Source organism: Cygnus olor, chromosome 3 (genome assembly GCF_009769625.2).
Source record: "Cygnus olor isolate bCygOlo1 chromosome 3, bCygOlo1.pri.v2, whole genome shotgun sequence".
In the NCBI taxonomy this organism is placed as follows: domain Eukaryota; kingdom Metazoa; phylum Chordata; class Aves; order Anseriformes; family Anatidae; genus Cygnus; species Cygnus olor.
This window is the reverse complement of record NC_049171.1, coordinates 10,381,905-10,526,083: the sequence shown is the minus strand read 5'-3', so window position 1 is coordinate 10,526,083 and position 144,179 is coordinate 10,381,905. Positions and strand designations below refer to the sequence as shown.

General features: G+C 44.1%; 5 protein-coding genes and 1 long non-coding RNA gene across 6 annotated transcripts in view; 3 read left to right on the top strand and 3 right to left on the bottom strand.

The window, feature by feature from the left end:
* Positions 1-229: 229 nt before the first annotated feature.
* On the top strand, positions 230-2,760 carry LOC121068352. Its single transcript, XM_040553474.1, has 2 exons — positions 230-1,561; positions 1,724-2,760. The coding sequence occupies exons 1-2, from the start codon at positions 230-232 to the stop codon at positions 2,741-2,743; spliced, it is 2,352 nt and encodes a 783-aa protein (XP_040409408.1). The 3' UTR covers positions 2,744-2,760.
* Positions 2,761-9,184: 6,424 nt separating this feature from the next.
* On the top strand, positions 9,185-18,388 carry LOC121066957. The gene is made up of 3 exons (XM_040550808.1): positions 9,185-10,148; positions 10,311-10,656; positions 18,288-18,388. The coding sequence occupies exons 1-3, from the start codon at positions 9,276-9,278 to the stop codon at positions 18,386-18,388; spliced, it is 1,320 nt and encodes a 439-aa protein (XP_040406742.1). The 5' UTR covers positions 9,185-9,275.
* A 1,783-nt stretch (positions 18,389-20,171) lies between these two features.
* Positions 20,172-45,813, bottom strand: SDC1 (syndecan 1). Its single transcript, XM_040552048.1, has 5 exons — positions 45,479-45,813; positions 24,855-24,936; positions 23,328-23,815; positions 22,978-23,107; positions 20,172-22,419 (listed from the first exon to the last, which is right to left on the bottom strand). Exons 1-5 carry the CDS (start codon positions 45,533-45,535, stop codon positions 22,253-22,255), a joined length of 924 nt encoding a protein of 307 aa, XP_040407982.1. The 5' UTR covers positions 45,536-45,813; the 3' UTR covers positions 20,172-22,252.
* An 11,621-nt stretch (positions 45,814-57,434) lies between these two features.
* Positions 57,435-126,293, bottom strand: PUM2 (pumilio RNA binding family member 2). Its single transcript, XM_040553754.1, is given in 22 exon segments — positions 57,435-59,354; positions 60,284-60,476; positions 61,734-61,855; positions 62,867-62,992; positions 64,656-64,720; positions 64,723-64,792; positions 65,044-65,172; positions 67,043-67,172; positions 67,728-67,995; positions 74,496-74,732; positions 79,472-79,753; positions 80,789-80,932; positions 87,122-87,260; positions 88,880-89,019; positions 90,204-90,329; positions 92,178-92,271; positions 92,578-92,848; positions 96,203-96,375; positions 97,019-97,206; positions 97,502-97,607; positions 102,780-102,848; positions 126,210-126,293. Coding segments are annotated over 21 exon segments (3,186 nt in total). The 5' UTR covers positions 102,831-102,848; positions 126,210-126,293; the 3' UTR covers positions 57,435-59,222.
* On the bottom strand, positions 70,145-74,489 carry LOC121068527. The gene is made up of 2 exons (XR_005818932.1): positions 74,168-74,489; positions 70,145-73,330 (listed from the first exon to the last, which is right to left on the bottom strand). It is a non-coding gene; the product is annotated as an uncharacterized LOC121068527 (long non-coding RNA).
* Positions 126,294-140,073: 13,780 nt separating the features above from the next.
* The window catches only part of LOC121066951 (b(0,+)-type amino acid transporter 1-like), an 11,899-nt gene continuing 7,793 nt past the window's right edge, over positions 140,074-144,179 (top strand). Inside the window, exons 1-2 of the mRNA XM_040550801.1 lie at positions 140,074-140,817; positions 142,095-142,228. Coding sequence (XP_040406735.1) covers positions 140,074-140,817; positions 142,095-142,228 — 878 coding nt within the window. The remainder of the gene's footprint in view (positions 140,818-142,094; positions 142,229-144,179) is intronic.

The following is a 144,179-nucleotide window of genomic DNA, read 5'->3' as shown; positions in this document are numbered from 1 at the left end:
AAGAGGAAGCAGTAAGTGGAATCGTCGCTGCTGGGGCGTGACAGCCCCCTCTAGTCAGCCCCCCACCAAAGGAGGTCCCACTAACGCTGCCCTTTGCCCCTTTGCAGATGTCCCGAGCACGCAAAGATGGATGGAATAGTTGAACTAGCCCAACTGTTCAACAGGACCCTTGAGGACCTCAACAGATACATGGAAATGTGAAACCACTGAGGAGGGGAAGGGGAAGGGGATGGGGATGGGAACAGGGGCAGGGTTTGGGGGCATGGATGAGTGCAATGGCTTGTGGGGGCACAGGGAAATTTGCGGACTAAAATCCGAGAAGCAATGCCCTTGCAGAAGGATTTACTGCCGAGGCACAGAGATAGCAGTGTCCCCTCTCTTTCTGGGGCAAATGGAGCTTCTGTGCCCAGCCAGCAGAGAGGGAGCCTTGGGCAAGGGACCAAGGGGCCCCTTGGGGGACCCCACAGAAATGACACAGCCTGCCAGCTCCTTAGGGGCAGAGGGAGAGTCCCAGGGTGCTCAGGAGTGCTTGGCTCAGCATTCCCATCATCTTCCTTCTCCTTCTCCTTCTCCTCCTCCTCCTCCTCCTCCTCCTCCTCCTCCTCACAGGCTCAACCTGGAGTTGCCAGAGGACAGCAGTGAGTCTACCACTTCTGACACAGAGAGTGAAACCAGCTGCTCTTCAACGATGTCTCTGGACTCTTGGAGCACCATCTCCTGCACTACCATCACGGAGAGCGAAACCGGACAGATTTCAAGGGCATCCACCCCCACGCCTCTGCAGAAAGAAGACTCACTTCATGCTTCTGTGTTCCAGCCTGGCCTCATGCATCCCAAGGCTGGCCCAGGGGAGCAGCATGACCATGACACTTGCCAACCCTGCAGGAAAGAAGTGGTCAGATGCCACAGGGCCAGCAGTGTGCACCAACACCAGCAACACGTCCAGGTCCAGCAGGCTGCTCCCACCCATCCTCCAGAGGTGCCCAAATTCCACTCCATGGAAATGAAGACATCTTTGCCACAAAAGAAATCCAAGGAGGCCTTAAACTACTTCACCTCACATAAGAAAGAGGAGGAGAAACTGCGCCTGCCAGCTGATGGGGACAAGCCTCCACAAAATGATCCAGCCTCTGCTTTGAAAGTATCGAAGCAAGAAGAAGAGCCTAATATGAAGGCGGTTCCCATGGTGTGGGACCTGACCTTCATAGACAAGGCTGTGAAAAATCAGCTGGAGCATGTAGTGGAAAAAATGTATATACAAAAGCAATTTGGACTGTCAGAGATGCTGTTGTCCTGTGAGGGGAGCTTTTCAGCCACTGTCCTGGAAGCAAGGACAGCTGTCCCAACCACAGCTCCTCGATCACCCCAATGGCGAGCAGAGCCACATGTGGTGGTGACTCCTGTGGAGAAGGACCCACTCTGTGTGGAAAAGACTGTGAACCGTCATCTGGAGGGGCCTAACGGACAAAAGCAGACAAAAGAGCTCTTCGGGCTACCAGGGATCCTGGCTTGCATGAAAAGATCTTCAGACCCCGTCCTGGGACAAAAAGACTCCCAGACTGAGGATCCACAGAGGAACACCAGGCAGTGCCACTGCTCACCCAGCCTGCGCTGTCAGCGGCACGCTCACACCACGAAGTCGGCAGTGCAGCTGTCAGTGCAGACCCCTGGCCCTCAGCAAGAGGCAGCAGCCCCCGAGGACGCATTCACCCGGGGGATGCAGGAGCCTGTCCACTCTGTGCCAGCAGCTATTCTGAGAGTGGAACAAGGGATGAAGCCTCAGGAGGATGGGGACAGACCCCACCAGAAAATGGAGTGTGGAGGAAGAGCCAACGGCAGCAGCACGACCAGCAAGACGACCCTGCCTGGCATCAGCAAGATGAACCAGGACCCTGGGGCAGTAGGGGATTCCCCTTCCATCCAGGCAGAGCAGGCGTGGCCACAGAGCAAGGGAGCTCCGCGGGGTCAATCAGATAAAAAGGGTGAGGGCCCCAGCATCTCCACTACAGGGGACATGGGGACACCAACATCTCCAAGAAGAAGACCCCCACAGAGAAAACACAGCTCCAGTGAGGACAGACCCTCAGCTCTACCACGGCCTCCACACCACGTTTGGATTGCTTTTGATATGCCCCACGTACCAGAGGTCCTCGTAGCACCAAGAGACTGCCACAAAGCCAAAAAAATTGCTAAAGATCTGCAGAAGCAGGTGCAGGCTTCACAGCCGAAGCAGCTCCCAGACAATGCAGGGCAATCATGGATGGACCCTGCAGCAGAGGGCACCGGGGCCGTGCCACGCAGAAGACGTAGAAGGGCACGGAAGGACAAGGGCTGCTCCCAGGACGGACCCATCTTTGCAAGACTCCGCCCTAAGTGCATCAAAGCCCCAAACCACAATCTGTCTGCCACTGAAAGCTCCCAGAATTTGGCTCCGTCTGCAACTGCAGTCCCAGGTGCAGCTGGAGGAAAGACAGCGGGAGAGACTGAACGCTCCCAGAATTTGGCTCCGTCTGCAACTGCAGTCCCAGGTGCAGTTGGAGGAGAGACAGTGGAAGAGAAGAAACCATCCGCAGACAGGGCCAAGGGGCAGCAGGGCCAGAAGAATATCACTGCCACCCAGCAGCCAGAGGGGCGCAGAGGAGTCATATCAATCCCTGTAATCGCACAAGGGAAGCTTCTGCAACATTTTCCTGGCACCGGTATCATGAGCACACTGTGCTCAGAGAACCACAAAGAAGATTGAAATCCAGGAGCCCCCATCCCCTGCCCTGTCTGGCCACACTCTTCCCCTTACTGGTCCAAGGTTCAGCAGGACCCAGCAGGGCACGGAGCCAGCAAGCAGCAGATCCCTGCCAGCCCGACAAGGGAGCGGGGGCTCTCTCAATAAATGTGTCACTGGAAGCACACTCATGGGCAAGTGTCTCTAATTTCCTGGGGAAGCGCTGCAGCTCCCCTGCTCACTACTAGGCCCTCCTTGCATGGGCAAGGCTGGCAGCGCTGTTGGCTGCTTCTGTGGGGAGGAGTGGGTTGGGGGTGGCCTTCCCCTGAGGCTTTCAGAGGCAGCATGGGCTGCCAAGCTCCCTGGAGGTCTCCTGCATACCACAACTGCATGCCCGGGCTGGGAGCAGTGCCAGTCCTTCAAGGCAGCAAAGGGCAGAAAGCAATGAGGTGGGGTGTCCAGAGTGTGACGGAGAATCATAAAATCATAGGGTCATAGAATGGTTTGGGTTGGAAGGGACCCCAAAGATCACCCAGTTCCAACCCCCCTGCCATGGGCAGGGACGCCACCCACTAGATCAGGTTGCCCAGGGCCTCATCCAGTCTGCCCTTGAACATCCCTAGGGGATGGGGTATCTACAACTTCTCTGGGCAACCTGTGCCAGTGCCTCACCACCCTCTGAGAGAAGAATTTCCTCCTAATGTCCAGACTAAATCTATCCTCTTTTAATTTAAGATCATTCCCCCTTGCTCTATCGTTATCTACACAAGTAAAGAGTCCTTCTCCACCTTTTTTATAAGACCCCTTTAAGTATGAAATGGTCATAATGAGGTCTCCCCTGAGCCTTCTCTTCTTCAGGCTGAACATCCCCAGCTCTCTCAGCCTTTCTTCATAGGAGAGGTGCTCCAGCCCTCTGATCATCTTTGTACCCTCCTCTGTACTCACTCTAACAGGTTCACATTTGTTGTGCTGGGGGCCTCAGACCTGGACGCAGTGCCCCAAGTGGGGCCTCACAAGGGCAGAGCAGAGGGGGACAATCACCTCCCTCCACCTGCTGGCCACTCCTCTGCTGATGCAGCCCGGGATGCAGTTGGCCTTCTGGGCTGCAAGCACACACTGCTGGCTCATGTCGAGTTTTTTGTCCACCAGAACCCCCAAGTCCTTCTCTGCAGGGCTGCTCTCAATGAGTTCTTCTCTCAGTCCGTCCTCAAGCCTGGGATTGCCCTGACCCAGGTGCAGCACCATGCGTTTGGCCTTGTTGAACCTCATTAGGTTCCCATGGGCCCACTTCTTTAGGCTGTCTAGGTCCCTTTGGATGGCAGCCCTTCCTTCTCTTGTATCAACTGCACCACTCAGCTTGGTGTCATCTGCAAACTTGCTGAGGGTGCACTCAATCCCGTCGTCTGTATCATTGATGAAGATATTAAAAAGCCGCAGGTAGGAGTCAGGGCTGGTGCTGAGGCAGGCCCTGCCTGGGACGGGAGGCCGTGTCCCAGCCAGGCCTGGCCAGCCTGGGCCAGGAGGCTTGGGGCAGGCACGGGCCTGGCCCTGGCCATGCCCTGGGTTTGTGGGTGCTGCTGAGGCTGCTGGGGACTCCCTCTCACCCACTGCTTTCCGTTCCTGTGTCGGAAAGCCCAAAGGCTTAAAAAGCACCGGTCCCAGGACAGACCCCTGAGGGACACCGCTCGTCACCGGTCTCCACCTGGACATAGAGCCATTGACCACCACTCTGGGTGCGACCTTCAAGCCAACTCCTTATTCACTAAATGGTCTACCCATCAAATCCGTGTCTCTCCAATCTGGAGATCAGGATGTCATGTGGGACCGTGTCAGAGGCCTTACAGAAGTCCAAGTAGATGACATGGTTCAGTCCTCCCTTGTCAGCTGATGCGGTCACTCCACCACAGAAGGCCAGCAGATTGGTCAGGCATGATTTGCCCTTGGTGAAGCCATGCTGGCTGTCGCAGATCACCTCCTTGTCCTGCATGTGCCTTAACATTGCCTCCAGGAAGATTCATTCCATGATCTTCCCAGGCACATAGGTGAGGCTCACCAGTGTGTAGTTCCCCAGGTCTTCTTTTCTACCCTTTTTAAAATTTTAAAATGTTTCCCTTTTTCCAGTCACTGTGGACTTCGCCTCACTGCCGTGATTTTTCAAATATGATGGAGAGTGACTTGGCAACTACATCAGCCAACTCCCTCAGGCCCCATAGACTTGCAGTTGTTAAGTTGCATCAGGAGGTCCCAAACCTGCTCTTCCTTACAGTTGGAAGGACTCTGCTTCCCCAGCCCCTGCCTAGAGATCTGGGGACACAAGGGATGTGGGAAGCCTGACCACTAGTGTAGATCGAGGCAAAGAAGTTGCTAAGTACCTCTGCCTTCTCCACATCTGTTGTTACCAGTTCTCCATCTTCATTAGGCAGAGGCGCTACACTCTCCCTAGTCTTTCTTCTGTGGCCAATGTACCTGTAGAACCCCTTTATGTTATTCTTTGCATCCCTTGCCAAGTTTAGTTCTGTCAGTGCCTTGGCTTTCCTGATCCCATCCCTGCACATCCAGAGAGCATTACTGTACTCTTCCCAGGGCACACGGCCCTCTTTCCACCGTCTGTGCGTTTCCTTCTTTTGCCTGAGTTTCACCAGCAGATCCTTATTCAACCACGGCGGTTTCCTGCCTTCCTGGTTTGATGTATTACAAATGGAAATACAGAGCTCTTGCGCTCCGAGGAAGACATCCTTAAAGAGTTGCCAGTTCTGATCAGATCCTCTGACCATCTAGGGCATGGTCACTGCAACCTAGGCTTCCTCCAATCTCAACTTCTTTAATGAGCTCCTTCTGCATTGGTGAGCACCAGGTCCAGTAACACTTCTCCTCTGGTTGGTTTAATACGTGGAATAGGAACTTGTCCTCAATGGACTCCAGAAGTCTCCTGGATTGCTTACTGCCTGCCATGAGGCTTTCCCCGCAAACGTCTGTGTGACTGAGATCCCCCAGGAGGATGAGAGACTGTGAGCATGATGCTTCCTGATCATCTAGTTCCACCCCCCTGCCATGGGTCTCTAAGGTCTCGAAACTGCTCTTCGCTTATAGTGGGTGGGACTTTGATCCCCCAACCTCCATCTACGGGTTCAGGGAAACAAAAGACTTGGGAAGCCTGCCTGTCAGTGAAGACTGAGGCAAAGAAGTTGTTGAACGCCTCAGCTTTCTCCATGTCTATTGTTAGCAGAAGTTGAGATGACAGAGGCCCCAGTGCCTGTTCTTCCATCTGCGCCAGGACAGGCAGTGTGACCCTGGGAATAGCAGACAGATGCCTTCTTGCTGTGGAATGGGGTGGGCTCATCTCCAAAGTCCCTGCCTCTCTGTTTCAAGGAGGATCACGGTTGTGGCTTGGAGATAACCCCAAACCCCTTGGAAGGTGCTGGGGTCAGAGTCCTGAGCTCTGGGGCTCACTAGGAGCTCTACATGCCCAAGCACTTACTGAGGCAAGAAAACAGACAAGAAGGTGGACGTGAGCAGGAACCCTAAGTGGGAGGAAGAGAGCAGTGAGAGCTGGCAGAGAGGAGTGATAAAGAAGAGCTCTTGCAGGTCTCACTCCGTTTCACTAGGTGTTTAAATGTTTATCGCCTTTACTTCCCAATACACAAACCAACAGTTGGGTGTCTAAGATTCAGTTAATTTCCCCAAGCTGAGTCACAGAATCACAGACTAGTTTGAGGTTGGAAGGGACCTCTGGAGCTCATCTGGTTCAATGTCCCTGCTCCAGCAGACACCCGGAGCAGGGTGCCCAGGACCACATCCAGGCGGCTTTTGAAGATCTCCAGGGAGGAGACTCCACAGCCCCTGGGCAACCTGTGCCAGTGCTTGGTCACCCTCACATAAAGAAAGTGCTTCCTCCTGCTCAGAGGGAACCTCCTGTGTTGCAGTTTGCGCCCGTCGCCTCTTGTCCTGGCACAGGGCACCACCAAACAGAACCTGGCTCCAGTCTCCTTGCACCCCCCTTCAGGGACTGATGGACACTGATAAGATCCCCCCAGCCTTCTCTCCTCCAGGCTGAAAAGCTCTCTCAGCCTTTCCTCACAGGAGACACGCTCCAGTCCCTTGATTGTCTTTGTGGCCCTACACTGGACTCTCTCCAGTATGCCCACGTCTGCCTTGTACCGCGGAGCCCAGAACTGGACACGCTACTCCAGGTGTGGCCTCACCAGTGCAGAGTAGAGGGGCAGGATCACCTCTCCTGACCTGCTGACAATACTTTGCCTGATGCAGCCCAGGATACTATTAGCCTTCTTTGCAGCAAGGGTGCGTTGCTGGCTCATGTTCACCAGGACCCCCAGGTCCCTTTCCTCCAAGCTGCTTTCCAGCGGGGCGGTCCCCAGTATGTCCTGGTGCCAGGGGTTGTGCCTACCCAGGTGCAGGACTTTGCACAGAATTCCCCTGGCTGATCTTCAAGATGTTCCTTCCGGCCCATTTCTCCCTCCTGTCCAGGACCCTCTGGATGGCAGCACAACCCTCTGGTGTATCTGCCGCTCCCCCCAGTTTTGTGCCATCTGCAGACGTCTGCCCCATCATGCAGGTCACTAATGAAGATGCTAAACAGGACTGGATCCAGTATTGACCCCTGGCGTATACCACTAGTTACTGGCCTCCACCTAGACTTTGTGCCACTGATCACCAGCCACCCTGTGGGCTCGACCATTCTGCCAGTTTTCAGTCCACCCCACTGACTGCCCATCCAGCCCATACGTCTACAGCTTGTCTACAAGCTTATCGAGTTGGTCAGGCAGGACTTCCCTTTGGTGAATCCCTGCCGTCCTCTTTGCCCCTGAACGGTAGTCAGGGAGCGATTGCCTTGCCTGTATTTCAGCCACACATTTTCTTGCTCTTTTTCTTCCTGTTTGGCCCTACCTAGTGAGAAGCCAGAGGTCTTGCAGGGCCCTGCGCAGGGCCAGCTCTCAGCACTGAGGCGGGCTGGCCATGGCCCCGCTGCGCTGAGCTGGCCCGGCTGGGCTGGCTGCTGCCTGGTGCTCGGGTGAAGGGCACCTCCTGGGGTTTAGCTCAGCTCGGGGAGGGCCACCTCATCCCCGCTGTCCCTGCATCACAAACGTTGCCATGGCTGAGCGCTGCTGTCACCACAGCTGGGGAGGGATGACAACCCCGAGTCAACGCGCATCACAATCGGGGGCGGGCTATATAAGTGGGGCTGAGCGAGGCTGGCTGCCATTTTGCCACGAGCTGACGAGCGAAGAGGGACAAGCTTGAGCTGGGAAGGTGGAGCAAGGGGACCGTGAGCGCGGTCCAGCTGATCCTCCTCAAGCCAGCCAAGTTTGGCGCTCTCTGGCAAGTCACAGGCATGGCTGATCCCTGGGGAATGAGCTTCTTCCCCAGCCCAGAAGCCTTCTGGGCCTTCTGCTCCTTCCTGTGGCTGCTGCTGCTGGCGTTTGCCTGCTTCTCCATGATGCCGTGTGGCAAGCCGCAGGTAGGAGTCAGGGCTGGTGCTGAGGCAGGCCCTGCCTGGGACGGGAGGCCGTGTCCCAGCCAGGCCTGGCCAGCCTGGGCCAGGAGGCCTGGGGCAGGCACGGGCCTGGCCCTGGCCATGCCCTGGGTTTGTGGGTGCCGCTGAGGCTGCTGGGGACTCCCTCTCACCCGCTGCTTTCTGTGCCCATGTAGGAAGGGAGGACGAGGAGGTGCTGTTACAGAAGGAACCAGGAGAATCGCAGAGGTGAGCGGCCCTGGGCAAGGGCAGGTGCCCTGCAAAGACACCGCCTGGCCCCATGTACCCGCCGTCCCCCCACGGCCTCCCCATCCACTGACTCTCTGTCTTCTCTGCCACCAGTTTGGACCCTCCACAACTCTTCATGGCGTAAGAGGAAGCAGTAAGTGGAATCGTCGCTGCTGGGGCGTGACAGCCCCCTCTAGTCAGCCCCCCACCAAAGGAGGTCCCACTAACGCTGCCCTTTGCCCCTTTGCAGATGTCCCGAGCACGCAAAGATGGATGGAATAGTTGAACTAGCCCAACTGTTCAACAGGACCCTTGAGGACCTCAACAGATACATGGAAATGTGAGACCACCGAGGAGGGGAAGGGGACGGGGATAGGGATGGGAACAGGGGCAGGGTTTGGGGGCATGGATGAGTGCAATGGCTTGTGGGGGCACAGGGAAATTTGCGGACTAAAATCCGAGAAGCAATGCCCTTGCAGAAGGATTTACTGCCGAGGCACAGAGATAGCAGTGTCCCCTCTCTTTCTGGGGCAAATGGAGCTTCTGTGCCCAGCCAGCAGAGAGGGAGCCTTGGGCAAGGGACCAAGGGGCCCCTTGGGGGACCCCACAGAAATGACACAGCCTGCCAGCTCCTTAGGGGCAGAGGGAGAGTCCCAGGGTGCTCAGGAGTGCTTGGCTCAGCATTCCCATCATCTTCCTTCTCCTTCTCCTTCTCCTTCTCCTCCTCCTCCTCCTCCTCCTCCTCCTCCTCCTCACAGGCTCAACCTGGAGTTGCCAGAGGACAGCAGTGAGTCTACCACTTCTGACACAGAGAGTGAAACCAGCTGCTCTTCAACGATGTCTCTGGACTCTTGGAGCACCATCTCCTGCACTACCATCATGGAGAGCGAAACCGGACAGATTTCAAGGGCATCTACCCCCACTCCTCTGCAGAAAGAAGACTCACTTCATGCTTCTGTGTTCCAGCCTGGCCTCATGCATCCCAAGGCTGGCCCAGGGGAGCAGCATGACCATGACACTTGCCAACCCTGCAGGAAAGAAGTGGTCAGATGCCACAGGGCCAGCAGTGTGCACCAACACCAGCAACACGTCCAGGTCCAGCAGGCTGCTCCCACCCATCCTCCAGAGGTGCCCAAATTCCACTCCATGGAAATGAAGACATCTTTGCCACAAAAGAAATCCAAGGAGGCCTTAAACTACTTCACCTCACATAAGAAAGAGGAGGAGAAACTGCGCCTGCCAGCTGATGGGGACAAGCCTCCACAAAATGATCCAGCCTCTGCTTTGAAAGTATCGAAGCAAGAAGAAGAGCCTAATATGAAGGCGGTTCCCATGGTGTGGGACCTGACCTTCATAGACAAGGCTGTGAAAAATCAGCTGGAGCATGTAGTGGAAAAAATGTATATACAAAAGCAATTTGGACTGTCAGAGATGCTGTTGTCCTGTGAGGGGAGCTTTTCAGCCACTGTCCTGGAAGCAAGGACAGCTGTCCCAACCACAGCTCCTCGATCACCCCAATGGCGAGCAGAGCCACATGTGGTGGTGACTCCTGTGGAGAAGGACCCACCCTGTGTGGAAAAGACTGTGAACCATCATCTGGAGGGGCCTAACGGACAAAAGCAGACAAAAGAGCTCTTCGGGCTACCAGGGATCCTGGCTTGCATGAAAAGATCTTCAGACCCCGTCCTGGGACAAAAAGACTCCCAGACTGAGGATCCACAGAGGAACACCAGGCAGTGCCACTGCTCACCCAGCCTGCGCTGTCAGCGGCACGCTCACACCACGAAGTCGGCAGTGCAGCTGTCAGTGCAGACCCCTGGCCCTCAGCAAGAGGCAGCAGCCCCCGAGGACGCATTCACCCGGGGGATGCAGGAGCCTGTCCACTCTGTGCCAGCAGCTATTCTGAGAGTGGAACAAGGGATGAAGCCTCAGGAGGATGGGGACAGACCCCACCAGAAAATGGAGTGTGGAGGAAGAGCCAACGGCAGCAGCACGACCAGCAAGACGACCCTGCCTGGCATCAGCAAGATGAACCAGGACCCTGGGGCAGTAGGGGATTCCCCTTCCATCCAGGCAGAGCAGGCGTGGCCACAGAGCAAGGGAGCTCCGCGGGGTCAATCAGATAAAAAGGGTGAGGGCCCCAGCATCTCCACTACAGGGGACATGGGGACACCAATATCTCCAAGAAGAAGACCCCCACAGAGAAAACACAGCTCCAGTGAGGACAGACCCTCAGCTCTACCACGGCCTCCACACCACGTTTGGATTGCTTTTGATATGCCCCACGTACCAGAGGTCCTCGTAGCACCAAGAGACTGCCACAAAGCCAAAAAAATTGCTAAAGATCTGCAGAAGCAGGTGCAGGCTTCACAGCCGAAGCAGCTCCCAGACAATGCAGGGCAATCATGGATGGACCCTGCAGCAGAGGGCACCGGGGCCGTGCCACGCAAAGACGTAGAAGGGCACGGAAGGACAAGGGCTGCTCCCAGGACGGACCCATCTTTGCAAGACTCCGCCCTAAGTGCATCAAAGCCCCAAACCACAATCTGTCTGCCACTGAAAGCTCCCAGAATTTGGCTCCGTCTGCAACTGCAGTCCCAGGTGCAGCTGGAGGAGAGACAGTGGGAGAGAAGAAACCATTCGCAGACAGGGCCAAGGGGCAGCAGGGCCAGAAGAATATCACTGCCACCCAGCAGCCAGAGGGGCGCAGAGGAGTCATATCAATCCCTGTAATCGCACAAGGGAAGCTTCTGCAACATTTTCCTGGCACCGGTATCATGAGCACACTGTGCTCAGAGAACCACAAAGAACATTGAAATCCAGGAGCCCCCATCCCCTGCCCTGTCTGGCCACACTCTTCCCCTTACTGGTCCAAGGTTCAGCAGGACCCAGCAGGGCACGGAGCCAGCAAGCAGCAGATCCCTGCCAGCCCGACAAGGGAGCGGGGGCTCTCTCAATAAATGTGTCACTGGAAGCACACTCATGGGCAAGTGTCTCTAATTTCCTGGGGAAGCGCTGCAGCTCCCCTGCTCACTACTAGGCCCTCCTTGCATGGGCAAGGCTGGCAGCGCTGTTGGCTGCTTCTGTGGGGAGGAGTGGGTTGGGGTTGGCCTTCCCCTGAGGCTTTCAGAGGCAGCATGGGCTGCCAAGCTCCCTGGAGGTCTCCTGCATACCACAGCTGCATGCCCGGGCTGGGAGCAGTGCCAGTCCTTCAAGGCAGCAAAGGGCAGAAAGCAATGAGGTGGGGTGTCCAGAGTGTGACGGAGAATCATAAAATCATAGGGTCATAGAATGGTTTGGGTTGGAAGGGACCCCAAAGATCACCCAGTTCCAACCCCCCTGCCATGGGCAGGGACGCCACCCACTAGATCAGGTTGCCCAGGGCCTCATCCAGTCTGCCCTTGAACATCCCTAGGGGATGGGGTATCTACAACTTCTCTGGGCAACCTGTGCCAGTGCCTCACCACCCTCTGAGAGAAGAATTTCCTCCTAATGTCCAGACTAAATCTATCCTCTTTTAATTTAAGATCATTCCCCCTTGCTCTATCGTTATCTACACAAGTAAAGAGTCCTTCTCCACCTTTTTTATAAGACCCCTTTAAGTATGAAATGGTCATAATGAGGTCTCCCCTGAGCCTTCTCTTCTTCAGGCTGAACATCCCCAGCTCTCTCAGCCTTTCTTCATAGGAGAGGTGCTCCAGCCCTCTGATCATCTTTGTACCCTCCTCTGTACTCACTCTAACAGGTTCACATTTGTTGTGCTGGGGGCCTCAGACCTGGACGCAGTGCCCCAAGTGGGGCCTCACAAGGGCAGAGCAGAGGGGGACAATCACCTCCCTCCACCTGCTGGCCACTCCTCTGCTGATGCAGCCCGGGATGCAGTTGGCCTTCTGGGCTGCAAGCACACACTGCTGGCTCATGTCGAGTTTTTTGTCCACCAGAACCCCCAAGTCCTTCTCTGCAGGGCTGCTCTCAATGAGTTCTTCTCTCAGTCCGTCCTCAAGCCTGGGATTGCCCTGACCCAGGTGCAGCACCATGCGTTTGGCCTTGTTGAACCTCATTAGGTTCCCATGGGCCCACTTCTTTAGGCTGTCTAGGTCCCTTTGGATGGCAGCCCTTCCTTCTCTTGTATCAACTGCACCACTCAGCTTGGTGTCATCTGCAAACTTGCTGAGGGTGCACTCAATCCCGTCGTCTGTATCATTGATGAAGATATTAAAAAGCCGCAGGTAGGAGTCAGGGCTGGTGCTGAGGCAGGCCCTGCCTGGGACGGGAGGCCGTGTCCCAGCCAGGCCTGGCCAGCCTGGGCCAGGAGGCCTGGGGCAGGCACGGGCCTGGCCCTGGCCATGCCCTGGGTTTGTGGGTGCTGCTGAGGCTGCTGGGGACTCCCTCTCACCCACTGCTTTCCATTCCTGTGTCAGAAAGCCCAAAGGACTGTTGAGTGGTCACACTGGGGAGCGGTGCTCCCCTTGGCTGTGGTGGTCTGAATGTGTAAGTACAGGAGCTGGAAACTCTGAGGTCAAAACTCAGAAATTTTGCCTACGCAGGAGCAGGGGGTCTGGGGGGAGCTGCCACCCATGGGTGACCCGTGCTGGAGCAGTTTGCTCCTGATGGATGGACCCCATGATACGGAGCCAGTGGGAGCAGTTCTTGAGGAGCTGCTGCCTGTGGGCAACCACCGCAGGCTCAGTTCGGGAAGGACGGCATCCCGTGGGAGGGACCCCACGTGGAGCAGGGGCAGAGAGGGACCGTGAGGGAGCAGTGGAGATGAAGCGTCAGGGACTGACTGCAGCCCCCATTCCTCGTTCCCCTGCACTGCTCAGGGAGAGGAGACAGAAGAGGGTACAGGGGGGGAAGGTGGTTTTAATTTTTTTTCTTTGTTTCTTTGTTTCTCATTTAGTAATAGGTAATAAATTTCTCCAATCTCCCTATGCTGAGTCTGTTTTGCCTGTGACGATAATCGTTGAGTGATCTCCCTGTCCTTATCTCAACCCTTGAGCCCTTTCCATCGTATTTTCTCCCCCTTTCCCTTTGAGGAGAGGGTGTGAGAGAGTGGCTGTGGTGGAGCTCGGCTGCCCACCTGAGTTAAACCACCACAGCTATCCAGTCTATTCCAAAAGCCTCTTTAGTCTGTTCTGGCTGTTCGAACAGCTGGGGGTGTTCATGGACATTCTCGTTGTGTAGCAAGATGAAATGGGGCAGTTGCAGTGGCGGCAGTTGCGTGGGGGCCACCAGGTGCAGGCAGGGCGTGGGTGGGCACAAGGACGTGGCTGAGGGGCCACAGTGGAGTGGCAAGGGTGACAGCACTGATGGCTGGGGGAGTTGTGCTGGGCAGGCTTTAGGGTCCCATTCCTGACATTGGGGATTGCCACACGGTCTGATTTCCAATCTCCTGGTTCTCAGAGGGCTGTACTAGATCAATAGTAATGTCTCCCTGCTCAAGGCAGAGTTGGAGTTTATGTTGCCCTGTGCAAGGAGAATGTGAGAAGCCTGAGGCAACCTTCCATTAGTCACTGCAGGTGTGGAAGGGGAAGGACGGTCTGAAACCCATGGCTCTGGGTTAGCAGAACAAGCTGGAGCAGGCTCCGCAGGCAGCAGCGCTTGGTGAGGGGGGAAGTGAGCTCAGCACACAGAAAACGTGCATGTTCCCAGAGCGATTCAGCTTCTCACCTTGTGGTAATATGTTGGCTCCTACCCCAGCCAAAATTGCCTCTCTTAGGGAGGAGCCAGAGTGAGGACAGGGCTTCAGAAAGCAACCACGGAAGCGGGATGAGGGTCCCCACAGGGGACGTCTCTTGCAGAGGTATCAGAGAGCTTAACAGGCAGCTCGAGTCTACGGGAGCCTTGCTTGTTTGTATGAAAGAGGCTGACTTGCAGTGGGCCATGTGACACGGGCCTGGAGCAAGCCAGTAAATTCAGAAGTCAGGCTGGTGTACGAAGAGAGAATTTTCTCTTGAGAAGGCAAGGGTGGGGCGGAGGACATGGTAATTACATGCTCTTCGTGAGCACAGCTTTTCTTCCTTTGCCCAAAGCAACTTTGGAGAAGGCATTCCTATTTGTGTATCTCTCATCTGCGCTGCCCTCCCCCTTCACGTTAAGAAGGTTTCTTTCAAGGGAATTCAACAGCAACGGGGGGATGGCAGAGGCCAGGGTTGGTTCATGAAGCCCTGGAGCATGGACTGCAGGACCCACGGCTGTCAGAGGTCAGTGCTTGATGCACAGAGCGGCACTGCCAAGCCCCACATTCTGGGGGGGGATGCAGTCCTCTTTCTCCTTCCCTTCTAAGCTCTTCATCTTTACTAGCTCCGAGAAGGTCTGGAGAGGAGCAGGGCTTGGAAACTGAGTGCAAGACCCATGCTGAGTTGACTGCCTATGCAGAATGGGGTGTAGGTGCATGTAGAAGGAAGAACAAGAGTGATGGGTGATGGTTTTCTATTGAGTGAAAACCCAGGGAATTTGCTACAGACTTTAGCTGCCAGCTTGGTAATGAGAAAGGTGTCACGGGCCTGAAGGTGTTACAACCACAGGGTCCCAAGTCATCATTTGGCACTACCCACTTTGCCTCAGGTAGCAATGAAATAGTGTGACTAAACTAACTGTGAGTGGCCCCCTGAGACCTTTTGGTTTGGAAACACTGGCTGACTCAGCACCACCTGTAAGACCTCAGTAGACCATGGTCTGTGGAAGGGGTTGAAGTCCTCCAGAGGAAAAACTATGATGCATTGTGATAGCAAAGTAAACAGCTCAGATGTATGTTGCACAATGCTGAAGAAAAATGATACAGAAACCCACCTCTTCAGTCATAAGCAGCCGACTCAAAGGCCCTCAGTGTTTGGATGTAATTTTCCCATAGACGTTTTTACAGCTGTGGTTAATGTGTGACTAATCCTCACTGTGGAGTAACCGCACAACCACTCCTTGGAGCCGTGCGAGCACACAGAGCTGCGCCTCATCAGTAGGGGTTTTGTTTGAAAGTACAAATGGTAACATCCGAAAAGAATACTTCAAACCAACAATACTTTTGAACAGAGCTCTAATCATTTATGCCATGCCCAAGAAACTTGCAGCTAGGCTCAGTTTAAATACGGAACAAACCAAAAAACAAACAAAAAAACGCTGCCACCTCCCAAGGACAATAAACGGTTCAAAGGCTTCTGTTTTCAGGCAGCTGCTATCAAATATTAACAGCAGTATTCAAGCAGGAAGAGCAGTCCCAACCAACGGTTTCAAGAGCATACGCATGTTCTTTTTTCCTCCAATAGTGTATTAATAGCAATAAAAATAAAGCCACAGTTTCAGTCTGCGTAAAAGGCAGGTAATGTAGCTCCAAACCCACCATATTTTCCCCTGTGCCACCCTGAGAACAATAAAACGCCAAGGAGACCTTCTTGTCCCATACCTCTAGGTTGCGGGGATTTAAGATTCAACTCCTATTTTAAGTTACTCGTGAGGTCAGCTTCAGGCCTGGATGTGCCGAGTGGGGAAGGGACCAGCTACTCCATCAGCAGGGCTGCGTGCAGCCTGTTCAGTCCTGCTCCTTTTTGTGCCTGTCCCTGAAGGGCTGGCAAACCCTGGCGTCCACTCGGAGCTGGGCTGCGCAGGCCTCAGAGCACAGAAGATGGGTGATGGAGATGATTTCTGATTGCCAGCAAATGTAGCATTTCCGATAATCCTCCAGGTATGGATGGATAAGTAATTAGATGGACCATACTCTCGCTCAATTGTGAACCATACAGACTTTCTCTTTTTATCTCATCTCTGCATTATTTCCAGGACTTGTAATCCTTGGGGGTTTCATGTGTTTGTTTCATGATTTTATTTTTATTTTTAAAGACAAGAACATCCCTATATGCCCCTTTGAAATTACTTCAACATTACTTCCAGTTGGTTTGATTTTGTTCCCCACAGAGCGTATCTTAAGCTTTAACACTTTTAAGCAAGCCCCAGCTAGGGCTTTGCTGGAAGACACCTGGCTGTATCTGTTAGAATAACAGAGCCCGATGTGATTCCTTCAGCTCACGCAGCTGGCTGCTTTTTGCTCCAAGGGGAGCGGCATCTGGGAGCCCTGCTGTGCAGGACAGCAGCGGGTTTATGAGCAGCGCGTGCTCCGTGCTTCAGGAGTCACAGCAGCCCGGAGGATCTCCCAGGGGAGCAGCCCCCTGCCCTCAGCACCTCCTGACACCAGACCTGATGGGATACAGGAGCCACTGCCTTGCAGGGTAGCACCAGCATCAGTTCTTGTTCAGAAGCTGCCTTGCTACAGCTGAGTTTCTGCTGGCACCCAACCTTGCTCCTTTGAGAAAGAAATGCAATCTGGTTTACCACCCTAGGAAAACAGCTAGCCAGTTGCCTAAAAGAGGAGTTCCCAGGCTCTATTTAGAGGGAGAAGTGCACTGGTGGCACCAGCACGGGTTTCTTAAATCCCTTCCCTTCCCCAATCCCTTCCTCCTGTCCCCCAGCCTTGAGCTCCTCACTCTGTGTACCAGAGGGATCTAGCTGGCTCATCTTGTCACTTCCAGAGAAAAGGCAGATGGGGCAGGCTTTGATGGTGGATTTTTGGATTTTTTTTTTTTTGATTGTTTGTTTTCTGCACACTATTAGGAAATAGTTTGCGTACCACAGAAGCACATGTACCGCAGTTTAGGGACCCTGGGCCTGATGGCGCATCTCAGCTGCCCCCCAGGGCGGATTCTCGGGGTCAGAAGTGCTTTGATGGCTGGCTCAGCCACGCGGGGGTTCATATTGAGGCCCTTTCTGTACAACAAAGTCACAAGGCTTGTGTTAAACTCGAACAACAGCTGTGTTCTGAGATAGATCTATCTGTCCAAGTGTTAATCTTTCGTTACTTTTAAATTTTAACAATTTATTCTTTGCTTTATGCCATTTTAAAATAAAATTTCCCCTTCTAAAAGCATTGCTTATATTCTGTTTTAAAGTTAATGATTGTCCTTACCTAGTTCCCACTTTCATTTCCAGTTAGCACACACATGCACACATGTACATGTATGTTTGCACACACAAAGCAGAATGCACCAGACCTGATTTTAATACTTTTTCTCTGTTCCTTCCCAGCAGTAATGAATCCTAGGCATTACAGAAAGTCAGTGAAGGGCTCACTAGTTCTTTGTATAATGACACCCATCGTGATACTCATGATGCTGAAAATTCCTTCCATTTGCTGGAAATGCCTTCACGAATACATCCTGCATTTTTTTTTTTCCTTTTTAAAGCTGCATCACACAGATAATTATCATTAACTGGCTAATTCACATAGCATTTTCTTCCCCTCTCTTATTCCCAGTCCAGAGGAGAAATTCCTCGTCCTCCAGCACTTGACCTTGTACTATTGAAGTTGATCCTACTTGTTACTTGTCAGAGCATACAAGTAGTCTGCTCTTGATACTCAGCACTGTTGAAGCCTCACAAATTTGCAGCAGTGAGCCTAACCCCATGTATCCCCATTCCAGTTTATTGAAAACATTTCAAGAGAAGTCCCCAGATGAGGTCTCCCTGCCAAGTCCCCATCCTGCAGGCTCTCTGTAGCCCGTTCCTCACCACCTTACCATTCTGCTAGTAATCCCGAGCTTCCTTCTTTCAACAATTCATTTTCTGCCCGGCACTGATAAATTGTGTTCCTGAAGTCCGGCTAGATTAGATTGCCTCTGACTAGAAAAAATGTTATCAGATAGCAAGAGAGCTGATTAGTCTGGCCCGATCTACTTTTGGTTGTTTTATATTTTATCCCATGTACCAGTGACCTATCTTTTATTTTTTTTTTCTATCAGCCAAGCCATTTTGTAAGATCCTGCATACTGCTGAGGCTAGACCTTTTCTTTTCTCTTTCCTTAGCACAGACGCTGCACTTCATAGTCTGCAGTAAAACTGCTGTCCTCTGCTTTGACAAGCGCATTAAAAATGCCGCCTGTCTGGCTTCCAGTCCCATAAGCTAAACACCACCCCAGAATGCCAAGTAAACTATTTGGTTTTGAGCATCTCTCTCTCATCTCCTGCTTACTTAAAGGTTTGTGTTTGTTTTACGCTACCTCAAATGGAGCAAATTTTACTCTGTACCTTTATTCTAGTACTCGTTATCAGCAATATACTTTACATGCCAGTCATGATGAGGTCTCAGATAAGGCATTTATGTAGACTTCAGACCACATCTGAAACAGCTTTTCTTCTCAGTATCCCCACAGAGTTGCCCTCTTTTTCCCCCCTCGTTCCCCATTTCAATTACAAGATTATACAGCCTCTTAGATTTGCTTTAGTTTCCTTTAGAGGGCCTAATGCAACTTGACAAAGTGAGAATTGTGAGAAGTCCTCCTGCTCTCATCGTTTGCCTTCCTTGACATCCGATGCATTTACACCCTCCAGCTCATTTTTCCAGAACAAAGAAGGGGTCAGGTTTTCTGCCAGCCACATTCTTTGCATCTCACTTGTGAACAAGAGCAAATGTGATAATTGCTCCAGTATGGATGAAGAAGGAAGTCAGGAAGCACAGTGAATAGAAACATGACTCAGGAAAACCCAGGCTACCCCGTGCCAGAACACAGAGGCCGAGTCTCTCTTCTGTAGATTATTCTCTCGTGGTACAACAAAGTTTCCTTCAAGTGCACTCTGAGGATCAAAAGGCTTCATTTGTAAGGGCTTAGGCACAGAAATTTCCCACTTTCCTCACCAATTTGTTTTTTCCCCTCCCTGACACACTGACTTCCCACATGATCGCTGACTAGGAAAGTGGAAAGAGAGGTCTTGGGAATCCCCAGGGAAGGGAATTATCTTGGTAATATTGCTATGCAATAGTTATCTCTGGTCTTCCACAATTTTACCCGGTTTAAGGGGCTGGTGAAGTTGGCACGCAGCTAGAAAACACATTACAGCTTTGCTTTGCTACGGAAGCAAAGTCTTCCAAATTCAATCCCCGAGTCCCCTCATCTCAAAGCCTGCCTACCAAGACTCCTCCAAACACTTTCTGATCAGAAACACACAGCCCCCTTGGTTCCAGTGCAGGCAAGGGGAGATTAAACCAGCCACAGTATTTTTAGTTTGTAAAAACACCACCTAAAAAGTAAGTTTCTTACAGCTCAAAGCCACATAGATGAAAATTGTTGTGTAGGCTGCAATGTGACCCACCCGGACAGGCAGCAGCTTTGACTTCCCTATTTTGTGAAGGGCATTTTTGCTCTACTTCTGTTTTGCTCCATCTCCTGCAACACAAGCTGCAGCACCCAGAAGTAGTTGATGCCGCATAGCGGAATATTTAGGACAGGCCTGCTCTGTTCTCCCTCCATGGATGTACCGTCTCCACATTCCTCCTGGGAAGTGTGTTTTAATAGAAAGTGTTGGTGCTGCCCATCCTGAAGCCCTCCTAGAGGCAAGAAGCCAGGTCATAAGAGTGATCCCCATGGAAGACTTCCAACCTTTTCACCCTTCTGGGGATGGTGGCATCCTGCACAAGCAAGGAGAGCTCCCCAGGCCAGCACTGTAAAGTGCTACAGGGCTCTGAAGAACAGCTTTTGGGCAAACCTCTGCTCCCCACAGGTCGCCACCCCATGTAGGGTGAGCAGGAAATGTCTCACACCTTCCCCATTCTGCACAGAGCATCCTTATATTTAGCACCAAGCTTCACATTTCATATGTAGAATCCAAATTCCTTAACGACCCGGGAAGTCTTACAAACCTCATCTACTTTGTGAAGTTATGATGTAGAGCAACACTCACAGATCAGACGCATTCTTGCCAAAATGCCATTTATTGCAGTATACCTTTACAGGGCATACAGATAACCGAATGTTGCATCTTTTGTTAGAACCCATATCTCATTTGTACCACTTAAATAACACAGAATGTCATGTTTGTTTCACAAACTGTCAGTTTAGACTACCAAAATATACAGTCTTTCCTTTCCCCCTAGCAAGGTTGTGAGGTACAACTGAAGTTTATCACTTTATCTTCCTGTGCTTTACAAGACTCTTTTCATAGATAAACCTATCAAACAACATTTCTACATTCCTATACAAAGCAAAGAATTACAGCTGAAATTAACACCATCCGGTTGTTGCATTAACCTATAAAAATTCATTCAGTAAAAAAAAAAAAAAGACATAATGGACTTTGCAGCTTTACTTAAAAACAGCCAGCTACATGTATGCACAAGCTTTTCTTGTGCATCAAGAAGAGTTTTGAATCAAAAATTGTTTTTTTCTTGGGTTTGTAGAGAAGGCACCAATTTTAGCTGCGTAGCAGCTCAGGAGTGTTTTATACTTCATTTAAATTACACAGGTTTTTAAGTTTTACTGTTAACCTGCAACATTTGTACCAACTGTTGCAATATTCTCCAATATTCTCCAATCATTCCCTCTGGCTCAACAGCACAAGTATTTACATCAATCGTAAACACTCCTCCACCCCCCATGCCTTCTGCGCTGAGTGATGAGGAACTGAACTTGCAAGAAGCTAGCTGAAGGCAGAGCAGAAGTAACGCTTGTGCAGAACACCACACTTCTCTTCTCACTCAGTTTTGATGTACCCTGGAGAACTCCAAACCCTCAATGAGGCTTCGGTGTCTTGTATCTGGCAACACATTGACCACCAACAGCTTCAGGCATCCAGACTTTCCTCGGGAGGTGCTTCTCAGCCCTTGCTAGTCTGTCATCCCTAGAGTCGCTTCTCTCCAAAGTGCAGGAACAGCTTCTGAAGAGAGGCGTTCCGAAATCATGAGAGTCAAGCACATCAACTCTTGTATATATTTAAGGCCATCTGCACTTAGCCTTCCTCAGAGTTGGGTCAGATGCTATGTTTCTCTACTCCTTAGCTGTGAAGTTATGATATGCTGCTTTCTACCTTCCACCCCTGTGTGCCGAGGTCGTAGCATTGACCACGTTCTGAGACAACCACCGTGAACAGGGCACAGAGAGGTAGGTGCTACGATGTGCTATCAGCCACCTGGCGACTCCACAGTAGCATGGGGTCAGAGTATTTACAGCTCGACAGCCAACCCTAGATTCAGCACCTAAGAGGGAATGTCTGAGATGAGAATGCTTAGAAAAATCCACTTCTTGCCTAAGTCTAGAAGGATCAAGAGCACTGGTAGTGGGATAGACCAATGCTACTGGTAATGTGAAGTCTCTACTTAGTTTTGGGGGTTTTGTATTACTACATGCACCAGCTGCTTAGGAGCTGGTTCAGAGTGCGGGATAATGTTATGTGATCTTTTCCAAAATATAAGTTATTTTAAACCACGTGACAGTCATTTGCTCACCCTGCCCCTCACACCTTCACTAGGAGTCATGGTCAGCATGATGTTTCACAGGCATTAAGTGCTCCAAATACGGCAGCTAGAAAGAGATCGAGTATTGCAGTGTACCAAACTTCTGCCCAGCGCAGCCATTTGTTACACTTAAAACACATCTATGAGTTAAATAGGAAGGATCCCTGCTATACAGAATTTGAGCACTGTTAATCGTTTATTCTTGCCATCCTTTTCCCTAAATATCAAGAGGTTTGTACATACAGTGCTTCCTTATCTTCTCCCCACCGCCTGCCCCAGCAGTCTTTAGATAAACCAAAGCGAGTTTAGGAACTTGCAGTCCCACTTCTGTTAAAAAAAAAAAAAGTTGTGCAAGAAAGCAGGGAATGTTCAGTGAATCCAGATCTACTTTGTAGTTACAAAAATTTCCAATGGCAAGGTGGTAAGGGCAAATAACCCAATGATCATATGGCTTAAATTTAATGCAAAGCGCACTAGGAGGTCCATGTGCAGGGAGAGAAGAGTCCAAGAAAGGTGGAATAAGAAGTGTCCTGAAGATCAGAGTTTATGCATAGAATTCTTCTTGTTTGTGTGGTTTTTGGTATCCTCCGTTAGACTGTTTTGGTTCGTCCAGTGAATAGCTTCCTTCGTCTTTTTTCTTCATTCTGTACAGCATAAATGCAACTAGAAACACTGCGAACACCAAGCCTACTAGTCCTCCAGCAATAACACCTGAAAGGGGGAGAAAACACAAATTACTCTCAGCGCCATGCCAGATAATGTCAGTCTGATCGTATGCTTCCAGGTTGTTCCTTAAAGCATGATCCCTCAATTCATGGTTTCCAGAAATGACTTTGTCCTTTTGCCCCCCCAAAACCAGTCATCCTTCCATTACCAAGAGCCTACTCATCCGCACGTAAATCTACAGAAATAGATCTCCCACTGGGCCGTGCTGCAACGCCCAATGAATGGAGCAAGGCAGTGTTGTTCAACTCTTGACCCAGGGAGCATTAGAGCAGTTTTACACTAATTTTTGAGTGAAGGAATAGATTTTAACCTAAAATTTCGGATAACTAGCGGTGTCTTCTTTGCTATTATCAGAATAAAATTTGCCCCATTAAGGTTTCAGCAACACAAAACCATAGATCACCCCCTTCATTTCAGAAAGCTCTAATGTAAAAGTTTCACTTTCATGCTCCAAGATGTACTTGCAGAACTGCAGCTTCTGCTGCCTGGGAGACTCCTACAGGACTCTACTTTTACCAACTAGAAATCCAGAATACCAGGTACCTCCAAGAACTTCTTTCCTGTCCATAATTCCCGAGGCTCCTGCTGCTTTGGCATTCCTCCCAGAGTCAGCCGGCACTTCAGAGTTCTGGGTGGGGACCAAATCCTCATCTTTAATCAAGATGAAGTCTCCCTGTTGGGACACACAGGGCAGGTTATTCATGTTTCTCATCATGACTGTTACTGGAGACTTTCCACAGCTTTGTTTTTTCTCATCTAAAGCCCTCCACCAATATAACATATTAAACTGATCATTGGTTTTAACAAATTACCACCCCTTCTGCAAACCAAAGTTACTACAAAGTTACTAGAGCCATCTCCCTGGAAAGTGTGTCAAAGCTACTAGTCCTCACCGGGTCTCCGGAGCCATCTTCAGAAACCTCCTCATGTGTAGGAGCTACATCCTCTGGAGCTGTTGTGGGGGCAGCAGTGATGCCTCCCTCATGATGGATGGTGGAGTCAGTCTGAAGTATGTTTATAGTGTCTGGCGTGTCAGAGCCAGGGGCTTTAGGTTCAAGCTCATGGACCGTGTCTGAGGCTTCTGAAGGAATTACATGAAGCACCGAAGGAAAGTGAGTAGTGGGGCTTCTCGCTGTTGTAACGACATCGTTTGTTGGTTTCTCATCAGGTGAGCCCAGGATGGGTACTTCATCCTTCACAGCTACAACTGGCTCCACTGTCACCACATTACTAGTTGCAGGGGGAGCTGTAACTTCCTTTTCAGTTCGGCTCTCAGTTCTGGGAAACAGCTGTTCATTGAAATCCACTGGTGTTGCTGGTAACGAGGAGTTAGTTGGCTCTGCTGGGATTCTCCAGGTGAGAGACGGGTCAGTCAGGGGACCTGCAAAACAAAAAACATTAACCTTGGCCAGCTCAGAGACCTATTAACAGTTACCTTCTGGACACTAGTCTAAGGGAGGAAGCCTAACCTGCACAGCCAATTTTCATACTAATGGCAGTTCACTTTGTAATTCTTTATCTTTTTCAGCGCAGCAAGGAAAGGACAGACCAATGTGTTGTTTAACACTTTGCTAGTTGCTTTATCCCATGGCACAAGTGCTAGTCTGTTTGCAGACAGGCTTACAAGGAGGATGTCTGCTATCCAGTACACTGGCTGCTCAGGGTGGTTTTCTGACTCTTATGCCCTAAGTATCTTTTATGCAATTCAGAGTAGTCACCCATATACACAACACTTTTAGTCACTGACACATTTGGTGGTATTATTCATGCAGAATTTCATCTTAAAAAAATCAAGCCTGTGGTTGGAAGGAAGCAGAAGCATGGTTTAGTTTCCAACAGCTTTGCTCTTTGCGCAGTAGGATCTCAACTTCAGTTCAACACTGAACACCAAAGATGTCTCTCATGCATTTAGTAATCGTTCTGACAGACTTTTTTCCCCACCCTAAAAACCCTTTATTATGTTTTAAAAAAAATTTACGGCCCATGGGAACTTGCACATCTGATGACAGATAAAATTTGTGCTGGATGTATGCCGGCAGGTAGGGGTTTACACACCCTCAAATGGTATCTCCTTCTAGCTCGTGAGAGAGGCCAAACAGCCTTCTTACTGCCTGTGTGCCCCACAAGTAAAGAATCACTGTGGTTTCATAACATTTTTATGCGGTATCTCATATTAGCAATGACATACCTGCTTCTGCTCCCTTTCAAGTCTCCTACAACTCATTTTCTGCTAATTGTTAATATCTAAAGCAATACAAGATGAATAGATTAGGCTCTTGCTCTGTTCTCAACTCTGATATTCTGGGGCAAAGGGGTGTGATTATTTTTCCCCCCTCCTTTTAGCCAGGATGCTCATCACGATCTCAGCTGGCACATTCTGGAAGGATCAAGCACCGACAGTACAAGTGCTAATAACTCACCTGCACCTGAACCTGAGAAACCATCATCGTCATCACCAGATGAATCGAGATCTTCAGGAGGAAGGTTCAGATTTGTAGTTTGCTTTAAAGAGGAAGGGAAAAGGTGTGTTATTGATGAGATAACTTAAACTAATCATGCTGCTTGTGCAGTCTCCTCTAAGGGCTCATGAAGGTTACACAAACTTTCTCTGCCCAGACAGCATTGTCACAGAATCCTTCTTCACTCTGTCCCCCCTTCCCAAAAGAGAAGTTCTGATTAATGTCAGAAAGGTCAGCCTTGCTGTCTCCCTTCTCTGTGCTGCTTCCAGTCTGTACTTGCTTTGGGAAAGAAGAAAGCAAGGAGTCCATTCAGAGAGCTGCATCTCGGTAGCAGCTGATGCTCAGTCCACCCACAACATAACCATGATGCTGCAAGTTTTGACTGCTCACTTCTTTGCTATCTACCAGCCTGTTCATCTGTGAATTACCACATTGCTTCTAAGGGCGGGGAAAGGAAGAAGGAACAGAAAACTTCGGCTGCTCTGCCTTTTTCAGTCCCATCTGTGTTCAGATATCCGAAACCACAGCATCTAACGAAGTAGAATGAGATTCCCTTTTAATAAATGTCAACACTCATATCATCTGCTGAGACAGAAGCCAGCCTTCCATGTAGGAGAATACAGCCCTCAGCTTCCTACATTTAAGCTTCAAGGAGTACAATAACCAGCAGCCCCATTTCAGTGCTGAAACAAGAGGCCAAATCCCTGTTCCACTGCACCTGTTCATCATAACACACAATGTTCAAAGCTGTTCAGGATATCCAAAGAAGACAACACTAAATAAAGCAGTGATTACTTGCTGGCTCCACTTACTGTTCACATCAGTGGACATATTTGACTCTCAGCTCGTGTATAGCTGTGGGTTTATTTCTGCAGGACTGCCATTACCCAATGAGTGATTGCTTCCTATAAATTTCATCTTTCCCTGTCCAACTACATTTGCCGTTTTCCAGAATTTTGACTTCTATCCCATCCTCAAATTGCCCTCACTACCCCTTTCCAGCACTGCCCAATCTGCAAGTTTAGCAGATACTGCATTGCATCACAGAAGTGGGGTCTGTTTCTGATCATGGTTTTATCAGGACCGAAATCTCATTTTATTATGTAAAAAGAGGAACATGCATTCTTGCCAGATTTGCACCAAGCTCAGTGTAGTTCTCTAGCTTGCCTTAACGTAGCGTCATTTAAAAAGGAATATAATCATATAATCACAGAACACTTTGGGTTGGAAAGGACCATCTAAAGATCATCTGGTTCCAACCCCCCTGCCCTAGGCAGGGACACCTCCCACCAGACCAGGTTGCCCAAAGCCCCATCCAGTCTGGCCTTGAACACCTCCAGGGATGGGGCATCCACAGCTTCTCTGGGCAACCTGTGCCAGTGCCTCGCTGCCCTCAGAATAAAACATTTCTTACAAATATCTAATCTAAATCTACCCTCTTTTAGTTTATAGCCATTACTTCTTGTCCAGTCACTCCACCCCCTGACAAGGAGTCCTTCCCCAGCTTTCCTGTAGCCCCCTTTAGGCACTGGAAGGTCGCTGTAAGGTCTCCCTGGGGCCTTCTCTTCAGGCTGAACAATCCCAACTCCCTCAGCCTGTCTTCATAAGAGAGGTGCTCCAGCCCTCTGATCATCCTTGTGGCCCTCCTCTGGACTCACTCTAATACTTCCACGTCCTTCTTGTGCTGGGGGCCCCAGAACTAAGCTCAGTGCTCCAGGTGGGGTCTCACAAAGGCAGAGCAGAGGAGGACAATCACCTCCCTCACCCTGCTGGCCATACTGCTTTTGATGCAGCCCAGGATATGGCTGGCTTTGTGGGCTGCAAGCACACATTGTTGGCTCATGTTGAGCTTCTCATCAACCACCACCCCCAGGTCCTTCTCCTCAGGGCTGCTCTCAGTCCATTCTCCACCCAGCCTGTGTTTGTGCTTGGGATTGCCCTGGCCCAGATGCAGGGCCTTGCACTTGGCCCTGTTGAACCTCATGAGGCTCACACAGGCCCACCTCTCAGGCCTGTCCAGATCCCTCTGGATGGCATCCCTTCCCAGCATATCAACCACACCACACATCTTGGTGTCATCAGCAAACGTGCTGAGGGTGCACTCGATCCCACTGTCCACGTCACCAACAAAGATGTCAAACAGCTCCGGTCCCAATACCAACAATACCAACGCCTGAGGAACACCACTCGTTATTGGGTCTACACCTAGAGCAAGATTTTATTTTCATCCTAGGAAGGAGTTAGCTCCATTGCTTTGTCTGACAGGTCATACCACTGCTGGCTTTCTCACTGTCAACTTCATTACCTATATGGCTGTATCTACCCGTTTTTTTGTTGGTTTTTTTTTTTTTTTTAAAGATACCAGATTTGTCCAATTTTCTCTTCCTTCCTTATACTTTATCCATTCTACACGTTTCCATAGAACAGTTAGTTTCCAAAGCGGTTAACCAGCCCATTAGATGTTTAAAAGGCTTGACTTTTCTGAAGACAAAAGTATGCAGTGGATCACCAAACTATTAAACCTTTTTTAGCAGCCTTTTTTGGTTGTCACTTGCCTTCTCTACTGGAGAAAAAATAAAATCTTTAGGCTTCTAAAATATCCCTAGAGTAATTTCTAAGAAGAAATTGTCCTGCATGTTTAGCTGCACGTCATGAGGTGATTTGGATTTTTAGATTTGTCCCTGCTTGTTTGCACTGTGCTCATGCACTCACCCATGGAAACTAGGTCAGGTAAGTACTTCCCGTACGCTTTCTTTCTCGTGTCCAGGGCCAGAGACTCACCCAAGCAATATCAGAAGCGCAGTGAGATCTGAGCACGAACTGTTGGTGCCCAAAGAACATGGAAAGACTTTGGCTTCCCAAATTCTGCTCCCTTGAGCTTCCTTTCCAGTAAGTTCACAAGTGAAGCCAGACTTCAGACACTGCCCCACTGCGGTGGTCGGGGAGCCTGGGGGGCACTTTTCTCCCTCTTTTCTTCCATCAGCAGCACCAAGCACAGCCCTTTGTTCTCTCACTCAGTTTTTCCTCCCCACGGAAAGATGTTGCCTTGAAGCTGTTAGCAACCTCTCCAGGTTTTAACTGAAGAACAAGACTTAAACACAGTTTAAGACCAGACACCACACTCGTTTACCTAGGATCAAGATTAACTTCCCTCCAAATTTGAATTCAGGGGTAGCTCATACAGGATTTCCAAGAACACCTGTGCAGATTTGATGGTCCGCAGACCACAGCAGAAAGGATCACAGACTGTCAGGAAATTAAACAGCAGATGTTGATCTTTACTACCGAACCAGCATCCCTTCCCCTTTTGGTGTTAAGGGGTGAGGGTGCTCAGTCATGCCATGCTTCCTTCCTTTTTATCCCAGTATGTTCAGCAAGCCTAGCCTTCCACTTCCCCTCACACCTGAGTTTTCAGCCTCTTCCCAGACTGCTGCATGTCCTGCTTCTCCATAGCCTTTGCCATGTACCTGTCGGAAGGCTAGTTGGGTTTCTGTATCTTGTCAGGAATAGCTAGGTACCCCTCGGAGAGGAAGGGCAAGCACGGCACAGTGCAAACATCTGCAGGGCTGTGCTGTGCCATTGTGCATTCACCCAGTTTCACTACACTTCCATTAAGGAACACTTGCCTAATTTATGTAAGTGGACAGTTACATAAAGACCGCCCTTCTTGCTCCCTAGACTTCGGCAGGAGGGAAGGGCAGTGAGTAACCTTTCCTTGTGACACCACAAACCGTGAGCACTGCCGAAAGGTCAGGCTGCTATAACGATCAGCTGCTGAAGGATTTCAGACACGGCAAGGTTAACATAAGACACTGACTCAGGACAGCATCGGAAGAGATTGAACTAATTTGGGTTTAGATAAAGAAACCTCATGGTCAAGGCTTTTCCATGACCTTTTGCTGCAGATGAGTTTCACCAATGGGAAAGATTTTGGTAAGTCAGGAGGATTAGGGGTGCAGAACACAGATTCAATCTCCAGGTTGGGCCATCATGTGTAAGAGCTGGAAATAAATTCCAGCTTCAAGCGAGATTGCCCTACTGACAATTTTGTATCACTTTAGCTACTGTCAACGTGCTTTCAGAAATCACTTCCATCATCATCCAGTTTAATTTCCAGGCCCTTGGGACTATTTACGGACCATTCACATTATAATTGATTCCAGAGAAATTGGATGAACACAGCTAAGTTCAGGCTGTGGATCCTTTAAGGACAGATCTCTGATAGCATCCCATATATTCTAGTCAAAAAGCTGACAGTTTTGATATTGCACTTACAATGTGCTGCTTTTTTATGATTTACATAACGCCTTTTTTTTTTTTAAGCACCCTACACAACTGATCAGAAATACTTGCCTAGCCCAGGGAAATCCTTTGCAGTTTGGTGATGCCAAACTTGGCTGCATCATGCAAAGCATAAACATTTTCACAGCATTTTCGATGGCACTGTCCAATTCCCGGTAAGCAGTGGGGACCTCCTTCCCCCAGTAACAAAGCAGCCTGTTTGGGGGAAACCCTCCGGAAACTGTTCTGCTCTTGCTGAGCCCTGCATTGTTACAGAACAATGGTTATTCAGTTCTGCTGGGACAACCAGAAAGCTGCTCAGTGGCATCTTCCATTTAATCAAGAACGGACCAGACTTTCACAACTCATTAGCAGTATTATTGGCTCCAGAAGTCTGACACAGACTTTTTTTTTTAAAATGCATCATTTCTAACCATTCTTCAGCGTTTGTCTTGATCCCAGCCTTGACACACGACTCTTTTTGTGCTGCTGTGGAGTTCCCCCCCTGCTCGAGCCCAGATCTCAAGTACTGCTTCACGCTGAAGGGGAGATTTATAGTTTATTGATCCCACCCCGCCCAAACTGGGAACCGCATTTCTTTAATTTGAAGTCATGGTGTATGTAAAAGGAAGCAGCTTATTTCAAACTGCTCTTTGAGGTTAAGCAAAAACATGGGCTTTGCCACAAGCTCCTACAAGCCCTAAACTAGATTAAGGATGATTTGTATCCCACTCTTACTAATCCTAGTTAGGGATGAGCCTATTACAGCAGTGTCAGAAACACTTGAAATCCTCCTTTATCTGAATAATGCTGTTAAATTTGCACGTTTGTTTCTCCAAGTGGTAAATCCTCCTTACTCAGCTGAATGAGCTCTCCCACCCAAATCACCTCCCTGAGCATTCTGCAGGATTCTTCCAAGTTTAGGGGAAGCAAAACCAATGACTTGCAACGTTGTTTAAAGAGACTTACATGAATAAGATAAGCATTTGCTTTCTAGTTTGCCTACCACATATTACACTGAAGCATGAACAACTTGCACAAGGATTTGGAACAGCCCTGAAATGAAGCCAAATGGAAAGGTTTATTTTTTTCTATAGACTGAAGAGCAGAGCTAGTCCAACAGAACTGCTATCTGAGGCAGAGCAGCGTAAAGAGCTCCTAACCTCAAAATATTTATATTGGTGTGTGGGAAGACAAAACCTCCTGCTGAAAGAAATCTTAGCTTTGTTAAACCTTGATATTCTCAAGTTAATAAACCCACACACGATTAGCTCCAGTCCCAGCTGTCCATGGTCTTCAGACAGCTTAAGAAAAGCAATCTTTTCTTAGGAAAAAAGAACAGCAGAGCCACCAGCCTCCTCACCTATCCCCCCTCCTCCTGCAGGCTACAGGCTGCTAGCACTGTCAGCCACGCACACCTTCAATTTTAACAGGCATACTTAAATCCTGGAGTAGCTGAAAGAACCGATGCTTTTATGTGACAAGTCAGCAGTGATGTTTGCATGCAGGTCTGACCCACCAGAAGCCAGTAGCAGAGGCACCACTGCTAACAGCTTGCTTGGTGGCCCTGCAGGTTAATGAAGTAGTTCTCTTTCCAGAAGAGCCAAAGAAGCAGACTTCCAGCGGAGGTCAAAGAGCAGAAAGACAGCTACAAACTGTCCCACGAGCAGCCCACAGATTGCACAGCAGGATTATTTTTTAATCCCCAGCTAGCCTTCCGATCAAGGCTGTTCAAAGCACTACCACTACCTGCCCTCCCTATTTCAGGTGGTATCGTCGTTCCCCTTTGCTCCAAAGAGCTTCTGCCATGCCCCAGCAGGCTTCAGCATCCCCACCACTTCACATATCAGCTTATATCAACTGGAGTAAGGCTGGCACGTGGCTCCTGGGGGCTCCTTCCGCAGGTCAGGCAGTTGCCAAGTGGAACACAAAGGATGCTCCTTTGCTCTGCGAGGCGAGCACTGCAACAGCAGCAAGAGGCGAGTACACCAGTTAATGCGGCTGCTTCTTTATCAGATCTCCGTTTGTATCTGGAAAACCATTGCCAAGTAAGCTCTTACTGGCCTCCTCTTCTGTTTTTGGCTGGTGCCTCGAGAGGAGGACCATGTCTGAGGGAGAGATCCTTAGATGGATGCGACCACAGCTGCTTTGCTTTGAAGCACAAAGCAGCCGACCATCACAGAGCAGTCACCTCCAGGCAACTGGCTCTGCAGGCAGTGAGACTCCTTCCAACGCTGACTCAAAATAGGATGAGAGCTTTTAGGATCTGTTCCACTATGGCCAGAACTGGTTCTAAGAACTGCCCATTGTCTGCTAGGCTTTGATTTACTTTTTTTTTTTTTTGGTGAAGTTTCATGGCCACAGCTGTAAAAGCGTACTGTGACCCTCTGAGCAAGATGCAGTGGCAAAGAAGAGCACCCAGAGCCTGCCCTTTTGTAGGCGATAGAATTACAGCTTGGGACTGAGGGCACTGTCTACATAGCTACTCCATGTGCACCACAGCTACAGTCCCAATAGTTATCGGGTGAGACTCTGAAATTACCACGCCGCTGTCCTCAGTATTACACTTTCACCTTACTGTGACAAGGCAACTTTTTTAATTAAGTAGGGCTGAAACACAGCAATCGCCATGCCAAGAGTCAAAAGGAACCGGCCTGTCACCTTCAGCTGGGCTTTCACATCTTGCACTTCAGGCTGTTCGCCCCACCGCCTCCCCCTGAGCATGTCGCTTCATGCTCCCTGGACATAGCTCTTCATGCAGTCTCACGGTGAACCAGATCAGGGAACTGGTCTGGTTAAAAGAAAAAAAAAAAAAAAGAAAAAAGCCAACACCGTCATGCAAAGAATTTTCCAGCAGGACCAGTTCTCCAGTCCTGCTCGGTGCATGAATGCCCAAGTGTTTGTATTGGCACAGGGGCGCAGCGCGGCAGCCAGGGCTGCTGAAGCAACTCCTCCAGAATCACAGCCTGGGTTCCTGGGATGCCGACACACATTCACCTCCCCTGCGGCAGGGGGGGCAGTAAAATACCCTGCCACAGACGTGCATTATGGAAATGTGCACCGCCACCCTCAAACTGCAGGCTAGATGCAAAGCAGACGCTGACTCAAAGGGCCACGTAGGTCTACACACAAAGCAAGGAGAGAGGCTGCAGGGAGACTTCTCTCCTGGCGAGTCTGTTTGTTCATGACGGATAAAGTTGGTCCCTAAGTCTGACAAGAGTGCTTTTAAGTCCTCCCTGACCTCCTAAACGCAGCTCCTTAGTCACAGCAGCCAAGGTTAGATGGATGCCACAGTCAGAGTAGTAGTAGCACTGCTTTTGTCTCAGGCCACCTGAGCTTCATGAGACGTCCAGGGCAACTTCAGTTCTGCACTGGACAGGGAGGGCATTGCACGTCCTTCAGCAGACAGCCCTGAGCCCATTGCTCAGCCCTGAGCAATGCTGGGGCAGCCAGAGTCCCACGGGGCTACGGACTCCACAGCCAGCAAGTTTGTGGCCACACACCACACACGGCATCAGCAATAACACACTGCATGTTCTCTCTCTTAACCAGCTCCCCTAAAAGTTGCGGGAGTCCTTCAGCAATACGGAGATGCTCAGTTAGATCCTGCGCTCCTGCTTTTCCACCTGGATGGTGGACAGGGGTGGGCTGTCAGGATACAGCCTGAAGAAGTCCCAGTAAGAGCCGGGCACCTTTTGTCTCCCACGTTCAAGGCAGCCTGCGTTGGAAGACGCAGCCTAATGAGGAGTTCTCTTCCCTGCAGCTAATCTCATGGGAAGCAGTCAGTTCAGTTTTATGCTAGAACTGCTTTTCTTTAAAGAGCCTTTGCTGCAGCTCTTTAGCATACTTGATAGTTCAGTCATTCGTTTCTTCAGATAGCAAAGGAAAGCCACAGCCAACGCATAATCTCAAAGAGTTGTGCCAAGTAGGTGCAGCAAAACAAGGCCAGGCAGCCAACAGCACCAGTTCATCCCGGGGAATTGCTTTCAGACTATTTCAGCTGGTTTGAGAGATGAGCACTGAGCTGTGTCAGCTGGGACTGGACAACACTAGCTTGCCTAAAAACCCTTCAATTTAAAGTCACCAGCACTTCTTAGCTTCTAGTGTAGAAAAAAAACAGCTGGGAAGACTGAGTTTTGCAGCACCAGCCAGTTCACCTACTGGTTTGGAAAAGCACAGACCAAGACTAGCTTAGTTCAGGCAAAGCCAGTGGTGGGCTGCCACTGCCAGGAACTCTGATAAAGTACAGGTTACAAGATGGGTGTATCCTGCAGGTCACAGGACATCTTTATGAACTACAAACCCATCCAGTAAAGGACTTCAGCAGCCCCAAACTCACCACCTATGCACACCAGTAACCACAATGCAGACAGACATCACCCTCCTGATGCAAAAATCAAAAGTGACAGGAGCTAAGTAAGGTTCCTGATGTGCCTTCACCCCCCTGCAGCAGCACAGCCACGTGCCCTCTGGCTACCACGTACTCCAGCTCGGCCAGTTCACCAGCACGGTGACTGCAGCGCACACAGCCCCTGCTACGGGGTTCAGGCAGGGGTTGAGCAACTCCCCTCAGGCCAGTCAGCAGCAGCCACAGCCACTTCAACGGAGGCTGAACTTTGTAGTGTTGCCCTCCAACACATATGTACACACTGACCTTAGGTCTTCAACAGCAGACCCAGCAAAACCAGCCCCTGTCATCAGCTACCTGTTCCCATCCATGTGCTGGCCTCTGTTGCCACAAACAGCTTGGCTTGCAGCTGGGTATGAATTCCTTTCCTCCCCCCATCTCCAGCCACCCACTTGTCCTGTGCTACAGGGTCAGCAGTGAGGACTGTCACCAGAACAAAAATCCCAATAAAGCAGATCAATTAGCATTGCAGATCTTCCCTCAGACCCAGCCTCGGACCACATCTTGGCTGCATCAGGCAAAGTATTGTCAGCAGGTCAGGAGAGGTGATCCTGCCCCTCTACTCTGCACTGGTGAGGCCACACCTGGAGTAGCGTGTCCAGTTCTGGGCTCCCCGGTACAAGGCAGACATGGGCATACTGGAGAGAGTCCAGTGTAGGGCCACAAAGACAATCAAGGGACTGGAGCGTGTCTCCTGTGAGGAAAGGCTGAGAGAGCTTTTCAGGCTGGAGGAGAGAAGGCTGGGGGGATCTTATCAGTGTCCATCAGTCCCTGAAGGGGGGTGCAAGGAGACTGGAGCCAGGTTCTGTTTGGTGGTGCCCTGTGCCAGGACAAGGGGCGACGGGCGCAAACTGAAACACAGGAGGTTCCCTCTGAGCAGGAGGAAGCACTTTCTTTATATGAGGGTGACCAAGCACTGGCACAGGTTGCCCAGGGGCTGTGGAGTCTCCTCCCTGGAGATCTTCAAAAGCTGCCTGGATGTGGTCCTGGGCACCCTGCTCCGGGTGTCTGCTGGAGCAGGGGTTGAACCAGGCGAGCTCTAGAGGTGCCTTCCAACCTCAGCCATTCTCTGATTCACCAGCCCCATGGTTGTAAAGCAGCAAGTGTCTCCAATCGTCCCGTTTGAGGCTGTCTTCTTCCAGTAGGCCTGTGAGCTCAAACTGGTCAGTGTGCAGCTGGAGGCCACGCACCAGGATGCCGACCTGCGTGCTCCTGCTGCTCTGGCCATCACTGCAGAACGGAGTGGGAGCCTGCAGCACACCAACGCCAGGACACAGGAGATACCTTGGTCCCACGGGAACACAACTTGATCTTTTCATCTTCAGCCAGTCAGGAAGCTCCAGCTCAGAAATTGGAGACATGTCTATAGGAAAGTGTGGTGTGCTCCACAGCATCTCATGTCTCCAAGTTAGGCTGGTGGCATGCTGAGTCACTGATGCTACTCAGCAGCACCTGGAAAACACACACGTGCCTCTGGTCCCAGGAAAGCTCGCTTCCTGGGGGCAGATGCCACACAACTGGTGGAACCCATTTCATATTAGCCCCATATCAGCCTTCGTGTGATCAGCATGAGCAAGGCTAGAGCTACGTGAGTGCTCTGACCCGAGCAGACGTGTTCCCAGAAGTGACCCCACCACCACGCTACGCAGTATTCTGGGAGGGAAGAAGATGCTCTGCTTCACCTCAGGAAGGGAAGCCAAGATGCAGCCTGCAATACCTTCGGCCTCCAGGAATTGTTATCAGGCAAGAGTGAATGCAACAACCTTCAGTATCTAGGCACAGGGCTAGGAGAAGACCCAGGTTCTTATCTTAATTCTGGGAGTTTCCCTCTCCTCCTTGAACTCTAGCAATTACCTAGTGCGAGATATGCCAAGGAGCCAGGAGACAAAGCCGTAAGATCTTCCTGAAGGATCACAGAAGCTTTTTCACTGTATTAGTGACACATATTCAGGCTCTAATTTGAGCAAAGCACTTGTAGCACTAAGCTTGTTTAGTGAAATCCAAATTTCAGACAAAAATCCTGGTATATCAAATTAAGGGTTTACTAGCGGTTCTTCTGGTTCCTAGCAGCTAGCAAGGTGTTTTAACCTTAACAGATAGATGAGCTTGCAACCCTACAGGTATCAGAGAATCAGAGAATGACCGAGATCGGAAGGGACCTCTGGGAGTCACCTGGCTCAACCCCCTGTGCTCGAGCAGGGACACTGACAACAGGTCGCCAAAGGTACCAAAGGTCTTCGCTAAAGAAGGTTAGCTGATAAACTTAATAAGGCTACTTAGCTCTACAAATAGTTAGCTTTGCAACAAAAAAATGCTGATAGGATATTCCGATTAAAGTTACAGTGGAGCCACTCAGACTTAAGATTTTTACACATAGATATATCCTATAGAAATTGAATATATCCTATAGCAACTGTCTATGCACAAGACAACAAGAACTACTACCCACTGACACTTCAGGGGCAGATTTACTTGCCAGCTGTAAGGCCAGCTGCTGCCAGACTCTGCTTCAGCTTTCCAGTTGATCTGCCTGTAGTTGACCCTACGGGACATGCACCAAGTCTTTCTTATTGTGACAACCAGCCTGAGACTCAACAATCCAGGGCCTTCTTGACTGCTTTTATAAGTTCTGCATTTGCTCCAGAAGAAGAAATGATGAAGCCTCCAAAGCTTGTTAAACAACTTTTTTCCAATTTGCATTCTCCATACCCATATGCCAGACATCTACCTTTAAGTGATGTATTTCAACAAAGATCTTGTTCCCAGCTTCTCAGTTCCAGCACCATCCCTCCCCAGGCACACCCCACTGAGGGGCCGACTGATCAGGGAGCTGGAAGTACCCAAAAAAAGCACCCAAAAAGAGCCGGTGGCTTGCCCAGACAGCAGCCCCGTGTCCATCTCATGTGTGAGCACCAGATGGCAGGACCGGTCACACCCCACAGCCTGATCCCTTCCTGCTGTTATCTGCCAGCCTGCTACAGGAGGCAGTGACTATTTGCAAGGGAGCTGCAGAAGATAATGAGGCTCGAGCAACAAAATGAGCCAACAGTTGGCATTCAGCAACTCCCTTCGGTTTGGTCATGCTCGCTACAGCCAAGCGCTAGCTCGTTCTGAGGAACTTCGCGCTGCTCAGCAGGACTCACGTCAGTCAGATGTGAGTCTGTTTGGAGGGAACTCGTGAGTCTCCATCCGCGGCCAGTTGCCGGACTCAGGAAAAGCATGCAAGCAGCTTTAGATTTCATTTTTGATCGAATTCAGTGTGATTTCTGCATCTTGGCAGGTCTTACTCTACCACTGTACGGTTAAGTTCACTCTTTGCATTTGTTTCTATGCCCCACTATTTCCAGTTTCAATTAAATCAGCGTGGACGCGAAGAAATTACATCTTCCCCTACATCAGGAGGCATGCCATCAGGTCTGTTTTATCCACAGCACCTCATAGCATTGACTAAGTCTAGATGGTTTATAATGTAGAAGTCAACCCTGCCAAACAGATGCAGTTACACGAGCATGGCTGAGCTGTGCACACAAGGACCCAACATCCCTACCAGATGCAGCAGCCACATCTCAGGTGGGGAACACCCTGCTCCTCCGTGCCAAGAGGCACTTTCAGCTTCACCCCTTCCTTCCACACAGTCCTAGCAGCTCCTGAGCGCCGGTGCCCACGCTGAAGGAAAGCAGCACATAAGCCTTTCAGGGTCTGCTTGCCTCCTTGGAAGAAACAGCAGCAGGACGCGTGGCCTGTGGACACAGGCTGGACCACATCTCACTCAACTATTCCAATACTGCTCAACCTGCATGAATTCCCTACTCCACGGAAATAGGCACTCCCACAACCGCTGGAGCATACAGCGAGTGATCTACCCATAGTAAGTGGTACAGAGCTCAAGCTCTCGGCACGATGGCTCTCGTGTTCTCTGTGCTCAGGTTTACCGAAGCATTGGTAATCCTGCTTGTCAAAGGTCTGACAGCAGTTGCTTGCTACTGCCCCTGTTTACAGTTAAATTATGCAACACCTGAATGAGATTATGGAAGCTGGCTGGTGTGCTTCCAAGCTGAGTCATGAGGGTGTAGAGGTACCATTTCAAAGCTGGAGCATCGAACGAAATCCTCCCATCAGAAACAGTTTTCAAATCCTGCTGCTGCAATTGCGCTCCAATTACCAAGATTTACTCACTTCAGAAATGAGCAGCAGACTTTTTTAAGTAACCACCTAGTGGGTTAAGATTAAACTAATCCGTTCTGATCTAGAGTAGCTCAGTTAAACCGCTCAGTACCACATCTGTAGAAGGGAGCCCTGAGCAAGGCGGATCAAATCATAGAGCTTGCCTTTGATCCAAGTCTCACTATAACAGCTACCAGCTTCAGCTACCTCATGCCATCGTGTCTGGGCCTACAGCTGGTTCTCCTCCCCTCCCCAGGGCCTTGCTTCAGGGCAGTCACCCAGTCACTGGAAGAGGTTTGAGTTTAGGGGGAAACGCTACCACATTTGTGGGGTCTGGACTCCTCCTGCCTCTTATGGGCCGCTAAGACTCACCAAGTCCTGATTTGGACATCTTTGAATTTTACACATCTGTATCGTGAAGAGGAAAGAGAGATCACTAATGCCACCTCTGATGGACTGTCCACCATTAAGACAAATCATTAAAACAGCAACACAAGCCATTAAACTGCAATGCAAGGTAAAGTGCTGTAGTACCAAGTTAGTCCTAACACAACATCCCTTAGGTCAGGCAAGGAGTATCTTCAGAATAGCTAGATGCTACGTAACAGTAGATCAAACTAATTCTAAAGACACTGCTCAAACATCACCAAGTTGAAGACATTTCATACAGGAATAAACTTCTGGGTCTACTCAGTGACCACCAACTCTAGTCAATGCAACAGACCTCTAAAGAAAGCAGAACAAAACGTGCTGAAGGACCAACCTTGTGGGCTAATACCACAAGGACGGGCTGAATCGCTGGCATATACCAGCACCACCACGACCACACTAACTGCTTTGCTGTTTTGTATTATTCACCCTGCAGCCCTCAGTTGATTGATTCCATGGGATTTCTCATGCAGCTGTAGTTGCTCATCCTTCTGATGCATCCAAAAGGTTCAGTATTCACCGAGAGAACCGTGATATCCTATTAAGGGCTTTCACTTTCTTTTACTGTATACAGCAGTTTTCACAATTTCATAATATCCTGGGCCTGTTGCCAGAGACCCACCGGCTACATCCATACTAGTAAATTAAACAACATCAGGGAACATCCTCGGGCACTGGAACACAATCTACACCATCAAATTATTAGAGCGATCCCAGGCAGCCGTGAGCCTTGCCAACTGGTATGCCCCCAAATGATGTATGGGAACACTCCTCGGCAGGCGATCTGGAAGCAGAACGGAGCAGGGGACAGGCATTAAGGGACAGGTAAGAAAATAAGGTTTGCTTTACAACCGGGACTCCAGAATTTAAGTTGGCCACAGGACAGTTTCCAGCCCATTTAACTTACAGGAACAAGTAAATACAGAGTCATTTTTTACCCCCTTTGGCTGCGTGCTGGGGAGCAGGGGGCACGCGGCACATTCAGCACTTTGGGGCTGCGATCACATCTCCCAGCTTCTGTAGCAAGAAGCTCACCACCATTTCTCAGCCGTGACTGCTGAGGAACCTTTTACAAGTTATTTAGAGATGCTTCAGAGTGGGGCCGATGCTGCTGGAGGATTAAGCTCGCAGCGTTCCTGTTCAGGGCCATGAGTCAGTTGATGTAAGTGCCCGATAGCAGAGCACTCCTTTGCCACTGCCCAGACATGCCAGAGTCAGCCTCTTTTGTTAGGCGCTTTGTTCGCTGATGGGAAAGTAGTCACGATCTAGATGATTCCTCCGTTAGGACAGAAAGAGATTTAGAAGTCAAAGCTGTCTAGCTGCAGGCTGTTAGGCAAGTTTCGATGCAAGCCTCGCTACCACTTTTCCACTGCAAGTAGGTGCCACTTACACCCTGGTAGAGCCAGTGAGGTGGACAAATCTCATTTGGCCATCAGATCCGCCAGTGCAAGAGTCTTTATTACAGTTTCATAAGCACAGAGCACAGCAGGAGAGTGAAAAATATCACTTATATTACTGTTTGTATCAGACACGAACTCAAGCAAGCTTTGCAGTTCCTCTGGTTTGGACTCTTACTCTTCTTACCCCCCAACTTCTTGGCCAAAGAAGGTCTGGGCTCTGTCACTAATAAAGATATCTATTAGCTGGTCAATGGGATATCACATCCTGTCTCCTGCAGAGATGCTCCTACCCCTGAAGGACATTTTGGTAGACACAGGCTGCCCTGAGCTCCTGTGCTTGTGCAGAGAGCAGGCGCTCAAGCCTCTCAGATCACCTGTCCTGGGGTCAGGGCGTACAGCCTCCAAACCCTGCTGCGAGCCGGTCAACAAACCTCACAAGAAGGGGAGACCTCTTTGTGTGTATTTCTCCACTCTACTGGTCTCAGAAGCATACAAAAAGGCATCAATAAGGTCCTGTTTTGGGACAGGAGAGAGCCTCTCTTCCTACAACGCTGTAGCTGCCAGCCCTGTGTGCTCCCAGGGAGCATGCAACAGCTCCGTACCGACACAGCCACAGCAGCACCGCCATGACATGGAGCTTCACAAAAGCTCTCATCTGGAAATTGTTATGCTAATCACTGCTTGCTCTCCAGATGGCAGACTGGCTCCACTCTCCGCTGCCCACCTCTGGCTTCAATATTCAGTCTGCTCTTCTAGTAATCCCTAGATGCAAGGGGCTGGACGGGAGCTGCTGACCACGTTTACTGACACCGACATTAGAAACTAATTAGAAGAGTTTTCCTACGTTCAGCACGGGGCAGTCCTGGTCTGCAGTGCTGCCCAGAAAGCATTTGTCGCTCTCTCCTTACAACGGGAACAGAGTTCAGGTTTCCCTCCAATTAAGAGGCAACTAGCTCCTCATCGCGTGGCACAGGCAGACAAAAGAGTAACCCCCTCTGGAGCTATGGCTGTGTACGGACGGGCGATGGAGCCAGGGCAGCTCAAGGAGCCACGAACCAGCTGCACTTTGCAGAAGGCTGGTAGACAGGAGCGTGTGCCTGGGACTGCCTACAGCCAAGCACCAGGACTGCCAGCCTCTGCTTGCGTGGCACACAAGGTACCGCCGTTATTGCTCAGGCGGTGCTGTAAAGTTACAGGGTGGAGGTGGCAAGAGCCACCACGAAAGGCAAGATACCCTGAGTATTTTTGGCAGGCATGTCCCCATCTTATATCACTGCCTTCGATTTAGCCAGGAGTTACTCTGCAACACCAATCCTGAAGAGCTTTCAGGTATCAGAAGGACCCTGAATGCTAGGAAACAAAATGAATGGACATTAAAATGAATAATATTGAAGAAGTAAGGGCTGTGGAGAAGAGAGAGTTCTGCCAGAGAGCAGGGCAGCATGATGTGCAAATGAAGCAGCAAGAGCGCTTCAACTGATCAAAACCCAAAAGAGTTTCGAACTCGAAACCTCGCAGGAACGCCATGACTTGCACCATCTCCGTGACTCAGTTGGAACTGCAGTGACTCAACAGGAAGCTCCATCACCAGCCCCGTCCAAGCCCCACTAGCACACTGGTTCCCATCCAGCTAAGCAGGCCTCACTGGTGAGACTGGTCTCAGCGGTGCGATACAAACATTACAGCCTGGCGTGGCAAGGAGCCCAAGCTAACAGATTCTGTTGGACCTGTGCCGGTTCCACAAGACCTAGAACGTCAGCTGCAGCCAAGCACTGCTTGAGAAACTGCGAGGTTGGGAAACCACCACATTAGCAGATGTTGCTCCACAAGGGCTGCTTGTAGGAGGTCCGAATGTTATCTCACCTTGAGGTGAGGCTTCACAGTGCAGGAACTTCTCCACTAGCATCTCCACAGCTGAAAGTGAGCTATCCCAGGTTTCTAGCCAGGCCAGATAAAGCTCATTTCTGCGGTACGCCAAGAGCCTAGCAGAGCAGTGGTTCAAATGGAGCATGCTACTCAACTCGTAACTTAGGGACATGATAAGAAAATTGATGCTCAGCACCAAGCTCCAAAGGAGACAGCATGTGATCCTGGCCTTTAGAGTGTCTTCTCAGCTCAGAGGATAAAGGAACCTGTAAGAAATACCAGAGCTCCTCGTACCGCTGGTCAGAACAGCTTCCTCTTCGCAAATTCACTGCCTGTATCAAAGCCTAGTGAGCAACAAAGGTGCCTCACTTCTAATCCACAAATAAGCAGCATCTTTCAATACTAAAATACTCTAATCCCCCCTCAAAAGCTCACAGTTCCTTCTCCCTCTAAAAAGATGCATGCATGTATGTTTCTGCTCCCATTTCTCACGTCAGAGCGCTGATACGGAAGCCAGCTATACCCCCTGATTTCTTCCGCAGCCCGTAGCAGAGCGAGGCTGGGCTATTGTTCGGAGGCACTGATCCTGTTGCACCAGAACAGGGGAGAGCTGTTGTTCTAGCTGAAAGCTGATGTTTCCCACTGCTTTGCTAGCTCTCTTGGCACAGGAACAGCGGCGGTCTAGACCATCTGTTTATGGAGAGGGTTAGCAGGAAAGTTTCACAAATAGGAGCAGCGCTTTCAGCTGCATCGCTCCCAGATTAAGAAGCTAATGTGAAGGTGTCTGTGCTCCCTTTACGGTCAGAACGAGATCCAGCCAACCGAGCCCAGACAGAGCCATTCACCTTGAAGCAGACATGCAGGAGCTGGTCAGATAACCACTCTGTTTGGCTGTGTGATTACATTGCTGTGACTATAATAAGAGCTTGGGCACCTAGTGCACACGTAGACATTGAGGTGTCTTAACATCAGCTGAACATTGTCCTGAGGGCCATGTGCCACTTGAAGTATCCTACATTTCAGCAAGTGCATCAGGGTCTTGCTGTCCTGAAGTTCTGTACTAAGAGCTCTGAGTTAATAAAGAGGAGATCTAAGATAAAACTGTATTGCTTAAGTAGTTTCATCACTGACATCACCTCTTCAGGAAAGAATTATGGAATGGCTCAGGTTGGAAGGGACCCCAAACACCATCTAGTTCCAACCCCCGCCATGGGCAGGGATGCCACCCACTAGATCAGGTTGCCCAGCGCCTCATCCAACTTGGCCTTGAACACCTCCAGGGATGGAGAAAGAGGTCATGTCTTCTCTCTCCCAGGAAGCTCCCTCCTCTATCTACTCCTATCAGCTCCCTAGGTGCCAGATGACATGTGCATTTGTGCAGTGTCCCTCTCAGAGGCATTAGTATGGTCCTCAGACACAAGAGCCACATCAAACAAGGTTAGGACAAGGTGCTACTATACAGGCCACCTGGAGACATCTACCCACTAGCAATGCAAAACACATACTTAAAATGGACCAATTTTGCTGCTAAAACAGCAGCCTACATTTCAGGTTAGTGCACTCACTTAATTTTAGAAGGCTTACAGGTTTCTTGCACTTGCTGCAACTTGTCTCGGGTTGTTAGAGAGGATTGTTTGGTTTCCAGAAGCTTCAGAGTGCTGCCATTAAAAGTGTTAGCTCTTCTAGCCACTTAAAACTGCCAGAAACCTGGAACAAAAGGCTAGAAACTCGCAGCGGAGCCCCCTTCCCCAGCACAAACCGTGGCTTTCTGCTCTCATCAGAGCTGACTCACTGTTTTCAGAGAGGGAGCCACCAGCAAGCAAGGCTCACAAGAAGTGCTGTTTGCAGTACTTGATAAATAATGTGACGCTGTTCTGTGGGTACTTCTACAGAAGAAAGTGTTTCCTTCTTATCTACTGCCTACATGTTTAATAAGCAAGCCAGGCTACCTAATTTCTTCTAATTAGCTTGCATTCAGATAGCAATGACATCACCCTTGGAAAAAAAGGTTCTGCCTGCCCTGCTAAGCTTGCGTTAACCACCAGCATGCACCCACATCAGATGAAACAATCGAAACCCCGTTCTCCTCAAGGTGCAGGCTGGATTGTCCGCTGTCCTCCTCCATGCTCACCTGGCTTTGAGGCAGGGTTATATCCCACAAAAGTGTCCCTTTGGGACAATAACCAAGCTAATCCATTAAGATGGATCAGCCTTCTTATTTCAAGAAATTCAATGCCTCCATCAATTCAAAGAGGAATTTTAATCTCATATGAGATGTTTGAGTAGCAAAGTGTTATCTTGAGGAAGGAAAGGAACCCACAACTATTCCTGCTCCTAAGAGTGCTCAGAAAGAAAACAGCTATCATTTGGCCACTTTCTTGTTCCTGCTGCTTAGTTAAGTCCTGCAGCGATAGCCAAGGGTCAAGCGATGTGCCAGAGGCAGTGGGACACCCTCCTATAACCGGACCACCAAGAGCCCAGCACACCCATGCCAGCACCCATAACGCCGTGACCTGCCACATGCAAAGGACTGCGTAAGGTCACTCTGCTTTCTCCGCTCAGCAGTGAGCACAGCCACTTGATGCTAAAGCCTAATCGCTCCAGCTGGGTGGGAAAGGCAGCCTCATCCGTGTCAGTGACATTTCGACATGGGAAGGCGGCCACGTGATCCCCAGGAGGGAACCAGCCTCAGTGCTGAGTCACCACCGAGAGCCCCGAGGACTCCTCTGTTGCTCACCAGGACGTCCCTCAACCTGAAGCATCAGCCAGACCATCTCCCCACGCACAGGAGAACTCCAGACGAGCATTCACTTCATGCCTTTACCATTTCTAATAAGAAACATTTATCACTGGGTAATTTTATCCAAACGTGCTGCAGAGGCTGCAAGTGAACTGCAGTTTTTTCACTTTATTCATTAGCAAGCTCATTCAGAAGTGAGGAGCAGAGCCCCCTCCCCACGAGGCAGGGCTGATTACGCTCACGTGCTTGTTGTTTTTGGCCACCTCACGGACTAGCTACTCACTACCATGTGTGCTAGCCGGCTGGATGTCCACATCTACAGGCAGAGCTCGCAGGCAGGACGGCACGCCAAAGCCGCAGGTATTTTGAGCAGCCTCGGTCCTGCTGTGCACTTTGTTCTGCCACTCCTTATCCAACTACCGCTGTAGATCGTCTCCAGACCAGTTTCAAAACAATTATACCTTTTCTGAACAAAAAAAAAAAAAAGGGAAGCGTGCTTTGATTCCCATGCTCCTGCCCACACGAAGCCTCAGGTTCTGCTTGCTCTTTGCTGCTTGGCAGGGCTGAAGGCTCCCGAGCGATGCATGCAAGCACCTGGGGAGCGAGCACCCTTCACCGCGTAAGGAAAGGGTGGCTGTGTGCCCCCCGGGGGGTGCCAAGCAGGGCTCCGACCGCACACAAACCACCAGGAGAGCTCCTACACAAGGAGCTGAGGCTGCTGTGGCCAGACCCTCGTCGGGCAGCGCTGGGCCAGACACCCTCTCCTCTAGTCGCGGATGACATCTGGCGGCTGCTGCTGCGGCAGGGAGCCGGGGCTTTCCGAGGCTGCAGCCCCACAGGGCCTCCTCCCCCCGAGCTCCCCGGGGCACGGAGCTCCTCCTGGACCGCCGGAGTTGGGAGGAAGAGCACACCGAGCCGGGGAGGGCAGAGGGGAGCAGGGGACGGCCCCAGGAGGCTCCGGATCCCCAGCGGGGCACCACCACCCGCTGCCCGGGACAGAAAGGGGTCCACAAAGGGACCTCCCCAGCCACAAAGGGCCCGATGCGAGGCTCACCCCAGCCCCGAAGGACCGGACGGGGGGGGCCCCGGGTGGCCGCGGCGTGCTCGGAGCCTCGCAGCGGGGCGGAGCCGCCGGCAGGTCGGGAGCAGCAGCAGCAGCGGGGCTGCTTTGAATTAAGGCTCCCGCCAGCACAAAAGGCCATTGAATCCCCTCCCAAACCACCACCCCGACCCGGCCGGACGAGGCAGAGCTCCCCAGCCCCCGCAGCCCCCCGCAGCCCCTCGCCGCCGGGCTCACCGGGAGGGCAGCGTGCAGGCAGAGCGCCAGCAGCCACACGGCCGCCGCGCCGATCATCCTTCCTCCGCGCCGGGCTCGGCACTGCCCTTTCCTCTCGGGCTCCCCTCTCGGAGTACGCTTTAGAAAAATCTGCCGGCTTTCACTCTTGAATTTTCAATGTTTTTCTCTCTTTTTTTTTTTTTTTTTTCTTCTTCTCTTCTCTCACCCTCCCTTCCCCAGCCACTCTCGTGCTCTCTCTGCGGCGGCGAGGAGTTGAACTCTGTCTTTTAATGAACCCACTGCAACAACCTTCACCCTACGGCCACCCCCCGGACGGCTCCGCCTCCCCTCGGTTCCCCTCCCCTCGGCTCCCCGCACCAGCCCTGCCCCGGCCCGGCTCGGCTCGGCCCGGCCCGGCCCGGCCCGGCCCAGCCCTGCCCGCCCCCGCGCTACCTGCGCCGCCAGCCCCCGGCCGCCCTCCGCCGGTCCCCCCCTGCCCGGAGCCGCCGCTCCCCTCGCATCGCCCTTCCCCGATTTCCTCCGCCGCCGTGCTCCGGTCGAGCTTCCTTCCTCCTGGCTAAAAATAAGAAGTTTGAAAGCCCTCCCTTCCCTTCCCGCTGTGGGAACGATGCTATTGAGCCCCCCTCCCTCCTTTTTTTTTTTTTTTTTTTTTTTTTTCCCAAAAAAGAAGTGGGGATCGGCCCGTGCTGCTGCTGCTGGGACAGGGTTTCCAAAGGGGTAAAATCGAGTTTAAAAAAATGCTGCTTCGGGTCTGCGGCATGAAGGGGCTGCTTTCAAAGAAGCCCCTTCCTGCCTGGCTGTGCCCTCCAGAGTTAAAAGCAACTTGAGCGCTCTCCTGCGCTCTTTGCACGTCTCGCTGTAGATAGTGCAAACGGAGCAGGCAATAATCCTGCACAAAATACAGCACGGGCCGAGTTTTATTACCCCGCTCGCACGGCCGGGGCTGCAGTTCCTGTTTGCTCCCAGTCCATTCAGTTGTCGGGTTGTTTTTCTTTTTGCCTTTGTGTGTGTGTGCCAGCACATGCTGGAGTGTTGGTTATAAACAATGCAAGCAAATGTCTGTGCAGACTTAAAAAAAAAAAAAAAAGGAAAGAATTAAAAACACTTTTTAAAAGCTAATACTGCTGCTGCTGGGAGTGCACATTGGTGGCACTGTCAGTGGGCACCGCGTGCCTGTGGGGTGGCCGGGATGGAGGAGGGACACGGCCAAGCTAGTGGCCATGGGGCCGTGCTGTCCTAGGACGAATGGGGGGGGGGGGGGGGGCACACAAAAAAGAGCTGCAGTCAGCGCTTCTGGGTGTCTCTCAGGGCCCTCGGGCGGGTGTTGGAAGGGGATGGCAGACCACTGCCAGACTGAGGATCCCTTTCCGCAGCTGTGGCCCAAAGGCTAATAGACGTAATTGGATATTCAATGTGGCTAAAACTCTCATGATTTTATCACGTGTCTTTAATTAGCTCGCTTCTTTCCCTCTCTCTTACATTACTCATGCAGTGTTCCTCGGAACAACCCCTGCCATGCTGCCTTTCCCTCAGTGGGGCCGTGGCCGCCATGTTCCGCTCCCCCATGCTGGGGCTGCTGGGGAGAAGATGGCGCCGCTGTGGCTTTGTGGCCAAAATGGCCACAGGGCGTGAGGCGGTGGGGCAGAAAGGCAAGGTGCGGTGGAGAAAGGAGGCAAAATAAAAACTATGGGGGCACGTGGGTGCCTGGCATGGCCACCACATTGCAGTCTGTGCTCCAGGCAGGACAAAGGGGTGATGGAGGCTGACAGATGTCTGGAGCTGGTGGCACCCAGAAGTGCAGCGCTGGTGAGGTGGGCTTCATGTGCAGGTGATGAAGTCCAGGCAAGGGGACATCCCAGCTGTGATGGCGTGACTGGCAATTAGCATGCAGCTCCTCATCACCCTTCTCAGCTATTTTGGTGTGGCAGAGGCCGGTTTGTCTGGGCTGTGTCCAGTGCTGGAAGCTTGCGGACATGGAGGAAACGCTGCCATGAGGGCTGCCTCTGTGAGCTGCGTGGAGGCGCTGGCAGGGCCTCATGACATATGGATTTCATGCGAGTGTGTGCGCGTGTGTGTTCGGGGAGATGGGAGACCAAATAGCACTGTCGTACTACTTGCTGGATTTGCTAGAAAACATGTAAAGCTTGATTGGGATGTTCTGGTCAGGATCTGTGAATGGGGTAAGGGGAAGAACAATGCTGTGTTTGGGAGCCAAGTGTTTTCAGTGACATTCCCGTGCCCTCTGCTTGATCATTGAAGCATGCTAAGTATTGTGGTTTCAGTCAAAAGAGCTCCATGCTGAAAAGCCAGATGAGACTTGTATGGAAAGGAGTTTCTTGGCAGCCCCGCGCTCAGGGGATGATACGAGTTGGTTGTCTCTGCCCAGTACAGTGGAGCTGTGGGGATTTCCCAGAAGTGGATCAAGGGCTTCCAGCAGCGTAGCCCAATTGAACTCGGCCTCCCCAGGGACAAGGGGCTGGTTTGAACTGTGTCCTGCCATGGGAAGAGGGGAAGCACAGCCGGGGGACGAACCCAGCCTGCTGCTTCCGCCACCAGCAGAGGCAAGGGGGGGAGCTGGGATGGCGACTTGCTGTTGGGCAACCACCACCATTCTTCACAGTGTTCTGCAGCAAAGGCCATCGTCTCTTGTGCCCTGTGAATGTGAGTGTCATGCAGCAGTGGGAGCTGCCTGCCTGGCTTTCCAGGTGCTGGACCTATCTAGAGCAGCATGAGGTGGTGGCCACTTTCACCATGTGTCCTCTCGTCGCCTGTGACCACCAGCAGCAGTGGAGCCTGCAGGGCAGATGACTGCTGCTGAAGTCTGGTGCCATGTGTCCATAGAGGGTGCATTAACAGAGTGCAACCAGATGGACTTGGGTTAGAAAAAGCTGAGTTCCTCAACAAGGTCTGGAGGACCATGTGGTCACACATCACATCTCAGTGACTTCACCTGTAGACAAACTTGTCTAGGATATTACAGCCTGACACCTCGGGATGAAGAAGGGGAGTATATTCCCTAATACACAGGGGGAGGCTAGAGTATATGCGAAGAGTGAGGTTGCCTTCAGTGTACAGGCAGTTTTGCCTGCCAGCTGGGGTTGTTGTGGAGTTGACAGCTCAGCACCAATGGGTTGGACTCGATGATCTTGAGGTCTCTTCCAACCTAGAAATCTGTGTCTGTGTCTGTGTCTGTGCCATCTCTGGTTGGCTTCAGATAATTGGCTTCCCTGCTGCTGATTGCCTGTTTCTCAGTTGCTGCTTTTGTGACAGAGGGGAGATTTTTCCCTCTTGGGTACCTCAGTTAATTAAAGGGGGTTTATAAGAATGGGAAACCCACAGCACCTTATGTGTTCCACTTCTCTCAGCTATAAGGTGTAGACAAGACCTTGATTGAAAACCTCGAATCTGTTGATCACTGGGCTGGACAGAGAGGTAAGAGGTACACTTATGGGATGTTAAATACATTCAGATAAAGTCTGCCCCAGGAACTGGTTGGAGTGAGGTGGGAAATGCATCCAAAACAAGTGGTTGTATTTGATGAGGGCTTGAAGCACTGTCAGTGAAATTCCCTTCTGTGTCTGGGTTTTTCCCATGGACGGTGCCTCAGAACGGTGAGCTGGCAACAGGAGACCTGTGGTTGGTGACCTAAAACCTGGGGGTGGAAGAGGAAGAATTTTTTTGTCCTGAAAGGGCCAGGAGGATGTTAGGGCAATGTGGCTGGCGGTCTGTTTGGAGACTGCAGAGACCAAGAGGATTTGCAAAGTTTTATTCTCTGCTAGTCTGTTCCTTCTCTACTCCTTCCCCTTTAAGTTCCCTTTAAGCTTCTGTTACCCATGGATCACATCCTGCTCTTGCTAGCTCCCTGCAGCAACAAAAGAGCAATCCGCCCATGCCTTAAATCAATACCGAGTGCAAGAACAAGTCTGCGGAGGAAGCAGCCTGGGCCTTCAACCTTGCGTTACCAAAACTTGTCCACTAGTGCGCAACATTTGGCATCCAGCTCATCTTCTGGGAGCACAGGCACTGCGGTCCCCAGCTCCCCAGACTGTCGCTCTTTGTTCAGGGTCGCAGTACCGGCTACACTTAACTCTCTTCCTGCCTACTCCCATGCCTGGGCGAATGTTGCTCAGTTTGTTTTGGCTGTCCCTTTGCACTGACGTAGAAATAACTGATTCTGACCCTTCCGAATGCCGATGGTGAGTTACAGCAGGATCACCTGAACCCACCCAGTGCGCTTGCACAGTGATATCTGATTTTGCTTGTTCTGTCCAGCCTTCTTTGCAGTGAGTCAGAGATCTCTGAGCAACTCTGTTTGCCTCCTGGCTTTCCCTCCCAGGAAGTGAGAGACCAAAGCAGGCTCCCCACAGCTCACCCCAAGGCGGGGAGCGTGGAGCTGGCCTGAGGGGATGGATGTCTGCTCTGGGCTCCTTTCTGCTCTGCCATGTAATGCTCTGATGGAAGGGATGTCCTGGCTTATTTGGACAGGAATAAGCCTTCTTGCAAAAACTCTTTTTTTCTTCTTCTTTTTTTTTTTTTTTTCTTTCAGTTTAAACAATGCAATGCCTAGTGGTCCAAGTGTCATTGTGGCTGCAGCGCTGGCTTTATAGATATCAGCTGAATCAACTTGGCTGCCTCTCCCACAAATTTTGGTGGCTTTTTTGTCTTCTCCTCCATCCCCTTTCCCTGGATCCTGCTAATGACAATTTCTGGGTGGACACCAAAAACTATATATTACTCTGTGCCACTAGCCAAATACTTCCCAACTGAATTTAGCAGAGCTTCGTTTGGCAAAAGCCCAGCTGGCAGTTGCATGCCACCTCTGTGATAGTTTTCATAAACAGCTGTGATAAAAACAGCTGCATTGCTTTGATGCCGCACGTGAGGGCCTGGTAGGATCCTCCATGCTCAGAGCTGGATTTTGGGGGCTGGCACATCAGAGTCTGTGGAGGGTTTCCCATTAGCCTGTGTGGGGTTTGGCTGAAGTTACGTGGATGTTGCCCACAAAAAAGGCTGACTCGCTCTCTCTTAATGAGACCTTTTGCTGTAATTCTGGCTGGTGCTTTCACTGTTGAACTGTTTTGGTCTACTCGGCCCAGGGCTCGTGGACTAGGCAGGTATTTCTCAAAGCACTCACCTGAATAACCGCTTTTTTTTTTTTTTTTTTTTCCCCTTGGCCAAGACTCTTCAGTCTGTTCTGCATTTCTGTGATTCACTTACCCATGTGGTTAGCTCAGGACAGCTCACTGGCAGTGACTCACACTGGCTTGCAGTGTGTGATCCCTCAACCTCTGTGACCCCAAATAATTTGAGCACAGAACGGGGTTTGCCCTGGCACGAAAATGAGCACGGAGAGAAAGCTATCACGTTTCCGAGGAGCACTCGGACGGGAGGCTGCTGCTGCTGGGAGCTTCAAAGAAGAGGGAGGAGGCACGGGGATGCCAGAGCCACTCTATTTCCACCACATCTGCTGCCGGGTACCTGCTGTCTCTTGCAGCGGGTGTTTTTGTTGGTCCTACAGCCTGCAATTGTCAGGGGCTTTCGTCTGCGTGTTCACCAATACACATCGATGCTGAGACCTGGATGAACAGGCTGGATGCCTGAGCTGCAGTCCCTCCAACTCACGGACGGGAGCTGGACACTTCACAGCTGCCTGCCGTCCTGTAGGAGAGGGGCTGTGATGTTTCGTGCCTTTTTAGTGCCTTTTTAGTGCCCTGACGACTGCTGTGAGAATAAAAAATATGCATAGCTTTGGTTCTACGGCCTCTTCTGGCAGTGCCACAGAGACCCATTATTTGCCTGGGAAAGGTAGAGATTTCAGAGGAATGAAGTACTTAATCTCTTATCAAAGGACTCCTGTATTTCCTCTGTGTACTCCTTCACTGTCCTGGTTTGAGAGAGAGGCTCCTGGATGCTCGAATAACTTGCATAAAGCTGTAAAAGTTCTCCCCGTGGGATGTCGTGCCCGTTTCCCTCTGACCGTACCAAATGCACAACATACCCTTGAAGTCAGCGAGCAGCATTTGCATAACCTGGCGCTGTGCTGCTGGTTAAAAAGTCCCGGATGAAAGTTAAGGACTTGTAACCAAAATCTAGAAGTGTTCAGCCCACAGCTGTACAAACACGTTCACCGTGTGCTCTCACACTGTCACTTGCGAGCAGCCAAGTGACTTGGGCTAGGTGTTTCTGCTGCATCTGAATGAGCATGTACAGCCTCAGGAGTTCTGCCAAAGCAGGTTTAGTACTCCCACGTATGCAAAAAGGGCTGTGGTCTGGGAAGAAGCAGATGCTGCAGCAGAGCAGCCATTGAGGGCAGGGTTAGGCTGCATCAGAGGCTTTAGCTCAATTTCAGTAACTGCCTGTTAGACAACATTTGTAGCATTGTGAAAAAATCTGCTTTTTTGTTTCTTTCTTTTTTTTTTCAGTAAGCTGGTGTGATCTGGACCCCGGACTATCTGAAGATCCCTGAGGAATGCTGCGCTTGGGCTAACTTCAGCTCCTATAACTGACTCCAGCTATCAGCTGTGACTACGCCATCAGTTTCGTGTGATATAACACACAGGCGTTCCTCCCGATTAACCAAAAGGGTGCATCCTGCTGTAATTATCATCCTTCATTTAGCATTTTGAGGCCACTTACACATTTCCGAAGATACCGGCTGGCTCAGACACTCCACCACCGTACCCCTCCAGGCGGTACGAGCGTCTCTCAGCCCTTGCTGTCACAGCATTGATTCACCCACCGATTCTCCACCCATCCTGCTGACCTGCGTGTCTGTGGGGGACAGAGCTGGGTTCTGCACCGGGTTTAAGCTGTGCATGGCCCATGTGCCCGCTGCCTGCCCTGCTCTCAGCAGCACTGGCTGACGTGGTAAATTTTAATTAGGTATTTTAATATATTTTTTAATTGTTTTAGGTATTTTAGGTGTAAAATACACAGGTATTTGAATTGTTTTTTTTTTTTTCCTCCCTTTTTAAAAAAATTCTGATTCATGTATACTTCATATGGAGGCCTAGAGTGAAGGTTTTGCTGTGCATAAAGGTGCCTTTTTATTATTATTGTCTTTTAAAGATACCACTGGGTTCCCCAAGTGCTCCTTCTCCTCTTCCTCTCCTCCCAGTATTTATAATCAGAGGAGTCCTGATGGTTCATAGAATCATAGAATATCCGAAGTTGGAAGGGACCCATAAGGATCATCGAGTCCAACTCCTGGCATCACACAGGTCTACCCAAAAATTCAGAGCATGAATTTTATTACGTGGTGCTTACAGCAGCTTTGAGTGTGTGCACGGGGATGCATATGTTTCATTTCTCCATTTCTCATCCTGTCCTATTCCAACATTAAGCTGCTCCCACTCCCACCCCCAGCAAACCCTTCGGGCCTATCCCTACCTTCTACCCTCTTTTAATCACCGATTCATTAAAAGTCGCTAATAATTTCTGGTGCCTTCTGGGTGAAGAGACCCATGGCCTATGTGCAGGTGCCTGGTGCCATCATCGATGCCCTTCTGGAGCAGAAGCTAGAGGCTAGGCTGAGGCAATCCCTTGGGGATGTTTCCTTGCCCCGTCCAGGTGTCTCGGGTGCCCCAGGGTGCCTCGAATGGCACCAGGCACCCCAGTAGGCAACAGGATCTTCTCCTGGGGTATGTGTCCACATGGAAGTGTCCATACCTACACAGCAGAGGCTGTGAGCTGGGATCCCAGGAGGGTCCTGGGATCCTCTCTGAGAGGACAGCGGGAGCTGCACAGCACCCACAGACACGTGGAGTGACTGATCTTTAACGCCCCCATCAGATCTCTGGGCTTTTGGTTCCCCGTGTGTCCTAGGGAGGGTAGGGCTGCCCTTTTCCCAGCAGGACCCAAATGCATAGTGCTCCCAAAGTGGGGTGAATAGCCAAGCCCCAGGTTCTGAGACACATGCCATTTCAAGGAAATGGGAGATACCATGTGAGTCTTTGAGTACTTAGGATAGTCACTTTTTGAACAAAAAGGCTTTTTTTTGAGAGCCATGTGGCCCACTTGAATGAGATCAGCATATAGCCTGGAGCTGATGGGTGAACTCTGCTCCATTCATCCCATCCCTCCATGTGGGGGGAGGAATTGGTTCTGTGGCTTGCGCTGAGATTGTCCATCCTTGGCTCTTCAGCCCTCCGTAACCCTTGCTTAATGAGCAATTGCTTTCATCGTTCCACCAGCCTCTGGACGGCAGCATCTATGCAAAGGAACAGGGAACAGGGCTGAGGCCGACCCACCTGGGAGAGGAAACCTTCCCAGGACCTTGCTTGTGTGAACTCGTGGGCTCCTGACTCCCTCCTCCTGGACTGAGCCTGCGTGGGGAGCGGTGAGAAGAGTTCCCAGTGCTGTATCACGGCTCTCAGAGGGGAAAAGCGATAAGGATTATCCGTGGCGTGCGAGCCTGCCTTGTGATCAGCAGCCCAGCAAGCCAGCCCTAAGCAGCCTCCGGCGCCTGCACCCTGTGGGAAGGGGAAGGGGAAAGGGAAAGGGAAGAAGGGGAAGGTTTGTCTCCCCCCTGGCCTCCCAGGCTTGGCAGGGAAGAAACGTGGTTCTTCCTCACACAATGAAGGGGGACTTCAGGGATAGACTCCTTCCTCCATTTCAGCTGCTACATAAAAAAGCCTCACAGAGCATTTCCGGTTAAGGATGGGGATGTGCTGCTCCCAAGACGTGTTTTACATTAAGTGAGCCTGGGAGAATCAAGGTGGAGACAAGGATCTCAGGGGCAGGGCCTACCCACTCCCACCTGCGCGCTTCGGAGTCATGCTCCATCTTGTGCTGATGTGATGCAACCAGTGGTTCAAGCCCTGCTACAAGCCCAGCCCAAATCCAGCAGAAAGCGAACCTGCCCAGCTCCCTGCGGTTAGGCCATGCTCCTGTGGAGTGAGAGAAGCGGGTTCAAACCCCTACGGCTGCTAAAGGAAACTAATTCAAAGGAAACTAAGCTTTGTCCATGGGGCTGATGGAGGAAACGCTCCTGCACCATGCTGCTGAGGAGCACCAGCAGGTCGGTCACACTGAATGCTTCTCTCCTGGCTCCTGACACAGGGTGGCAGCTTTCTGACAGCCTCTGCGTTACAAAACCTAGTGTGTAACACCAGGCTGTGGTTCAGTCTCTGATAAAGCAGTTGCCTCCTGTCCCTAGCACAGGCACGGCATGAGCAGTCAGGAACAGCCCTGACTGTGTTGGAGCTGCAGTGCCGCCATCCTTTGGCCATCTCTCCGTCCCTTCCGAGTGGGAGGAGGTGACCCATGACTGCTTTCCATGACAATGGTGCCGCTTTCTAACCCCTTCTGGTGACGGAGCAGGGGAGGCCTGGGTTGCTCTGCCACACAGGAGCACTGCAAACACCCCTGGCTCCTTCTTCAGCATCACTCTGAGCATCTTTCAGGGTGGCAGTATCTGGACATTTGCTAAGTTTTCCCAAATCTCTAGCCCAGGTCTGGACTTTGAGGAACCAAGCACGTGCCTGACAGGATCTGCTGTCCCCGAGAGAAACCAAGCTTCTCCATTCCCAAGCCCAGAGGTGCTCGAGTGTGCTCAGGCACAGATGGAGCCTGTGAGAGCTCTAATGTTCTTTACAACCACAGAGAATACTCCAAGTTGAAACTCTTCAGGCAGCGTGACATAAACGCGTCTGTAGCACACGCATCCTGTCACCAGCACTGTCCACAGACTTGGGACCGCTTCAAGCACTACCAGGAGCTCTGCAAGACACGGACCTTTGTGTCAACAAAGTGACAGCTGCAGGTTGGGGACCAGGACAGGGACAGCAGAGATCAGATACAACGTGTTTTCCTTTTTTTCTCAGGCAGCAACACAGAACTACACCACCACTGAGCCAAGCTCCAAAACAAGGTGCCAACCACCCAGATGGACGATGACCAGCCACTGTTCTCCACATAAAATTCAGCATTAGGGCTCTGGGGTGACCTGATGACAACCATCGAGTAGAAAATTGTTTATCTGTGGAGTTGGCATTGGGTTTTCTCCCCAGCTGCATGACTTCGATGTAGTCTGCAATATTCAGCACCAGCCATGAGATCTTAAAACTCTTTTGCGATTTTTCTCTCATCTGTATTTCCCTGAATGACATACAGTGGGAGCTGCCACCTCACTCTTTACTCTTTTTCCTAGGTACTAGCATGCTGAACATCAAACATCCTCATGGCGTGAAACTGGTCGACAAATCAACCTAATCACCAGGCTGCTGCACAGCAGGCCAGGAGGAAAAATGCCTGATCCCCAGGGCACAGCGAGGAGCGAGTACAGCGGTGTCTCAGTGCCATCAGCACTCTAAGACACCTACACATTATGGCCGCAGAAGCTTCAAGGTTCCCTGGACCCCAGTGAAAGAGTATGAGTGGATCAGCTGTCAGCGATGGAAGTAATGGCATTATGGCTTCTGTGTCCATAACGGGTCGCTTAGGAGGGTTTTTTGCAATAGCAAAAAGTGCACCCACTCCCCTGCAGTTAGACCACTTCACTCCCCACCTTAAGCCAAAAATGGCCCTTTGAAAGAAAATCCTGGAGTAACAGAAAAGACTGGGTGCAGCGATGACAAGAGCAGCCACCACTCCCAGCCCTCTCCAGTGCTCGGGGACCCATCGTGGTTTCAGCAGGGCAAAGAAACTGCTGCGAGGCTGTAGCCTTAATTCCCCACTGGTAAACATTTTTCTTTAGGAAAACATGAAGTTTAGCTGCTCAGAACTGGAATCTGAATGACCTAATACAGGGTTCTCAAATAATTGACTGATTTTCCTCAGATCACTAAGTTGAATTGAGTACCTTTTCAAAGCTGAGCTCCACAGATAGCAAACGAAACGTTAACTGAGAACAAAACGGAATGCTGGTTTCCTGCACGAAAAACACAAGACCAGATGTATTTCACACAGTATTATTCACACATTTTCATTTTGATTTTTTACAATATATACACGTGAGCATTACATTATTCGATATAAGCCACCTGGAGTCAAACCTAATCAAACTGGTCCATAAACAATGTATATCAAAAAGCGATATTATAGCAAAAAGTCTAGTGGTTCTACCCAAAGCCTAAAGTAGTTGGAAGGAAAACCAGTGATCATGTTCCTGCATACAATTTGTGCAAAAAAAAAGGTTTTAGGATAGCAAGTGGAAGATGTTCAAGGTACTGAAAACACTAGGGATGATGCTTATAGGACTGTTTAAATTCAACCATGGCATGAGTGCTACTTGGACACTAGCAATTTCTGCCTGGACATTCCCAAAAGCCTAATTTAATGCCTCATGTTGGAGAGAATGTCAGCTCTTCAGCTTATAACATATAACATTCATGCACAAGAAAAAAATACTCAGGAGAATTAACACGTTCAAGAAAGATGCTCAAATGCCATCCTTTGTGTGACTACAGGAAAGCCCTGGCTCCAATGACAAGGCTCGTGCCTCTTGAAGGGAATTTTGTGAACTGCCATTCAAAAACTATTTGGCAATCAGAAATGCGATTACTAAAAATAATTAGGCCAACCACATCACTTAATGCAGGCATTAAATGACAGATTCAGAAACTAAAGGTAGGCCAGAAGAAACTTTCACATTTGCCTATTAATGATTTAACACTACCATATAAAAAAAAAAAAAAAGTAGCAACTCAGATGTATGCTTTAATAAGACTTACGTCAACCTGATATAAACAGTAATACAACAGAATTCCTTACACAAGTTAATACCACTACTATTTTCTTTCCTCATGATCAGAGCCCTACCATTACAGCCTTTTATTTGATCGATGCTCGACACTGCTTTCAACCTATCTTGGTGATCAAAACTTCGGGTTATGCCATCCAAACGAATGTTTTACACAAAATACTTACTTCGACAACATACAAAGCACTTTCTTTATCTTTCAGAAACTGAATATACAAAGTAAGCTTTTTTTTTTCCAAAATATTTCCATAGGCAAAGGATTAAAAAGGATTTTAATTATACACATATGGTCACAACTCTGCCTTAAAAAGATCATTGGGAAATGTACATAAGGCCGCTTGTAAATGTACATCATCTTTATGTTACTGTTACAATGTCATATGTCCAGAGAAAAAAATTGACAGTATCATACATATTTGCTTTACGCTGGGAGAAGGCTATTCAAAAATACAGTACTCTTCTGTACAAAAAAATCATGCCACATTTATTAAGATGGAAGAAGCATTGGTTTCTGTGATAACCAAGTATTTCAGTCCACTTCTTTCTTGCTATGCTTATTATCCCAACTTAAAATTTGAACAGATTGATTTCCCAAAGTGTCCATATTAACAGAATCAACAGCTATGTTATAAACAAAACATAATGTTTCTCACAATAGATAAAAAGAAAGCCGGTTCATATTTCTGAAACCATATAAAGATAGAATTTAAAAAAATCACTCTTGATTTGCTGAAATAAATTTACATTATACAACACTATATGCCAGGGGGAGAAAAGGGAAGGGGGATATGAATATACACTAAAATGCAAATTTTTGTCCCAAAAAGGGTAAAACAAATTACATTTACAGCATGAAGGTTTACAAATGTACATCTGTACAACCAAGGTAAGCATCACTACTAAATTAGCAAGGCTTGTAATAAACATCGAAACAAGAGATTTGTTTTCAAACTGTAAACTTACACCTATTAACTACACGTATACAATGCATATATTTATAGGAAGCAAAAAAGCTATCTGGATATTTAATCAATCATGCTTAAATGTTGAGCTATCAAGTTTACTTTTCAGTGGCCCCTTTTCTCTTCATCAATACCTATTTTTTGCATCTACAGTGAGAAAGCAAAATAAATGCTCAACACTTTCAAATCCTTACAATTCTATATGCAAAATAAAAAAATACAAATCTCTACTCTTCCTGCATTGTAAAACTGACTGTAAAGTTAATACAGGGTTCACTCCTTTTTCCAACAGTGTACTTTACTGAATGGAAGTACCACCATCATTTTATTCCTCTACCTTGTACAACAATTAAATATATAAGTATATACAGCACTTTTAGTTTTAATACATCGCTAGAGAAAACCTTAGGGCACTAATTAAAAAAAAAGAAAAAAAAAGCGTGTCCACAAAGTGGTGAAAACTGTCTTTTGAAGTTTCCATTGTTTCATTACTCCCTATTTTAATTTGCTGTGCCCAGTTTATTTTTTGAATAGTATGTTGTGAACCACCAAAACACAACTTAACTTTTTGACGTGTTAAATAATGTTTATGCAGCTGATCAATTTTAATCTGGTATAAAAGACTTCACACGAAAGGGAAAAATAAGGATCAATTCTATATACAACTCTATAAACCTGTTGTGCTATGATGTTGGGTAGACCTACCAGATTGCAAGCCAGTGTATTAAAAGAATACTGTACTTTTTCCCTTTAAAAACTATTTCAGTGACTTTACAAGGTAAAAATTTACAAAATATGTGACAGCTATTTTGATACAATTACATCATATACAGGCATTCTGTGCTTTGCCAGCCGTCCAATCTGATAGGTCTCCGGATCAGGGCTGGAGATTTTTTTTTTTTATATTTTTTATAATTCACTCCCCAAAAATATACAAAAGAATAAAAATTTTACAAATGGATGAACAAAGTCAATAAATAGATTTAAAAAAATCAGAACATTTATAGTTAAGTTGTATGTTTTGATCATTCACAATAAAATTTTTTTCCATTTCCTTTTTTTTTTTTTTTCTTTTTGTCTTTTACAGCATCCCATTTGGTGGTCCACCAATTGGCCCCAGATCAGCGCTGTTCTTCAGGTAATACTTTTCCAACTTGGCCAGAATGTGTTTGCCATAGGTGTATTTACGCAGAGTTGTGATGTGGGGTCGAATCTGTAAGAAGAAACCCGTCATTTTTTTCCTCAAAAACTGTAAGCAGAGTTAGTACACCTGTGAACAATTCTGTAAGAAATAACAGAAACCTGTCGTTTCATAGTTTTGGAAGTTTCTGGAAAGATGTAGAATTGGTGGCTGAATCACAAAGCAACTGATGTACCTGTCACACGATAAATAATTCAACTGATGACTCTCCACTTTTGCTTTTAGATGATTGAAACCAGACTTTAGACTACCGATTTCTTAAACATCAACAAAAAACAAAAAAACCTCTCGGTACTACACGATGTAAACACACCAGGCAAAGCTAAGAGGGGTATTTTCACGGGTGACCTAACCCACAGTGGCAGATGAGGCCGAGCTGTCCGACCCCTACTACATTCCCTGAATCTGACCCAGCACTTGAACAGCTGGGGGCACAGTAGTGCAACGCAGAACACCCCAAAAAAGTTTTCTCATGGGAGCAAATAGCCCAGGGCAACTGGGGCAATGGCATTTTTGTTTCTCTCTGGGTATTCTCAACTAGAAAATGTGACTACCTGTTGGAAGTATGGGAATCTTTTCGGAGGAAACTGCGGAAGGTTTTTATATAATAACAGGTAATGCTAATATAAATAAGACAAACTTGTCTTTCTTCTATTATGTTAATAAACATGACAAATAATTTCAACGTAAAAGAAGTATTTTCACAGAAAAGCTGACACCAAAAGAGGATTTAAAATCCAACTTTTAGGACTTTTCTACGGATTTACATTTTCAGCTTACAGAACAGTGCTCAGAGACCTGAATACATTATGTTCCCTTGAATGTTAACATTTATACACCAATTTCTAGATTACAGAACCAGCTAGTTTTAAGTCTAGAGGGAAAGGGATTCTAACAGATAAGGTAGTAGTATAAAGAGAAAATTTTCTAAACCAATATACCTTGTGCATTATGATCTTCCGCTGAGCAGGTTCAGCCATATCAATCATCTTCTGAACAACATAGTTGGCGTACTGGTCCTTCATCATGGTGTATAAGGCACTGTGAGGACCATCGTTCTGGCAGCAGACCTCATCGATAAGTAAAGCTCTTTCAGCACGAGAAGCGTGAGTTACACATTTTTCTACCACATTGCTGAAAAGTAAGACAAATGCACTCCGTGACTTAGTAGGTAACTCTTCCAATTAGCAATTTTACATTTATCTGAACTAGTTCAGGTGCCTTAATGTCACTGAGGAGTCCATTCTAAATATGTTAAGTCCCGATTTCCAAATCTTTACTCTGTAATACCTGAGGAAGGTAAAGGATTACCACCAAAAGTCATTTTCTGATACTTTTAGGAGAAATTCTCCACTGGGCCTATGGTAGATATACAGGACATTGGGTTGCATATGTACTGCAGTACATCTGTTTTTAGTTGTGGACCCTTTTAGGACAGAGAGAAAGCCAGATAGAAGGCTTTCTACTTTTTGAATAAAGGATCTTTTCAGGAGCATGTCTAGATCAGAGAAACCCTCAAACATTTCTTCGTGTAGATGAAGTCCCCAACCTCCAGATGTCTCGGAAGCTGAAAATACCATCAGTGATTATAAGCCAGCATAAAAATTACTCTTGTCATGAGTTTGTGCTTTAGAAATTAAACAAGTTCCAAGGAGAAGAATGTGAATAGTTCTATTTAGGCAAAGAAAAATAAAATCCAGACAAACTTGGTGCTTTGCATACAACTCATTTTTAAAAACCCATGCCCTCAAAATCTCACAGCACATTTCTACTTAAGACTGATGACAAGGTTAGTCTCACTATACCATCCAGGATGAATTCTGAAGTATATTTTCCTTCGAAAAAGGTGCAATCTACTTTCCAGTTAAAAGCACCAAAGGATGATTTTTAGGTTCTAAAAAAGACTTTGAGTCTTCCTAGTGAATAAAATTCTTGTCATGCTGAAGCACCACGTTTTACAGCTAGCCTTTTCATGCTTGGAAATTGCTTGACTGGACTGACAGAAAAAAAACAGGAGGTCTTAGCTCAGCAGTGTATCAAGCAACTTCTAGGAGAGCTTTTCATCAGGCTCTGGGGATTCTCATACGCCTCTCCTTGGAGTCTGGAAGCCCATTCCCCGAGCTCGTAGAGGGTGAACACAAGACACTCCGTAAAACCCACAAAATCTCATTTGTTTTACTGGAGAGCTGCATTTCCCCTTTTCTTTCCCCAAATCTAGTATTTCACAGAGGGTAAGATACCACTACCGTTCATCTCTACAAAAATATGAAATTTCAGAAAACGTTACACAAGGGAAAAATAACAATCTTTTTGTAACACGATAAATAAATCCAATACTACAACTTTAGAAGGTTAGTGAACCTTTAATATTGTATGAAAGCTGTGCAATACCTGGCAAATTTGTGCTGACTCAGAGCTAGAACTTTTCCTCTTATTTCTGAAACGATTTTACTCTTGTCTTCAGGACGACCATGCTCCAGTACATGTTGAATAACATAATTTCCGTATTGATCCTGAAAATAAGATGACTTCAATTTTCTTTTGTGTTCATACCAAACAATCCATGTAGCTATTGTCTATTTGTATAAACTTTCAACTTACTATTTATATGGATATAAGAAAACTGCAGTAGTGTCAACAACACAGAAACAAAGGGATGCAAAAAATACTGCATCAAGAATTACTTAATGGACCACAAAATTTACATGGAAAATGGAAATACTCTATAAAAATGGCATTTTGCTAGAGTACCTTTTATTCTCTTAGAGAAACAAGTCTTCAAAATTAAGATCATCACTCTGTAACAGCCGTAATATCTCCCTGAAATTTGATTCCTCAAGACATATACAGTCTAATAGAGACTTTACATACAAAAAACTGAGAGGTAAACTAGACTGAATATAAAGCAAAATGCAATTCATGCCTTTTAACATGGAAATTCCTACTGAACAAGTCTCTTCCAGTATTTTAACCTGATTCAATTTCAAAACCATTAATTTTGTTCATCTGAGACCAAGATGGGAAGTCATGTATAAGGCCTTTAGCCTGGCCTTCTTTTAGAAAAGATGTCCGAATTGTGTATATATATGCAATGGGTATTTTGTGTGTAGGAATGTGCAACGTACATTTTTGACAACGTGTATTTTTGATAATTTATTTGTATTTAGATATTATTAGAAGTTACGTGAAGGACACCAGAATGAACTGAGAAACTACAAAAAGGCAATCTTTGCAATAAATAAATATAGAAAGAAATAAACCCAAAACCTAATTCTGTGCATGTACAATGTATACTTGAAGCTACAGCCAAAAGTGTAAGGAAAAGGCTTTTTATATCTTCTTTGCCTCCCAACTTCCAAATTCATTTTCATTAAAACTATGGAAGGAAAGAAAGACAAAAATCAATGTCTACAACGCTAAAAATAAACAAATGCATTTAAGCTATTTCATACACTAAGAAACGGGAATAAATTATGATAATATAAAAAAGCTCTACAATGCGTTACAAAAAGGAATATACTAACCTGTACTAGTTGTTCTGTGTGCTGATGCAGTTCTTCTAAGATTGGTAAAGTCTGCTCAGCAGTGCAGTGTTCCAGAATACGCTGAATTACTCTACAACCATATGGATGAGTAGAAAGTACGAATACCTTAAAACAGAATTGCAAATTTAAGTTAATCCAACTGAAGTTTACAGATGCGCTACTATTACCATGTTCAAAACGGAACTGAACTTGTCAACTACTTCTATATAAATATGAACACTTTTGCCTGCTAGTATCAGAATTCCATCTCCTGTAAAAGCCAGAAAAAAGATCAAGAGGCCATTTATTATATATCTTTTTATCAAGGGCTCCAGTAATGATACAGCTGCCTAAGAACCCAAGTTTTCATTACGATGTTTCTGGCCTGCTTAGCTGCAAAGAAGACCCTGAAAGTCTGACCCTCAGTTAAAAGGAAAGCTTGAAAGGTGAATAGTGTTTAACTTTGTTCTTCATTTTAAGATTTGAAGATTTTGTCTTTTATAAAAAGGAGCTCAAATACTGTAGCTGATTTTCACAACTTTCACATTCCCTCTCACACATATATAACATTTGTAAACAAGTATTTAAAACATACAGTCATGATCTTACTTATTCCTTTGTCTGCTTCTTCAGGTTTGTGTTTTGGGGATTAATTCAGAATATTTGAGAGTCAGTATCGGTCAGAACTGAACAGAGAGAATCTTGGCTGATTAGACAGAGATCCACAAGCAGGTGACAAAGATACATAACCGTTAGGTGACATGACTGAAGTGCAGTATTTTTCATTTGCCATTTGAGATTAGCTAATATGTGTATTTTTTGAAATATACAATGACTTGGTTTTGTAGATGGATGTCCAGTAAATAGGCAGTCACATTTTAGTCAATGGGGCTCTACTTATAGTTTAGAAACTGCACTTCATCTATCCCATGTGCATTTTTTGATGCAAGAAGACATGCCCCTCAGCATCTTGGTACGCCATTTACTGCTATGTACGACAATAATTCTGGTAGCACTGTTGTAAGTGCGGGAGAATTTATCGTAGACTTCGCTAAGAAACACATATGGTCAGCCATTAAAGTAAAATTTAGCAACACAGCCAAGTTAGTACGATGTTTTACAATTCTTTGAGACTATAAAAGTACATGTTTGTCACAGAATATTAAAATCTTATTTAGCTGCAGCGTATTCTCTAGCCCGCGGCACAATACCAATCTTGTATGAATGTAATTTTGTTGGAAACATAACAAAAAAATCCTTAAATAAACAAATACCTTCTGCCCTTCACTTAACACTACCCCATGTGTAGGGAACAGATTACTATTTCTTCAAAGTATTTCCTTAATGATAGGTATTAATTGGAAAACACTGAGACAGACATACAAGATAAGCAACAGAAGAAAAAAATGGAAATTTTAATGAAACGTATATGCCACGGATCAGATACTTTATTATTACATCAAAAATAGCAATGTTAAAAGTTATAAAGGAAATTTAAAATTGCACATCACAAAACTCAAACAGCCTGGCCATAAGCCAAATACTTCTATCGGTATTTATAGCACATCCAAACAGGTTTTCCAGATCCTCAGCTCCAACAGATTCATCTTTTTACAGCGTGCAAACTGTCTATTCAACAGCTTTTCCATTTTATCATCCCCTCCTTTAATCCTACTTAATACAAGCTGACTGGTAAAGTGTCAAATGCTATCTTGTATATGCAAATGATGGAGAAAGATCTGCAAATCAAAGCAACCCTACAGAAAAGGAAACGAATTGTTAACACTACCTGTCCTTTGAATGCATCAATGATGAACTGGAGCGACTGCGGCTGAACACACTCAATACATTTTGGACAACATGGTTTCCATTCTGATCTTTCACACATTTCAGAACGTGACCATCCAACTCTTTCACCATTTCGTTCTGGAAAAAAAAAGGTTATCTTTTCAGTGATTTTTTTTCTTCAAAAAAAGGAAAAGTCCCCTTTTCATTCTAACTGTCCACTTTTCCTATTCACTGGTCATCTACTTGCATATCATAACCTTATAATTTAAACTATTTTTGGTCCCTAGGGCTTTTCATAATGAAGGGAACCATCCACAATTTAAGCAAGTAAAAAGGTGGGTGCTATTAAAAAGAAATACAAAAAAAATATTGTTCTAACTTACAATTACCTGCTGGTCAGGTGAGATAGACTCAAGTGCTTTCTGAATAACACGGCAACCATACATCTGTAGGGCTAATGGCAGAACGTGACCACGTATGCGTGTTGCTAGGGCTAACTTTTGATCCAGGCTTCCAAACTAAAAGAAAATAAATATGCTGTTAACAAATGAAGACATGAAGTATGCTGGAATTTACATGACAGAGTCAGAACTTTCATGATGTGTTAAAGATTTACTTGACCTTGAATGAAGATTTACATGACCTTGAATGATTTTTCCCTTTTTACCTCTGACAGGTATATTTACAAAAGCTTTCCCCCACCCCTCAGTGCAACATTCTGCAATATTCTACATTCCAGTCACACACCTGCTTTCAACTGCATGACTTTAAAGGCAGCAGAAAAAAAAATCTAAGTAGTTTATACATGACTGTCTGTAGGAATACAGATTAAGATTTAAATGCAATAACCCACCTATTTAGACAAATGGTATCAGCCAAATTAATTACATCAGATTACCAAAACATATTAATTCAAATTACACATTCTCCAGCATCTCAAATTTGTATTGGTCATTATACCTTACATCTTATATATGGTAAGCACGTTGTAACAGGAGAAAGAGAAACCAAAAATAACAAAAAGAAGCAGCTGCCCTGTAGCAGCTTCTTGGTAACTTCGTGTGACTTGAAGGATGATTCCCACCATGAGCACTTTGGGAAATATAAAAATACCTGAGCTTTGCAGAGCAAAATCAAAATGTTTTTATATGCTGGCTGTATTAAGAGTATAATCCAACCAACATTTTTTAAGCAGTAGCTAGCTCCTGCCAATATCATTCCCTCCGCAGTGTCACTACAACCTTCTGTTTTGCTTCCTGTTTAACACAGAAGAGGCCAGACTGGCTTCAGAATAACACAATCCCGTGGGAAATCTTAAACCCACACCTGTAGTCACCAAAAGCTCTGAAGAAAGCTCCAACAACTTGTCCCTCCCACTTAGATGATGAACAAAGTCCCTTAATATACGTAAGGGCTAATGCATTTTTCTTGGGAACTCTTACGCAAAATTAAGATGAAACAACTCTCAATTGTCAATAATTATCTCTCTTGAGCAAGATCAAGAACTTATATACCGTACATCAGCCACACTTTTCAGAAGATATTCTGATTTTGTAGAAAGAATATCAAGACAAAAAAAATGAGCACACTATTTTGTTTGTGGACTTATTAAAAAATTACATTCCTGTGTAGAGTGAACATCGTATTTCTAATTGGGCAACTTTTTCTTATTGAACATTTTCCAGCTTCACTTTCTATCCAACGAAGTATTTTGATATGGTCCTTGATTTAAAGTACACCATGCTTCAGATCTGTCCCACGTTGTGTATTTTTTTTTTTTTTTTCCCCACAAGACATAGGCATTGCCTTTTCTCCACTCCATAGGTCGAATCTTGTAGTTCTTTGGTAAGGCAACAACAACACAAAAGCAAAGCAGTTTTAAATACTAATTTTACTAGTACTGAATGTATCATACGACAGCCCTTCCTCAATTTTTTTCTGCCTGAACAGAGTGTTTGATAAAAGTTCCTTCAGAGCACTGGCCAAATTCGCACATCTATTTATCTGGGTGCAAGAACATTTTCCAGACCCATTTTTTTGCCAAGATGCAGTAACCACTACGAGTATCCTTCAAATCTTTGTGTTCCCAACCACTAACTGAAAGTCTACGCAAATTAAGCTAAAAGCTCGAGTGTGCAGCCAGTGCTGCTCACTATCACGTGCATCACCAGTGCAAAAGAAAGCAATGCCTATAATCCTCAGGCCTGTTATGAAAAAAGGGGGTGGAACAGAACAGAAAACACGTGTGCACTATTAGACCCCTGGGTTCTGTAGTGAGAGTCCAGTAGAATTCTGCTATGATGTTAAGAAAAAAAATAAATTTAAATTTAATCAGACTTTACAGCTTTTCATTCAAGTTTCTGTTCATACACTTTGTGTTAGGCTTACCTCAAAGAACTTCTGTATTACATAGTTTCCAAACACATCAGTCATCAATTGATATGCTGCTTGCAAGATCTCATTAAATACCATCTGGCGCTCAGCTGGAGTAGCTCGCTCTAGCTTTTGCTGTATAAATCTAAGTGCAAAAAATGTACATTATGCTTTACATGAACAACAGGAAAACCTCTCAAACACTGTTTCAATGAGACACCTCAACACTCTGAAGTGAGCATTCAACATTATAGAACTTATTAAAATGAAAGTAGTGCCTTTGCATATGAAAGGATGCATTTCGTTATAATGATCCTTAAAACTTTCATTTGAAAAGTATTAAAGATTAAAAGAATAGGAACAATAACTAAGTACCTGATGATGTATTGCTAAAAATGGTTTTAGCATTCCAGATGCCAGCTATTTTGTTTTCTTAATCAACACCTTTTTGATACTTAAAAACTACAGTTTACAAGCCTAGTTATAAGGCTGTTCCTAACCTGAAAACTTCTATAAGCAGCTAAATTTATACTACTGTTATAATGCAATTTCCTGGAAAAGAAAGGGGTCAGTGTAAGAGCACGTGCTCCAATTACTGGCATGCTTTGCATTAAGAGGAGTCCCAGCTCATTCGCACGTTTAATGTTAATATGGCATTATCAAAGCAGTAAAACATCATTAACTTTACTATAGTAATTACCTAGAACCATGCTGATCTTGAGAAAATTCAACAATATGTCCAACAAGGTCTCTTAGTTGAAGATTAGGGAAGCGATTATTTCTGAAATCTTCCAGCAATCGACTGCGTCCAGAAGGCATAATATCAGACCTACTGTAACGAAGGCGTGAAGGAGGGAAGAGCTGACTGGTGGAGCTAAAAAGACTGGAGGTACTTGCCGCACTGCGATACTTTGCTTCTGCTCCAGGTGCTGCAGAAATATAGCGACCACTACCATTTGTCAGTCCTCCTACAAGGAAGCAGCTCTGTCAGTGAAAGCCGTAAGGAAAATAAACAACAGCAAAACAGTAAGTGTACTACAACTACAGATACCCTTGGAGCCAAAGGAAACAACAGTGGTGTCTTGTTATTTACATTTACCTCGTTTTGGTTTGAGGAGTTAGATAGCTTTATCTGCCGAGAAATAAAACCATTCTCCTCCTCGTTTTCATTTTACGTGAAGGGCACCAGGAAAAGAAATCTCGTGAGAAGAGAATAACGAAGCAAGTAAAGTGACCACCCAGACATACAGAAACTTTAGGGCTGGGTGGGCCTTGGCTTAGCGGGCAGATTTCCACTTCACAAGCAATGCTGATTCAGACTCTTGTTAGTAGTCTTGAAGTTAGCCAATTGTTTCAAAACAGACCATGAAATCTGAACTACCCTTCAGTCCCTGCTGAGGTACCTTTCTGTCAATTCACAGCGTGAAAAGGCCTTTTTGGGGAGGCACGTGTGATGCCTCTTGTCAGGCTGTACCTGTTCTGCAGGAAATTTGATGACTTCAGCATCCCAGGCTTTAAATCTGGTACCTCTCTCTAAGCACTAAACGTGTCAAATTTCAAAGCGGGTAACTAAGAATGCTCTGCTTAACTCTAAAACAACCAAAAGACATTAAACAAGTTCCTTTTAAAAACATCAAGTCCTTCTCTGGCTGTGAAAACATGCACCACTCACTACACTTTGTCTTTCCTTCCTTTCTATGAGCTGAACTGCTTTAAAGCTTTGGTCCTTTTCCTAGTGGTCCCACCTACAGCTATCCTCTCCCAGCCCTGTGAATTTCCCCTCTCACACTGCTCGTCCATCACTTCACGTCCCTCTGAACTCTGCCACAAGGCCTCTCTCCTCCACAACAGGCAGCAATTATCACAATAAGCATGCAAACAATGCATCTTTTGCAACTACAGTATGCTTTCTCAAAGGAATACTGCTATAAAACAAGCAGGACATAATACCTCAACTCTAGTATGCAAAAAATACCAAGCTAAAACCATTGAGTAAAAAGTGAAAAAGAAAAAATATTTTCATTTTCCCCACAAATTATCTAGAAAGTAACTGAAAGCCCTGTCAAAGTTAATAGAAGCAACTAAATTTGAATTTAAAACAAATTGCAGTATGTGCTGTTTGAATGGTGCTCTATTACAAAGTGAACAAAAAAGTGTATCAGCTGACAGTGCCCCAGCCAAGCCTTCTTTTGGTTCCAAGCATTTATAAGGCCAGGCAACAACAGAGTTACAGTGGGCTGGTAATATATTAATGGTCAAGTATGTTTTTTGAAAGGTCAAATCGAAATACCAGGACCTGATATGTTAGTGCTCTGCAAGATGTATCAAGCATCACATTTATTGAATTCTATAGGATTATGCCCTAAAATAAACATAGTATTTCTAAATTTTCAAAATTCAGTGGTAAGACTTAGTAAAGAATCAGTAAGTAATTTGTCCCACAATACCTTAAAAAATTACTAGTTTTTTCTTTGTTTAAAATTAAAGCCTCTTAATTCTCTCTAGCCAGAAAAAAAATCAGCTTCAACTATCATTTTTAGTTTTCATGGACTACAACTATTTCCAGAAGAGAAATGACAGCAACATGATACTAACAGACAAATAGAAAAGAAACCCAACATTCTGCAGGTGAAGCAGGATGCAGAGTGATGCTCTACAGTGATTCTTCTCCTAGGAACGGCCTTCTTAACAACAGAGAAACCATGTACCTGAAAACATGGAATTTGTGATCTAGATTATTAAAACACTGGAATGAAACCTATCTGCCTTGTAAGTGCTGTGCAGTAACAGTATTTCGTGCCAGTAGAGGGCAGCAAAGCCCGTTTAAAAGAAGCCTTATTGGGCTGTTTTAAACATTTCTATTGCTTTCCTGACCACATGCTCGATTCTCTGCCAGAAACTAACAGGATAGTTTCAGTTATGAGTTTACATACTGCATGGGTCCAATTAGCATGGACAGTCAAATTGCACATGTGAGTCAGGAATTGTTTATCCATCTTTATATAACAATACATTAATAATAATAATAACATATTTTTTAAACTTGAGCCTCCATGTAAGTATGAAATAAATGTGCTAATTTATCCAACAATTAAATTAAGAAACTTCCTACTTTTCAACAACTGTTCTGTGTGTGTAGTAAAACTGCACGCATACAATTCACACTCAAGATTATCAATCAAGTCCTTCCTCAGTCTAATTTGGGAACGGTCCCTTTTTAAGGCTTAAGAAGACAATGCTGCACCTGGGAGACTCCTGTCTAGCCTGCAAAACTACCTAAGATGATCACAGTAAGCAGGGTCATAATACAGGATGGCTAAAAACATAATATATCCATCATTCCTAAAGGAAACTGTCACACTTCAAAAGCTTAAGCTGTAAAACCCTGGAAACTATTATAAAAACTGTGATTTGATGGACTTTTTTCACAAAAATCAGCTTTTAACTTTTTTTTATTTCTGCGGTAATGTTGTAGTTCAGTGACAACTTTTCAGATTTGAAAAATAAGAAAGCCCGAAAAATAAAATCCTACTGCCACAGGTACTTACTTATACTCTTGTATACAGAGGACTACTTTCTTAAATATTACAGCCTCATTAAATTCTCTGTCCAAAGCCATCTAAGCCTTAGTGTGGACATTGAAGACAGTTGCTCTCCTTCCCACAAGCTTTTACTATGAACGGCTTAGAACTAAAAAACTGAAATCTGAGTTCTAGTTACCCAAATCCTCCTGGTGAGCCTACCACATCCCCATCCTCTTCAAGAATTCCTGTTTTAAAGAGTCTGACTCCATACCAGAAGGTAACACAGGCTAGTTCTCACTAGTTATTTTGGGACAAAACACACACAGAAAACCATACCCTACTTGATCAAACACCTAGTCTAAACTTTTCTGCAAATGCTGGCACTTCAGAAGACTGCTGTCAGGAATCCGTGCATCCTCACAATTACAAACCACTGGGGAATAAAGCACGCAGCTTGTAGCTAATCACTTAGCTATCACTCCTGATCTTGTAAAAGGAAGATCTCCAATGCAAGGAATATTATTAAGTTGTTTTACAGTTTAATTGAACCCAAATCCCAGTGCCTAGTCCATAGGGAAGAAGAGGCACAGAGGCATAAAAGGCACATAGGCCATCTAAAACAGAGCTTTACTAAGCTTTAAGGAGATGAATCATGTTAAATTATTAACTCCTCAACTTAGACAACATATTTAATGTAAAAGGCAGTATGAAAAAATATTAAAACCTAGATCTATGCAGATTTATTGATAGCGTTAGTCTGTTAGTACTTATTACCAAAGCATTTGGTTCAATTATTTCTAACCGAGACATAAAACAGATTTATTGCACAGAAACTGCTGTTTAAATGCAGTCAGAGATGTTATTTTCTAGTAAAACATATAAAATTATATAAACATGTTAAACTTGATTTCTACAAAATATTTTTATATCTGTAAAAAATCAGCTTAATCTCATCCTCAGCTAAAATGAGTAAACATTTCACCTACTCCTGGGAAATAATAGACTATGTATGTGTATGTGAGACTATATATATACATGCATATGCATTTTAGGAATCAGTGCAAGTGCTTATTATGCCTGGTTTACCAAAGTCCTACAGAGTAGGTACACGACAGAGGCAACGCAAGGTTCCCCAGAATGGAGGTCCCTTGGCATAGCCCTATTACCCAGAACAACCCGTTCCTAAAAACACTGACCTGATCTACCAACAAGCTTGGTTTGCAAAGCACAGACTGAAAATAAGTACCTCCAAAAGCCCAGATTTTGAAAATCCTATCCCTAAAACCAACCCTTGAATTGCTGCAATGTACCACCCAACAAGTAAGCGCTGCCAATCTAAAGGAATTTTTATAACACGGGAAGAATACTTCTGTTTGCAACTTTTTGTCCCTGGGAGTGAAAGGGTAGTTCAAATTCATGACCTTGCTGCTCCAACTGATTACAGTAAAGAAGCAGTTACAAACAACCGATAAATCCCTTCAGATACAGGAAAACTGACACTAGACCAAAGTAATTAGTGCGTTCCCATTTTAGGACGTTGGGTAAGAGTTGGTGAGAAGAGATAAAAACAGCAAAATATCACAAGTTTCTTGTAAAAGGGAAACTGTTGTTTTTTTTTTTTTTTTTTTTTTTTTTAAGCTACAAATTGCAGCAGTGTCTGACAAAGGGGTTATTAAACCATGCACCCTTCCCCAGGATTGTGCTCTAGTATTCTGGTGGCTGAAACAGGAGCAACCGAGTTTGATGCCCATTTTAAAACAGGAGTTAAACTTAGCTGAACCTGTTGATACAAGCAGGCAGGACAACAAGTTTTGAAGGTGGAGGGAGAGCTGCATTTGACAGGCATTATCAGAGTACCAATGGAAACTGCATGCAGACATGAACTTACAATGTTGTTCTACTCTGAAAAGTGACTGGGTGACCCTTCGCAAAATACACTCCCTGCTCGATTTCAGGTGTAATTTCTTATTTGGCGAAAAAGCTTCACCTTTATTAGTATTTTTTTTAATGTAAGAACAAAACAAATCTTCTAAGAGTGTTGGATGAACACAAGCAGAATAAATTTAACAGGACAGACAACTGCAGAAAAAGTCTCCAACTTTTTGCAATGGCGTGCCGTGGATGCAACTGCACGATGACGTAACACAAAGGGCAGAGTGCAGGAAATGCTAAAAAATTCACTGCATTTTTTTAATGTAAGCAAATATGCAAGAGAGCCTCAAATTCAAAACTTCAGATTGATTTGGTAAGGCAGCAAAAAGTTTACCCATCAACAAAGTCCACTGCTTGTGGAAGACGAAGAGGCTGCAAGCATGGAAGCCAAAAACGTGTCAATTTTCAGAGTACAACTGTACATTCTGGCTTTTTACACACTGATCTAGTACATGATTTTAACAAAATATTATACTTAGTTCACACTGCCAAACAGTCTGAAATAGATTATAATCAGTATATATTAACGTTTTTTGCTGATAGAGGTAGTCCTCTATACTGACTGCAGCTTATTTTCTCCAAAACTTAAAAGCCTTTTATTTAGCATTTACCAGATGTAAAGCAACACGACTTTAAATGTTTTGAATTTTAGATAATGCCTTCCAAAATTTGGCTTAAGTATAGTTTTCAGTAATATGAAAACTATTGTGAGAGTACTTTGGAAAGAAAGAAAGAAAAAGATTTCCATGATAACCCCATTGTCAGATGTTCAGAACTTTCTCAAAAGCCTCCATTTGGGCTGAAACTTTCCATGCTTGGTCTCAGCCCAAAGGTGCACTTTGTAGACCTGGAAAAGGAAAAAAGGTAAGTAAAAAAAATAAAACGTGCTGAAACATCCCCTTGCCCAGTTTTACTTTGGGTATTCAGCACATAACCATGAAGGGGATACTGAACTGCAAATGTAATATATTTAAATTACTTTTAACATTGTTACAGAAATCACACATTTCTCACAAAGTGTATTTTGTTGGGCACTTTTCATTATTTTTTTCTTGTTTTATTTGCACTAAACCAAAGTACAGGGGTTAGGTTTCCTACTACATGCCCAGGAGTGCACACTGGAGCAACAGGCAACTCAATCTCATAATCGTACCCAGTTTTGTCGTACAATTTTAGCATTCAAATTAAATGACTGCAAATATTTGCAGTGAAAAAAAGGAAGTTTATCAAGCAACCTCAGGTTAGAGGCATTCTCTTAAATATAATGTAGGCTGTGGTGGAGTTTCTTTAGATTTTAATGTTTATTTATTTTAAAGATTGAGCTCCCATGTCATCTAGCTAGCTGAAAAAATTCTGAGATTACTGTCATCATTCCTTAAAAATACATCTGATAACAGAGAGCCACCCCTGACAAAGCTTTTGCTGTTTCTTTAATAAATAAATACATTTTCTTTTCTTCCACCAGCCTGGCGGTAAGCACTTGTCTTCCTGGCAAAGCATCGGGGCCGTACGGTAGCAGGCTCACTGATTCAGAATCACCTTTCAATACACATTACATTGACAGCTTTGCTCACTTTATCATGGGAAGGGGCAGCAGTGGAAATCACTTCACTGCTCAACACAAAACTCATCTTAAAATGTTCTTAAGTGGGAACACACTGGAGCACAAACAAAAATAATGCACCTTTGCTCGGCATACTGCAGACAGTTCACATAGTACAAAAGAGATGGGTAAATCTTACTGGGCCATCTGCAAGGGAAGAAAAATCAGCTGTTGGCCCGATACTGCAAAAAAGCTTGAGTGCCCTCCACTGTCAAATCAACGAGCATTTGACTGTGCTCTTCAGCCTTCAGGAAGGGGCCCTCTTCATTACAAAACTGTTTAACAGCAAAGGTAACGTGACATCTCTTATGCAACATATAATTTTACACATAGAAATACATACACACAAACAAACAAAACGTGGTTTTTGGTTTTTTTTTTTTTGGTTTTTTGTTTTTGTTGTTTTTACCTAAATGCAAACTGGATGAGGATCCATGTGATGAAAGTGATGGCGGTGGCGTAAGTGAATGTCCTGGAGTTTGGCTTGGCAGAGGCATGCCTATTGGACTTGGAGAGGAGGAAAATCCCAGACTATTGTAAAATGGCTGCCCTATGGGTGCTAGGCTGCTACTAGATCTTTTGTACAAGTCAGAGCTAGTAGATAGAGAATCTCTCCTTGTGGCACTACTACTTGCAGAACTGCCAACTGAAGAAGAAATAAAAAGACCCTAATTACACAGTGTCAACTGAATAAAACCTAATCCCCAACTACAGCTGGGCAATAACAGATGCGATCACAATAATTACAGCAATCGTTATGACAAAGACAATTACTGTGATAACCACACATGCTTTTAAGTAAATCTAAGTGGGTATAAACATACCACTGGTAAGTAATTTCATCAATGCCCATGTCTTTCAACATTTCATTCTAGACTTCTCACAGTAATATTGCAGTACTCCATTTGAACACCCTGGCTTCAGGCGTTGGGACAAACACGAGATTTATGAGATTACAGTGTCACTGCATATAGTAAGTGCTTCTAAAGATATTCCCACTAAACTCTTCAAGAATTTTTTTCCAACAGAAATTATTAGTCAGCGATACTTGAGTGCAGGCAAAAGGCTAGAAACAAATTTTTAAGGGTTTAGAAAATAAACTATGTCACTATTCAGCTGTTTCTGAACTTCCTCTTGTTTGTGAGCCCCTCATCTTTAGAAAAAAAAACCAAATGACTACTTAAAACTCCCCGAGAGAATTATGATTCTCAAAGAAGCATTTTGGAAAGATAATATAAAGAGGCAGTAGGCTAAGAAGAAGACAAGAAGCAGAGCAGAGATACGAAAATTAAGGTGAGAAACTGAAAACATAATTTTACTGCTATCACTATTTCTGACAAACAAATTAGACTACACGCTTTGTTTGGCTAACAGAGTATTAGTGAAGGACTGGTTATCCTGCACAGCATCATTCAGCAGGGCGATGAACAGTCTAGGATAAATTAGGAGAACAACAGAAAGCTTTTAGAAATGTTAAATTCTGTTATCTGTTGCATACTAGTGAAATATTTAACTATAGTGCCTATTTGAAACACTGGAAAATTATTATATCAATGAACCAAGACTATGGATATTTTGGTAATGTAAAGCTGCTTCTTCAGCTGAATTTGGAAGATTGGTTTCTACTTCATCTTAAAAATGAAAAGGTCAAAGTTTATACTTCCATAATCCTTACCCTCATCAGCATAAAGGTCGCCTGATACTTCCCATTTTAAGAGACTAGAGGTTGGCTGTTCCTAACATCAGCAACGTGGCTAATATTTTTCATGGCAAGTACCTCCTTGGACCAAATTGTTCAAATAAGTTCTGCCCAAATGACACAGCCATTTTAGGAAAGCAGGAAAGATGCTTCGACTTTAGTGAAATAACCCAGCCACATATTATTTGAGAAATTAATGCTTTCATTTACACAGATCATCATGTTAGCAACAGGAGACCTTTATTTTCATGCTCTCTTTGAGCCAGAAATCTTAGTAAAATCACATTTCATCCAAGTTCAGCAGAGATCTGGTACAGACTCGTAGCTGAAAACTCAAACTCCTGCCCATTCATGGCATTTCTGAGATGGCTGATAAAGGTTTTCCTGCAACTGTACTTCTAGGCTTCTATATACTGTGTCAAAAATGGACTCTAAAGCTGCTGTCCAAGATCCCACCTTGTGTTCAGAAGACCCTCAGGCAGTGTGGAAAGGAAGTTATCTACTTCAAATGCAGAGGAGACAAAAGCCAAACACAAGAAATAGACCAGAAAAAAAAAGAAAAATGAAACCAGAACCAGGAGGAGAGAAAGGTCAGACAAAGGAGCCAACAAGGAGACTGCAAGGAAACTGGCAGGCAATTTCAGAAGTGGTGGAACTGAGGATGGAAAAGAAAGCAGATCTGATGAAAAGTTAGGCTATAGAAAGTGTATGTGACTGTGGGGCAAAGAGCCTGGAACGGTTAGCTGATAATGGGAACACCACACAGTACGAGCAGCAACAGACACATACTGGGGGCAGGAGGGGAGATAAATGTTGCCTGGAAGCTGGGAAGGCACACATACTGGAGGAGAAGCCAGGAGGAAAAGATACTGGGCTAAATAGGCAAGGAGACTGAGAGTAAGAAGAGCAAATTAAGGGAACAGTTGAAAGAAATCTTGAGGTTTGAGACTAGCTCTACAGGTTCTGGCTGAGCTGATGAACTATGTGCATGTTAATACAATGCTACAGGATGGACTGTTATTTTTCCAACTGACCATGGGGGGGGGGGATCTAAACCTTAGGGTTTCTCATTCAGCTAGATTACTGCAGCTTGACAAGTTACCACGAGCCAGCTGAGCTGAATCTTTACACACACACAAGCAAAGCTCACGGAAACAAGATAAATTGAATTAGCTCGGCCCTCTTTATCACTAAACAAATTTAACTGTGTTAGCTACAAGCCGAAAGAAGTCATCTGGGAAGCTGCTGTGGTCGATCTAATTCTCAGTTACCTGTTAAGCTGCAGTACCTTATCGTGTACCTAAATATTTAAAGTGGAGTGTGAATAACTTTGTAATTAAAGAGGACTGTAATGTGATTTCATTTACATGATATGCTCGCCTCTTCCTATCTTCTCCTTTGTTGCTCAGTCATTCTGCTAGAACAGGCTCAACTTTGCCTTTTTTTTTAATTTTTTTTTTTTTTTTAACAGAGCTTCTTCCCCTCCCTCCCCGAAGCAACTGAAAACATAAGCAAGGTGTAAGGGCAAGATCAGTACTGCCATCTGTCAGACCTCATGGAATACGTTAACTGAAATCCAGCCCCTACAACATGCTTAGACAAGCTACAGATAAGCTGAAGCCTTGGCAAATCAAAAATTAAACTCGTTTTTAATTTGCCTCAACATGCATTAACAGCGTTTTTTATAAGTACTCATCTGTGTAATTCAATTCATGTGTACATACAGCTCAGTTTTTTATTTGTTGCTTTTTTATTATTTTTTAAAATCAGGAAGCATATTTTTAAGTGGCTGTTATGGCAAGTACAATTTATACTTGGCAGAAGGGCACTTTCAATGTACTTTTACTCCAGTAAAACTACTAAAAATCTTTCAGGTTTAGGTAGCACCTTTCATCAGCACTTCTCAAACTGCAAAAGCACAAGCTTCCTGCTTCCCTGTGGAAACTACCAGGCTAATTAAATCACCTAGGACACGGCTGCAAGATTTCAGAACGTGCTGTCTATGCTGAAGGCTTTGCACGAGGCTCTGCAACTGAACTTTGCTACAAGAAAAAGGCATCATCTCCTGTGCCAGGAAAAAAAAATAAAAGCTGTTCTGTTTCTTCTTAAGGAGACAAAACTAAAATTTGTATTGTATGGAGGTCCTTGTGATAATGCTGGATAGAGACTTCTGTGGCTTAAAAGTATTCTATCTAGAGACTTAAAATGGGTGTGCTGCATTAAATATGCAGATACGCTTATGACCACATCTATCAATGAAATGAAACTGTATCTAGAGCGAAACACAGCTGCTAAGAATTCACTGAACTCCTGAAAGTAGCTGAGGAAAAATCTGCACTACAAAATACAGCACTGGGATAGCACAATTGTTTTGTGAGATTTACCTGCTGTGGCACTACAGAAAATTGTTAAGAAGCCCTACCCATCTGAGTGGCCTTCTTTAAAAAAAAAAATATTGAAAAAAGCATGTTTAGAGTTCCCTACTCCACTCTTTACAGGGAGGGGTTAGAGAGGACCAGCGTAAAACTTTATTCTGGATTTCCTAGCATTAGTTTCATTAAAGCAAATTGTCAGATTATTTTTTGAAAAAACAATACTGAGAAGATCTCAGCGTTGGTATGCAGTAATTTGGTGTCACTATTCTCCACTTAGTTACCAAATGAAAGGTATCATGTTTTAACACTGAAGGGTGTGTTTTTCCTTCTGTTTTTCCATATACTGAGCTATCTTGTAATAATAGTCACTTTCTACGCTCCTTTCAACATTTTTATAAAGTCTCACGGGGCAATTTGCTTTGAAAAATACCGTTAAAGTATAATTTTTTCTTCCAATTTCTACACATCTGCAGGATACATAATATAAATATGCTCCATTTATCTCATTAAAATAATAAAAGTAAGCAAATCAGTTCTGTAACTTAGACACTAATAGGCCAAAGGAAATATTCTTTAGAAAAGACTCCTAACTTCCCTTACTAATGCTGAACCTTAAATATAGGAAAACCTACCTTTTATATTTAAATCTGTGAGAATAAATTTCTGCTATAGAGCATACAAAAGATGACAACTTTTTTTTTTTTGATAACACAAACAGGAACATCTGTTGCTATAATTTAAGGCCCCAAACTCTGCTTAACTGTATCTAAGATTAAATCTATTGAAATTAACAATTATTATTATATTTTAAGTCCTTCCAGGATGATAGCCTAAATCCTCAAAAAATGTTATGGAAAGAAACACTGCAATATTAGATTAAATTTAGAGTATCATGTGATATTAAAAAAAAAAAAGATGGAAATTTTCCTGATATAGGAAGAACAACAAAAGAATGCGTATCTTAAAAGTAATCAATTGTTATTTTAAACATAAAATGAAGACATGTTTGCAAATAAAAAAATAAGCTTAATAAAAAAATCAATATAAAGTTCTGGGGCAAAGTACAATGCTCAATATGGAAAAATATTTTGGAGGTATCTGTAACTACAGGGTATTTTTCAAAAATTTATCTTGAATACAGACTGAATTTAAACCCCCTTTTTCCTCTCCTATAATTTGCTTTAAACTTGAACAACCTTTTTTCAACATTGTTTTTGGAAATGTATGTGCATATAATGTGTCTGGATACAGATACATTTTTTTGCCTTATCACACAAGTCTCACAATGTCCTCACTACGTTAATGACCTACCTGATGAGCCAAATCCACCAAGTGCAGAGCCGATAGCTGCTCCTAAAGAGCTGCTACTTCCAAAGCCAAGAGATGTACTTCCTGGTTGGCCAGGACCATGGGAAAAAAGGGAACTGTTTTGGGAGTTATTGGTCAAAGAGTTACTGCCATAAAATGAATTGGATTGTAGGCTACTATTTGTTTGCTGTTGCTGTTGTTGTGGCTGGGCACCAAGGGGCCGAAATAGACCGTTCGTGGCTCCCGCGAGATTGTTTGCTGTTCCTCCAGCTGAAGCAGCTGCAGCTGTAAAACACACGTTTTCAATCATCATTACTCTCTCAAACATTTCTGACTGAAAATGGACTATTCAGATCTAAATCTTATTTTTATGAAACCCTCTTAAACAAGCAGAAATTCACATATTAAAGGACTAAGAGAGACTTTATAATATAATACAGTCTTAATTACAACGGGAAAAAAATGAAGACAGCATATGTTATAAGCTATTCAAAGATGCAGAATAGTTAACGTAATGGAGAGAATTTTCAGTGTAAACATGTAAGACAATACTGTTCACTGAACTGTGCTTCGATACTCAAATTCACAATGGCAGAGTTGCAGCTAACAAAGACGTCTTCAGCAACTAATGTCACAGTAGGAAGCTTATAGATTAACTTAAAATCTCATTTTCTAAACATTAATTCATCTTGTGTTAATATTTTGGATTTTAATTTAATAAATACAATAAATACAGTGTTTTAATAAAGTGGTACCAGACTGAACCTAAGAAAACTGTATAGTTTTAACATTTCTAATTCTCCTTTTCTGCTATCCATTAAGTGTTTTTTTCCTTGCCATACTTCTCATGAAAAAAAAAAAGAATACTTTCATAAGAAGAGCATAGCAAGGCCCCAGAATACTCCATCATCTTCTGCCAGGCTGAAGCAATGAAATGATGCTTCCTAGAGGACACCATTCCGGGGAGCAACGAGCAGTGCATGTTATATGCATGGGGAGAGGAAAAGGGAAAATGTTCTCATCAGAGAAGCAACAGCATTTGCAGAAACGTGCCTGTATGTGGATGGGGAGTGGACTGTAAATCTGAATTTAAAAAAAAAATAAAAGGAAAGCCGCATCTCTGAAAAACATCAAAACAGCAGTGTGTGGTAGAGAAAGGGAGGTGAAAAAATAAAGAGCATGTATGGTATATCCTCCACAGCTGGAAAGCCTCACAGGATGCATACCAACCAAATCAACAATATAATATACTAGTCAACTAACATTACTAAAATTCAGTACAAAATGGGAAGAAAGCTCCCTGTAAGACCCAATACTTACCTGCTTGTGCTGCTGCAGAACTGATTATAACAGGGGTTGAGGCCACCAATCTGACTGGTGCTCCAAGGCCAGTTCTTGCTCCAGGGCCTACTACTAAGGCACCAGTCTGATCGTAATAGGCAGTGGGAGCTAGTACTTGATAGCCTACACAATACAGAATAGAAGAATTAGGAGTACAGGTTGTCTTGATTAGCCAACGCTTCTCTCATTGAAGTATCTTGGCACCAAACCACGATGGGGAAAACGGCATTTCTGCAGTAGTGCCCCAGAACATCAACCAGGCATCAAAAGAAAAAAAAAAGAACACTGTAAAAGAGTGCCAAAATCTTCTAAAAGCCTAGGAGTGTTCTACATCATCTTTAAGAAACTAGAACAGCTAAATTTAGTGATCTGAAGTTGTGTGTATCTTCAAGGTTAATAAATCAAGTTTCCAATACCCCAGTTGAAAAGGTACAGTAACGCCACAACTTGTCAGAATTGGATCACTACTGAATGAGCTTTCTCTAGCAATTTTAAATATTCTACAATTCTTTCATACTCCTGAAAAGGTATTGAAACCTATACAGTTAAAGGGCCAAACTATGTGCAAGTTTGGCAATTCTTTACATTGCCTGGCCACATTTTAAAGTCATTTCACATTTCACTTTATCACTTGAATGGTGAATGGTGACCACCGACAAAAATACATCACGAAAGGAGTGCTCCACACACACACGAATATTTTCGAACAATAAAAATGATCTAGTCCCAGTCAGTTTCACAGAACACAGACTGTAATCTAAGTACCATTTCATTCAGTTGACAGAGTTGGAACTGGGGGAGAAAGGAAGTTGAGTTGAAAACGGAAAAAAGCAAGCAATAGGAAGAAAAATAGTACGCAAGACATGAATGGAGCAAAGGAAAAGATACAAAAGAGCAAAAAACCACTTATTTAGTACAAGAGCAAGAGGATTAATTTTCAAGCTCTGATACTTTATAATCAAATTGGATAACTGGAATAAGAATCCCTAAAAATGGAAGACAAGAGCAAGAATAACCTAGGAAAGGATACTGACAACGGAAAGGTAGCACTAATTTTTAGTTTGACTATTTCTATAAAGCAGTAAGAAAAGAGAATTTCAACATTCCTTCCGTATTCAAATATATTACTCATATTATTAAGGAAAAAAAAAAACAACAAGATTTTGCAAAAATCACCCAAACGACTGTTTTTGTACACGTAAGAACCAAGATTTTGCACATTACCTGAAGTCAATATTTATGTTCAAATCTAGGTCTAACAGAGGGCATAATTTCTTAAGTTCTCCCAGAAACAGGTACAGACCTCAACATAAGGACCAGGGCCTCTAATTCCAGGTGAGTACCTTCATTACCAGGCTCTCAAGTCATATTCGTTCTCCTCAATTTCTAAAACAAGATGTATAATCTCTTCTTCTCAGATGCCTTGCTTTAAAAACAGAGCTAGAAACACCAGCTGCCTACAGCCTGGTGGCTATGGGCAGGGAAGCTGGAGATTCAGGTCCAAATTCTCTCACACTATGAAAATCCGAAGATATGAAGGAGACTCAGATATTAACCGAACTGGAAAGGAGCAATGAAAATCCAGAAGTTCAGGTTTATTCCAGATGGAAGATGAATGCACAGTACTGATTATGAAAACTCGTCAGTACTATCATCCTCGACCTGTTTTTTCTCACTGCTCATTATTTGCTTTGCATTCTAGGTGCAGGTGCATCTACCTTCTCCTTCCCCATCAGCAACACAGGGAGACTTAGCTAAAAAGAACCAAAGCAGGGTCTTACAATGAAATTGGTCAGAAAACTTTAACTGCACGTGCCACTGCCTGTTCCACCTACACAACTGAGCTGTGCTGCTCCACCACCTTCACCACTGAGACTGCTGCTTTCCCAAGGTAGGGAGAAGTGAGACTGACTATTTCCATGTTTAATTTAACAACATTTAATTACCTTTTGCTTTCCTACTTTTACTCATAGCATGTTCAATTGGTAAGATCATGTTGGTCCTGCTTTTGGTTGTTGCTGTATCACAGAAAAACACTTTTTCAAGACTCAGAACTGGTTAACAATTACCAGTATTTGCTCTGCCCACCTACTCTCTCCAGATGGTCGAACCCATGGATAATGCTATAACTACATAAAAAAGGACTGATCATATATTTACACCCTTGTGCTCACCTGAAACTAATACACAGCACTCTATATGACTTCAGGCCCGCGTAATGTAAATAAGCCTATTTTCCAATGTGAAATACTTGGGGTGGGGAAGAAAAAGAAAAATCAAAAAGAAAATTTACGCTATTGTAGTAATTAAATTTTCTGGAATTAATGCTAACGCGGTTTAATACATTAATTTCAGTTTTCCTAAAGTAACTGACAAGGATGACCGCTGAATTAACAAACAGAAGCAACTTGCACTTGCGCTTTGTATTACAAAATCTGCAATTCTCTTGACGCTTACTTGCCACTCTCACACCAACCACAAACAGGTCATTTAAAACTAGTAATCAGCTAGGTTGTTAGCATCGAGATACAGCCCATCCAGAAGGCCCGAGCTATGTAAGAGAACTGAGGGATGCTTCCATACTCCTCGTCTCTGAAGTGACACATAATAAAATCTCTCAGCTTTCTACTCAAACCACCAGAAGAAAGCAACACAGAGACTATTTAATAGCTGAGACCTTGCCAAGTGCATCTGGAGCCTCAAAGCAAGGTCTAAAATTATTTGCTTTGACATCATAGGTATGATTTCAGAGATGCCATCTCAGATTACATAACTGAAGAGCAGCTCTCATAGCAAAATTGAAGCCTTCTGCTATCCCCTCCCTCATCACACCGTATTCAACAAGCTTTGCGCCCTACCCCAGAGAGGTATGCACAACGACAGACACTATTTCCCAGCCTTCTCCCTTCTCGAAGGCATGATGGTGACTTGCCAGGTCTTCTCCACTCTAATTCCCTCTCTCCTCGTGTTTCATTCTTTATTACCTCTCCATCAAATCTCCTCCTCCCTGTGGCTATGCGATTTCCCCCTCAAATTAACAACCATCAGACCTCATTTCGGTGACTTCACATTCAAGCTTCCTGTGGTCTTAGAATGGAACAAGAAGAAAAAAGCACACACTGCTTCCTAATCATATCTTAAGCACACCTTTCATCTTAGAACTCGGCTGCTCTATCCACACTTACTGTCTTAAGATCAGCAGGGAATACTAAAATAAACATCCTGGTTTACCAGTGTTCTGCTTTACTGAAATCATTTCCAAATGTCTCCAAAGCCACACTTTGAAAAGTTTTTGGATTCTTGTCACACAAATCTTAAATGTTCTTAAAGAATGAGAAAATGAGAGGAGATTATATTCTCTTGGCTCTTACAACCCATGCTCAGTGTTGCTCTTATCCATCCAGTAATTTCTTCAGTGCCTTTCATTGGATAGTTCATACACTCTTCTCACTTTTTTATATACATAATAACACAAAGCTCTGCCCAGATCTCCTACTCCTTTCTCTCTATGCATCTTCCCTCGCTGATGACACAGGTTTACGCCAAACATATGTCAAAGTTTGTCACTTCTCTCTGCTCAAGTTGACAGATGTGACACTTCCTACTGCCAGCTCAATTATCTGCCCCTTTTAACACCACCACCCTGACACCTCTCCCCCCACTCTGGATCATAACCTGCAAGTCACTGTGGAGTCCCTGTGTAGAAAAATTTACAGCTTCTTCCTTCTGAACATTCCCAAGATCCGGCTATTTTCCTCTGCATACAGATTTGAGAATGTATTCAGCTCTTCATCTTCCTGCTTTCCTTAAATGTTGCATCCTCCGCTTCAGTCTCCCAAGCTCACTGAGAACTGAACTGCTATATCCTTTTGCTTGGCTTGACAAAGATATACACAGCCTTATCTCTGCGCTTTTCCTCTCAACAAATCACATTCAGAACGTATCTTCCTATCAGTAAATGATTTAGACTTGCTATAACCATTGCAACTTTGCCAATACCCTTAACTCCCTGTATATCTGCCACAATTAAATTTGACTTCTATTTCGTATCACTAGGAGGTACAGCGCGCAGCCCAGTGCAATGGCACACTACAAATTCTTCTAGGTAATAAAACTTGCAATGCCAACAAACCGAAACTGTTGATTTTAATGTTTTATGCACATAATTCAGACAACTTATGTGTTCTTCACTCAGAGGGTGGTGAGGCACTGGCCCAGGCTGCCCAGAGAAGCTGTGGATGCTCCATCCCTGGAGGTGCTCAAGGCCAGGCTGGATGGGGCTTTGGGCAACCTGGTCTGGTGGGAGGTGTCCCTGCCCATGGCAGGGGGGTTGGAACTGGATGATCTTTGGGGTCCCTTCCAACCTAAGCCATTCTACAATGACGTCCGTCTGCACACTAGATGCACCATTGCAGTCAGTGTCAGCTAGACTTGGGTGAATTGGACATAACTGAAGTTACACCTGACCTAGCCTATACAAGCAACAAAGCCTCCAGAGTGATTAAGCCACCAGACACCTAATTTAGGGTAAACTGAGCAGCCCTGCAGCATCTGTACAGCAGCTACATCTCCTGGGAGCACAACAGCTCCTCAGACAACTGAGGCCACGGAAATTCCCAAATCTGGATGACTAAGCCGAATGCAGCCCTCCTCTGTGATAAAGACTGGTTTTATTTGTAGAAACAAATGTGTACTGAACATAGATGATGAACTTGGGAATACCCTCCGACTTTGCCTTGTGCATTCTTCTTACCAGAAACTGTCTGGTTTTGAAGAACTCTTGTTACTGAATGACTTGCTACATTAGGACCAGAAGAATTTAAAATGTAACTGCTCAACTCCAACGACCAAAGTATTTCACTTCTGACGACTTTAAAAGAGAACAATAATTTTTCTGGAAATAGACTTAGTGGATTTCAAACATTCTCTTTGCACTTCAGATGAGAGGGGGCTTTTGCCTTTTGTGTGCTTTAAGAACTACCCTTGAATTATTTAAGATGGATACGTTTAGAAAATAATGCCATATTTAAGTCTTCCTATAATGCGGGTCTTCTCACATCTGACTACAGCTAAGTGTCACAACCTTGTTACAAGGCACAGGCCACTCCACAATCCTAAAGCTCCATGTGCAAAGGAAGAACCAATAAGCAGCAGTAACAAACAAAAAAGCAAACCACAGAACACACACAAAAAGGCACAGATAAGCCTTTGAGGCTTTTGCAAAGATGCCTACAGCATCTCTGATAAGCTGTACTGTTTGCAGGCCTCTGCTGCTTTGGGGAGGCGCAGAGAAACCACTTGAAAGGTGCTATGACAGCACACTTTGATGACTTCTCATTTTAGGAGGAAGAGAAAGATGCTAAAAGCTGCAGATAGTACTGCATGGAAGGAAATAAAAATTGCTGTTATAAAACAGAGCAGACAAAGTACAATAGTCGGTCTACTCTGCAGCGAGATGTATGAAATCCCGCTGCTGGATGAAGCACACAGTGCAGTCCCAGAGCATCCAGTGACAAACCATATCCACCGTCTGCAGGCTGCAAGGCATTTTCACAGTACTGCTAACAAGGGACGCAACCTGTACAAGTCAAGTGCATTTGCAGCTACCATCAACTTTACCTGATTTAACTGTGTAAAACCTTAACTTTGATACCGAAGAAGGGCCAAGTATGCTTTAGCTGTTCTTGCTCAGGTAATTGTACCCAGCATTTAAAAAGGATGCTGAAATTCAAACTGATATTATGAATTTATGACACACGTACCGGGACACAGAATAATCATTCCCCAGAAATCAGACGCCATGCCTGCTAAAAACATCTGAGCCTTCAAACTTTGGAGTACCTCCACTTCAAGCACATTGTGGTCTTCAGAGGAAATTAGGCAGTAACTTCCTTTTAAATTTATTTTTGGGTTCTGATTTTTAGATTTTCAATTATTATTATAATATGCCACAGGTAAAAAAAAAAAACTTCAGAAAGACAAATTATTACTTCATGTTGCATCAGAGTAACTACTTAGACAATTCATAACCTTTTAAGACAGCATGTAGTTGCTTCATTATATATGAAATTATGTGATACCCCTTGTGCATACATTTGTAACAGCAGAGAAAACGCTTCAAATCAAAGATGCTCGATTAACCTGTGTTTGAAGAATCCTGTGTGATTATTTTATGAACATATAACAATGTAGAACTCAGTTCTAAGCATTTTATCATAAACGTAGCAGGCCTTTGATAGTTAAGTTGGTATCTAATAACACCAATATTTTAACAAATGAGTACACTCTTAATTCACTGATAGACGTACATACCTGGCATGCCTGTAGCAAGACCCTGACCAAAAGCCAAAGCTGGATTTGCTGCTGCAGCTGCTGCAAGTGACTCTGCCTGCTGCCCTTGCTGACCCTGATTGGGAGTAAGTGGGCGTTGAGTTGCTCCAGCACGCAGAACCTGCAGCAGACCAACACGACACTTTCTTAAAAGGTGAAAAAGCAAGTCCATTATAAGCTGCAAAAGGTCTAGAACAGTTGCTTTGCATATTTGATGCAAATTGATACTTAGCTCTGAATCTCACATTGTGAATACTCCACCTTATCAGTTTCAAGGATATATAAACAAAAACAAGCAAATGAATTTGCTCACAGGTGTGACAAAATATCTGCCCTGCTCGGCAGATCTCTTGTATGCTCCATCAGTGATAATGAGTATGAATAAGAAAGAAAATCTGAAAGTGGTAACGTTTGTGATCCAGATTAACTGAATGCTCGCCCTTCCTTGACAAATACATTTATTACTTGCTTACATTACTCAGGCACTTGATCAGTGTTAGTATGAATACTTCAAAGCTTGTAGTCTAAATAATTAATACTACTCTGCCAACAATGCTGTAAAAATGCACCTATTAAGGTTTAAAAATTCATGTAACACATCACCCTACCACACAAGTTTCTTTTATTATGTTCTGACAGCCTATCTATGGGAATCAATCAGATTGAAAAGCAATCAAAATTATTGCAACTACTTTATTCCTCTCAGCTTAAATAATATTTTCTGGGTCCAAAATAAGAAGAAAACGATATCATAGAACGGCTCGGGTTGGAAGGGACCTTAAAGATCATCCAACTCCAACCCCCTACATTTACAATATATCCCCATAAAATATATTACATGTGATTTGTACCAACTGGATATTAATTTTTATAGAAAAAGCAAAAGGCCACTGGCGAGAAGATACAAATTCAACTGTCGATGCAGTTCACCAATAACCATGATCAGCAGGAAGAAAGCTCCACCCAAATAGCAAAACAGCGATGAGGCAACTTGGAGTTCTTCATGGTAACTCAAAGTCATCTCTTATACATCAAAATTCTACAAATGGCAGTGAAGTTAACCATACAGCTAGTAGAAAATGAACTAACATTCATTCAAGCATCTATCAGGCATAACGTTATTGTAAATCTTGAATTTTTCGTTTGTGGAAAAAAAAAAGGCCATTTGTTTGTACTGCAGTATCACATTAAGGCTTCAAAAATGCATCCAGAATAACAGTAGAAAGTTAATATATTTTTTAAAGTCACTTAAAGAAAATCCCACCAAGTTCTTGTACCCATTGCTTAGTCATGATTTACCAAGGTAAAAATAACATGAAACATAGGGATGTTGTAATATAAATTGCCACTCTCTCTCTTTTCCAGCCCTCATATTAGTTTTCCTAGATTAGTTTTAAATTTTACTTTAAGTACACACACTGTGTTATCTGGATAGGTAAATTCATAACAGCATGGCAACCTAGATTCAAGGAATTATTTTTCATCTATTTTTAGAAATTGAGATTGCAACAAGCCAAATATTTGGTATGCAGCAAGTGAATTTTAAGACTATGATAATCAGTAATGTAAAGAAATTGAGAATTAAAACGAAATCAAACAGTAAATTCATTAATATTCACTCATTGTTACAGCAGAACAAGAAGGAGTCAAGTAAAGTCTTCTTGAATCTGATCTGCTTTACAGATTGAAAAAGTTAAGTTAGGGCTTTAAAGACATGTCTCCTTTACATGGAGAACGTACCGGTTGCTGTCCCTGTTGTGCCTGTGAAGCCGCTTGCTGATTTGCTGTGGTGTTTGCTGCTGCAGCTTGCTGCTGAAATAAATTGGCTGGATACACCCCCCATGGAACACCGTAATACTGAGGTGGAACCACAGCAGGACCTAAAAACAGAAAACATGATTATTCTATCTATTGCAGCCAATTAAAATAATTGTTTACATTGTTTGTAGCATCTCTCATTGATCTATCTTTTAAATGTCGAAACAAAAATCAGTATTAAAAAATAAATTCTCCCATATTAGCAAAAATGACACATTAACACAAATGGGTTAATTTAAAGGATTCTTAAGAAGCCATAACTTCTCTAAGAAAAAATAACCTTGTGAGACTCAGGTGATAAAAGGAAAAACTTAAGAGTAATTAACGCTTAATCAAAGAACACTCAAAATCAGTTCCCACAGCTGGACAAAGGATGGCATGGAATGAGCCAAATTCATCCCCCCAGCAGTGATTTACTGAGCCTTTGGCCATCCACTGTTCCTCCCTTCTATGTAATTCCTTCATGTGCACATGACTACTGCCTCTCCCTCCCTGTCTACTAAATCACAACCCTCAGTGTATGCTTAATCTTGCACGCTTACCTTTGAACCTGCTGGTAAATAAACATTCTTCTATGGGTTCTATTATTTCTTCTTATAAAGAGCTTTTTATATCGTTGTGTTGTACATAAATAAAATATGCAAATACATAATACATCTGTTCTACTGCCTTTCCTGTGAAACCACCAACCGGAGTTCCAGTGTTTTTCGAAACCGTTAGGCTCAGGTCTGAGCACTAAGCTGGGACCTGAATACTCAGTAGTGTTGTTTCACAGCACTATCAACTTTTAAAGAGATTTTCCTGGGCTTGGGGCTTATCTGGTGTCTGGGCCTCTTTAGCACACTGGAGACCCACTTTATTCTCATGCCCACTGGGAAGGAGAAAATCTGGAATTAGAAAACTCATGCACTGAGTAAAAATGTAGGAGGAAATGCCAGCTGTCTCGTCTTCTGAAAATAAGACGTTCTACTAATGTCAGATACAACCTTATTAATGATAAACTTTTTTTTTAGAAAAGAAGAAACCTAATTGTGGCTTGCAGAAGTCCAAAGGAAAGAAATGTTCAGAATGCATACATAACAAGAACTGAACCCCTTTACAGAGTGAAAAATTTCAAAACTGCAAATATTTCCCTACAAGTCCCTCCTTCTAGAAATATATTTAACAAAAAATAAACAGGATGGACTTTCTTTCTAATTTCATTCAGTAAAATTATCAAGATAAACACTAGAAAGCATTCAGTTACCTGCTAGGGTGGCTGCTGCAGCTAATCCAGCCGCAGTGTATGGGTCAGTACCTGGAGGAGCAGCACTGATAATGTATGGGTTTGGCACAAAAGCAGCTGGAGCCAAGCCTGCTGAGAATACGCCCGCTACAGTAATAAACAGAGTTTAATTATAGCTAACATACTTAGCAAGCATTATCATACTCAAACCAAACAAATCACATGGCATATCTGTTAAAATCAGAACTGCTTACACTTTGGAAGTTTGTCAGAGCAGATACAGTATTATAAAAATCAAAGCTTCTTTCTCTCCTCACCAGTCCTTTGTTACTGCTCCCAGAGCCTAACAGCTTTGTGTTGCTGATCTACAGACTCCAAAGAAATTGATCTCGTATACAGCTATCCACCCTTAAACAGAACGGATTATTCCAGGTGGAATTTACCTTGCCAAACTTTAACCATCTACATGTCGCACTAGTCTTACAACTAAATCTTCATCAGACAAACCATCTGGTATCTCGGGTGCATCAGCCAGATAAAGAATCACCTGCTAGATACATAAATCTCTTTTCACTGACAGTAGCAAAAAAACCAGTCAACAATCAGATATTTAAAAACCAGGTATCTGATTTAAACTATCCAGTTATGCAATGCTAACCCCACTTCCACAAGAATCTAAATTTGATGTAAAGACTGTAAAGGCAACAACTGAAGAATCATCAAGCCAAGCACTTCTACCTAAGGAGATTTCCTCTTCAGTCAGGCTCACACACCTTCTCCAACGACGCGGCACCAACTAGCCAAGCAAGCACAGCACACCAAACTATGTTCCTCCTTCCAAATAGGAGGTTGGCTGCTAAATTTGTTACGAATGCTGAATGCTGTGTCAGCACTTAGTAGGAAGGGGCTTCTTTGCAGTTCAGAAGTCAAAGCAAGGCATTAGAGAGGACTCGTGGTCTCACACAGATGTCTCGGCCTGCCATGCTTCCAACCCCATGACTGTATCCCTCAGCTGGATGATGCTGAAGAGCCGCCACTTTTACAGCCCAGCTGTAGGCTGCTGATCCCTGCTTAAATCTGCCTGACCTGGCACAATCCAGCTCAACAAGCTGATGGGGGAAACTGAGCCCTCACCATACCACAGGAGAGCGAAAGACAATAGTTTGGAGATGCTGCTTCCTCTTTCTTTCTGCCTTTCTGATACCGAGAACCCTTTTTCCCCTTGCAGTTAATGCACAGATGCAGAAACCTCAGCAGCCTGGTGGTGGAGAGCCGGAAGGGACGAAATCTTTAAATCTGTCCTACACCGCCAGAATTTGAGGAGCTCCCTTCCTTAAATGAGGAATTGCTTCCTCGTATGTGCCAACCTCACCTGCTTCTCCCTCCCCAAATGCACATCTTTGCCACAGCGGCTGATAAAACTGATACTGGTGTCACTGAAACTTAGCCTCCTTGTTGAGCTGGTAGTGAGCTTCACCCAAGAACTTTATCCATTCAACTCATTCACTGCATTACTTTAACAGACAGCAAAAATTCTTGCTAAAGAATAATTCCAGAAACCAAAAGGTATTGTTTGATGCCATTAACAAAGAAAGAATTAATCAACCCAAACACTAAAAGTTTGATTTCCAAATTCTACTATATAATGGTTTTAGCTGGACTATCAAAAACATTGAACTGCATAACAGCATGACAAAAGTGCCGTTTCTATCACTACTTATAAGAGAAAAACTTCTTTTTTTGAAGTAACTTTCATTTCTTTGCATAGAACAGTTTAAAGTAAAAAAAATACACAAAAGAATGAATCAGCAAACAGCCTTTTCTACGGGCAGGACAGTCTTAGGCAATAATTTGGGGCAGTTTTCAGGAGACCACTAAAATCAGCCAACCAGTCTATATAAATTAGAATAGAGCAGGTGAAACAAAGGATTATAACCAGAGCATCACACACAAACATTTGCCACAGACACCTGCTGCACTTGACAAAAACCTCACCTATGTGTGGCTGCTGAGCTGCAGCCAGTGCGTATTGCTGCTGCTGGGCTGCTGTTAACTGTTGAACAGTCAGAGCATTAGTCCTCTGGAAAAGCTATTAGAAAGAAAAAAAACAAAGAAAAAAGAAGCACTTCAGTTTTCAAAAGTCAGGGCTATAATTTACTGGGATTTATTTATTAAAAAAAAAAAAAGAAGAAGATTAAACCAAGCTTCTACCCTAAGAAGTTACTTAACTGGAAAATTATGCACCAGTATTCTTCCAGATTAAATATATATTTCCCTTTAACTACATCAAGGACATATAACAAAACAAAATTCATTACATGCTTAAACAACTATCAAAGAGGATAATGCATAACTCAAAGGACCCATCTGGCGTCTTTTCAAGTCCAGTACTAACCTGCTGCTGAGAATTGTAGTCAAAAAGTCCTACAGTAGCTCCCGAAGAGTCCATTTGTACCTGATTGCCAGGATAGTCAAATTGTAGAGAATCAAGACCAACTTGTTCCATGGCATCTAGATTCTGATTTTCTGGATTTGAAAATTCTTCTACCAGAGGCTTGTGGGCTGTAGGATTGGGAAGTGGACCTAATCCTTCTGTGGTGCTAGGATTGGGACCCAAGCGTTCAGCTACTTCTGTTGGGGAGGCTTGTCGACTTCCAGGGGTACGACTGTTTAGAAGAAATTCAAGATAGACTCTTACAGTCTTAAATAACACTGTCTATTGACAGAGTACAGCATTTCTACTTTAAAGGGATCTCTGAACACAGAGATGTTACAAAGGAGAACAAGAGACTGATTTTAACCAGCATGCATGCACTGATGGCTCAAGATAAAGGATACATTTCATTTCAAAGCATAATTCCTTTTTCTTTCTTTCTTTTTTTCTTTTAAACTTTAGAATATACATGTCTCTAAATCACTGTAAGAAGAACAACAAACTAATCTTTGAGGCTATTTACAGTGAAGTGAACTGCAATAACCTGTAACTTTTGGGATGGCTCTTTACTGCATTTTGGTGGTGACAGAATCACTATAAAACATACTGAAGAGAAATAATTAAAAATAAATAAAAGGACATGGCTAAGTGGATCTCATGTCAAAGGAAGAGAAGGCAACAATAAAAGTTCTACCAGGAAAGACAAACATACAATGCAGCTAGTATCCTTCACATCTCAAAGCAAACAATACATTTTTCACCTCTAAGTAAAACTGAAAGTCCCTCATTTAGCAATCAATTAAAACATTTCATTTCCTACACAAGCGATTTAATAGACTACACCAGATGATTGCTCAGGGGAAAAAAGCGTCCCTACTATAACCCCATTAATTCCATCTCAACTTTCCTAAGAATAAACACAGTCCATTGTTCCAGAGGAAAATCCTTAGGATGGAGCAAAAATGTGAGTGCTCTTTTTTCTTCTGACAGCAAGTCAGAGATATGCAGCTGGAAACCGTTTACTGTGTCAAAACCCTGAAGTTCAGCTTTCCAAACGAGAAGAGCTGGAGGAGATTGTCTGGGATTTAGACAGCTACACTTAGGCATCTGTAGGTGCACTGGCGTTTAAAACCCCACTGAGGATGAAAATTTAATTAGTGCCATTGACAGAGCCTAGATAGCAGCTCAACTGACCAGTCACTAGGAATTAACTTTAGGGTGAAAACTGAATCATTCTCACATCTCCACAGCTGTATTGACTGCATTTCCACTGACTACAGGGGAATCTCCCAGTGCACCTGCAAACACCTGCACACAAACACCTGAATTGAGACGTCAACAGATTCACATCCTAAATAGATTCCCAACCCTGTATTTGGTTAGATTTAAGGTACCTTAATTCGGACTGGTATCTTACCTGCTGTTTAGACTAGCCTTTCTTTACTGACAATAATTTAAAGTCAGCTACCAGGAGTGAGCTGTGTGGGAGTCTATAATCCCTTAACACATTAGTCGTGTTGAGCACTGTGATTATATCTATCTATCATTTCTCAGAAAACACACAAATTCCAGTCAAGTCTGCTTTATTTGTGAAGACTGGGTTCATAACCAGAAAAAGCAATCTTACAGGACTAAAATCCTATCTATTCCAACACTACACTGCCAGAAGACTAATTCTAAGATAGAGACACAGCCTTTAGTACCTGTTCTCCTCCCTCCTCAGGGCTCCAAAGGTGAAGTCCCTCTCCTTCACCAAAGCATAAGGTTAACGCAAAGAAATCTGCTAGTACTTATTCACTTGCTAGTATCAACTCTAAAGAGATATTTAGCGAGCTAAGTCAATAGCACTATATGTTCTACTACTTTGGACAAAATACTTCAAGAGAAAGCACAGTTGCACTAGGGTTTTTTGTTTGTTTGTTTGTCATAGGTTGTTTGTTTTGTTTGTCACGTTTGTCACATTCAATCATCCACAGAGTACTGGCTATCATCTAAGTATCCTAGCTAGTAACTGTATCTTGCTCAATGAATAAACCTGAGTTTGAAGCCATTTAACATTCCTTATTCTTCCCAAGTGACACACAGTATCGAAAAAGTGAAGAACAAAAGGAAGAGGCAGTTATTTCAGTATGTATTTTAGTTTAAAAAATGCCATGAGTAAGTACAATAAAAATACAAGGAGGCAGACAGGACAAAGTTTCTTTGTTAATACTTATGTTTACTTAGCATAGGATGCTCCTCATATTGGTGCTGTTCTTGCTATAGTTAAAGTTGTGTCAATACTTCAATTATAAACCTCTACATGGAGGGCCCTACACCATCACTTTATATGGGCCATTTAAATTGGATGACCTTACGTTTTGAGAGGTTTACTGGCTTTGGATGCTTTTTTGCACTAGTTTTTAGTCATTTCCCTCTTTAAATATTACAAAAAGTACTTTACAAACAAGTATTTTAAAACTGAAATAGATTCTGGAAAATAAAAGTGGGACAAAATTTATTCTGCATTTGCTACTTATAATATTGGAAGCAAGTTCATTTCACATATGGCGGAATGCATCCGAAAGGAGGTAATTAGTTTGAGCTCTCTGATATGGTTGATACATATTCTTTTCAATGACGTGTCCTGAAAAATAGGCCTGAAAACTCCTTCCTTGGCCTCAGGTGACTACATTGTGTTGTTTTTTTTTTAAAGGATAAGAAATACTTACATATGGGATTCAAACACACATTTTAATATACTTGTTTAATTATAAACTAATGAAATCACAACTATTCGGTCACGTTCATCACATCGATACCAATTTATGAGAAGCACTCTAGTTTTCTAATCCTGCTAACTCTTCTGTGTGACAGTTATAAATGCACCAGTCATTTAAAACCAAAGATTAGTCCTCTAAAAACACCCAATTTAAAATGCATTTTATTATTATGGGGGAAAAAAAAAAAAACAACAACAAAAAAACAGGCTGGCTGTGCTCTCCTATAAGAGTTTGTACTTCAAAAACATTGAGCTTGCTCCATTTTGTTTCATAAAAAAGCAATTAAACTGTAACATCATTCTATATTGCGAATAGATAACATTCAGCTGTGTGAACAGAGAAATACATTGTTTCTCCTTAGCCAAATAAATGGTTTCCACAAAAACTTTTGTGTGGAAATAGCTGTGTAGACTGTGGTATCCACCAGCAAAATTACAAGGCAAATTGAAATTCTGTAGGACTATCTCTCTACAACAACAATCAGATGCAAAAGTTATAAAGTATTAAAAAGAAGCAGAGAGAGAAAGGAATTTTCTTTGCAATTAAAAGGCTGAAAGTTTTCATCCCTCTTTAATTCACCACATCGAGAAGGTACTCATTTACTCTGAAGAAAGACTTTATTAATATGAACCTGTCTCATGAGAAGTGATACACACACTAATGACATCCTAAGAAACATGTGGCACAGTGGGAAAGGGAGGACGTGAGGTAGCAGCAAGAATCAATCTGCAGCTGGATAATGCTTAAAGCTGACACACAAACCAGAACTGTAATAATGCCTTAAGAGACATGCTCGTCTTCTTGAGAAACAGTTAAAAGCTTACTTAAAATCTTTGCAATCGGCATCCATTCCATTTGGCAAACCTCTGCCATTTATTTTAGTAACATCCTCATCATCTCCTTGTTTAAGATCTCTGTTTTTGTCCTCCTCAAATGGAGAAGCCTTGCCTTTCTGATCTCCTTTCTCAGGTCCATCTGTTTCAGCATCTCTAGTGCCCTGAGGAAAAAGAATCTGTTTGATTCTGAGTATTTAACAGAACACAATAGGAGCACCACAAGGTGACCTAATTCTACACTACAGTGCACGTAAACAATACAAACAGTTTGTTTTCAATGAAATTGCATTTGGTGGGTAACTTGGTCATCAAGTTTTAACCACATGCAATTAATAACTGCCAGAATGTGAAAAGGAATGCCAAGATTTATAATGGAAGAGCTAACTCAACCTTAACTATAGCGGCACTGTTAAAGCAGTAACACCTCAAATTAAACTTTATCTTACACAGTTAAAACATCCAGTACACGAAACCCCCTTATACTGAAACACAAAATAGAAAGTTCTAAAATAAAGCCCATTACAGATTTTAAATTAATGGATTCGCAATCTTTTTTCCTACCTTTATTTAAAGGTATTAGGAAAGTACTGTTTTTAAGACAGCTATTTAGTCAAGATTCCCAAACCACTTCCCTCTGACCTCTTCTGCCCCCTCCAACCAAGGAAGAAAGGCAGATAGCAACTACACACTTCCTTCTAAAAAGAAGAGATAAAAAAAAATGGACAAATTAGGTGGAAAATATAACCACGTAAATCAGTAAGACTACAGTAGATAACTAAGCAAGTTGAACACTATATTACTTACAAAAGCTCCTTTCCTAAACCGGGAATCCAATTTATCAGCTGGAGAGGAACTTAACACATATTCTACCATGCTCACTCCAAGGCCACCACTTTCTGATCGCGGAGACAATACAGCATTTACTTCACTGTTTCCATGAAAACCCTGTCCAGGCTTTCTCTGTACCATAATCGGCTGGGACATAGAATGGTCTGTTAAAAATAAATAAATAATCACAATTGTACTTTCTGAATACAACTTGTCATATTTTTGCTTTTCATTACGGATGAGAAATGAAATGAAACCAAAATTCAATTACATAAAAAATTCCAAATCTCAGTTTCAAAAAGTATTTCTAGCACACAACCACCAGTGCAACATAGATTTCTACAGTTAAAACAAAAGGAAAAACAAATTTAACATACACCTAACACTTATTGTACTGTTTTACTTTGAAATGACACTAAACACGATTGACTTTTCAGTACATATATATTTATCACTTACGAGGAGTTCCCCATGCAGTCTCTCTCCACTCATCACCAAGGAATATCCCTTTTTGTCCATCTTTTGCTGAATCATCAGGTTCCCAAAACTTTTTGGCAGGTAGAAGCTGTTTAAAAAGTGAAAATTGTTTAATTTAAAATATGCTTTTAGATTGGTTAAAAAAAAAAACAACAATATAACAAAGAGGACAGGCAATTAGTTTTAGAGAGGCCAATACCAAAGTCAGCTTTACATAAGGAAGCCTGCACAGCCAAGGAATAATGAAAAAAAAGACTAAAAAGTTGTTGCTGATGCTGCATAAAAAATTGTTCAAATGACCCCAACAAGACAGATTCTGAAGTTATGAAGAAGAGATAGTGAATATAGAAGCAGCTCTGATAAAAAGCTAATCACATTAATCCCTGTGTTAAACTAAGTCAATCCTCTCAGAAATGTTAACATAACACTGCCTTCTCTCTGTTTTGGCTCAGAAACTTGGCCTTTAACTAACACCATCATGACGAACAGAAACAGAAGCAGTTCATTATAAAGCTCTGCTCACTCAAACACATCATGTTCCAAACTTCAGAAAGCAACTAACCCACACCGTGACAAGTCAGCTGCTCCAGACCATGTGGATCTGCTGGTTACAAGTCGCTGACCACCACATTTGCAGCTCCACGTACCAGCCATTTCATTTAGCTGTATGATTTTTTTCATTACTACTTCTAAAGCAAAGTTTCAAGCTAAAGTTGAAAAGTTATCAGTATCAGAACCATTTCTGTACTGCCTTCAGGACCAGAAGGCTTCGCGTGACATGACCGAAGCACCACACAAATAAGAATCTCTCTCCTGTTGCTTAACTGATAGACAAAAATCATTCAACTTCACATCTGCCTAATATGAGCCTTGATGAAACTATTAACAAGACCTTTTTTTTCTTAATGTAGCTTTCAAAGAGTTCACGAAAACTGCTTAAAGTAGAGGTTAAGACTGCCATTAGCAGGTCACAGATATTAATAATGAAAACAGAGGTGAAAGGAGCTCCTCTCTGGTAACTTAAGGATTGCTGATTGATGTTTCCTGTGTCTCCCAGAACTCTCACCACAAAAATATTTTGATTAACTATGCTACATACTCAAATCCCTACGTTCTTTACATAAAAAATTCAGTAACACAGAAAGACTGGGGTTAGAGGTGACCAACAGCCAAAGCCCAACATAACTATTTATGGGACTGTACTATAATTGCAAGAGTATCGTAGTTAAGACCTGCCCTGACAGATGTCCTCTCCCTCAATAATGGGAGAACCACCACCACCTTGGGAGCACCAGGATGTTAAGTTTACCACAGGTTTAAGAGCTGGATGAAGCCAGCTATCTGAAGGTTTGAAAACAGATTCATGGAATCTTAGAACTACAGCTCAACTAAACAGCAAAAGATTGCAAATTTCAGATCAACCTAGACAATCAATTAATCTTTTTCTGCTTCATGTGGTAATTTTGTACCAAGTCCACAATACTACTTATTTTTCATTTTGTGACATTATTATAACAGCAAGCAAGCACTTCATGACAAATGTGAAATGTCAGTTTTGAGAGAGGGAAAGAGAACCACATTTTATATTAAATGCAACCCAACAGAAATTCAAAGATATTTCCAGCTGAGATTAGAACTGTAAGGAATAACAAAAGCAGAGGTCAGAACAAAAACTGATCAAGCAGTGTCTTAGGTGTCATAAAATTAGCAGGTACCTTCCAGTATGAAAGTGGAGCATCGTTTTTACAATTCCACCATCACACAGGTGTTCAGACAAAACTATGGCAAACAGTAAGCAAATTTAAGCAGAACACACTGCAATACTGGTTTTGATTTCAAAACTCATTTGCAGGATTTCTGTCAGAGGAAAACTGTCCACTGATAAAAAGGTGCACAGGCTAAAGTACGTGGATTAATTTTTGTTTGTTTGGGGTTTTGTGTGCATTTTTTTTCTTCTGTTTCAAACTGCATACTCAAGTTCCAAACATACACCCAACTTCCTACAGCCTTAACTATTCCAGTACAGAGAGAAAATCTTCAACTCGAAACATAATGCCATCAGCTATACCTCAAGAGGCTAAATTTAAGATTGAACAGATTTAAAGAAAAACTTTTGGCTGAATTTTACACATACAAGAAGTCCCTCAAATATCTAAATAAATGGATTTTTTTTTTTTTAAGATTAAAGAAAAAATGAGTAATTGTGTTCCTGTTTAAGAGGCAAGAAAAAAATCATTTGATTAGTTCCACAAAAAAAAGGTAATCAATAACAGGTCATCACAAATATGAAAAGTAACTATAATCACCTTGCTTTACCCTTTGATATGCTTTTTGCTCAATATTTCCTGCATTTAATGCAGTCAGTTGTAGTTGAAGAGAAACTTTACAAAAATACATCAATTCCTAATTCAAAATAATGGAAAAAAATTGCCATATTTCTTACTAAGCTCTTCCAACGGTACACTCAAAGTATCTTTTTCAGTATTGGCACTGAACCCCGTTATGTCTCTGCTAGATGAACAAAGCCCTTTCTATGCATAGACGATAACCACTTACACTAAAGCTGCCTCTTAACCAGCTCAGATAAGTAACTGCAGTCTCAATTACTGGGTCTTAAAATAAGGACTTTTTTTTAGGATCAGAAGTTATTCCTACACAGCTTTCTACAGTTTCTCCAAATGAAGCCTTGACACCAGAAATGGATACACTCTCCCTAAAACAAAATTTATGTGCATATTGATTCTCTCATTTTCTGTAAGAAGAGATGCTATTGAATAAAATTATTTTATATTCTGTTTGACAATTAATTTTTATGTATGCCTGTATTAGGTCAACTAAGGGTCCTGAAGCCCAATATGCCAGCCCTGAAATAGCAAACAGCAGATGCCCAGAGAAGAGAAATAGCAACACGTGTCAGTATTTCTTCAGAATATCATCGTGACCTTGAGGGTCATGATAGCTTCTGTGAGCTGGAGCCAGAAGCAGCATCTGCGTTTAACCAGTCTAACAGCTAGTTTTAGGAGACCTTTTTAGAAAGACGCCTGCAATACAGCAGATCTCTCGCTAATAAAGCTTTAGGCTGCTTCTTTACAGAAGGAATGAATTAGCAGTGAATTGCAAGACAGAAAGAGACCAAGGATCATCCCGTGACTCTACGAACCAGTACTTCTGGCTCACGTTACCAGTCCTGTTCCCGATACTGACTCACACCAGGCTCTATTGGAAGCCAACTCAGATGAATACCTTCACAGAAGGTCTTCCAGGATGTATTATTTCCAAATATTTTCTGGTACAATGAAAACAGATTCTGTACTATATTCCTTTGTGTTAGCACTTGGAAGTGATACTTGCTTGAGGATTCACAAACAATCTTAATTTCAGTAATGATGTGAAAAGTAAGACCTAATGAGCTCCAAATGTCAGGAAGCATTGAATCCCAGTGGGTGGAAAAAAAAAGACTGAGAAGACTAAGAATTATGAACAAGAAACTAATTTCAATTCAGAGATATTTACCTATCTATGGAGAAAAATTAAGGGAGAAAACTCCCCAATAGCTAGAAGCAGAGCCCTTGAAATGACCTCCCTTTCAAGCCTTCTGAAGCAGTCAGAATGACAGAATTGTAGGGGTTGGAAGGGACCTCCAGAGATCATCGGGTCCAACCCCCCTGCCAAAGCAGGTTCCTTAGAGCAGGCTGCCCAGGTAGGCGTCCAGAAGGGCCTTGAATATCTCCAGAGAAGGAGACCCCACAACCTCCCTGGGCAGCCTGTTCCAGTGCTGTCACCTTCACCATGAAGAAGTTCTTTTGCGTGTTGGTGCGGAACTTCCTGTGCTCCATTTTGTGGCCATTACCCCTTGTCCTGTCCCCACAAACCACTGAAAAGAGGTTGGCCAAATCCCTCCGTCTCCCACACTTCAGGTATTTAGACATAGATGAGATCCCCAATCAGTCTTCTTTTCTCAAGCCTGAACAGAGCCAGGTCTCTCAGCCTTTCCTCATAGAAGGAAGCACAGAACATACAACTACCAATTCTAGTTTACACGGCTAATTATGAGGGTATTTTCTCTAATATTTTGGAAGGCTGTTAAAATAACAAAAAAGAAGGTCAAAACATCCCGGAATACATTCCATGAACTAATCTATTGTTGTGCAATACATTAAGAAAATTACTAAGTCAACCCACTGATTTGAAAAGCTGTGTTAAATGAAGACACCTGGAAGACACTATCAAAATGAAAGGTGTAATAGCCTAGTAAGCTCAGGGTCACAATATAATACCAATCTGATACTAGATTACTCCACCAGAACTGCTTTCTTTTTAAAACAAATCTTCACAGTTCTGCAGAATACATGAAATGCTTCATTAATATCAGAAAAAACAAATAAGAATAGCAACGTGTCAGCCAAGAAGTGTTCAGCACCTAGAACATGACATTTGTTTTTTGTAAGTTAAAGCTTCCCTTCAGCATACAGTCCTGTAATTTTTTTTAAAAAAATAAGCAGAAATATCATTCATCACTGGTTCAATTATCAAAAAGCTTTTTCTACTATCCAGCAAAACAAATGGACCAGTATTTGAAATCTTTGTTCAATAGGAATTTATTTCATTACCATATCCTGCCATGGCAAGTAACCCTAATGCACGCTGATTACTTTTCAAACACTTCAGGTCCTTGAAAGGCAGTTCCCTAAGTTACCCTCTATTACCTTCACAACTTTTTCAAAAAGTACATTGACAAAAAAAGAAAACAAACAAACAAAAAAAAGAAAATTAAAAACTCCTCCTCTCCACCTAGCTAGATTAAAATCTTCTTTTAAGGAGTAATTAACAAGAAAGGCATAGTAAATTACCACATATTTCTGCTGGGCTGTGCCAGTGCCTCTTTTCCTGAAGCCAAAACCCCTTGCAGATCCTAGCCTCCTTGGCTTGTTGGAGGTAGCAACTGTTTTGCTCATTTAGACAGAGTGGCAATGAAAACCTGCCTCGTTTCATAAAACTGAGCAAGGTTTCAAAGAAATTACATCGTCACTTCCCCAACAGTATCAGTCATCTGCTGAGACTGACACAGTAACAGCACGCATCCCAGTGCTCTTGCAAGCCACTTTGTTCATTCTTCACCTTAGGAAGGAGATCTTAGTGGCCTGAAAAATCAATTTGGTCTTAAAAGAAGCTAAATACTCCATTTGATATAGTTTTTGACTTCTTAGATTGTATCAAAATTTCCAAACCTCCCGCTGGATTTTGAGCCCTCGATAATTACCTCTCCCATTCCCCGAGATTCTAGGGCAAGAGCTTGAAACTCATGATTCATCTCATCCACAGATCGGACCTGCAGGAAGGGAAAAAAAAGAGTGATCCGTTACACAGTCCAATGTATTTTCACAAGTTTAGTCTGCAATACTCCGCATTTTTAACACTTGAGAGCACACAAAATTTGCTACACAACCTAGGCTGGACCTGAGTCTCGACCTTGTGAACGGCCACGGTTAATGACCAATTTAATGAAACAAGTTAATATAATAAACAATGTGTAAGAAATTCCATGGAAAAACTTAAAAACTATAAACTTCATATATCCAGACGGAAAGCACTCACCACGGAAACAGTGACCAATATTGTATTTGCAATAAATAAAGGGAAATTGAAGACCTGAACACTGAATATAGTTCGGAAAGGGGATGGCTGGTTGCACACAATGTTACTGCGTGCACTTAGCAGCAAACAAAGAAAAGCTCACAAGACGGGTCACAAAAGCTACTCGTAGCACGTTGCTATCACAGCCTAGTAAGTGACTGCATGACTGCACGAGCACAATTTCTCTTGCCTTCTTCCAGGAAATAGCACTCTTCTGTGTGTGCGGGGGGTCGGGGGGGGTGGATTTTGTATTTTTAAATACAGAAGGTGTATTACAAGTGCAAGAGCTGGTGCTGAGACAAGCAGCCCCCTTTTCCACGGCATGCAGCACCAGGGGCATTCTCTCCTGAGAAATTTGTTTCCACGAGGAATTTTTAAAGCCATAATAAGCTTAGAAAAACAAATAAAGGGAAGTTCAGAGTTGTTTCTCCTCTTCCCGTCTTTCTCAGTAGGGAGATGTAGCAGGGTAAAATAATGAAAACAAATTCTTCAAGTGTAAAGAAAGGAAAATCGAAGTTTTCCTCCTGATGCCCGTCTCTCCCGAAGATTTTGTCTTCCCTAATAAACCCACCTGTTCACACTAACAGATACAGCAAAATAAAGTTATTCCGTACAGCTGATAACACATTAAGACCACTTTTAAAAAAATACTCAAATACTAGGCAAAGAAAATCTTGTGCTTATATTCCGGCACAAGCAGCTTCACCAATTCTTTCTTAGCTTTGAGGAAGTTTTTATTGCCTGCCGATAGATGTTTTAATCTCAAAATTCTACTCTTAAAGTACCATTATTGCCCCATAATCATTATAAACCATCACATTTGAGGTTGTCTCCCTATACTTTTGAAAGTTCACAGATCAAAGATGAAATCTTCTCTCTGAAAATCAGATTTTGAAGCCAATTCAAAACAATTTCAGTGAGAGCAAATTGAGTTTCACAGCGAATTATGAAAAAAAATATCAGCACCTTGGCCTTTTTTCCAGAGACGCTGACATTTAAGTTAATTATGTTGATTTTATTCTTTTAAACACTGTAAGCAGATTGTCATGTATCTTTAAAAAAAAAGCTAAACACATTTTTCAAATTAATTTAAAATTAGGTTAATTGGAAACTATGTGAAACAAGCTCTTCATTAGCTCAGAGGGATAATCAAATCTTTGTGCACACACATGGAAAAATGAGCTGTAGAAGAACAGGAATTTTTTAGAAAGAAAAACTGAAGATTCAGGTTTTGAAGAACTTCTGAATTTATTAGAATTTTGTCTGTAGGTGGCTGGGAGACTTGAGTATCTTACCGTAAGCCGCTCCCCAGAATAAGTCACGCACTTTAGTTTCAATTACAATTCAGAAGCACTTTAGGTACTTCTGTCTCAAGATATGTGGTTGTGGTCTAACAGGACTTCTAAACAAAATTTATAGCTCATGTTTGCCACGTTTACCATAAATTCTACTCAAATAATCACCGTTCAACTAAATAAATAAATAAATAAATAAATAGATGTCTTTTTTGTACAAGACCTAACAGCAAATACTTATTTTTCCCCAGCTCAACAAAGTTCAAGCACAAGGCTACACGCACTTCCGAATCTCTAAGAAAAGGCACTCCAAGAAGCGGGGTAACAGCGCGGCTAACTCTTTTTTCCTGCTGAGTTTCAAGTCAACTGAAGTTTCCTGAAACTGAAAATAAACTTGAGTACGCTGAACTTTGGTTCTGCTCACTCGCCCCTTTCTTACAAAGACGAAATTTAAGTTAGCGTTATCTCTTGCTACCAGCAGCACGAAAAATAACAGTCCTATTACCGGAGCAAAGAGGGTCCCAATTTGCCTTTCCATCAAGGACAGCAGCCACAAAATGCTGTCCCGTATCATGAATACAGGTTTCACAGATTAGCTTACAGACCGGCGAAAATACAAGCAGCACTAATATCTGGAGAAGATCTGCTGTCGTCAGTGCTAGCCCCGATCTCTACAACCACAGAAGAAAACATCTACAACACGGGCAAGCCAGCTACACCTAGCACCACGCATACAGACGCGCCCTCTCCCGAGAAAAGAAACGTTGGGTAGTTATCCACGTTACCAGGAAGTTTTAATTATGTTTTCTCTAACTCAGTGCCAATGTTCAGCTAATTCATATGCTCCAGAAATATGCATTTTTAAGATACATTTCTCTTGCAGAAAATACGGTCTTACCTTAAGAAAATCAGAACATTCAAAAATGTTTGAGAAAACTTTTATTCATTCCCTGTCTAGCATAATTCATAAAACAACAACAAAAAAATCCTTTGAACTTTTTTTTTTTATTAACAAACATACTCAACATTTACAACTTTTTCATGGTTTTGGTTGGTGACATCTATTTTCTCGTCTTCTCCCCCACAATCACTCTGAAGTCTGCTCCTCCTCCATTTGCCACCTACCTGCTCTTGGAATTAGCTGCTAGATCTAATCTTAGTTTTCAGGAGCTGAAAGCGAACAAACATTTCCTACCAGGAGAAGCTGGCAGTCGTTCCACAATTCTGATACATGTCAGATCATTCCCCAGGCCCACTAAATTACACACGAATGGAAACAACACACCAAAAAAAAAAATCCTTTCGGTATTACAATTCTCACACAACGATGTTAAAAGGATGGATCAGAATTTTCTATCAGTATGTGAAAGGGGGAAAAGTTCATGGATACTCTGAAACTGTTCTTTTTCCACTTCCACTGAAACTGGATACAACGTGCTGGCGTACATTAGTCCATTATTCATCACAGTATTAAGCAGGAGGTTTTAACGCTGAGTCCAAAAATAATGTGTTTTTTTTTTTTTTTTAAATATAGACGCTTTCTTTCTTGAATTTACACCCCCTCTCTGCCCTGTCTGTAATATATACCAAAAATATATTTTAAATCTAAACACATATGTAAAAACCTTCTTTTACTCTGTTCAAACTCCCAGAGTAGGGCTCTCATTTCGACTCTGTCTCGTTCTTACCTCGCGGTCTGTCCACCAGACAACCCTCCCTCTGAACGCTGCAACATCCAACCACCAAACTGAGCTGACGCTAGAGGTAAAAAGGCCTAGGGATCTACTGCTGAGCGGGTCAGTTCAGCCATTCTTCCCGTGGAAGCTTTCGCCACTTCCCTTGCAATTAACTCGGTAGTCATCGAGTAAAGGGTTTAACCTTTGATTCAGGTTTTTCTTTCCCTTTTCTGTGCATGAGGATTTCACCAGCCCAGCCCGCTGAGCTGGCTGCAGCACGGATTTGGGACGGGGAAAGCAACGAGCAGGAGCTGCTCCGGAGCACGGTGGAGTCGAGCACCGGCGGTACCAGGTGGAAACTGGAAACCGTGCCCTGAACTTGGGGTGGCATCAAGGAGCCGGGTGGCTGACTGCACGGCCATCTAGAATTACCCCAAGAAATGCTGCTTAAAATTATTTCCCCTACTGGAATCTAGGCACCTGAATCCTAGGAGAGAGGTAGGTACTCTCTCCAATATTGCTATAGAAGTTATATATGTATTATATAGGAGAGAATAGTGGTACTCTCTCCAATAATTCTGAATCCTGCTAGAAATAAGCTCCTAAATATTTTCCATGATAAAATAAGCAAAGATAAGCCCTTTCTAAATATATATATTTGGGAGAAAAATAATAATATTAAAATCAAAAGAGAGATGATCTTCTCACTTTATACATCAGAAGTGGGCTAACAAGCTGACCAGGAAGCCCATAAGCCACATTTCCTGCATGAAGACATTTGGATTCCCATCTCTCCCTTCCCAGGTCAATACCGTAACCCCAGGACAGAGAACACAGGATGGGTTTTGCTGCTGAAGCCGTGGTCCTAGGCGAGATTCAACACCTGGCAATTACAACAGCGTGACTGGAACGAAAGGGAAGCTGCTGGTCGCAAGGCGAATGCTTGAGCCTCCTTCTGTGTTTTGCTGAAAGACTTCAGTGCAAAATTCCTTTCCAGTAGTTTTCTACAGGGGGTGGCTCTTCTGCAGCTTTTATCTTCTTATATATAGTATATTCTTATGGCAGAGACTTCACATCAGCAAATGAAACTAGCATAGGAACACAGAAATGGCTGTATTTTGAAACACAGGACGTAGCGACTCTGCCAGCCCTCCAATTAAGTTAAATCCTGTCTTGTACTGTTATGCTGGACACTTGATGAGAAATACAAAAAAGCTCATTTAACATTTCAGCATTTTGAAATAACTGAAGAAAAATACTATTTTTTGTATATAAATTAAAGCATTAGACAAATCTAGCACAGATTTGTAACAAAAAACAAGGGAAAAAAATGCAACAAGCCTGAACTGCAAATCCCAAAGCCTCTATTACCAAATACAGTAGTTCAGGGCCGTACACATGGTTTTCTACTCCAGAATATGTTGCCAGTTTCACAGTTTCCTTACTCTGGTTTTGAGGCTAGCCATTCCTGTGTCCAGATAACAGAAGCACTTCAGCAGCTGAATAAGCAACTTCTGGAATCATAAGCAATAATAGAACCACGTTTTGTATCTAAGTTAATTACAAACTGCTAAATATTTAGCGTAACATTTTAAGAAAACAAGGCATTTGTTTGATTAAAACAGCCTTTGGCTAGATGCATCTACTCATACCTCTTTGAAGCATCAAAGAGCCAAAAGCTCGCTCAATACCAAGCTGCCCAGTAGACGTTTATGCTCCTGAGTTAAACATCTACAGGCACAGCGCATTTTGAAAATAAGTAATATTTTCTGAGCAACATATGTGACAGTAACACAACTGCAGACTTGCCGTAATACTCCAAAGTGAATTACAAGACAGCTTAAAGAAGCAGTCTAAGAAAACAACATTATTAGGCGTTTCGGAAAAAACACTTAGGCAACCTATTTTAAGTTCTAACACACATCTACATGTTAAAAATCTCAAAAGGACAGTATTTTCCCCAGTATGTACTTGACGATTTTCGTTTCACTAGTGTCCTAAAAACCCACTAAAAATTTCCACAAGCAAACAAAGTAATTCTTTAATCTGTATATTTTAGGTTTCTGAACTGATACTCAGAGATCTAGACGTTTACTTTTGCACTCCATGACCCTTCACACATTCGGATACTCTAACAAAAGGAAATTTACTGTCAGTTTAGTTGCCCCACATCAGCCATCACTGTGTGTTACTGTTCCTTAGAGCAGAAGTTTGAGAAGCATCCCTACCAGTGACAGTGAAAAAATGAATCTACAATATCGAGGTAGTACTTTTGTAGCACATAGTGAGAAATACGCTGCAAGAGCACTTCCTGACCCACTGAAAATGCAAGGCACAAAAGGGTGGGGTGACCCCAACAGCTGACGTGTATACACAACCACCAATGGCTGGGTAACCCTCTGCTTGCTTGCTTGCTTTTCTTGTTTGTCAATAGGGGCACCAGGAATCTGGAATCATGCACGCTGAAGAAGGGAACTTCCTAAATTCCTACAAACAGCAATAAATAAAGAAACAAATTATATATATATATGTATCAATATGCTGGATGACATCCCACAAGACACTGACACAGCTGCCAATTACAGATCCATTTCCCAGTCCTCTACCAACAGAGAGTAAAAACCACGTCCAAAAGGACACCGCCTCCACCAAGAGAGGTAGAGGAAAACGAAGCACATCTTTCCACCTCCTTCAGTCCGTTTGGTGGTTACGCTGGCCCAGTGAGATTCAGAAACCTTGGGTTCTGTTCCTGGCTGTGAAATGAAATGTGCTCTAGGAAACCTGCAATACCACTCGTTCCCCACAAACAAGCCTTCTGTCATGTAAGAAACTTATCTCTTCCTTGCACAGGCTTTTACGCCTCTTTCCACCCAACCAGCACAAGTTTTGCTCAGTGGCACAAATTTTCCGCAACTACCGTCAGATGTCCTCAAACTCAGGACTTTAATCCCTACAGTCACCCACAGGCAGAAGTACCAGCCTCACAAATTAATAATAACGCGGCTGTGAAACCAGAACTTGCAACTATTCCTAACAGTTACTGTTTGCTCCATTTGAAGTGATATGTTCCTACATGCCTTGAAATACAAGCCAAATATCTTGGCAGATTTCTCAATGAAGTCTTAATTATGTAAAAAATTAACCTCTCCAAAGAGTTTCTAGGGAAGGTAACAGGAAGACAAATATTACAGAATTTTGTAAAATAAAAATCTGAAGTTGCTTAAATGTTTATGTATAATTTACCCAACAGCTTCAACAAGGAAAGAAAAAAATCCCATAAAAACTTGTCCAGTGAGAGTTTTTGTGAACAGGAAATTTATTTTAATTTATTAAAATAATATTTACCCATACATTATTTAGACACTTATTTTATTATTTAAATGAACTACAAGGAAAGGCGATTCTTCCCCTCCCAAAAAGGTGGTGGGGGGGGGTGCTGACTGAACTCTACTCCTTGTAAATCAACTGAAGAACTTTCATACACAAAAATTTACAGGTTTATCTTCAGCAATAAACAGTTACGGTTAAGGTGAGACTCTTAACCTTCCCCCTACTGCACTGTTATGTTATTCAGCATCTCTAACCCCACTGCAGAAATATTCCACACACAAAAAGGGAAGCCGCTAAATCTATTCAGGTTTGAAAACTAAGCTGTGAAACAAAGCCTGAATTGCAGTTGTCTAAACATGCTCATTATTTAATTGATGCTGATTACTTAATGTATGCACATTGCAAAACTGCTTTTTTCTCATTTTAAAAATCTGCACTTTTCTTGTTAAGCTAGTCAAGTAGCATCACCTTGCCGTAACACGATGGTAAGTGACACCGGTGAGGTAACAGGAATTCAGGAACTCATGAGGGATTTCCACCCATTAGTATTTTATTCTATACTGAAAAGCTTTGTCAGTGAGTATTAATACTATACAGCTACTGCTATTAGGAAGCGTGACATGGAAATGTTGCACTGCTATTTTAAGACACCAACCTTCGTGACTTCATAATTAGCTTTTATTCAAAAAGTTAAGTTAAAAAATTGACAAAAATTTCTGTGCTCGGTAGGTTATATGCTATGCAAAGGCATGAAATTTGCCTTTTCTGAAAATGAAAACTTTGTACAGAAAAAATCATCTACACACGAACAGGAACTAGGGACAATTTATATATAGTAATGATTAATTAAATATACATCTACTACATTCTAACAGAGTCAACAAGCTTTGATTCAATCTGTTAACAATTCATAAAGAATCAGAACAATTAAAATGTACATGACTAGAATCAAGTAAAAATCTCCATAAATTAGCCTTCTACACTGTAATCAAGGCTTCTTCTCTGTTAATGGTTTTTTTTTTACACAGCAAACAGAAAAGTAAATATAATTTAGATATCATAGAATCAGAAACAGGGAAAAAATGGAAAAATAATAAACAATGTACCCTGAGGAAAAAAAAGAGAGGTCATTTCTCCAGCAGGTAAGAGGGAACCAGGGAACAGCAAAAGTTGGATCTGTGCTCGGTTTACCTGGCAGGGTTTGGTAGCAAGGGGCTGCAGGGGTGGCCTCTGTGAGCAGAGCCCAGAAGCTGCCCCACGTTAGATAAGGGCCCATTTCAGCCGCCTCCAAAGGGGCCCACCACTGCCAAGAGCCAATAAGCGATGTTGTCTGCGCCTCTGTGAGAGAAGATTTAAGAAAGGGAAAAAAAACTGCTGCACGACAGCAGCTGGGAGAGCGAGGAGTGAGACCCAGCCCTGCAGCCCCCAAGGCCAGTGCAGAAGGAGGGCAGGAGGTGCTCCAGGCACGCAGCAGCAGTTCCCCTGCAGCCTGTGGAGAGGCCCCTGGTGGAGCAGGCTGTCCCCCTGCAGCCCATGGGTCCCACACGGAGCAGATCTCCACGCTGCAGCCCGTGGAGGAGTCCCCGGTGGAGCAGGTGGATGTGGCCTGGAGGAGGCTGCGGCCCATGGAGAGCCCCCGCAGCAGCAGGCCCCGGGCCGGAGCTGCAGCCCGTGGAGAGGAGCCCACGCAGGAGCAGGGGGTCTGGGGGGAGCTGCCGCCCGTGGGATCCCCGTGCTGGAGCAGTTTGCTCCTGGGGGATGGACCCCGTGGTACGGAGCCATGTGGGAGCAGTTCTTGGAGAGCTGCTGCCTGTGGGCAGCCCCCGCAGGCTCAGTTCGGGAAGCAGGGGCAGAGAGTGACCGTGAAGGAGCAGCAGAGATGAAGTGCCAGGGACTGACCACAGTCCCTATTCCCCATTCCCCTGCGCTGCTCGGGAGGAAGAGGTAGAAGAGGGCGGATGGGGGGAAGGTGGTTTTAGTTTCTCACTGCTCTAGTCTCTCAGTGATCGGGAATAAATTGTATTAATCTCCCCATGCTGAGTCTGTTTTGTCCATGATGGCAATTGGTGAGTGATCTCCCTGTCCTTACCTCAACCCATGAGCTTTCTGTCACCATATTTTTTCCCCGTGTTCTTTCGAGGAGGGGGAGTGAGAGCGCAGCATGGTGGAACTTGTCTGCCCATCAAGGTGAAACCACCACATCTTCTCAAAGTGATTACTAAAGCCAGTGACGAAGAAATGGAAGTGCCTAATTCTTTAGCCAGCGAGTTGAATCACACTAGTACAAAGAAATTCACAATTTTTAAACTTATCACTCCACTACGTAAGCACAGACACCTAGCTGCTTGAAGGATAGCTGCTGCTAGAACACGCAACTCCCCTGCATCACCACCATAAAACGTCAGTGAAAAAAACAAAGTTTCAAATATATGTCAGTCCGCACCAACATCTACCTTCGTTCTTCAAGGCGCTACTCTCCGCATAACATCAAGGACAGCAGAGAAGGTTATGCAGAGAACACTAAAGCATGCTTGTTCCAACACATTTTAAAATAATTACTATAGGGAAGAGTATGTGTCTTCTACTTTATCTGCCTACAGCAATGGAATGGACACAGAAATGGCTGTTATCAATTTTTTCAGCTGTTTGCTAAGGATGTTCTCTTTCGACAACACGCATTTTGAAATTAGCCGTAGATTTCTACAATTGCCTAAAAGCCGAAATAACAGCCAACTGTACAAAAACCTACAAAGAGACTACTCCTAACTCAATAAGCCTCATTTCTAATTCAGTAAGAGCAGCAGCTTAGCCTTGGACATTAATATCTCATTAAACGTTGGCCAGCATAGTCCTTCAAAGGAACTTAAAAAAAGTCTCAAATAACACTGCAGACTGATGACAATTAAGCTACTGGAAATAAAGTAGGCCATTTACAATTCAAATGAAAATAATAAAAGGTTTGTAACAAAAATGAGTTCAAAGATTGGCATTAATACATCTGCGTAACAATAGATTAAAAGCCAAATTCTTCAATCTTTTCAGTCAGAAAACCAAAAATTTAAGCGCACTTACACATGAAGGTAGCTATCAGCACGTAAACAACAGAATTTACAAGTAGAGAGAAGCAACAACTGTGGGGGAAAAGACAAGCCCCCTAACAAACGTGTATTACCAACAGTATGAATAACCATCTATCAAGTTAAAGGAGATCTTATGTGTTATGTGCTACCTCCCTGCTTCCCTTCACGTACTTACCCACCACTATGCTTCGTGAATTCCAACCTCCTGTCATCGCTAAAGTGAAAAAGCTTTCACATAAATCTTCACAAAGACACATAAGCATCCTGATTACCCTGACTTTACTGAAAACTACCAAAGCAAAGTAGTTCAAAAAACAGAAGGTAGCACCTCCGTGCAATAAAGCAGTGCTACACATTTTCATAAGCCCTGGTTTTAATCACACGAAAACAGAAAGCTAAATACATTCTACATCAGCGGGTAAGAACTTGTATTTAAAAAATAATTAACACTGACCCCAATTTAAAATATTTTTATTTCTCGACAACTTGAACAACAAGATATTGAATTAGAAAATACGAAGAAATACATCATAATTGCAGAAAGCCTGAATGACTACTTGCAGCCATTTTTTTCCAAAACTAACTGGCTCCCACCAGCTCATCCTGGGTGTCTACACAAACTCCCCTAGAGTTCCTCCCAAAAGTATTAGCTCTGGAACAAAACTCCACTCTTGGACAGCAATCAGGTCTGGAACGAGGCTCAGGCATACACCCACCTAGAACCAGGAGCACATGGGAATAAATGTAAAGAAACCTCAACCAGCTCCAGCAGCAGTTTGGGGTCTGTGCATCCCATTGTGTCAGTCTCCAAGGCGCATGAATGTGTCTGCTGCTTGCAGCCCACGTTCTCCACGTCATCTCCAGAAGCAGCACTACCATTCAGATTTATGCTGCTGTCAGTAATTCCTCACAGACCTGAAACGATTCTGCACAGAACTACTGCTGTACAACTATAAAGGATAATTTCTCTGTATGTAAATCAAAGAATGCTGAGATGACTGCATGCCATTTGTTTTGCTGGAGTACCATATCAGACTCACTACAGTAATTACTGAACAAGAAAGCATAAAGGGCTCTGCTTCAAAGAGCTTTCAGTCTAAGTATAAGGCAAGTTACAAAGACTGATACAAGAAATTGAATTGGTAAAGTAAGAATAAAGCAACCATTCACACTAAGACACTTAACAGTGCACAAGTGCCAAGTATTTGGAGGCATCAGGGCAGGCAAAAGGTTGAGGTATGTCAGAAAGCACAAACAAATTGAAAAAAAAAGTACAAGCACACTTGCGAATGTACTTACAGTAATAGATGCAACCGGTAGTGAAATTCACAAAGAGGAGGTAGCAGTTCACAGCTTGACAGCATTTGAGACAGTATGCAGATGTGGGGACTGGCCGAGTAACTCAGAGCTGAAACTATCAGCTGCAGTTCGAAACGGTGAAAAGGGTATGTAGGAAGTATGCAGATGCATCAGAACAGCGAACGTGACTGGAAGGAATGGTTCAGTAAAGGTCTCTGAAGAACACGTTACATGCAATGAACTCGTTTGTACAAGGCAGAATGTGACTGCAATTGCTCTCCTCAGAATCACAGAAAATCCCGAGTTGGAAGGGACCCACAAGGATCAGAGTCCAACTCCTGGCTCCACACAGGACCACCCAAATATCAGACCAAGTGTCTGAAAGTGTTGTCCAAACACTTCCTGAACTCCAGGAGGCTCAGTGCTGCGACCACTGCCCTGGGGATCCTGTGCCAGTGGCCGACCACCCTTTCGTTGAAGAACCTTCCCCGAATATCCAGCCTGACCCTCCCCTGACGCAGTTCTGTGCCGTTCCCTTGGGTCATTGTCCCATCCATTAAGACAGCTATTCCACGTGCTATGTGCTCAAAACTGATAAAAACAAATCAGGTATCTGCAGAATTCATAGCTAGAGAGAGTCTCCCTCTCTCTAGATAAAGAAACATATTACAGACAAGTTCCCAATGCTTTTTGGTCTGTTAAATTACATGAAAACACCTCGCAGCGCGCCATAAAATACACTATTTTACCTAGTTCTAATGAAAGAGATGGGAACAACAGTTACCTCTTTCTGGCTACGAAAGTTAAGTCTGCTGTCAGAACTGTGGCAGTCTCAAGCACGTAATACAGTGATTTTTCAAAAATGCACAGTGCAAGACTTTTTTTTTTAGTGCACAAGAAGTCACCACCTTAAAATTCACCCCAAAAAAACTTGGGGGACTTCCTGCAAATTATACAGCACTAGTACAATGAAAAATTTCATGAACTTATAAAACAAGTTTTAACAGGGCATACGTTTTCCAAAAGAGGAATCAAACACCCTCACCTGAGCTCTCTGTTAACCAAAACAAAAAAATCTTTCTAAGATTTCTCTTCCTAATTTGTGGGGCTTGAAAAGTTTTGCTAGTTTGCAAATTTGAAAAGCTGCTTAAAACATTAATTTGACATTCATTAACTGGGTTTCTAGTTAAGTGGAGGAAAATGCTCCTGTAATTAAAGAAAGAAAATAGCAAAATATAATTAAAAACGCTGAAAAACACCAAAAGACAACACTTGTTACAAGGTTATTACAGAACCTGTAAGGCAGAAACAGAAATGAACAACCTCCAACACAGCTTCAGATTGATGTAAACTTGACCGGGAGAAGGAAGCATCAATCATCTAGCACAAAACTTACGCTTTTAGCAGGACTCTATTTACGTGCTGCATAGTTGCCTAGCACCTGAAAGTCTTAACTGTCTGTTTATGAAAGCTACTTTGGAAAAAAATTAAATTTTTTTTAACAACTGAAACTATTTTTAAACTAAATAAAAGCTGCAAAGTTAGGAAATAAAAAAATACGGTGTGCAAGCTCACTCAGATTTCTAGGGATGGTTTTAAGTGGGTTCTACAACAGGAAGAACTAATGATTCAGGAAACGCGACTCCCACTCTAAGGTGAGAAAACAGATTATGTTGTTCCCAATTTGAACGATGAGACGACGATCGTTGTTCCAAGGGATGGCTACATGGCTGTAAGACCTCATATGGGAAAAATATCTCCCCATTTCCACTGCACAAACGTATGTGCGTATCTTATTTGAATGTCAAAAACAATTTTATTGTTTAAATCGAAGGCAAAGTTTTTGCTAGGAATTGTCCATTTGCTACTGGAGGCAACAATGTTAAACATTTGCACATTTTATTAGTTTAATAACATCCATGCATTTCCTTGTAGCTAAATTAATTCAAACAGATCCTCGTGGAAGTCATACTCAATACTTGTAAAAACCGATACACAGTTTCTCCTCCATTCCACGAGTGCAAAAAAGCTCTGGAACTCGGTAAGACACTTCTTTGCTCTATTATCCCCTCACACCCCAAAAAGGATTTTGTGTCAGCAGCTATTCACAGAACTTCTCCAGAAACCTACAAATTCTACCAGAAATGAGTTACAGCAACTGAAGCCTAACTGAAGCTTTGGGCAAAGACGCAATTTATATTCTTTTGTTTACAGTGCCGCTATCCTTAGGAAGCTCGAAAAAAGCTGCTACAATCACAGCATTTCTCTTTTGCTTCTCCAGGATCTGACAAAGAGGCTCTGGCAGACCTAGCTGCAAGACTTGAATGTTTTCACCAACAGTTCCTACCCTTCCCCTCTACTAGGACAAAGAGAACAGAAACAGCTAACCTCATCTTCAAATTCGTAACTCCATTTAAATAAATTGATGAACTTCTTATTGGTATGAGGGACAGTAGTAGATAGGGCTGACAGGGAGGAATACGGAATGAACAGCATGGACAGCATCCCCCGGCTGTACCTCTTTGCTTCAGCATGTGCAAGAACATATGCAAGTGCTCTGACACCCAAGCAAAGATATCCTGAACTTCCCAAAACCCTCATCTGTGTAAAACCAAACATTATCGACTGCTGATCACTAAGCCTCAAAAATTCACACAGAACTGACGTGAATTAATGATGATCAGTAACCTATCTGCAGCCCTAAGGGGATGTTAATGAAAGGATGATGCCACGGCGGATAGTGCTCTTCCTCAGATATGGTACCAGCAAAGAATCTGATGCACATTTTTGTTCTTAAGGGAGGGAGAGAAAAGGCAAAAACCCAACTGAGGTAGTTTTTTATACTTAGCTTATTATCCTTTATATCTATTTCCGATATTAAATATTCTAAAGGAAGATGAAAGAAACGCAGGTACAGTTAGTTCTAGACTGAGAAATTTGTGCTTAATCCTGTCATTCACTGAACAGACGTGCTCCCTTCTGGTTTATTTTAAGGGGTAACAACAGAGGCCACCTGACTCAAATTACAGTTTGGGATTTGTCATCTCGGATCACGGAGTTGTGCATGCATTACGTTTCAGCTAACCAACGCCAAAAGACTTTTGGATATCGTCTCTCATGCAAGTGAGTGCTTCTACAGCCTTGCCCTCCCTTATGATGCCAATTATTCTGCGCAGCCCTCCCCTCTGGCGAGTAGTTCAACTCTTCCCAAATGAAGTTTTCACCATGCGAGTAACTGTTGTCCATCACTTTAATTTCCTGTTGCTACAGCTGAGGCAACCTTAAAAAACACAGAATACAAGTGTTAACAACATCACACGTTCATGTGACTGTTACTCTGAAGCCTTCTATGAGCCAATTATATCAGCCTCCAGGCAGAGTGGCTACTTAATTTAAGACACTGGGTCAAACAAGTTTTCACATCAAAGATTTTTACAACTCAACTGAGAGGTGAATTCCATTCAACTGTGGGGTGTTTGAACTTCCTTGCTCTTCTCTTAAATGTGAGCGGCACCTCAAGTTTTTCCACCATGGTCTTCATGACGAAGGGGCAACCCTGGCTATACGTACAGACTGGGCGACGAGACGCTGGAGAGCAGCCCTGCAGAGAGGGGTCTGGGGGTTGTGGTTGACAGCAAGTTGAATATGAGCCAGCAGTGTGCCCTGGCCGCCAGGAGGGCCAACCGTATCCTGGGGTGCATCAAGCATGGCATTGCTAGTCGGTCGAGGGAAGCGATTGTCCCGCTCTACTCTGCGCTGGTGCGGCCTCACCTCGAGTACTGTGTGCAGTTCTGGGCACCACAGTACAAAAAGGACATTAAACTGTTGGAGAGTGTCCAGAGGAGGGCGACGAAGATGGTCAAGGGCCTAGAGGGGAAGACGTATGAGGAGCGGCTGAGGTCACTGGGCCTGTTCAGCCTGGAGAAGAGGAGGCTGAGGGGGGAGCTCATCACGGTCTACAGCTTCCTCACGAGGGGGAGTGGAGGGGCAGGCACCAGCCTATTCTCTTTAGTCACCAGCGATAGGACCCGCGGGAATGGTGTCAAGCTGAAACAGGGGAGGTTTAGGCTACACATCAGGAAGAGGTTCTTCACTGAGAGGGTTGTCACGCACCGGAACAGGCTCCCCAGGGAAGCAGTCATTGCACCAAGCCTGTTGGAGTTTAAGAAGTGTTTGGACTGTGCTCTCAGTCATATGGTCTGAATTTTTGAGTAGACCTGTCTGGTGCCAGGAGTTGGACTCGATGATCCTTGGTGGGTCCCTTCCAACTCAGGATATTCTATGATTTCCAGAGCAGCACACATTAAGCTGCCAGTACTGCCACGGAACTGCAGGGCCATCCAATCCACTTGATGCTTCCTCACGCTATCAGGGCCTCTAATGCTACAGTTTATTCATATGAACTGCTTTCCAACAATTGACACTTCACTGGTAATTACCATAGTTCATTTCTAAATAATCCCTTACAAAGGACACTGACAAGCAATTCTTCAGTCTTAACAACAGCAAAAATTAAATGTCCTACTAGACAAATAATTATCTTTATTAAGGATGTTGTCTTGCCGTACGCTTAATAAGATGTTCAGTTCTTTGGCAGACATTTCAGATGGCTTTCAAGAAAACAAAATAAGGTTTCTCTAGTCTTCCCAGGAATTAGTTTCTTGGAATTAACTGAGCATGTTTATTACATTATTATTCTGACTTAGAACAGATTTCTTGACTTCCTTAACACTTCAACTAATTCGAAGATTCTTCAAAATCCATCAGTGATTCCAACCAAGTCGATGTTCCTTTTAAAAACAAACCGCACACAACTGTATTGACTCACTTCTCCGTACCACTCAGTCAGTCAAAAGTCTCAGGTATCTTCTATTATGGAAGAGAACACAAGGCTTTTCCACGTTCTGTGTTTACTTTATCCTCCTTCTAAGGCCTCGGACTTATGCTTGTTTCTTGCCATAAGAGTTATAAGGTTTCACATCACCATAAGAATTTTTCATATATTGTAAATAAGGATTGCTTTATTTTTACTTGAAAAAATCCCTGCTGAAATTGCTAACTTCCATTTTGTATTTTACTTTCTATACAGTTTAAGTTCTTGATGCAGTGGAGCTAGAGCTCCGCTGTCTTACAAAAAATGGTTCAGTCTTGCTATTTATATCTAAAAAGCATTTTAAAAATTGTTTTGGCAGTCTCACATGCTGTGACTTCACTAAAATGTGCTAAAACTATGTCAAATCCACAGTTTTAAGATATGCTTAGATAATGTATGTTGAATAAAAGATTTCAGCGTCTTCATTTCTACTTACTTAGAACAACTGTTATCTACTATACTTATTTCTATTAATGTTCTTTGCAATCTCTCTCCAAATGCATCAAAAAAATTATCTCCATATATTCATCAGAGATCTTATCTACCCAATGCTTAGAGAACAATAGCAACTAGTTGAGTTCCTACCAGTCTGCATAAATTAAGGTTTTAGAAAACCCACTTGATCCAGTGCTTCTAAATTCGAGAGCTGCCTCTTTAAAACAAATAAATAAATGCAGTAACTTCTCTCTTAACAAAAATCCCCCAAAGCACTGGCACACAGAGGAAGACTCAAATCACAGAACTCAAGCGGAGAAGTCTCCTGATCTGTACGTGATTTCTGCTAGTTCATGTTTCCAAGGATGAATGGGAACAGTGAAAAACAGCAGAACAGAGGCAGTATTGATTATGGCAAGTTGGAAGATACTATTTTCCTACAGGTAATAATGCACAGCAGTTTTCCCCTCACCAAGTTTTTATAATGTATAAAATTATGAAAGCACTACAAAAAATAAAGAGTAGTTCCCTTGAACCTCTCACCCAAGTTACTTGAAAACGTACCTTATGTTTATGACATTTACCTGCTAAAGGAATGCAGAAATAATTTGATGGATCTAACCAATTATTAAACAAGGCTGTTGATTAAGATGTGGCTCCGATTCCCACTGAGGATGGAATAATTTTATCTACACAACCTATCAGCCTTGTGAAACGCTAGTGAAAATCAGCACAGCTGCCTTTGTAACAGACTGAATGTTAAAAAAACACATTTTCACACATTCAGGAAGTACGTCCAAGTGGACAAGTAGAATATTGCAGTTTTCTTTTTAAAGAGCTGCACTACAGTTTCTGTATAAATGTAACACAGAATGTGATATAGCATAGAGCTGGATGTCAGGGCAAAAGATTTGTTTTGCTATACTGATCGGTGAAAAAGGAAGAAAGAGTAGAAGACTAAAGCCAGAAAAAAAAAGTCAAAAGCACCAAATAATCAGAAAAAAACAGATTAGGGAAAAAATAAACAGACAACAGATACTCCTGGTTTTAAGAGCAGCACATTTTATTTACACTTGCTCCTGCGTTTACTACATGTTTGGAACACATCCCGTAAGTTCTTGTGCTTGGGAAGGTAAAACAAGTTCCTTGTGGCCCTAAGGGTGGCACATTACAAGAGTCACTGGGGAAAAACATTCCTATCTGAAGTTCAAAATCAAGTTTTTAAAGAAAAACGAGGAAGCTCTATCAATTAAACACTTGCGAGTAAGAGCTTAAAACTGGATTTTTTTCCCCCCAGGTTATCATCTGCAACAGGAGTATGTTAAGTTTCGATCTACATGTAATTGTACTGCTTCTATTTCACCTCAACCAAAACTTTTTACCTGCAAGCGTAACAAGTAAGATTGTGTGCAAAATCCGTATTACTTCTCATAAAGCTGGCAAGAAGCTAGTCCCCTTTTAAACTAGAAAAATTGTTTTGCATGAATTCAGGTTTTATTTGACAGTATTCTGATGAAAACAAGGTACTCCCAGAAATATGAAATGCTTATACACATTACATGAAAGGTCCAAACTGAGCATTTTGAGATAATTTTATGCAGTTTGATTTATAACTGCTTTAATAGAAGTAACTGAGTATTTTAGACTTTGGATTGCTACAGGCTTTGAAGAGGTGGCTTAACTCACACGTATCTTTCTTAAAGATGGGGACTGAACACAAAACATCGCTGTTTCAATATAAAACAAACAGGCTACCTACCGAACGATCTACATGAATGCTATCTCCTGCGGGCCAGCGGTGTTTGCTGGAGTAGCCACTCAGCTGCTCACCAGCCTGTCTCTGGAAGAAATATCCAACTGTGGCATCATCCTGAAAACGTCCACTGAGGACACTGGAAGCACCTGACACTGCAGTTGCAGGGACGGGGTGAGGAGTGTTTCCACCTGCACTGAGCCCTGCTGCTGCTCCAGCTACCGTTCCAGCTGGGGCAACCCCTATTCCAACCCCACTTGCTTCCTGACCAGTGTTGGCATGTATCATTCCTCTGGTCTCCTGCCAGGCCACTTCATTCATGCCTAGGAGGACACACGGAATGCTCATTCCATGTAGAAACCTAAAAAGAAAAGGTCTTAATAATAACACAAAAGGCTTTTCTACGTATCTTTAAATGCGCAGTTCTCAGAATTAGGATTTCAACAAAAAATCCAAGCCATTCATTGTCAAAAGTTTTACTGATTTATTTAAACTTTAGATTTTAAATACCATTATCAAATTAGGCCTCTAATAATAAATAAAATACTTTTTTCAAGACAGTATATTAATATGGTAGAATTTCATATATTATAAATGGTTGCCTGCAAATTTTCTAGCCAGAAACAATCAAAATATGATTTCAGATCATAATGGCAGCAGTTTCTTTTGCATTATTACTCAGCATGATGTGTAAAACCACTAACTCTGTCATACCGGTATGTCTGATTTTACACATTTGTAGACCATGAAATGAAGTAGCACAGAAAACTAACTTCTCCACCTGAACTACATCTCATTCTTGTATGTCAACTTCAGTTCTCCTTTCAAGTTTGGTACACTATGTAACTAATGGACATTAAACTCCACTAACCCAGTACAGTATAATATATTATATATATATATATATATATATATATATATATATATTATATAGTATATTTCAGGTTTTTCATGAAACAAAAATTTCAGGCTCAGATTGAAATGAAGTTTGCCAACTCCCTTTTGAAATACTTAGCCTACTTGAAACGAGTATAAACAACAATAGTAAAAATTGCTCTCCAATGTTGGAAAAATCCTCTGCAGGTAAAAGAAAATAAAAAAATAAATACCTCTCCCTGGACACACGATTCTCAGTCTACCATAACTGACGTATTATCAATCTTTAGTACGTAAACGGTCTAATTTCTAAGTCAACAGGACTACAAATATAAGAAACCAGATCTCCTCTACAGTCTTAAGTAAGTACTTTCGTGGAGAAAAAAAAAAGGAATTATTTGAATTTTCAAGTTACAGAAATATCTCACTTTTCATGCTAAACAAGAACGTCAAGTCCAAACAATAAAAACTGACATATATAGAAAGATACATAACCAAAATAGGACACTTAGATCTGAAGATGCAGACAAAAGGAACCACAGCCCTCTAATCCCTCTACATGTTCCTACATTTTTAATCTAGCCTTCTCGACTACTGCATATCCAATCATTAAGGGAAAGTATATATGTGTAGATATATGATAGCACGACGGTTTTATAATCTTGAATAAACATGGCTTTGTGAATAACAAGATCTAAAGCTACTTTGTCTTATTTGTATTGTTACAGTAGGTATTTGCTTTACTATGAAAACATGTTACTAAAATCAGTTCTGTGGCTTCTTCACACTACACAACTCATTCAGTATTCACAGAACTGAAGTTTAAGGAACTTATAATGGAGATAAACAGCAAGATGCTTAAAAAAAAAGGATCAAAAAAGTAGTATTTGCTATTTCTAGCTCAAACTGCACAAGGTTAGTAGAATCCAGTGAGTCCAGCTTTGTATTTAAACAATAGGCACGTGTAAATATTCATGAACTAAACACACGAACCCAGCTTTTTCAAAATCACTTCCCCTTTGAAGAAATTTGTTAACGAATTCCATGTAAAACTTCAGACCAGCCACACAGCATAAAATTTATACAACTAGTTTGATACCTCAGTCTTAAACTTCTTTCTCAAAATAACAGGATGAAAACTAAAAGCAAAGTTCTCAAACATAGGTCTGACACAACTTTTTTCGATTGGGATTTACCTGCAGAGAGCTTTAAAGCAGAAAGACAGGCAGACCTGTTACTTCTAACGGAGTTCTGCCAATTCCTCAGTGAAGTAAGAAGTAACCTATTTTAGAACTTTATGAAAAATTAAATCTGGAAACAATAACAATTACGAAACGTACATCAGATCATTTAGATCAATGCACACAAATACATATTGTAAAATTGTGCCTGTTAAAAATGCTGCAGATGTGGTATTAGCACAGCCTGCCCAGGACAGAGGATCACGCTGCCACTCTGAAGTTTAGTGTGGGACTTGAATGCAGAAATAGATGCAGACTTGGAACTAGCAGTAATTCCAATTTTAGATTATTACAGAGATACTTTTGCTGTATATTTCACAGTTTTATGCTCTTTTCTCTACTACAAAGATGGTCGTCATAATCTCTTCAGACACATTTCTTCTGTTTGTCCAGAACTGTTCCTAAATAGACGTGTTTAGAAAAAAAAAAAGTTAACCAATTATGAGATAGAATCTTTAAAGATATTTCTAGAGATAACACCTGGTCTTGATTTGTAAGCTAAACAATTCACATACCAGCCTGGAAAACACTAAAAGCCACAGCAGGTATTCTGAGTGGGACTTACACTCAACCTTGCCATAAAGCTTCAGTATACAAGCCATTACTATAAAATAAATTTTATAGAACTTGTTCAAAATTACACCGAGGCAGCTAGGACTGAATACGTTCACATGTTCCGATGCCATTTGAAACTCTTTTCTACTACGTGATGATGAAGTGCCTCCGACTTCATTATTAGAAGCACGACATAGCTGGTATTTGTTGTTAGGGCAGGAGGAAACAAGCTGTTAAGCGGAAGCCTTCTTGTCCCTTTTCTGGGACAGGAGCCTGGGCACTGGCTTTGTGACAACACTGGAATGGTCGCATTGTGTGGAATAATCAAGACAACAGCTATGTTATGGGTGGGGGAAGCTCACATCACGTGAGGTAAGCATCTTCAACTAAATTTATTGGGGAACAGAAAGAAGATTGGTAACACTCACATACCTATACACGTGATACATACAATGAAAAGTATTTATAAAGCAAGTCTGTTCTACGGCCTAGTGTGGTTTCCTTTCTAGATTTTCTATCAGAAATTTTTAAAAGCAGGGCATTAATGCTTGCTTCACAGGAGAGCCCAACACAGAAATAACATTCAAGAGAATTTAGGGTTCTTTTTAGTGCAATGCACAGTGAAATTTTCTTTTTATACTTCTACATTCAAAAAAAAAAAGGCATGAAGACATGCAAGAATTTAAACAATCTACTGGATTACTTGCCTCTGTGTATAAACACTTGGTCTAATCTTTTTGGGGTTTTAGTAACCACTGTACAAAGAAAAAAAATGAAGTTATCAAAGAGAATGCTTTTAGAAATTCTACACATGCAGATTATTCAATACACACTCATATCATTAAATCAAAAGGGAAAAAAATAAATCTAAAACTGAACCAGAAAATGCTGCTGAAAATCAGATCTAGTTCACAGTACTCAACAAGCTGATGTCCTGGTAATATACTTGCCCCAAACATCTGCAATACCTTGCCCAATGAGAACACGGCAAAGAAACTCTTCCGAGAGCAAACCATGAGGAAAACACGTACCCAAAGCTTCCAGTGCACCACAAGGCTACACGACATCCAATACACACTGCCACAATACAAGAGAGCTTCTCTTTAAAACACAGGCAAGTCCAGCTTCTTCAGCCAACCGCTTCTCACACTATGAACTCAGTCATGACATCAGATATGACCGTAATTACCTCAGCACTGTGCCAGGACCCCAAACACTCAAGAAAAACATTAAGTAGTAGAGTGATGCTACAGACCAAAGCTACAATTTCCAGTTAACCCTGGAAAAAAAAAAACTATACAAATAACATACTTCCCTACATGCAATATCCACAGAATAAACCACAGAATGTGCATTATCAAGCAGTTTCTCACATGCATTTGCCTACTAACCATTCTGCTGGGACAAACTCCAAATTTTCAACTCTCTGAACACTTCAGAAAACCGCCAGGTGATTTCGTGTCATTTCTACACATACAACCCAAGCTATACCACCACCAAATTATCATTTGCCTTTTCAGTCCAAGCCTCCTTCTCCCAGCAAGCTAACACACTGTGCTCAGATTGGCACGGAGTTGTAGATCAGAGAAAGGCAGAAAATAATTCAGCTTCTCAACAAAACTGAATCTATTGTCAACACTTGGTTTTAGACCTAGACACTGCTAAATATAACAGAAAACCAAGTTTTATATCTGAAAATGGTAATGTGAGGTAGTAATTATGTCTTAAATGCACTCATGTTCCACAGCCCAAGATCCATACCATCGACTCACGGTAAGTAAAAAAGCCTCACCTCTCAGCTAAGACTCAACAAAGAGAATAAAAGATACACTAGAAGAAATCTCCAAGTACTCCGTTAATACGTTGCACATGAGTGACAAACAATTAGGCGATACAAAAAAAGTTTCACCAATTCTCATTTGCAATGACCTATATAGCTCGTGCGCTGCTACACCACTCCGAAAAAGCATCCGAAATCCAGCTGATAAAAACCTCTCTTATCGCATCCCCCGTAAAAACACGCTGCGTGTTTTGGTGGTCAGCTATCGTGCTCCAAAGGGCAAGCCAGACGGGCATAAAGCATCCCGAATATATTCATTTTCTCTCAAGGAACTGGAGTCTGAGGTTATGAAAAACACGAAACAGAACAATGCCAAAAATCTTTGCGCAAGGACTGCCAAGGAGATTAAAAACCCGAGCTGTAAGTCGGATCCACTCGGACAGCTGGCATTTTTCTCAAGTTTTTTTCCTTATTGTTGTCTGCGCGGCCAGGTCGGAAGAAAAATTAAACCCGAACACTTTTATCAAGCGTTTGGCCTTCTCGTTCCACCCTCAAAACGCGTTTAAAAAAAAAAAAAAAAAAGAAAAAAAAACACAAAGCCACAAGTTTTCACCATTCCGCTTAAACAAAGCCTGCTTCACCCCTACCCCACACGATTAACGGGGGGGGGGGGGGAGTCCCAAAACGGCGCCCCCACGCCCCCCGGCGGGGCTCCCCCCTCACCCACACCCCCTAATTCCTCCCCCCCAACCTTTCCCCAACCCCGGGATGGGGGCAGCTCCCCGAGGTCCCTTTTCCCCGGCAGCCCCGGAGCACGATGCCGGCCCCCCCCCCCCCAGCCCCTCACGGCGCTCCCTCCCCACCTCGGCGCCGCTCCCCGGCGAGGCGGGAGGACACAAAGGCGGCGAGGCGCGGGCGGCCGCCGAGCAGGCCCCGCGCCGCCCGGGGACCTGCCACAACATGGCCCCCTCCCTCCTCCTCTCCCCTCCTTTCTCTCCCCTCCTTTTCTCTCCCCTCCCTCGGCGCGCAGCCGAGGCCGGAGACAAAAGGGGGCTGGAGGAAAGGAGGGGGGCGGTGGGTTGGAAGAAGAAGGGGGGGGGGATTGAAGGCGGGGGGGTGAAGCAGCGCGGCCCCGGCTCTTCCACCCCTTCCCCGCGGGTACTCACGGGCTGGCTGGCGGCGCTGCTCGCTGCGATGGAGCCGGAGCGGGCCCTGGGACACCCCCGCCCTCCTTCTTCCTCCTCCTCCTCCTCCTCCTTCTTCCTCCCTCCTCCTCCTCCTCCTCCTCTCGGCGCCTTCTCCTTCCTGCCGCCTCCCCACCCCCCCCCTCGGCCGCGGCGAGGGGCTCACAACAACATGGCGGGAGGGCGAGCCCGGAGGGAGAGGAGGGAGAGGGACAGCGAGAGCGCGGCAAACCTCCCTCCCCCCCCTTCCTCCTCCTCCTCTTCCTCCTCCTTCTCCTCCTCCTCCTCGCCGCCTCTCGCCCCAGCGCATGCGCTCCCCAGCACCGGGAGAGAGGCGGTGGCGGGCCCCGGCTCCTTCCGCCGCTCACGGCGCCTGCGCCGCCATCTCGCCGTCCCCTTCTCCTTCCCCTTCTCCTCCCTCACGCCCCCCTCAGTCCCCCCCGGGCCGGGATTTGGGGGACAAAAGGGTGGGCGAGGGGCTGAGCGGCGCCTTCCACGGGTTTCGTCCCAAGCGCGGTCTGCGGGGCGGGTCACGTTTTGTTTGTTTGTTTGTTTGTTTGTTTGTTTGTTTTTTTACAATAAAGAGAAAAGCGTGGCCGGAGTTACTAATAAAGTAGTGCGCCGGTAATTGGTATGTGGTGGTGTGGGGAGGATTCGATTGTTTCCTCCCCTTGAGAGTTAAATATTGGACCTTGAATACCATGCTAATAAACACTGCTAGCAATGGGGGTTTGTCAGACACGCCGAATTCCAGCCTAAATTCTACTCATTCAGTAGCCCCAAAGAAAGGGAGGGGGCTCTGCCTGCCCGTGGCACTTCAAAATACAGCTTTTGTCAGGAAATGTGCTATTTTGTCTTCTTAGCAGTTCCTAAAGGAGCCCCGCTGGGGAATACTCCATTTCAGGAAGCGGCACGCGGATGCCATCCACAGTCGAAGTGTCAGGGATCGCGTTATCGGTTACTCGGAGCACGGCCGCCCGTAGGCAGAAGGGAGGCCTGGTCCGTGGTCCCAGGGCTAATTCTGGGTGCTACAGGACAAGAAGAAGAGAGCTGGGGTGCAGGAACACCACATGTGTCTGCTGCCGCTTGCTGCAGCCCTTTGGGGACGAGGTGTCTGTGATCACTAACTGCGTTCTTAAAAATAGGGGTGTATTGAGGGAGAAAACTCGCTGTTTTCACTGTTTATAGATGTGATTAAAAGCACAAAAGCTCCCAGCTCCCGATAGAGCTGGAAGCGTTTTCCCAAGAAATGAAGATGATTTCTTCAGCTTAATCCTAGTCAGCTAAGTAGCCAGACGTCTGATGCTGCTAATCCCTGTGATCCCCAGCGTCCTGTCCCACTGCCACCTCCGGGCTCTACAGGGAGGCTGCAGGGCCAGAAAGCTATATCCCCTGCTTGCTTGAGGAGAATAGGTCTCCAAGTTACAGTCCCCAATTCACAACCTTCCCTTCATGCAGGCAGGCTGGGACTGAAGAAACCCCATTAACGGTTCTTGCCCTCCCAAGATTACAACAGCAGCTGGTCTATGTTATGCCAGCTCTACAGCACAGACACTTTTGAAGACCCAGTTTGTCCTGGATAATTCTGATCGGCGTCAAACTGTGCTTGTATAAAGCTTTAAGTGTTCGGAAAGAATTCAACGTATATACGGTAAGCAGAAGCTTGAAGAACTTCTACATCGAGCTGCTCCTCAGTTCTGGAAAACCCCAACTGATCAAGAAAGAAATAGAAAAATGCTCAAGTGCGATCAGTTCAGGATTTGTTCTGAGAAATATGATCACTGTTATTTTCTGAAGTGTTTTTCTAATGAAGAAATACCACAACCACATACATTGCAGTTTAACAACATCCCTAAGGTTTATGGCTCACACACACACACAAAAAAAAGTTCAGGAAAAGTCTTCCTCTCTTACCTTTCTTCTGAGAAGAAACTTCAAAAGTACTCAATACTTTAGATATGTTAACTTGGTGTCACTCCCTTACAAAATGCTTTTCTTAGCTTTTTTTTTTTTTTTTAAAGGAGGTATTCACAGCTGACTGGGCTCTGCTTACACTCCAAATGTTTCTGATAAACTAAACTAACACAGTTTTGCCTTTTTTTTTTTTTCCTGTGAATAATCATCCTCAATGAAAAACACTAACCAGATGTACAGCCTACAGTTTAGAAAAATACACGGGGACGTGGAAAACTGGGATAATGTTACCTTCCTCCACAGTATACCTGTGCAACCATGGGCAAGTCAATTAATTGAAGAGCACTGACTCAAAATGAAAGCTGCAGTCCTAACCATCCCCACTCAGCTAGTGTCTAATCCTGAAGATGTCTATGTTTTCTAAAGCCACATACTTCAGGACGTACAACTCTCCACATGAACAAAATTCCTCTTGCTGTGCCAGGACATCCACGTCTGCCAGCAGTTCTGACAGACTGGGCTGTTACATCTTGTGTGGTAGCAAATAATTAACCTGAATTAATTAAAACAGAGATATTTCTCCATGGAAATTAAACAACTTGATACGGTAGACCTTCTCAAAGCATCTCCAGAAAAGAAGCACGTTCCTAAGGAAGGCTGCAGTCAGTTAAACCAGTGTGAACCCCCTTACACTTCCAGGACGAGGAAGCACCCAGCTTTGCTTCCTTTCCTTAAGCCCCACAGGTCTGATTTCCTTACAGAGCGTCCTGAACATCACCAGACTACTTCAGCTGTCCTCTGCTGCAGCTTGGTCACGGTGCAGAGAAGAATTCAAGTTCCTTCGTCTCAGATCTTCTTGCTGCTGGCCTTGCAGTCTAACTACCATGCTACTACCTGTGAGGAGCAGTCATAAAAGGGTGAGCCTGGCTCGGCTCTCTGAAATAAGAGCCACAGTTAACTAACTACCTACCGCCTTCACAGGGAAGCACAGCACTGCAGATCTGAGACGATTAGAGCTATCTGTCCACATTCCAGAGCAGGGCCCTGGAGTGGTGGTATATACCCTCAGCACATCCCTCGTTACCTACATCTCTGAGATATGCTGACCCAGATGTATGCTTTGTGCATCCACAGGAGCAGATCCTGTTCTGAAGTTATTAATTGTCCCACACGCTGCATAGTACATCTGGGCAACTAATGCACAGTCCTGGATTCCACTTTGTCAACAGACATACAGTTTGTTAATTAAAAAACCACCACCAACAACAACAACAAAACCAAAGGAATTCTGAAATACTACATTCACCAGACACACTGCTAAATGCATGGCTATAGGAATCAGTTGGCACTTCATGTTTTAGGCCACCTGTGACTGTGATACTTAGGAGTGTTTACTGAGATAAGAACTCTAGCCCAGTGCACCCAAAGTCCCCTTTGGCCAGCCTCTCCCTGGGGCCTCAGAGAGCTCTGCTTGCATGCTGCAGGCTCTTCATACAGAGGGACTTTCCCACCCACGCATCCTTTTGCCACACCATTGCTCCACAAGCACAGCTGTTCCCTGCCATAGCCATTCACCATGCTAACTCGGAGCTGACTCTTCAGTCCAGTTGCTTTTGCTGATGCTATTGCCTTAATTCCTACAAACTTCACAGCCTGCTCCTGTCTCAGTCCTCTCTCTTCTGATAGAGAAACATTTGGGCCCATGTATGCAACTGCCTAATTTTAGTGGTTAAAGCTACACATTTTAAAACCCTTTTCCATGTGTGTATGGGGTGAAGAACTCTTCTGAGTTACCTTAGCATCCTCAAATTCCCCATTTAACAACATAAAAACTGTTACAAACTGTTACAAAAAGGCCTTCCTTTAGTATGGATAGTATGATTCCTGTAAACCATTCGACAGCAGCCACACTACCAGCGTGCGGAACGCCAATTCCACTATATTGCTCAAAATTGTTCGTTGGTTTCCCCTGTCCATGCAACTATAAATTTCTTTGAGGAAGAACATCTATGCTTTTGTGGGTTATTTATTTATTTATTTTTGGACAAGCTAGTAATTGGCATAAGGTACTAAGCTAATACAAATGAGAATGCTTCAGTTTAGAACCAACAGAAGATTCAAAGCTGAACTGTAATCATTTTTGTCACTGATCCAATTTTTGGACTTCCTCATTACTATGCTGTTGTTTCCAAATGTAGGGAGGCTGAATTGCCCTTCAGTTAGATGGTCATTGCTTCTGTAAACGTTATCATCTTTTCCAAAGGAGCTGTTCTGCAAGAGGTTTAAAGGAGATGCATAAAGGAGGTATCACTGAATGGAGTGCACAGCCCTGCAGTACATCTCCCTGAACTTGTTACAAGAAAGAGGTATCTTTTGTGGAAGTGCTTTGCCAAGTAAGTCTATGCTAGAATCACAGAGAAGGTGTCAGCTGAGCACTTGTTTCACCAGTAAGACAGCTTTTCTCCCTGAGTTATTCACCTCCTGGTAATTGGCTGAGGTATAAACAAGGTTCATAAACATACCTCAGAGTCACAACAACCAGAGTCGGTCATTGTAACTGAACAAGAGTGACTAATGACATTACTTCGTGTACATGAATGTGAATAGCTGCGGAGTGGCAAAGTCAGAGATAACGCCAGCTGTTTTTTAGATTCATATTCACCTCATTCACAACAGAGTGGCTATCAGTGCTTATCTCCAGAGAAAAGCCTGCATGTCTCAATAGAATTATGTTTTTCTTTCCATTGGAGAAATAAGTTCCAGAAACCCTTCATGCTGAATGCAGACCATGGCTCTGAGAACTGAGGATTCTATATTTTACTCTGTACAAAGAATGACGCCTCAAAGATAAGCATTAAATTGATTCTCAGTCATTTCATATATCAAGTGGTAATAAGTAAACACTCTAATTTCTGACAGAAGGGAAAGAAGTTCAAAGAACTATCCCAGGCAATGGAAGTTATCACAAGAGCTCTGAATAAAAGATAATATTTTCTTCTGTGCAATTAGAAGAGGAGGAAGATAGTTTAGACATATCAGAACAAGGGAGAGTGGGAAGAACATGGGATTTTTTTTTTTTTCTGCTAAGGAAAACCATTCTAAAAATCCTAAAAGCACATCCATAAATTGTAATGTTGTTGCATGAAGTTTCAGTAACTTAAATGAACTGGAAGTTCTCTGAATCTTTACAGATTAGGAGCCATAGTACAGAGGATAAACTTGAACAAAGATCTGCAACAGTACTGTGTGCTTCCATCACTTCTCTCTTCTCAGGTTCATCAATACCTCGTATACCTATTGCTGTATCCAATACTGATCCTCCTGACCTCAGCAGATTCTTCTTATAGGGATCAAAAGAACTAGCTCTGCACCAAGGGGACTTTGCTTAAGGTAGCCTTGGACACCAGTGATCATCCTTGCACTTGTGTTGTAATTACTATATTTTACTACAACACATCCTTACAGTTGTGTTGTAATTTACTGTATTTTTTCTTTTATCTTTAATGATACTTGAAGCTCCCCAGAATTTCCTGTTCTTACTGTGTCAAGAGGGCTGACCAAAAGCAACAGAATACGTCTACATGGCTGAACACATCATCTGAATACCAAAATGCAGCACAGCCGTATCGACTCAGAGCAGGTAAAGGCCACCCTTCGGGCTTGCCATTTTCCTGTGAGGGCACACCCACGAGCCCTCCTTGGCACATAAAGAACACAAAGCATATTCTATGCCAAATGTGCCTTCGGAGCAACAAGGCATCGCACAATGAATACACAACGCCAGAGAGAGATTCAGGAAGGAAAATACTAGCTTGCTTCCTGCACATAAACAAAATGGTCGAGCACTGTAATACTGAAAAGTAGGTGTCAAAGTTATGCATGCATTGCTTAAAGTATTACATAAATAGTGCCAGTGTACTCGTACATAAGTGGGCTTACCTTTAACTACATCTGCAGGTTTTACAGACTTTTGAAGTACCTCTTCTGTTTCCAACGCATTCCTCTTCCTAGGCAGTTAGTTAAACACAGAGCCAAACAGAAAAGCCATTGCGACGATATAAGCTCTCCCTCCCTTGCAGTACAGGACCCCTGTCTTTACCTAATCTCCTATCTGGGCCCAACAGCCGCTCCTGCACCCGCACCCCCCAGCGCAGGGTTGGGGGCCCAAGAGCCAGCCGTGCCTGTGGCAGAAAATGGAAAAGGCGGGGCGAGAAGGGAGAGCAGCACTTTGTTTTTCTGCAGGAACCGCTCGGGGAAGAACCCACCACCCACCCAGCTATGCCCTTGCTGTGCCTGTACCACTGGGGGCAAAGAGCTTTGCAGGTGGGAAGCAGAGATTAGCTGTTCAAAGGGGAATAATCAATTCCCTTTCCCCTGGCACAGGAAAAGTAGGCACCGGCCCACACCCCACAGCCCGAGGCTTGCTTTGCCTGCTGGCTTTAGCTGGCTCCAGACGGAAATCCAGTTCAGCTGGAAAACTTCTTCTTCCCTCCTAATACATCCTGCTAGTGGACTGCAAAACAGGAACTTTATGTGTGTAAATGACAGTCCCTTTCCACTCATTTTAGCTAAGGGCTAAAAACTGGAAGACATCTGTAGATTCACCCAATTGCATTTAAGAGAACAGTATTACTTAACAGGGATTCTTGGACATCATCGTTATGTCACGAATTTATCAGCTGACTGCATCACTGACAAGGGTAATTAGGAAGCTATGATCTAGGACCAGAAAGAATCCTGCAAGCCTTTAAGCACAGTCCTTTTCATCATACAATCTCGAAAGAAAGTACCAAATGGAATTATAACCTGGTAGGATATTTTTTTCCCCTCTCCCACACACACTTCCCCTGTAAGGCCCACAAAAAGATGTGTAATTCATTTCATCCTTTTATTCGTATCTATTTATAACTTCAACCAAAGCTACAGATGGGAGTAATTACAATCTCAACACATCACTTTCTTCCCAAGATCATTAGTTTTTCTATTGGTAACGCCATGAAAGATGAGCCATTAACTGCAAAATACATGTTCCAACTTCATAAAGGACCAGCCAGAGATAGATAGAGAAGAGCATCATAACCTATGTGACCTTTCCAGGCAAACATTATTTTTTTTCCTTGACATTTGGCAGAGTCAAAGCAAGGTTATAATTAAATAGACTGTTAAAATTAAACCCTTGTCCTGGCTTTTTAAAAAGCTAGGCAGTAACCAGCATGGAGACAGGATGAGCCCCCTTGTCCCTGACTAAGCTTATCCTAGGAGATCGACTTCGCAGTGCTCCGAGCGTGGCCAGGAGCCCGTGGTACAGCCCATACCCACTCCACAAATGAAATGCTTTGAGCATGCGTGGGCAAAGCCTGACCTCGTGCTGTGCCTGACGCGGCGCTGAAACACATCCCGCCCCAGAGGGGGGGAAGAACAGTGGAAGGCAGATCTGCCCCACATGCGGATGGCAGTGTGAGGCAGGGATAAGATGACCCAGCCCTGCCCTGCACTCACACGGTGACCAAAAGAAGGTAAACAGGCAGAGGGGCAGCCCATGAAACTTCCATGAGCCGCTGCAGGCCACGTTACTCCCCATACAGGCCCTTTGCTCTGCTGCACCACCAGAGCTGGATGCAAGAAGAAGAGCGGCAGACGGGCGAGCAGCTCTTCAGGCACTTGGGCTGTTGGGAGGAAGATGCTGTCACAGCAGCGATGGCAAAGGGAGCAGCCTTCAGGCCCCCAGCAGCATCCCCCAGCCACAACACTGCAGCTGCACAGGGCAGAAAGGAGCAGGCACAAAGTGCAGAAGTGGCTCTTTCAATGGGTGTAAAACACAGCGTTGTAATTCATTTAACAAACAGCACCTCAGCTGGTCCTCTGTCCTGTTTTCTAACAGCCAGTGTAACCACGAATGTCACTTACAGTACAGGGGTTCATTAAAAAATTGGTGTTTTTTTGGTAAAGTCTTGAAGGCTTCGAGTTATATACATCCAGTCGCCTTGTCCCCTTTTCATCTAAGAAAAATTGGAATGATTTTGACCAGTAATATTATGATGTTTTAAAAAAGAATTGTACAGACAACACTTTTATTATAGAGTGATACCTAACATAGTGAACATGAAGTTATAGATTAAACTCTAAGCATGTGTTGTAAAAGTTTGTTTTAAAAATAATAAACCATTTAGTATCAGTTAAAGTACAATTATACATTTGTTCATAAATTCAGGAGTGGATTTAAGTGATTAAACAGAATTTCCAAGTTGAAAATACAGCCCTGTTTTAATTCTATTTTTTTAATCTTTCTTAGTAGAAAGTTTTCGGTGAAAATGTTGATTTGTATCCTGGTATTTAGAAAGACTGCACTCATTTGATAATGAGTCTGCAAAACAGACTTCATATAGCACAAGATAATCTGATTTTGAATTAAACTTAATAAATAAAAATAATTAATTCCAAGATTTGAAAGGAATCCTTAAGAGTACAGACGTGAAGAGATTATTAAGGCAAATTTAAAGCAATGCTAGGAAGAGAAAAAGAAAATAGGACATGTTTGGAACACTGTATATTTACGCATATATACACTATTTGTGTATATGGATATATAAAATCAGGAAATATGGACGTGGACAGGAATGAAGGAAAAAAATGAGTATAGTATTCCTTTCCTGGGATGTATCAAAATGTAGCAACAGCACATGGTATAGTAACTGCAAGGCCAAGGCAGGGAGTTCTGGAGCCAGCATAAGTCTAAGACTGTTGTTTTCTGATAGTTTTTTGTTTTGTTTTGTTTTGTTTTGTCGAAATCACTACTCCACCAGCCTGGGGGATGAGCACTTACACAGATAGTCTTCTGTTTCCCTCCATGGGTTTCTTGGGATTGTCTCTGCTTGTATTGGTTTCTGATGTTTGCAGGGTCCACTGGTAAAAAGGCAATCTTTATTTGCCTGTTTACCTTCAGAATGCTACTCTAACCATATTAGAAGCAGAATTATCTTTTCTAATTTCATTATAAACCTTTCTAATGAAATTGTCTATTTTTATTTGATATTTGTTTAAACTTCAAGTCACTACTCCTGACCTTTGCAAGCAGCGGTGGGATCAGTACTGACAAAAGCAGTAATTATTTTCTTTTCAGCTATGGTTCTTGTTTTGTGTCATTCCATTACTATTTTCTGTAACATTTCTTTTAATTAAGTGTATTTCCATGAAACACTGAGGAGTGGGACTATTACTGCCCTGTGTCCAGCTCCATCGGGCAGCACAGAGAAGGTACAGTACGACAGGAGTAACTTCCTCCTGAACACAATAGGATAACCAAACAAAATATTTACTATCTGATTGGCAAAATGTGGGATACCAACTACTTCTTCATACAGAAAATCAGCGAAACTAAAGGAAATCTTTCAAAGTTTAATAGCTGCAGACCCAGAACGTGCTGAGCCCTTACTGAGCAGCAGCAGCAGCCTCGAGCTCACCTTTCGGAGGCCCCAGCTGGAGGCTGCCTGCAGACCCGGCCGGAAGAACTAATTCAGTTTATGGTAAGTTCTTATTTTTGAGATTCCCTCCTAATCCCCAGGGCTCAGATATGCTATTGTAACATGACAGGGCAAGGCAGTTACTGTCCAAACTTACACAAGCTCAGTTTTAGTGATTATTGTGGTTGTGAAGCCCAGGGCTGCTACACATTTCTATTTTTTTCATCCCACTCCCAGTAGCCCAGGCTGTTTTCTTTTGCCAGCTGCAGCTCACACACATTGGCATTTTTAGAATCACAACCAGAGTTTATTTGCTGACCCTTGGGGGGATAACCAAGCCCTGCTGGCCCCTGGGTCAGACAGACCTGGTGAGTCCAGACCAACTCCAGTGGGGTGAGGCTGGCTAGGGTCTCAGCTCCAGGAGGCAGTGGGGAGGCAGGGGATCAGAGTCCAACACTCTAGGGCACCCCTTCTCCAGGCAGACATCTGTAAATGAGTCCTCTTTTCCTTCTGCTATTTTCATGCAGGGCACCTGGAACATGTTTTCCTTCTGCCCCCATTTTTTCTTCTGGGCGCAAGACCTATTTCAGAGCTCCACTTTCCTAGCCTTTACTCCCTCCCTCTTTCCAAGCAGGCATCACTAGTTATATTGCAAGTACAGATACCAAGATCTGCCCGCAAATACAGCTCGAAGCCTGCATTTTGGAGGTGAGGGTATCCTTCTTGGATTCAGGGCTTCCCGTGTTCTCAGGTAGAGAAGGCCATCGGACCCACATCTGATGTCCTGGATGAGTTCTCTAACTGTTAGCTCATCTCACACAACTTGTTTTGTTTGTTTGTTTGTTTGTTTGCTTGTTTGTTTTCTAAAGAAGAAAATCTTGATCCCTGCACTTTTTTTAATTTTTTTTTTTTTTTTGGTGGGTATAAAGGTGCCTGCCTCAGAAGGAAGTTACAGGCTATGGCTTTGGCCACTCCATCCTCAGACTGTGGGTTATTTTTACTTCCCATTCTGAGATTTATAACTCTTTCCCAAGCACAGTACAGGGAAGCCAAACCTATAGCTGTGTTCCAAATACCACTCCTGGGGCCTAAAATTAAATATTGCGAAATATTTGCCCACATGTTTTGTCTAGATCTTACTACTGACATTGGCCTTTACCTTAAATTAGCTTCCTCTAGTCCTTGTAGCTATTGCTGGGATAAAAATAGCCCTAATGACATTGTGGAGAATTTTCATCCACGAATCCAGTATGCTGTCTATTTGTGCTACATTAATTTTTAAGAACTAATATTTATGGTAGGGTTCCTTTTTAATCTGTAATGCAAGATATAAAAAACTAATGTAGAGTGAGCCATATTTTACTGGACAAAGCTGCTTTATTGTTCAGAGACCAGTAGATGGCAACCACCCATCGCAATGTCAAAGGTACATGAAAAGTGAGAGTTGCTTGGGTAGCAGATTTATTGCACAATAGCTTGAAGAACAAAGTTTTGCTACTCCCCAGAAGGGGAAAGCAGTATTTTATTTTCACTCCTGATCATACACATTTATTTTTTTTTTGAAGTGGAGTGGTGAGGTGCACTTTTATATAGCCAGCTTTGACAAACGCATTGATAATTGTGCCAATCCATTTGACTAAGATATCTTATGGCTACTCCACGCTGCTGATACCTGCCAAAAAATGAACGAAGTCAATGGAAAAAAATCCAGAGAAGTCAGACTGTCTCAGCTTCAGCAGGAATAGCCTCAGGTTCTTATCATGATTAATTAGATTCATTATTACCTTAGGCAGCAGCAGTTAGAACTGAGTAACAATGATCTTGGGATTAGAAATAGATTCCCTTTAGGAACTGACTGAGGCTATTGACATACCAATTAATTAATCCATGTTATCTGAGTGGTCTTACAAAAATTTTTGACATGATCAAGTTTGAAGAAATTCTGTTTCTACAGCATTAGATCAGAAATCCTTTATTTGTACAAGCAAGAACTGTAAAGGTTTGAAAAAGCTCCTTTCAGCTCCTTCACAGAACCTCACATTTGCACTTCAGAAAAGATCCTTCATTTAAACAGGAGAACTGTTATTGAAATATTTCTGTAACCTGACCAGAAGGATGCTCAGCTACCAGTAGTCACATTAAGTTTTCTTTCAGCATTGATTTAGCTATATTTTGTGAATACATTTTCAGATCAGATCAATATACGTAATATATGTATAGATGCATGCAGAAGTAGAGTGTCTACTGTGCAGAAAAAATCAGGCCTTTAGACCTCTGAAGGATTTCACTGTCACCTAATTTTAAAAAGAATATGCTACAGATAGCTAAACCAGCTAACAAGACAAGCACTCTCACTTAGTAGCAGTAAAACAAAATATTCTGCCAAATGTGCCTGCTTTCAAGTTTTCCAGCACTTTGCAAACCATTAACTTGAAATGCATTAATTTGCATCCTTGCAGTACAAGGTGCATACATTTATTCTCAGAACTCACATCTTTACTGGAGAGACTTAAAAAACTTACTTGATACAGATAAAGTAACTTTTCATTTTTGTTAAAGCTACAGTGTGATCAGCTATGAATTTTTATAAGTGACTTTGAAATTATGACTATCAAAATGGGATTCATTTCCTGGTGAGTACTAGTGAGTTGGTATTAGGAATAATATCTAGCAAAAAGATAAACTTTTTTCATGATTTTCTTTTTCTGATAATAAGATTTATAGTGAAAACTTACTTTTTAATGAGATTTTTTTTTTTTTTACCTTTGAAGAAATTAAAACCTGAAGCCTGATGCTAAAATTTGTTCCACTTTATTTGCTTTAGCATGAGAAATCGTGTGAATCATACACCCTGTTTTTCTTACGGGTGCGTGAGTTTTGTTAAGAGTCCAAGTGTTATCCGTAGAAAACTGCAAAGCTAAGAAGATTATTTCATGAAAATAACAGAGAAAGAGAAATCTAAATGATTTAGAAGAGAAGGAAATTTTAGTCAAACAATAAAAATACTTCTCTATTTATATTCATGCTATTTTTAGCTGGAATGGTTGAGGACAGATAGTTTTAAAGATTCAAGGTCTGTTGTGTCTATGAAGGGCTGAGGAAGGTCTCCCCCCTTCTTTCTGGCATCTATCACAACAGCGGTCTGAACAAGACCACCAGGGACAGTAAGTCACCTTCTTTACAGTTGCAGTCAGGAAAGTTTACTTCGTGTCCAAAGGAATCCATATGGACATTCCCTTCTGCTCAATGCTTCGCACATATAACAGATCACAAAACACATCCTCATGCGTTGTAACAATCTTCAGATTTCTAGCAGAACTCTCCCCAAAGTCAAAAAACTTATGTTAGGTAAAAAGATGCCAGTGGCGTTGCCAAACAGTTGTGCTTCGACATTTCTCTTGAGCATGCAATGAAATGTGTATATGATGAGCAGCGACAAAATCCTCTGATGATCATGGTCTGGTAAGAGTCTGCATACCTCATGGACACTGGCAAAAAGGGCCCATAAAAATTCATTTGTTGCCTCTTCACTCTTCCCCTGTGTCTTCTGAAATTTGGAAAAGCCAGAACTGCCCCAGCTACTCTGCAAGAAAGCAGTGTCTGGATTGTTCCTAGCAGAACACCTCTGCGTCTTTGATTAAGACATGGGAAAGGTTCCTCGTTGAACAGAGCCACAGCATGCTGGGTGGCAGGCTTGTTAGGGTCACGTTATAGTGGGGAATGAAAATATGATTCAGCACTGAAGGAGGTGCTTGAGCATTGACTTTGAAACAAAGAATAAAGTACAGATTTGCAACGGGATTTTGCTTATCTTATATTTTGCTTCAGGTGCCATTTGAAGCATAACTTAAAGGAGAGGCAATCAGGGACACAGTCCGGTGAGGTGCTGTGTGATCCTGAGGTGGTGCCAAATGCTCTCCATTCCCATTGCTTGTAACGACAGCCAAAGATCATCAGACTTGGCCGCATCTGAACCATTATAAATTAGCGAGATAAGATGGGTAATAAAAGAATGCAAAACAGGGAAAGAGAGTTTGTATTTCTTGACAGTGTTCTGTGTGACTCTTGTAATTATTAACCTAACCCTAAAAGCCTGAGGTAGTTCTTATTCAAATGACTCAGTCTTATTCCACACTTTCTCTGAGGAAACATCTCCCAACAGGTCCATAATGAGGAAAAGGAAGACAACACATTCACCTCATTCACCCGCAGATCCGAGTGAAGGAAGGGAGAAACTGAGACTGAAGCAAGAGGTCGGCCTGATCAGTGGGGTGTCGTTAATTGCAGGCACCATGATAGGCTCGGGGATCTTTATGTCCCCCGAGTGGGTGCTACATCACATGGGGAGCCCTGCCAGCAGCCTGCTTATCTGGGCAGCGTGCGGTGTCCTGGCCACGTTCGGGGCCTTGTCTTACGCTGAGCTTGGTACCGTAATTAAAGAGTCTGGAGGCGAATATATTTACATCCTGAGGATTTTCGGTTCTTTTCCTGCTTTCCTTTTCGCCTACACTTCTGTCATCCTGGTGAGGCCAGCTGGTTTGGCAGCTGTCTGCCTGAGCTTTGCTGAGTACGCCGTTGCGCCCTTCTACCCGGGCTGCTCGTCTCCGCAGGTTGTCGTCAAATGTGCAGCTGCCGCCTGCATCCTGGTTTTAACTATCATCAACTGCCTCAACGTGAGGCTGGCGACATCTATCATGAACGTTTTTACAGCTGCCAAACTCCTGGCTTTGTTAGTGATCGTGGTGGGCGGGCTGGTGCTGCTGGCCAAGGGACAAACTCAGAGTTTTCAGAATGCTTTTCAAAACACGACCGCGGGGATCGGGACGGTCGGGGTGGCGTTTTATCAGGGACTCTGGTCCTACGATGGCTGGAACAACCTGAACTATGTAACCGAGGAACTGAAGAAGCCTGAGGTGAGTGAGCTGGGTTTTGCTTGCTTGGTGCTGCTGCTAATGTGTTTGTTGCTGTCTATTAGCGTGTTAAGAGGGGTAATCAAGGGATTAGAGCTCAAGGAAAGATTGCTGAGCTTCCCTCCTGTTTTTTGTTGTTGTTGTTCTGGGGCAGGACACCTATGGATGTGGCTGGAAAGGTTACAGGGACGGTAAAAATGGGTCTTTAAGCAATTTAACATCCTACCCACAAGAAAGCACTGCCTAAGTAGCTGGGAAAAAAAAAAAAGCTAATAGTCAGTTGAATATCTTGGGGATGAGCTTTTGTCTTAGAGTTCAGAGGACAGCACTCTGGACACCTAGACTTATGCAAAAAAAGCACTGCAGCCTCTCTTCTGCTAAAATTCGTAAAGGTTTCTTAACACCAAGTATTCCGAAAAAGATTTGATCTATAATATGTCATTCAAAAACCACTTCTTACTCCTTGTTGCTTGGAGGGGAAATTTAGAGAAAGTCAAGCCCCACTGGAGAGGGAATCTAAGTCTGTGAACAACCTGTGTCTTCAAATATCTGCTTTTTGGACACTGTTCTCTCTGTGGTATAGGCACTGAAGTAGCTCACTCACATTTCACAGCAGCCCTCTCTGTGCCACAGAGATCACAGATCAGACACTACAGCAGCGTTGACCCTCTTTTAGAAAGAGCTGTGTGAGTGCAGCAGGTATAGACCGTGCTTGGGCAGAGCACACGATATTACAGATTAAATGAAAATATGCAGTTGAATATTAATCTAAATAGCAGCAAAGATCCCAGAGTCACATGGCACTCGCTCCCAAAGGACTGTGTGCACTGATACTGAGACCTTGGCAGGGTGGAAGCCACAGCATAAGGAATTGCCATATCTTGTCCTACAGTGAGAATAGGGAACGCAAAAATTGATATTTCAGGTTTTTAGACATCCAAATTTGCTTTGTGATCACCTTGCTAGGTGCTCTTTTCCAGTGCTTTCATCTGCATAAAGCAGTGTTTGCTGATTTTTGTGAGCCTTAAAATGGTCTGTGGAGTTCCAAGATAGTATCCTATCATTAAGAAAAACATAATTCCTTCCTAGAGCAAATCTTCTGTGTGCTGTCCAGCTTTGATTTAGCCCTTAGAGTTGTTAAATATGATGCAAGACCCACTTCAGTGGGATGTTCAAGGGAAGATGTATCACATCAAGAGCAATAACACGCCAACAACAAATAAATTAATATTAAAACAACCAAGAAGCTTCTTCTAACACTGTTGTCACCCCTTTTCCAGGTGACCCTTCCCAGAGCTGTGATGATTGCTATTCCCTTGGTTACCTGCCTGTACTTGATGGTAAACGTGAGTTACTTTGCAGCCATGACTCCATCTGAACTGCTGACCTCGGGAGCTGTGGCTGTCACTTGGGGGTGAGCTCTGCTTCTGGTAACACAGCAGCCAAAGCAGTCTAACAAAACATGGGTTTCCCCCTGAGTTTCAGGAGATTTAGGTGCTGTTCCCAGTGGGAATGGAAGCAGACAAGGAAGCATGCTGACATGCGGCTCCCTGTCACTTTCAGAGCAGCAGGTAGCCTTCCCTGACCAAAGACCAAGCTGACCAGCCCCGTCTGGCCCATGGTCTCCGAGGTCTGCCAAGACGTGATGTTCTGCAGAGCACCCCTTGCTCCCCATCCCCACTCATTCACACTGGGAAACTGTGGCTCCCCTCCAGCCCATGCTTTTCCCTGTGGAGAGTGGCTGTAAAGAAAGAGTGAAGAGCACACCAGGAGCATCTCCCCCAAAACAGTGAGGATGCAGTAAGGGTATTATGGTGGTTTCACCCTGATGGGCAGCCAAGTTCCACCACACTGCTCTCTCACTTCCCCTCCTCAAAGGAACAGGGAGAAAAAATATGGTGAAGAAAAAGCTCATGGGTTGAGATAAGGACAGGGAGACCACCAACCAGTTATTATCACAGGCAAAACATAGTCAGCATAGGGAGATTAATGTCATTTATTGTCTATTACTAACAGACTAGAGCACTGAGAAACTGAAAGCAAACTAAAACAACCTTCCCCCCAAACCACCTTCTCCCTCCTCCCCCTGAGCAGCACAGGGGAACAGAGAATGGGGGCTGTGGTCAGCCCCTGACGATTCATCTCCACTGCTCCCTCGCGGTCTCTCTCTGCCCCTGCTCCACGTGGGGTCCTTCCCACAGGATGCCGTCCTTCCCGAACTGAGCCTGCGGGGGCTGCCCACAGGCAGCAGCTCTCCAAGAACTGCTCCCACATGGCTCCGTACCACGGGGTCCATCCCCCAGGAGCAAACTGCTCCAGCACGGGGCCCCCATGGGCGGCAGCTCCCCCCAGACCCCCTGCTCCTGCGTGGGCTCCTCTCCACGGGCTGCAGCTCCGTCCCGGGGCCTGCTCCTGCTCTCCATGGGCCGCAGCCTCCTCCAGGCCACATCCACCTGCTCCACCAGAGGCTCCTCCACGGGCTGCAGCGTGGAGATCTGCTCCATGTGGGACCCATGGGCTGCAGGGGGACAGCCTGCTCCACCAGGGGCCTCTCCACAGGCTGCAGGGGAACTGCTGCTGCGTGCCTGGAGCACCTCCTGCCCTCCTGCTGCACTGACCTTGGGGGCTGCAGGGCTGGGTCTCTCACACTTTCTCACTCCTCTCTCCCAGCTACAGTTGCACAGCAGTTTTTTTTTTTTTTTTTTTTTTTTTTCCTTTCTTCAATCTGCTCTCCCAGAGGCTCACCCAGCGTTGCTCCCTGGTGGCTTGGCTCTGAGCAGCAGCAGGTCCCTTTTGGAGCTGTCTGGATCTGGCTCTGATCTGGCATGGAGCAGCTGCTGGGCTCTGCTCACAGAGGCCACCCCTGCAGCCCCCCTGCTACCAAACCCTTGCCGTGTAAGCTCAGTACAAGTGAATATCCAGGCCTGGGGAGTGGGAAATGTCCCACATTTTAAGCATTTCCAGAAGAGTGGAGAGAACAATGTGCTGCCCCACCGAAGTAGCAGCACTGGTTTGGGAGAGAGACAAAAGCCAACTGGGTTAATCCTCTCCACTCAGCACCTGGAAATTAGACCAGACCAGAGTGTGTTGGTTCAATTTCCCCATCTGCTTAGAAACTGTTTGCACCTTCCATCAACCTGAAGTGTTTAGTGATGTAGAATAGGCTCTGTGTGCAACAAGGATTTTAGGATAAGAAGGAAAGGACTGTCATGAGAAATGTAGGCAGCAGTGACTTTGAGCCATCTGATATTCCCACCAGAATATCCAAACTCAGTCTAAATATTTCCAAAGACACAGAATCTATGATATCTATAAATGAATTTGGCAGAAACGATGACACATCATATCCAGAGATTATGTAGCTG

Coding starts and splice junctions, on each gene's coding strand:
- LOC121066957 (XM_040550808.1), top strand. CDS start 9,276: ATGTCTCTGGACTCTTGGAGCACCATCTCCTGCACTACCATCATGGAG. Junction 10,149..10,310: donor GACAAAAAGACTCCCAGACT/GAGGATCCACAG, acceptor CGGGGGATGCAG/GAGCCTGTCCACTCTGTGCC. Junction 10,657..18,287: donor ACAGAGAAAACACAGCTCCA/GTGAGGACAGAC, acceptor CTCTTTCCTTAG/CACAGACGCTGCACTTCATA.
- LOC121068352 (XM_040553474.1), top strand. CDS start 230: ATGGGGATGGGAACAGGGGCAGGGTTTGGGGGCATGGATGAGTGCAAT. Junction 1,562..1,723: donor GACAAAAAGACTCCCAGACT/GAGGATCCACAG, acceptor CGGGGGATGCAG/GAGCCTGTCCACTCTGTGCC.
- SDC1 (XM_040552048.1), bottom strand. CDS start 45,535: ATGATCGGCGCGGCGGCCGTGTGGCTGCTGGCGCTCTGCCTGCACGCT. Junction 23,816..24,854: donor TTTCTCAGGTTCAGGTGCAG/GTGAGTTATTAG, acceptor TTTGTTTTGCAG/GTCCCCTGACTGACCCGTCT. Junction 23,108..23,327: donor AAGATGGCTCCGGAGACCCG/GTGAGGACTAGT, acceptor GTGTCCCAACAG/GGAGACTTCATCTTGATTAA.